Consider the following 127880-nt stretch of genomic DNA (forward strand, 5'->3'; position numbering starts at 1 on the left):
TCATATTGTGTATTTGAACTTTTACAGATTGGCCACATTCTCTTCCATCGTGTTGCCCCTGTTTTTTTTAAGACACAATAATAATGATAAGAAGAAGAAAATAAAAAAAAAAAAAAAAAAGTCATACAAACAAACAAATTGTTTGTTTCTGTTGCTGAACTGTTCAAGCAGTGAGCATTTTAACTTTTTCTTTCTTTCTTTCTTTCTTCTTTTTTTTTCAAAAAGACAATAACAGAGATTAGAAAGAAACTACTTAATTTTTTTTTACCACACTAAAAGAGAAATGAGAGACATTAGAAAGAGACGAGAGGAAATGATTTTTTGGGTCATCAACATTACGCCACATCTGCTGCCTATTGAGCCTGACATGTACTGAAAATCCCTTCAAGCTTTTTGTGACATCATCAGGTAAGACCTTTAAGTCTTCTCATCATTTTAAATGAGAGCAATGATTATTATATGTCGTGCCTCGAGTGATTATTAATCAACACAGAGTGTTAGCCATCGCCCCGGCCCTCCTACCTTCAACCTGGACATGCCATTAAAAAGCCATTAACAGACGTGACCTGCGGATCAGTGTCAAAGGCCAAGACACACACAGCCTTGTGTAAAGAATGATGGTTAGTGGATAGATATTCTCAGTATGGAGGGAATTGTGCAGGTCAAGAGCTATAAATCCAGGCATCACGGTCTCAGTGTGTCTTCCTTTAAGGGCTTGTCTCACCTTAAAGATTATTCTTTCAGCCCTCCGCCCGCTGTGACATACTGCCCTACCCAGTGCCGCTGACTTTGACAAATATCACATCTGCTTGCAGACAGAAGAGGCACGGTCTAGACGAGTAGATCCATACACATGCTGACTGTGTTTCTCTCTTGCCCTGCCTCCCTTCATGTCCATTACAGAGTGCTTGTGTTCATTTGTAATCCTGACATCACTGATGCCGCGTCACCCTTCATGTTCAGCCCCTCTCTCTTCTGCTCCAAGGCTAAAGTCTTTATGAATATAAAGTTGTTTACAAACCAACACTGTGAGGATAGAGCAGGCTCTCATTTACAAACCCTGGCAGAAGGAATCTATTTTGGGCTGGGTGGATATGCCATTGGCCTGAAGGAGGTGCATGATGGGTGTGTTGGAGTGATTTGTATGTCGGAGTGGATAAGTCTAGGGTACGGCGAGTGTTTTTGAGCATGTGTGTGTGGTGACAGAGCGCATGCATCTGGGCTGAGGGAGTAAAGTCTGTCTGTACTATATCAGTTTTGGCACTTGAGTTATAGACACCTTAAAGGGACAGTGCAGCCAAAAATGAAAATTATTTACTCGCCCTCCCTCACATGGTCATAAACCTGTTTAACAAGCTCCAAAAAGCACAATTAAGGTAACATTATACAGAAGCTTTTCAGTAGATATTATATAATAGTTTTGCATAAGAAACATACTGTTATTTAAGCAGTACAACTGTTTTTAACATTGATATTAAAAATGTTTCTTGAGCAGCAAATCAGCATTTTAGAATGATTTCTGAAGGATCATGTGACACTGAAGACTGCAGTAATGAGGTTTGCCACCACAGGAATAAATTACATTATTAAATATATTAAAACAGAAAACAGTTTATTTTAAATCAACATTTAATAGTAGTATTTATAGAGTAGAAATATTTTATGTTATTACTGTTTTTGCAGTATTTTTGATCAAATAAATGTAGCCTCGATGTGCATATGATACAAATCTCACCAATCCCAAACTTTTGAACAGTAGTAAAAGTCCCAATATGAGTTGTAAACTCGCAGCTAGGAGTTCGACACTTGCAATTACAAGAAATAAAATCATATTTGTGAGAAATTATGTTTCAGTCGTGATAAATGTTCTGATTACTATTATTTTTTCACACCAAGGCCAAAAACGGAAAATACTTCCATATGAAAGTTAATGGCATTCCACTGCCATAAATAATGACAGAACTGAACTATCCCTTTAACAGATGGTGGATGGGAAATCAGCGTTATTTTATGTTTATGATAGGTGCAAGGTGTTAGTGTGTGTGTGTGTGTGTGTGTGTGTGTGTGTGTGTGTGTGTGTGTGTGTGTGTGTGTTTGTGTGTGTGTGTGTGTGAGAGAGAGAGAGAGAGAGAGAGAGAGGATGTTTCTCTGTCCAAGGTCTCTTCCTCACGTTGCTCACTGTCACAGTCACTCATTCCTGCTGGCCCAATATCCACTTCACTCTGTTATTGACAAGTCACACTAATACTCACACACAAACATTATTCAAACGTGTCCTTCACCGCAGAAACCCTCACAGCTTCAAGCTGCTGCTCAGAGCAGATGACACCTGGGGTGCCGTGTGGCTCTTTGGACTCACAATTTGTATTCTCCACATGATATACTGTATGTGTGTATAAATAATATTTCTATAGTATTTCCCATTTACAAGATAAGCGCATTGTATTAAAACTGCAACATGTGAACTCATGCACAGCGTGTATGTAAACGTGTGTGTGTGTGTGTGTGTGTGTGTGTGTGTGAGTTAATTTGTTACTGGAGGAATGGAGATGTACTTTGCTTGCTGAGAATATTTTAGCCCTCACATGCTGCTTTGCTGCCTTTGAAATGCAAACAGTTTCATTTCAGTCCCAGAAATCAAAATGAATATATAGACCTTGAAGACAACAGATATATTTTCATTTCTGTGTAAAATCAGTGTATTGCGGCAGGCTGATGCCCTGTAAATTGTGCCCTGTCTCAGTCCTTTGAGGAGAACTGTGTTAGGCCACACCAGATTACACCAGATGGATACTGCAATCAGTTCTTAGATTTTGAGAGAAATAGTTTAAATTTTAAAGCAACTTTTTATTAAAGCAACTAGGTTTTATTTTTATTTGTTATGGAAACTTTCTGGCCACAATAGAGTAAATAATATAATTCAGATAAAGAAATATTATACAACAAACTCAACCTGTAGATCGAGTCACAACTAACTTACAGTGCATTCTAAAATATTTGTAGTTTAAACAAACACACACAAAAAAGTAAAAACCTTTTACTTGGTTAACTGTCTATAAGTTATCTTTATGTAACTTGCCATATACCGTTACCATACAGTGATGTATTATAATAATTAAAAAAATATATATATTATGCATTTTCTTAGTAAAAATATTAACCATGTAATTTCTTTTGAAATGTATTTTATTTAAACTATCACGTACATATACTTTTAATTTGTTTATGTTTTATAGTAATACAGTTTATTCTTATTTTCTTAGTTCTTATCCGTGTATAATAGGGTGTTTTATTTTACATTTTTATGTTTATTGCAGTGTTTTACCCTGTTTTTTTGTGTGTGTTTTTGATTAAAAATATTAATATTAAAATATTGATATCACTAATATATATATATATATTAGTCCAACCAACCACTTCTCCTGGGGCTTGAAAGACAACCCTACATGACTCCTAAGCCAAAAAAGAGGATTTCTGGAGCACATATTAAGCTGGTGCCCTAAAGCCCTGGGAGAGGGGCGTTATCGGTGGCTCCACGATCAGGTGCTAAGGGTAATCGCTGGAACTATCAGCACAGGGATCTTTCTCAGCTAGCACTAGCAGCCAGTACAACGCGCATTCACATTTGTTAAGGCTGGAGAGAAACAATCAGAGAGCAGGAACCCAGCGGGTGGACTCCTGACAACAGCTCGAGACTGGCAGCTAAAGGTTGACCTGGGAAGGCAGCTTAAATTCCCAGAAACCATCACCACAACCATGCTTAGGCCTGATGTGGTCTTATTTTCAGAATCATCAAGGCAGGTGGTTCTACTGGAATTAACTGTGCCCTGGGAAGACCGGATGGAAGAGGCGTTTGAATGGAAGAGGGCCAAGTACGAGGAGTTGGCAGGCGAATGCCGTAACAGGGGATGGAAGACCCTCTGCCTACCCATCGAGGTTGGCTGCCAAGGTTTTGCTGGCTAGTCGTTATGCAGGGCCCTCAAGCTCTTGGGAATCAGGGGATTGCACAAGAATAAAGCCATAAGGGACATCATGGATACCGCTGAGTAGGCATCAAGATGGCTGTGGATCAAAAGGGGCGATCCGTGGACTACAAGTCGGGGAATGATCACCCCTGGCTGGGTCACCTGGGCGAGGGTGTATAGTGTTGAAAGACCCGAAACACCCGATGACCCCAGGTTACATCACTGATGATATGTCTATAATTATATATATAACACATATATTATATTTAATAATGAATATATTTAAATGGCTTTTAAATTTTTCTTTAGTTTTTATTTCATTTAATTATTATCCCCTTTTTGTTGCCTGAAACATTGTTGCTCAATTTTTTTCTGCCATTTTCTTCTACTTTTAACACTTTTAACAGTTTTTTTTTTCTCTCTCTGTTTAACAGTATTGGCTACTTTTTTTTTTAAAACACAGTCACAAAGGTCAATAATCATGCAAAAGCAAACAAACAGCATCAACTGTCCTGGCTGCACAGTCATTTCCGTTTTCTTTTTTTTTTCTTCTCTGTCTCTGTCTCACTGTAACTGCACTAATAAGATCTCTAAAACAGATTCAGAGATTGGAATGCCTTGGGAGAATATTACCCTAAAATGCTGATCTCAGACCAGCTTTACCTGCACTAAATCACACCCTTGGCCATTGCCAAGAAAAAAAAAGATCTGTGATCAGCAACTGAATTCTGTATTAATGGATAGCTCAGGCTCAGAGGATTTTAATGGGGATTTGGCCTTAACAGAAGTGCACTAAAGAGCTGAGAACTATTGTGAGAGAAGAGGGTCATCTGGGGGCTGAGTGCACATTGCATCATTTTCTGCTTGCTCTGGTCGTTGTCCTCACGGAGCGTGCTGTTTTGCAGTCAACATGCATGCCTTCAGGACAAGAGCTCACGGGCCGCGGCTGGAGATAGAGGATGACCTGCTGCATTGCCACTGCACCCCTGAGAGAGGGAGCTGTGGAGAAATCCACAGGAGAGAGGGGACAAACTTCCCCTTTCCTGACAAAATAAGCTCCTCAGCAATCTGACATCTGATGTTGTGTGTATCAAAGCCAGCAAAAGTTTCCCTGCTTTAGGGAATGTTTAAATCGCTGCTCTGTTGCCCAGGGCATCTACCAGCAATAATTGCCCAATGATGAAGACTGAATGGAAAAACACTGAACGTGCTCCTGACTCCCTCCACAGAGACAATGTAAAACTGCTGAGTAAGTGTTTAATAGCCAGAAGCTGTTTTGCTGTTTGTTTTGATGAAGGTAAAATTGTGTGGTTGAATGGCCCTGTCCATGAGGAACACTATATTTAGTGAAAAACGATGGCAAAAAGCTAGTCAAAATTAATTAAACAGACCATCAAGAAGTCAGCAGGATTTTTTTAATGTGCCAACAATTGTAAAATGCACTGAAGTTCAGGCTCAGCCACGCAGCACAAACAACACGCAATGTGAAGTGAACTTAAGGGCTTTTCACATTATACTTAACCCCGGGTTAACATCCTTTCCCAGAGGAACATTTTAACACTCAGGGGCTGCTTTTTTATAGCTTGAGAGTTTTAATGGAGTTCTCAGTAATGTTTCACTTACGAAAGTCACTATATTAAAAAAAACAATAAATCAGATGCAAACTGAAGAACTGGAATAATTTGATGTGAAATGTTTATACTAAAACCTCTGGTAAATGCAGACTGCATCTCAGTGCTAGCAGAAATAATCAAGACATTAACGAGATATCTTTTGTCAGTTTTTCCCCAATCCTCTGGCTTCAACTGCCCCCGGTTAAAACCTAGGTCAAGCAATTTTCACACTTGTGATATTGAAAGGTTGCTTAGCAGTATAGCGTGTAACAGTCACGACAAAACCCAAATTCTGAATTCTTAGCCATGTTGTTCCAAACTTCTTCTTCTTGTTTTTATTTATTTATTATTATTATTATTAATTAATATTGTAAATTATATCTTGCCCATGGAATGAAAGCCAGTGGGATCTAATGTTGTAGTTTGGGACCCAAAAATATTCTTCAAAAATTTATATTTTTTTGTGTATTTTGCAGAACAAATGAAAGGCAGTATTTTCTTTTGTATTCAAACTACACTAAAAATCTTACTAACCTTAAACTATTTTTTTTAATAAGACATTTCTTATGCTCTTTTATATCTTATGACTTATCAAAAAGACAGTCAAAACTGTATATTATATTATTGTGGAATATTATTGTAATATTCTCTCTCTCTCTCTCTCTCTCTCTCACTCTCTCATCTCTCTCTCTCTCTCTCTCTCTCTCTCACACACACACACACACACACACACTCACAAATACATTTTTACATATTTTAAAATGTTATTTATTCCTGTGATGAGAAAGTTTTCAGCAGCAATTACTTCAGTAAGAAATTATTCTAATATGCTAATTTCTTGCTCAAGAAACCTTTATTATTATTATGATGATGATTATTATTATTATTATTATTAATGTTGAAATAGTTTTGTTGTACTGTTTAATATTTTTTAGTGGAAACTGTGATACGTTTTTTTTTTTTCAATCATTCTTTGATGTACAGTTTTTTAAAAGCATTTTTTAAACTAAAAATCTTGGTCACACTTTATTTTAAGGTCCAATTCTAGCTATTAATAAACCATTAACCAGGACTTTAGCCTCAGTAAACTCCCAATTTGCTGCTTATTAATAGTTAGTAAGGTAGTTGTTAAGTTTAGGTATTGGGTAGGATTAGGGATGTAGAATTTGATCATCAGAATATGTGCTTTATATGTAATAAACAGCCCACATGTTTATAATAGGCATGCTAATGAGCAACTAGTTAATAGTGAGAATTGCTCCCTATACTAAAGTGTTACTGAAATCTGTTGTAACTATGTAAATATCTCTACTATCACTTTTGATTAATGCATCTTTTGCTGAATAAAAGTTTTTTTCTTTCAAAAAAATAAAATAAAACTGTTAAATTTACTACCCAAGATTAATCCCTAAAAGAGGATGAAATATATACAAAATGTGAAAAACTGAACAAGACAACCAAGAGTTAACAATTTCAAGTGTGAAAAGGCCTTCATCCATTTATGGCATAAGTGCACATACTGTATATGTGTGTGGTGGGGGTTGGGTGGTACTTGAGCATTAAAAGATCACAGGTATGAGTCAAGATGGGTTAAGCACTCTCTCGCTCTTTCTCTCTGTCTGGTTTTGTCCCTTCCTCGCTCCTTCTACCTCTCGTAATAAGGTCATTCTGATTGATATGATAATCCCGAGCGTGATGCATGAAAGAGGTTGGTGAGATACGGAATAGCTGAGAGTGTGCATAAAGGAGGGAAGTGGAGAGCCCTGGATTTAATTTCACCTCTTTTGCAGGACAAGTTCTTACCAAGTCTGACCTGATGTGATTATACAGAAGATCTTCAGCATTACCTTTGGCCTCCCCTCACTCGATAATGAGAGACACCGTCTAAAGATCCATTAAAGCTGCATGACTCATGCAGTGTTGAGTGCAACGGTAATCCCAAATATGAATTGCACTGAATCTTTGTCAATTGATAAGCAAAACCCCACGAAATGTCAAATAAAAACACCACAGCCCTTTAATCCAAAGCTATTCGCCAACTTTTCCTCAGGAGATGCTATTGATCTGCAAGTAATTTCTCCTCTGATATCTGCTAGGAGTTCTGTGCCAGTGTTGCTGTTGTTGTTCTTGAATCTGAATTAAATTTTTGGTGGTCTGACTGAGGCAGTGATCTCCCTCTGAGAACTGAATCTCATTTAGCGTTTCTGTTCACGGGTAAAAGACCTGGCCTCAAAGAAATTAATTAATTTGTGTTTAGTGTCAACTGGTTTCGCTAAGTGTTTCGTTGTTTTGTTGAAAATTGAGGCTAATGTTTCTCCCAGCTCACCGAAATATACTTTGAAAACAGCCCTACACATTGAATCTTTATTATGAATCTCTTTTTCTTTTTTTTTTCTGCTGCTCTCATGCCTCTCAAGTGATGTCTGCATGCACAGAGAAAAAATGAGACAGAAGGTCTGGCGAAGTTCAGATATGGTTTACTAATAAAGTCCCACAGAGCTTCATGACGTTTTCAATATTCTTCCTCAGATTAGTTGAGGGGAGAGAGAGGTGTGCTTGGATTGCTTTCACTTTAATTCACGTAGAAGTGTGTGACGTGACTTTAAAACTAGCTTTTCACAGTTTTTTAGAGTTTATAAGTTGTGGATCAAGTAAGGGGTCATTTTACAGTTTGCAAATAGTACATTTTGTGGGAGGGACTTATACAATATCATAATGTCATCACTGAAGTCATAATTTAGGGCAACTGACTACTAAAATAAGGCCAATGACTTTTTACAGATTAACTTAATAAAGGTGTTTTTTCAGAAGTTTTCCAGTTAATTGAGTGCAGCTTGTTTATATTTTAATAGCATCTGATGATTAAAATTATATAAACTGTGTTGTTCGGTTTAATATAAATTATTTTCAATTTGATGCTGTCACACAGGTGATCTTGATTCTGAAATTCAAATATTACTCTGTTTTGTAAGAAGAATAGTAAAATTTTGTGATTGGTTGTTGTTGACCTTACAGCTGATTTAACCTTACTATTGGACCTCATTATGCAAAACAATATCCAATAATATTTTTATAATATATTTGAATGTCTATAGAATAGGTTACCATTCAATAATTTATTATAGCAGAACTCTTTAAGCATCAAAGTAATGGTTTCCAATTAATTTCAAATCGGACATAATGGAATTTTTTTTTATTGAAACCACCAACTCATGAGCCCGTTCAACATTGTTTCAAGACTGAGACTTTATGTATGAATAAATTTAAAAGAACAGGTTTATATACGTTTTATTCAGGGATCGGACATCACTATGCATGCTATGTTTGTTGTTGTGTGTAGTTTTACCAGATTTTTTCCCAGATAGTTTAAACTTTTTGTCACAATTGTTACCATTTTAGTCAGTCTAGAGCTCTGTTAACACTCCATAAAATTATTAGAGTCTGGTTTAGGGTTACTTGCATGTAATTATGTATAATTAATTGTCATTATAATATTAAGTACATGTGTAACAAGGACACCTTAAAATAAAGTGTTACCGAGAATTGTATTGGATGAAAATATGTATTTGGCATGAAACAAGCTTACATGAGACTCTCAAAACCCAGGTTTTGCTGCTTGTTCAGAATTCTTTGTTAAAACAATCTGAAAAGTTTTATTAATTTCATTGTTCACTCTGTGTAAATTTGTAAAAAATTAGCTCAGTTATTTTTGTTGACATACAACTAACTGGGCAGCAGCTCTGTAGTTCCCAGCATGCTTTGCATGGGACTGCATTAATAGAGTAAATGTTGAAATTAACTGTAATTTTGACGAAAAAAAATAATTACTTGTTCAGTTACAAAGGATATGTAGAGAAGTTTCTAATATGTTTTTTTAATTTTGTGGTTAGCATTGTGCTGAAAGTTGGCACTAATACTTAGATTTAGGGAGGCTATGTGTTCACCAATGTGTGTTGCTCCACTCAATAAGCAATAACCCATCTCTTCTTACTTGCTCATTTGATTTTAATGGTAAATCTGGTTGTCTTTAGCTTGCTAACATGATAGTTATTAACACAGGGAATTTAAATCTTAAAAATTAAATAAAACAAAACATCTGTCTAAATGAACTTAAATGCTTGCTGTAAACTATATAAATCCAATAGTTATGGTCTAAACATTTTAGTCACATGAGTACTTAAGCTGCCATTTATCTCATTCCATCAGACAGGTGTTTTTGCCAACCTTCATCTTCTTTCCCCCGTGTTTATCAATAGTTTATGTCTGGAGGGTCCTTTGAGCAAAGTCCAGTCCATTCATCAAGACTTTCTTATCAAACTGCTCCATATTAGTATGAACATTTATGATTTTTGTGAAATTGCATTTGTTCGTCTTGTGATATTATAAGACATTTAATTATTATTAGCCATCTCATAACACTCTTGTGCTGCTGCCCACGCTCTGCGGTTTTCATCTGTCTGTGTTGGCTCAATTTAGCCAGGAACGCACACACTCAGACAGTGGGAGACGGAGCAAGCTGTGTTAGTTCTTTGCTCTGAAGACTCGGGGAGATTAATCTAGCACTTGAGAAGAGCCATGATCAGAGACTCGTACAAGCCCACTGAATTTCACACAAGGCAATTAAGAGGGAAAATTAGGCACATTTACAGCGACTCACACACACACCAGACAAGTCCCTAATGGGTCCCTTATGTTGGAAAAATATCCAGGGTATCTGCGATGACAGTCTTGCTCCATGGACTTTCTTTGATCACACATCTGCATGGGACATCTGTGTGTGTGTTTGTTTGTGTGTTTGGATCTCTCTCAGTGACATCTCAACAGTGACAAATGTGAGATGGGGGGATCAGTGCCTCAGGCTTTGTAATTGGCTAAGGATTTTATATGTATGAAGACCTCCACTCTAATGGTCTAGTAGAATATATATATATATATATATATATATATATATATAATATATAATATAATATATAATTTATATATATATATATATATATATATGGAATAGCATACTCTCAAATTATTCATACCATTATATGTATACTGAGTAGAGTTTGCACATAAAGTAAATATGTTTAGAAAATTGTAAAAATTTATTTATTTATTTGATAACAGCTATATTATTTGGTCTATCTATTATATTTTTATATATCAAATAATATATATTACATTTAATAATGACTAATACAAGAATTTATACTTTATATTTTATATTGAACGAACCAAAAGCAAGATACTCGAGTCAAAATAAATAAATGAAGAGGCAAACAAACATGAATGTATTAAGCCAACTGCAGTAGGTTACTAGGTAATATTTTTCAGGGTCAAATCAAGTAGAAAAAAAAAAAAAACTGCACCACTTTTTTCACAGTATATGCAGTAAACAGTGTCTTGTCTGCTATAAGCAATACACTAGTATTCCATTCCAAACATAGCACTTCGATCCAAATCCTCTAGAGATACAACATGTGATGAATGTAGACTTTGCTCCAAAACACATCTATTTCCTCTGAGTTGTCTGGAAGCTATCGGGAGGCCTCTGATGTACATGGACTGATGCAATGTGAGTTGAGCCGATGATGAGCCGACAGTCATGCCTCTGTTTTGTGTCTGACACCTCACTTCCTGTGAAGTGTTGTGGAGCTGTCCATGGTGCTGCACTAGGAGTGATGCTGACAGCTGCTATGTTCTACCTTATCACAATGCACAAACATATGCATGAACAAACAAACAACAACATGGACACAGACACATTCCCTACACCTCACAGCTGTCCATTCTGCTCATTGGGTGTTCTCAACCCAGTAGACTACATTTTTGAAAAATTGTCTAATCTCTTGCAAAATACATGGCAAAACAAAAATTACTTTCTAAATCAGATTTCTTTATTTATTTGTTTGTTTGTTTGTTTTTTTATTCTTACTATATATTTTTTAAAATCTTGTTTACGGAGTTTCAGATATATTTCTGATATAACACAGGATTTACCTTATTTTTTATTTATTCATTTATTTTTTCATCTGTAAACATTTCTCTTTTTTGTCTTTTTTGGAAAGATCTGTATAGACTTCTTAAACCTTGTTTTAAGGAGGTTCAGATATATTTCTGTTATAACACATTATTTCTTTCTTTCTTTCTTTCTTTCTTTCTTTCTTTCTTTCTTTCTTTCTTTCTTTCTTTCTTTCTTTCTTTCTTTCTTTCTTTCTTTCTTTCTTTCTTTTCCATTCCACCCCATCCATTATTTCAATTTTTTCAGTGCATTTTTTTCCATTTCTCTTTTGTTTTTCTGGAGAATTCAATATAAGCAGAAGTTTTGTCTGTGTATGTAGGTAGCTGAGGTTTGGAGGGAAATCACAGAGTGAAACTAATGAATGGATTTAGAGCTCCCAGCTGACAGCAGAGTATTGACAGCATGGCAATAGGACAGAACCGACTCTCACCGACCCCATACAAGCAAACACCTTTGCAAACACACTGCTCTCACAGTTGCCATAGTTACAGGTTAAACCTGCCCTGCCGATACTCCAACTGGTTTATTGTACAACACAACATCCCAACGAAATAAACAGCTCAGTATAAGCAGTCATGACTCTGCAGGTTTTAATTGACTCACTGAGATTTTGTGAATGTATTTTCCTTAACATTGCAACAGAAGTATCTTTAAAATATGCTTTAAAGTCTTATGCTTCTTATGTTGCTTGAGAGGTCAGGTCAAGATGAAATAACAGAGAACTAAGTGAAGTCAAACTTGTCTTTGATTTTATCTGCTGCTCAACAGTATCATCTCTTCTCAAACTAAATGTATTCAGCGAGAATGATGAAAGAGAACCTTCATCAGCGGCTCTTTCTGTAAAAACCAAAGATTAAAGAGGGAGCGAGAGAGTGGAGAAAATAGATCTGTGCTGTGTTACATAGTGATGGAGCTTAATGAATGATGTTTGATAGGTATTAACACATTGGCCACCAGATTGGAATAAACATAATACAGGGCTTCTTTTCCTTGAAGACTCTGGTTCTAATTTTATATAAAATTAGCATTGAGACAGAATATTTATATAGGACACACGTTTGATTCAGTAGCATGATAGTGCAGAAAATATTTTTTTTTTCCTCTATATGCAGCCTTCTCTAATAATTATCATGAACGTTAATATATTTATAATATATATATATAAATAATAACATATATAAAGAAATTTTTCAAAAAAATTTAACAAAAACTTTATAATCAATAACAATTAGAATAAACATTTTAATACACCTTTTAACCAGGTTAACCTGTAATCATAATCCACTGTTACTCTTCTTCCCTGCTGAGGATGTGTGTGAGCAGGACGACAGATTGCTGATGCTTGTATTGGCCCTCAGTGGCTCTGTAATTGGACAGAGATATCTCGGTAGGGGGAGCCGGTCTAAATGCACATGGCAAGAGCTTTGCGTAAACTAATGACTCTCCATGGACTGTGGAGGAACAGGGAAAATACCTCCATTATGTGGAGCTAACCCTCTGTAAAATGTTCTTGAATCAGAGAGAGAGAGAGAGAGAGAGAGAGAGAGAGAGAGAGAGAGAGAGTTGTTAAGAGGGAGTTGCATTAGCTCCATTAAACAATATCAAAGGCAAAGACAGAACATTCCAGAAGATAAAAGACTGAAAATTCACCCAGCAGAAACATTCGCTTTCATGAAATAAATGTGTTTGCAGCAGACCATACCTTTTATATTATCCTCAAAATAAATCATAAAGCATATTAGATGTAGAGTGTTTCTAAATTGTGTTAGAGATACAGTACAGGGGATCTGGTTCAGTGTAATAGACACACTTTTAACTGTGTGTAATTTCAGTAGTTCTGTAGTGATATGCAGCATAAAAACCATACTGTTAGCTCTGTATTGATATTGCTACTGGTACAAGTTTTAAGTGGTGTTGTTAGCTCTATGTAGTAATAGTATTAATTACTAATATTAATATGAGCAATGCAGTATAATCACTATTATAAACTCTATGTAGTTTTATTATAATTATGTAGCACTGTTATTATTGCGGTAGTATAATCAGAACTGCTATGTGTACTGTTGTTAACAATACAGTGTAATTAGCTTTGTGTGGTATTAATGTGGTATTACAAATGTGTTGTATGTTAGTTATGCAGAGTATTAACACTGTATAGTCCTAATAATGTTATCTATGCTGCATAATTAGCAGTGTATAGTTGTATGCTGTATTATTAATGTAAGCGATGCAATATAATTAGCACTGTACAGTTGTGTGCAGTATTATTATTGTTAGCTATGCAGTCTAATTAGCATTGTATAGCTGCATGTGGTATTATTAATATTAGCCTAGCGTTTAGAGTATTAGCAGTGGTGTTAGCAGGGTATGGTACAGTACAGCATAAGCAGCATTTTAAGTGCATAGCTTCAATAGCAGTGTTAGCGGTACTAGCCCGTGGTGTTTGAGCTGTGGGAGCAGAATCCCCTGCGGAGTTCTGGACTGCTCCCAGTAACAGCCCTGTTTGACCCACTTCATATCACAAAGCCTCAGACTCCAGAGACCCATATGCACTCAGCAGAGTGTCTTCACTGTGCGTGTGTGTCTGTACTTCGCAACAACACCAGAACCCCCTAATACATCAGCGTAAAACAGATGACTCCCACAGGAAGAGAGAAAGAAAGTGAATTGCCCTTCTCTTTCTCTCTCAGAGCTGTAGATCAGAGCTTTAGATCTCAGCAGAGGGAAGTATACCATGTTCTTGCCACACTCAAACTGATTAGAAAGCACAATCTCCAAAAGGCTAGCTCAGCAAAGATTTTTACAGAATAAGGAAAGGGCCATCCGCTCTTTGCAAGCTATGTCTAAGCGGTCCTATACTGTAGGAAAATGACACAGTGTTCTGTGGCTCCCTTTGTGCAAGTAGATTTGAAGATGTTGTGTGATGTGTGTAATCTGCTGTGTCAAGCTTTATCTTAGATATAGAGCACACATCATAAAGTACAACACACACACACAGTCCCTTTGGAATCTAGTGCTTTTTCACTGTGCTATTGATGTATTTCTCCATGCTCTGCATTAAAACATTGGATCAGAATCAAAACTTCAGCAGTGATAAAGTGCTTCATGCTCATTTACAGCTGTGGATGTTTGACAATGAGTAATGCTGTGGAACTGAACACCTTCAGTGGAGATGGAGTTTTAAAACTTATTCCTATTTGAACTACCTTAGGATAAGGATAGAAATTAAGTCTGTTTGTCTCCCTGTCAGTTTAAACTACAGTATAACGCCATATAGAGATTCCAATTCCAATTACAGATGTAAATGGGGTTCAAAACGTTTCGTGATCAGTGTTTAAAGAAGGCATGTGACCCCATTGTATTTATAGTAGTGTAAATCTGTTCTGATGAGTCCTGGACAACAATCAATTATGAAATTTGCACTTATAATTTTACATTCTTCCTAAAAGCCACTGCTGGCAGATGTCGTACCTACACCATCTGACAACAAAGAACATATATTTTCATTGACAACCATTCAACTGTAGCCATTTATAAATTACTGATAAATTTTGATTTGAAAAATGTTGTTAGCAAGAAACATTTGCATTTTAAATATGTCATTATTTTAAAGTAGATATTTTACCAGTGTCCAATTTGTTTTCACTAGTGCTGTCAAACGATTAATCGCGATTAATCACATCCAAAATAAAAGTTTTTGTTTACTTAATATATATATGTGTGTGTGTACTGTGTATATTTACTATAATATATAGTAATATATTAGTATAAATATATATATATATATATAAGCATACATGAATGATATATATATAACCAGGCGAGTTTTTTTGTTAAAGAAGGCCCTGGTTGAACCCCCCATTGTATTTATACATCTGTTCTGATGAGTCTACTGCCCCTCCCTGGGGAAAACAACAATATATATTAACATATATTCTTCCCTATATATAAATGGCGTATAACAACCCTACTTTGACAAATAATAACATGTATATATATACAAAAAATATATAAAATTGTTGATATGTGTATGTTTATTTACATAATAAAACACGATTTCCATTTATTTGTTCAGTTAAGATAACTGTGAAACCAGTGTCCCCCCCAATTGTTCTTTTTGGTTTTTTCAAACTATGGCTTGTTGTCCCCAAACGATATATCCAGAATAAAAAAGTTTTTGGTTTATAATATTCTAGATGTATTGCGGTAATATGTAATATTTAAACTATTATATATATCAACATAGAATATAATAATACATGTAAATAGTATATCATATAATTCCCATACATGATATTGGTATTGTATTTGTCCAAAAACAAAAATATTTGGATATAAAAATTTTATACATACTATATTATGCAAATCAAAATTCTATTGTTATGTTATGGATGCGGTATAATCGTTTGATTAATGGCGAATTATATCATTTGACCAGCATAGTTTTTCACCCAGCTATGGGTAGAAACAAACTGGACCGGTTGTCTCTCTTCTCCCCTCCCCTCTTTCGCCTCTTTTTTCTCTCTCTCTCCCCCCTGTATATAAAACTATTGTTCAGAGGGTTTTGTTTGTTTGTGTCTCATGAGGTTTCTCCCAGTGATGGACATGAAATCCTCAGACCATGTTAAATTTGAGAAACTTTATTTTTATCCTCATAGATTGTTATAACCGCCTCATGATATTTACTATTTGTAAGCCAGTGGGGAAAGTTGCAGCTCTGCAGACAGCACCTGTTGTGGCTGATTTACTGGTTACGAAGACCTAATCAGAAGCTATGACTCATCGCGTGACCTGCAGCGCTTGTTTACCTCTTACCTTTCTTATTATTTTTGACATGAAAATGCACATATTTAGACACTGCGACAAGATAAGGTGATTTAAGCAGAGGTTGTAGAGTACATTTAATAAACTCTCACCTCATGGGGTGAAATGTAACACACTAGCTGTGTTAAGTCGATAAATCTATTTTTAGGTGCACACACTGAAACATCACTAACAACAACACACTCTTACACAGCTGAAGGTAAAAAGTCATAAGGCAAAATCATGCGGCAACATTAAACTATATTCTCCAGTAACTTCCATAAAACCCTCCGACCCACTCCCAATCTGCAAAATTGAAACCAAGATCTCTCTTGCCCCTCTTTCTCCTCTCTCCTCCATCAAGTAACTGCTCTCTGCTCCTCGGACCTGCTCCCCAGCTGAACTTCTACTCCTTGCTCTGCTCCTTTGACAGTGCTCTGATTGGTCTCCTCTCTCTTACAGCTCTCGGCTCTCTGATGTGCAGATCCTGTAATCTCACACACCCACTGCTGAGTGAGGTTCAGTTTCACTTCTGTCCAGCCTTGCACTTTTCTTCAGATCAATAACACCATACAGAGCTGAGGTTTCTTAGGATTTTACTATTAATGAAACACTCCCTTAAGCACACACATACACACACGCACGCGCGCGCGCACACACAATGAAAGAATGCTACCTTGTGGGCAGTGGAATGGGGAAAAAATGCAGGGTCTTGATACACATTTTTAAATGTTGAAATTATTTTAACTTGAGTGCTGTGATTTTAGAATGATATGTAATGCACAAGACATGTCCGTCTAGTGCATTTACATAAAAACCATGTAAAAGTAGCACAATAGAATGTAAAAATGTCTTCTGTGTGAACCCGCTATGCTCAATAAGTGCAACGTTTCTAATAATTGAATGCAGAATCCACTCCATATCTGTATGAGGTCTGGACAGGCACAAAACTCAAATCTCTTGAGACTTTCTGAAATATTAGAAAGTTTTAGTACGAGCTGATGTGGATGTTTTGGAAAAGCCTGTTTTGAGCAATTGTAATTTTTGGTTTCAAAAAACATTAACTTTATAAACTATGAGATTAAACAACACAAATTTTAATAACGATAGATTAAACCATACACAATTTTAATACAGCTTTCCTTCAAAATGTACGTATGATTTTATTTCCTTCTCTAGCCTCATTTGGCAGCATTATGACAAAATATCTGGAATGTTTTAGCGACTGTGTGAATGGAACAGCTGTCAAGGCCAGCTGGAAATATGGGTCCAGTTTATGTTCTGCCGAAAAAATTGCAAAAGAAAAAAAAACAGAACATGTCATAATAACCTATTATACACACATGAAAGAAATTTTATAACATGTAACACTATAATATAGGAACAAATTGTCAATAATAAACATAATTGACAATTATTAGCATGCATATTATTAACATATTGTCTGTTTATAAGTATTATAAAGCATTTATTCTACATGACATATTCCACCAAGGTACTTGTTTGTCAAAATAAACCGCTACATTATTGACAAGTTTGAGAAACAAGCTGTTTGCCCAAATAATAGTGCGCTTTTGAGGTTTACTGATGAACATAACCGGCAAAACCCTGACCAATTGGAATGTGACTAGGGACTTACTGTAACCTCCCACCCCTAACATCACCTCTGTTCCTCTGTTCATGTAACCACACAAAGGGTTGAGCAGGAACGTCAAATCCAATGATTAGAGAGTCACCTTTCCTACGAAACATACAAAAACACACACCATAAATAGTTTATAAAGTAGCTAAGCCACAATGTCTGTGTATGTGTGTTTAAGCAGCACTTGAAGGTCTCAGAGTGCATGGTGTTTATCGATTGGTTATCAAGCCCTACAGTGTGAAATAATGGCTTTGAAAGAGAGGTCAAACTCAGCTGCTCATTTCTGAGTTTAATCAGCCTCACTGCCGCACACAGACCCAGTCAAACACTGTTGCTATTGATTCCCCGCACACACACACACACACACACGCACACACACACACCACCACACACAACTACACCACTCACCAGCACACACAAACACACACACACACACACATACCCACAGAATGTACACCGTACAGTGGGACACACAAGTCACTCTTTTTGCGGCATACCCAACACTACTTCTATCAGTCACATCCCCCCCCTACCCCCCCCCCCCCCCAACCTGGTCTCCCCCCCCCCCCCATCAGTACCTTCTCCTAACAGCTTTTGGGTTGTCACACAAAAGGTCTGTACAAAACAATGGATTTTACAATGTATCTGATCTGAATTTTCTGAATAAACACTTTCTTTAAAATAAAAGTAAATTTTTTAAAGGATTAAAGGAAAGGGTTAAAGGAAATGTCAGTAAACTTAATGAATACTGTCCTGAAAAAAAATTGCCGTTTTTCTTTTTCCTATATTAAATTTATTAAAATCAATAAAATTCTAAATTAATACATTTTCATTTAGCTAAAACATTTCACTTTATTAAAGAAAGACTACCAGAAAATGCGTATTTAATACATTTTCATTTAGCTAAAAATAATAACTTACTTCTCAAATAAATGACGAACTCTCTTAACAATAAAAATTGCTTAATCCAAGTAAAATAAAATACAAAAAAATGTCAAAACTGAAATTTGATTGGCCTTCAAGCATAATAAAATAAATGCCAGGGCCTTGGGTCAAATTTTTTGATTGGCTCTTTTCCAAGCATAATCAAAATTAGATAATAAGGAAAAACGATTTAATGAAAACTGCCCATCCATTTATTTACATGGAACTTTTTTTTGCAACGCACAAAAAAATCCCCCTCCTTTTTTCCCCTTATTTCCCCCTTTTTATTTTTTGCCTGTTTTGGTTTTGTCTTTTGTTTTGAGTTATTTTTTGGTTTACAACTCCTTTGCCGCTGTCCAGAAACCACCGTATTTATTATTTCTAAATGAGTGGGGTTATTTGATTTTTTTAGCCCCTTTGTTTGTTTTTTCCCCCCTCTTCGATGTCCCTTCGGCACTTCAAAGCCACAAGTTTGTAAACACCACCTGTCCCCCGGCATAAAACATGGAAACACATCCGTTGAAACATTCCCATTTTGGGGGCAAAATAATGGAAAAAGAAATGTCTTTTCCCCACTAAAATGGTGGGGGGTCCCACCAAAAAATTGGGAGTTTTTTAGTAGGGGGAACACTCTGATTGTAACGAATTGTTCCACCAAAGGTACGGAAGGCCCTGTGTTAAAAAAATGCAATTATATTCATGGAGTAGTCACTGATACTTTTAGTAAGCTCCACTTAAGTTAGAGGAATTTTGGACCAGCAGAATACAATGAGTCAGCCCAGTGTTGTCTGATGCAGAAATTTAAAATGGTTTGAAAAAAAAAGCTCTGTATAGTTTTCAGGTTCGTGTCCCCAATACAGTTTGTCTGTTTTGTTTTCTTTCGCAATATGTTTGTGAATTAGTTCGTAAACATGGTAATTGAAAATTAAAATTTCCATTTGTCTTTTTTATTTACTGAAACTCCAATTTAATTCAAGTTTTTCAATTCAAGTTGTGTTTGTATAGTAGTGCTATTAAATTAAGAAAAATTGAGTTTTTTTCCTAACAATATCATTTAGTAAGCGCCCCCCCTTTATTTCAGTGGGGTTGGACTGTTCAGTTAATGTACCACTCATACAATGGCCAAGCAAATGTATTGGAAAAAAATCAATTAACAGAACGTAAATCAAGACAGATGGGAAATGAGCAACTATTGACAATAAGTTATTATATGATGCAATCAAAATTATAGCAATTTTGTGGTAGTTGTTTGGGTAGGTTGGCCCATCATGCCTTGGAAAGGTCCTCTTGAAGGGGTTAAGCCATCATCCTCTTTCCTCCAGGTTTGTTTTTCCTGGAGTCCCTTGGGACCTTTGAAGGCCTTGGTGTAAAAAATCCCCTAGTTTTTTTTACCACGGGGATGGGTCCCAATCACCCCCCTGTTGGCAAAAACAGATGAAACCACTATAAGAGAACCAATAATTAAGTGTAGCTGGCCTAGTTCCCAGTTGGGAAACAGGCAAGTAACAAGATTATTGAAAGAGTGCCTCAATTTGAATTCCTGGCCAAAGAGAAATGTTGTCATGTAATCGTAGATTTAAACCAGAGAGTGGGGCCCTTGAAACCCCCGAATGCTTATTCCAAGAAGGCTATTCCCGAGTTTTGGGTGAGCCACAATGAGAAAAAAAAAATCTAGGTCGTGAATGTAGCTGCTGCATTTTGGACTATCTGTAGCTTGTTTATTGAGGATGCAAGACAACCACCTTGCAGTTCATCAGAATAGTCTAGGTCGTGAATGTACTGTATGAACTAGCTTTTCTGCATCAGAAACAGGTTACATGTTTCGTAACTTGGTAATGTTTCCAAAATGGAAGAATGCTGTTTTTGTAACATTTGAGATACAGTATGATTTTCAAAAGACAAGTTGCTGTCTAATATAACGCCCAGATTTTTGACTGTAAAGGAAGTAAAAGTACATCCGTCTAGTTGCAAATTGACCAAGGACAGATCCTTGTGGCACTCCATACTTTACTGGTGATAACTGAGATAACCCCCCCTTTTAAATAAACAAAGTGGTAGCAATCGGACAGGTAGGATCTAAACCATCTTAAAGCCTGCCCTTGAATACCTGTATAGTTTTGTAATCGATCTATGAGTATGTCATGATCTATGGTGTCGAACGCAGTACTAAGATCAAGTAAAATTAGCAATGAGATGCAGCCTTGGTCTGAAGCAAGAAGCAAGTAATTTGTAATTTTAACAAGTGCAATTTCTGTGCTATGGTGGGGCCTGAAACCTGACTGAAAGTCTTCATAGAGATAATTTTTTTGCATGAAGGAGCACAATTGAGCAAACACAACTTTTTCTAAAAATTTTGACATAAACGGAAGATTTGAAATGGGTCTGTAATTTGCCAGTTCACTATGATCTAGTTGTTGTTTACTAATTAGAGGCAGTACTCACCCTCAAGTTATTCCAAACATGTTTGATTTTTTTAACGCTAAAGTAGAAAAAAAAAGAAAGAAAATCCTGTCCCGACCATTTATTTTATATAAGTGAAAGCTCCAAAATTACAAAAAAAGGTACGATTAAAGTAACAAAGAAGTTGCCCAGACTAAGGTGCTATATTCCAGATTATTTGTAGTCATAGCTTTTTGTGAGAAACAAACTTTAACAACTTCAAATTATTTCAAAAGACTTGAAATATAGCACACAAGTTGTCTGGACTACTTTTAAACTTTTATGTCAGAAGAAAGTAAATCATACAGGTTTGAAACACCATGAATGTACGGAGCCCCTAAAGGTTCATTGTGGTGGAAAAAATCAGAGTGAGTGAAAAAATTTGGGGTGGGAGGAAAAAATTTATTTTTTATTTTTTTGCGTTCTCTCGCAAAACTTTTGCGTTCCCTCGAGAAACTTTGCGTTCCCTCGCAAAACTTTTGCGTTCTCTCGCAAAGATATTTGCGTTCCTCGCAAAACTTTTGCGTTCTCTCGCAAAATTATTTGCGTTCCCTCGCAAAAACTTTTGCGTTCTCTCGCAAAGATATTTGCGTTCCCTCGCAAAACTTTTGCGTTCTCTCGCAAAACCAGCTGAGTTCGGACAAACACTTCCTGTTTACTTTAAAGCTTGTAGTGGTTTATACAGCTCCATAAGTTCACAATGGAGCGGTTCATAGAGTTTTGTTTTGAACTTGGAGAAATAGTCCGTGCATGCTTATTACGGCACGGTTTTGGGACATACTAAAACGCTTAATGTAAAACACTGCTTAAGACACTTTTGAACGAAACAAGGCCGGTGGAGCACCTGCGCCATTCACCCGGTAACGAGTTCCGCGAAGGAGAACTGAAGGAGGGACTGATGATAGTGTTGGACGATAGAGGACCAGGCTCGGACTTTATTTTGTGTTTTGGTTCTGTTTGTGTGCGACAGTCGTCCACGAGTAGGGGCTGTCGCGGTCTTTAGGTATATTTTATTATTAAAGTTTTGTTTGAATGTTCGCCGGTTCCCGCCTCATTCTTCCCGTGACTATAACGTTTGTTACACACTGGATGACTAAATTCTCATTTTAGGGGCTCATTTGGAACTATTATTTTGTTGTAAAATACAATATGGACAATATTGTGTTTAAAATGTAGGCTTCTTTTAAAATTTAAAATGTACACTTAATATTGCCTTTTCTGTTGAACTGTTAGGCCTATATAAAATCAGTTTCACATATGCAATATTCTGGATATTCAGGGAAAATTGCATTCTCGTATAGGTTCCAGAGCGAAATGAGAACGTAACAGTGTTCGCTTTATAACATTTCTAATAATTTTTTATATTATTGAATCTTCAAACTGAATTCAAAATCGCATTATGCCCTACTGTAGTCTAAGTGACGGAGTATTTTGTTTCAGCGATTTGATCGCGCTAGCGCCTGATGCGCATATATTCATTGCAAGTGCGGCCTGTTCATTATTAAAATAAAGAATCACCAATACAGATATAACGTTACACAACCAATTTAAATAATCTGTATTATGTCTGTGTGCCGTATCGTGAGCCCCGGCCCACTCCAGTGCGGCACATTTTTTGTTCATTATGATTTTTTCTTCAAATACATTGCGAATATGGAAACATTTGGATTTGTGATGAAAGAGAGCTGTACGTGAGCCCAGTTTCGCTTTACATTAGGTTTTGGCTTGTTTCTAGCTATTCCTGTGCATAATAGGCTATATTCTATTAATAAACTGTTTACCATATTTTGGTTTTAGCATATATAGCCTACTGTCTTTGTCCAGCTTCCCTTAAGGATCCTTTCTATATCCTGACGGTTTTAAATGGGGGAGAAACGTTGTATTATGGCTATTTGCTTTACTGATAGCTATTAATAAGGTTATTAATATTTACAATTTTATTAGCATTAATAGTATTTATTAGGCCTTACCGAATTGGGCATCCAATGTCACTTTTATAGTAGCTACATCCACAAGTGTTTTAGAATGTCCCAAAACCATGTCTTAAACTATAGGCAAAAGCTGACTGTAGCCTATTTGAACTTGAGTCCCAAGTTTAAAATAAAACTCTTTCTTTCTATGAGGGATAGCCTACGCTTAAAGTGCAGTTTACCAGGTTACGTTCATATTCTGGGCTATTCTGCTTGTCTGTCTACTTTAATAATATGGTGTGTAATCCGTGTACTGAATTTAGTCATCCAGTGTGTAACAAACGTTATAGTCACGGGAAGAATGAGGCGGGAACCGGCGAAACAAAACTTTAATAATAAAATATCCTACTCTTGGACGACTGTCGCACACAAACAGAACCAAAACACAAAATAAAGTCCGAGCCTGGTCCTCTATCGTCCAACACTGTCATCAGTCCCTCCTTCAGGTTCTCCTTCGCGGAACTCGTTACCGGTGAATGGCGCAGGTACTGCCACCGGCCTCGCTCCGTTCCCACGGCTCTCACACAGTGTTTTACATTAAGCATTTTAGTATGTCCCAAAACCGTGCCCTAATAAGCATGCACTGACTATTTCTCCAAGTTCAAAACAAAACTCTATGAACCGCTCCATTGTGAACTTATGGAGCTGTATAAACCACTACAAGCTGTAAAGTAAAAAACAGGAAGTGTTTGTCCGAACTCAGCTGGTTTTTGCGAGAGAACGCAAAAGTTTTGCGAGGGAACGCAAATAATTTTGCGAGAGAAACACAAATGTTTTTGCGAGGGAACGCAAATAATTTTGCGAGAGAACGCAAAAGTTTTGCGAGGGAACGCAAATATCTTTGCGAGAGAATGCAAAAGTTTTCAGAGAGAACGCAAAAGTTTTGCGAGGGAACGCAAAGTTTCTCGAGGGAACGCAAAAGTTTTGCGAGAGAACGCAAAAAAAAATATATATTTTTTTTTCCTCACACCCCAAATTTTTTCACTCACTCTGATTTTTTTCCACCACAATGAACCTTTAGGGGCTCCGTATGAATGTGAGTAAGTGATGACAGAATTTTTTATTTTGCATTACAGATCCCTTTAATTTTGGAACCACATACACACATAGGTAAACTGTGATTGTCACACAACAGCAAACACTCCATTCATATAGAAAGGGTACAGGTGTTCATGTTAATATGAACATACTCAAAAGAAAATAAACATCCAAGCATGTATAATTGGAATACAAAATCTTTACAGAGGCTTGTCTGATCACTTACTCTTTGACAACAAAAACACGTTGAGGTAAATTAGGCATAGATTGATAGACACACTCGCATCTGCTCAGGTAAGTAATACAGAGAAACATTGTTTCACACGGCTCTGCTAATTAATGATGAATGAACTGCTGCACCACGTTCAAATGATGTCTGATCTCTGAGGAGAGAACTCGTACTGACTAACAAACATTCCATTCATATTCCTCTCTCTCGCTCTCTGCCTAGGGCCTACATTTGACTCTGAAGACTTTGCAAAACACAATTTAAAAGACAAGGCAAAACATCATAAAATAAACACTCCACGACACAAGCAGTCCATGTTCATCTACATATAAAGAGACTTTCTCTCGTAGAAATAGCAATCTTCTCTCTGGTGTAGTTTAAACATCATTCGTTATTACTGGGATGCTCATATCCGCTTTTTCTTCTAGAAAATTACTTAATAATTTGAGTTTACAACAGATTTGAACTGCCGCTGTGGATAGAGAACATGTATTAAGACTCCATTAGTCAAATATCTGTTGCTCAGATTATCAATAGATCTTAAGTGCTTAACGGGCATTCGGCACTAATCTCAATGTGAATGTCTGATGAACATCTGCCAGCCCTATCTGCCAAGAACCATTAGTGTAGTCATAAAACTCCAATGTGTGCAGCCTTACACCTTTAAAATGAGCTGCAATGGGTTTCCATGCAGTCACAGCCAACTCAGCAGACAAGGATTTGGAAATAGTTTATATATTGTGATATTGGTTGGAAAATGAACAATTTTTTGCAGCTGTTTGATAGACGCTGTATCAAACCCAGGATTTCTGGCTTGCATCCATTTATTGAAAAGGCAGGATGTTCCTCTGCTCTAACTGCTATTGATGTATGGAGCATTCTCACAAAAATATGGAGACATATACAGGTATCTGGTTGTTTCTTGGACTATGGGCACTTCAGCGCACTATTGGTCCTGACTTTTAGAAAAATGGGCTTTACTTTTAGAACTTTAAACACACTTTACACTCTAACCAGTTTAAGGTGTTCGTTAACCATGTTCAACAGTGTATGTACATACATTAGATGATACTTCTTGCATTTTATTTGCTAAAAGTCATGAACATTGCCACTATATCATAATTTCCACCACATCTCAAATAACTGACAGTTAAAAATTTCACTTAAGTATATTTTATACTGTGTAGCCTACATTTTATATTGCATAGTTTTTTAATATTATTATGTATCATATGTATGTATGTAGCATATATTTGGCTGCTGTGTTCTCTGGTACAAGACAAATTTCCATGAAATATATGTTTTTGTATATTTAATTATAACACATAATAATATCTAATGTTGGAACATATATTTAATTTAATTTAATTTAATTTAATTTAATCCAAATTAAGTATTGTGTGTAATGTGGGCATGTGTAATTTGTAAAGTTAACATTTATGTATCCTAAATAAACAATTAAATTAGATTTTCACACTTTTTCTATAATTTAACACAATTGCAACTTTATTGGAGTTAGTGCGCAAAAAAAAAAAAATTCATTTCACAAGCGATATCTATTTTTTATCGTCATTTAAAGTTCTTCACCGATGCTGTTGTTTACTTGGTAAACACATTCAATAACTGTAACATTCATTTTTACACAATAAATATTTAAATGGTTTTATTTTGTATATAGATCTTTAGTTTTTTTTATTATTATTAATTAATAAATATCAGATTATCAAAATCCTTAATCAATTTATTTATTTATTTGTTTGTTTGTTTAGAAGGATTTTGATATTATAAGATTAAAAGTCTTGGTCTGGGAAAATGGTTATACAATAAAATAAAGCCATGAATAGCATTTGAAAAGTAGCAAAAGTAAATAATGACATGGCTACGGTTTTGATTATTTTAATTAAAATCAACAAAAAGCAGGCAAAAGCACACACATCAATCTGGGTGTTCGACTAAGAAACAAGTGGAAAAATATTTAAATGTAAAGTCGGCAACACTAAAGCTCCAAAAGTATCAAAAAATGAGAGAGCCTTTAATTAAAATCAACCCATTTATTAAACGTGTAAAATGCATTAAACTCTCTGAAAAAAAGCTGTCACTGGGGAGGTACCTTTTCAAAAGATTCTTTTTTGTACCTTATTTACCCCTAAAACATGCATATTAATACTTTAAAGGTACATATTACTACATAAACAGAACATATTAGTACCTACATTGTGCAAATTAGTATCTTTTGAAAGGGTACTGCCCCAGTGACAGTTTTATTTTTTATTTATTTTTATTTTTTTCTCTGAGAGTTTATAATGTCATTAAAACACTGAGGGCAAGTGGACAGAGAAGTCATTTATGGACAATAACAGAAACACTGAGAATGACAGAATGATTGTATACTACCTTTGTGGTAAAGCTAACAATAGAGCGAAAAGAACACAAGACTCTGGCGTAAAGGAGTGAAAGCAAGAGAGTGATGTACATCCCCTATCGGCCAATAGCAATAAGCTGTCAGCCATGGCTTTTCAGCCTGATCGGACAGAATTATGCTTCCACTCAGTATATCAGCCAGCCAGACACAGCTCACAGTAAATTATCAGACGGCGGGATATCAGAGGTGCTTCAGTGTCGATGTGTTAACCCTCCAGTTACAGTCATCTCTTTCTCCATTTCCTCTGTGCTTTCTTCAGCATGTGCCAGCATTTGTGATTAGCCTGGCCTTTGCGTCTGATTCTCCACTGCGTCCACCCCTGCAAGGGCAAGCATGACTTCCTGAGACTGCCGTGGCAAAACTCACTTTACAGATTACACGCACCATGGCAACATGAACCTCAGCTTTCACGGATCAACTTAACCAGCACGCTAATTAGCAGGTACACTAACCTAGCTGTCTAAAATGCCAGAAGGCTAAGGGAACTTTTAAACGTGTTCCAGAAATATAGCACCTAATGAAGTCAGGTGGTCAGAGCTGCCCCGTTCATTCTCGTCTCAGCATAAACAGGTGTTTTAGCGTTCGCAAATGAACAAGGCCTGTCTGTCCAAATCTACACATTTCCATCCTTGCTTTTGTTTTAATCTAATCTTTTTAGATGAAATGAGCTGGTAATGAACGTTAACCTATTTTACAGTTCTGTCGTCATTGAATAATTGATGTCACACATTCTTGCTGAGAAAGAAATAATATGTAGACATATTAAAATAACTTTCCAAAGATAAAATAAAACTGATTAAAAAAAGGGATGAGTGAAATTAAAGAGCAAGCAAGAGAGGGGCCCTTAGGGTTTAGCTTCCTATTTAAATGAAGAGATAAAGCAGAGAGAGTTCTGTGAAGTTAGTAGACCATTTATTAAATACTAGGGTCTACGCTGCTTCTGTAGTATTTATGAAGGCTGTTAACCATTCAGCCTCGTCTCCTTTATTTTATTAAAACCTGAGACTCTCTGACCCTCCAGTTAAACAACCTTGAGATTAATACTCACTGATTTAACCATAATTGCTCTAATAAAATAATAGTTATTACTATTGCAGCACTCCTGGATGTGACAGATGAACAACAGGGTGGGTTGACAAAAATGAAAAGCTCTTCTGTCGCAAATTTAACCCTTCCTTGGAGCCACAGGATTTAAAGCTACTGCCTAACGCTTTTTCAGCCTAAAACTTAATGACATCCTCCACAAAAGGTGATTTGAACACGACAAGTGTAAACTTAAGCATGTTGTTCATTAAGAGCAGGCAAAAGAATAATTATTCTTTTTATAGTTTTATAATTACAGTTTAGAATAGTGTATTAGGGAACACATTAAATTGATCAAAAGAAAAATAAATGTTTTCAAAAGGTTTCTATTTGAAATAAATTCTGTCCTTTTGAACTTTCTATTCATCAAAAATCCTGTAAAAAAAAACATTTAGCATGTTTTGCACAAAAATATTAAGCAGCACAACTGTTTTCAACATTGATAATAATAAGAAATGTTTCTTGAGCCCCAAATCAGCATATTAGAATGATTTCCGAGGGATCTGCTGAAAATTCAGCTTTGCCACCATAGAACTTAAATGTAATAATTTGAATTTATTAAAATGTGATAATTATATATATATATATATATATATATATATATATATATATATATATATATATAAAACTCAATTTAACTCCTGGTTAACACATCTGTGTTCATAATTGTGGACAGCTATGCATTGCAGATAGCATTAATTGCAAGAAATATGCCTGAATACATGCATGCAATTTACTTACAAGTGGATTTTTCAAAGTATGCAAATTTGCTTCATTTGGGGAGTTTCTAATGAGGATGTAATGTAAAGTGATTAGTAGTTCTCAAACTGCCAGACAAGGGGAAAAAGAGCATTGTCTTTGAGATATGAGTTAAACGGCAAATCCGAACGAGCGAGCAAAACTAGTCTGCTAAGCTCCAGAAAGCCTGGCTTGCATATAAATCTCTAGTTCTAGTTAATGCCATTAACTGCAGTTTGATGCTGATCGGTCCTCAATTTGCAAGCAACTGTAAAATTACCTGAGTGCAAGATGCTCAAAGCGTGCAGGCATGAGGGGGTGGTGGCATTAATTCAGAAAAGCTCTGAAATCAGCAGGGTTATGCTGGATGAATCTCTGCACAGTTCACCAACTCCGACCACAACCATCAGCAGAACCTCTCTGTGTGTGTGCGTGCGTGCTTAAGTGAGATGGATGGCTTCAACCCTGAAAGAGGACACCTGCCCTGCTCGCAAAACTCATGACAAGTTACAGCATCCCGAACAGGTTATCTTGCCTTCGGGACACACAGAGGACAGACATCAGTAACTTGTGCCAACATGTCTGCCAGCTTCCTTGTGACACCTGACATGCATCCTCACAACCATTCCGCTCACATCCAGACAGAGAGAGAATAAGTAGCTTTTATTCTGGTTTCACAAGGGTCAAACACCTGCACAACTATCCCCAGAGGAGCAGAGAGATGGAGAATGAAGGGAAGGAGAGATAAAATGGAAGGAAAAAACAGGGTTGAGGTGATGAATAGGCCTGACTGCGGCTGCTCGATCGAAGCGATTGATCGGCACGGCCGCTGACTGATAGTTTCACCTTCCATCAAACACACAAGGAGAGATAGAGTCTGATAGAAAGGTGGATGAATGCTGGGTGGGGTTGGGGGGAGGCACCTATAAATGAATCGTATCTTTCAAAACGTCAAGTAAAACTCAGCACTTGAGTTATTTCCCACAGCTGTCACATAGATGATTTAGGCCTTTTAATGAACCGGAGACCATCTGGAAAATGTGTTTCTTAGGAGTCATAAATATCACAATTGAGCTTTGATGTTTTTTTGTGCTTTAAAATTATTTGGGGGAGTTATAATACTTTCTCTAAAGCTGTTTTTCCACTATCTTCAACCTCGTCATACAGTGTGAATGTCACATTTCACTCCCTAGTGCCAGTCACATGGAACTTTCAAATTGTTGTGAAGCAACCCTTTGCTTATTCACAATGGTAAAATAAATGATTTGAATAAATATAATGAACGTGAATACATCCACACAAAACAATTGATCACCTGAAAGAAAAACATAAGTTTTCAAGGGCCAATCAATGCAAATAATGATTAAACAGTCAAAATCGTGGTCACACTTTATTTTTATGTATTACTCTAGCCACAGAAGTTCAAATCAGATACACAATTTCTGCATATGTATAATTATCCGAATTCCTTACTTCTCTCAACAACTCTACTTTTAAAATTAAATTCTTTCAGTCTGTAGTTGTTGTTTGTTGGAAATAGCAGAAAGTTGGCTTTATTCCATCTAAATATTCATAGACAACTGTAAGCAGCTGCTTGATTTCCCCTGAAATCAAAAGTGGTAAGGGTGTCCTGTTTTAAAAACTCTTTTCGATATGAGGCTTACCAAGTTGGCTTGAACTGAAAATTCTAACTATTTTTTTGAAATACATGTTATGTTATTATGCATTATTCAGTAACCAGTTTCTTCTTCTTCTTAAGCAAGTCCCCAATCTATGTATCATGCAATGTAACAAATACAAAAAAGATCTGTTTCGTTTTATCGCAACAATCAATGTATTAAGGGGAAATAAGCTAGATAACTTGTTTCATAGTCAGCTAGTCAATTTAAGGCTATTGTTAAACATTAAGAAACAGAACACCAAGTTAAGCTTTTTCACTGTATAAATTACCTTTAAGAGCTCAGTTTAAATGGCACTATTAAAGTTGTCTTTTAAAAAAATTGGAACATGCATATTATTATGCTTGTGCCAAAGTAAATTATTGTAGAACTAATTCCCTACGCCAGTTTCCATTCATTGAGTCATGTTCAAATAGATGTTTCAAAAATTGGCAATTTTCGGTTTTATTAAGGAGAGTGAAGGGCAATGTTCACTCGTGGTACAATTACTGCAGCTGTTACTGTCAGTTTTAGCCCAAATCCTTCAGTGAATGCAGCTTTATGACATACATTAATTTGATGGGCTATAAGCCATTAGAGGCTGCATCATTTTATACTGCTGATAAAATAGAAATGAAATTACTGTGCTGCAGTTTCTTCTTCTCACTGCAGTGTCTCTCAGCAGCACTCTGTGGGGTGTTTCAGTTGGAAGTGGAGGAAAGATGGGTCTTTTAAACCATGCTTTGAACTGCTCTGCATCGTTTACCTCACAGTGGGTGTCCTTAATAAAATATGCTTAATAAATATATACTTGCATTGAGTATATACAGACTTTGTTCCCCTTTCACATGAGTGCAGTTTCATCGCTGGGGTCATCAGGTCACTGTGCTGTATGCTTACACTGCTGGATTGGTGAGCTGTGTTACTGACCATAGATTTTGAAAACATGAAAATGTCATTCTATATTGACAAGGAATCAGTTCTCGTGCTGCTACAGTAAAAATTGACATGCTGTATGGGATAGTGTTTGTTTATATGTCGCAGCAGTGCATAATGCATCATATCATGAACAAGATGAATGGTTATCAAAGTATTTCTGACATGGTTTTCAGTGCATCATTTTTTATAAAATCACTGTATGTGAGCAGAGATAGATCACACAGAACAGTGAAATCATTCACTGTGACATAAACCTCTTCATGGACATCTTTTTTTTAAGACTTAGCTTAGCATTACTGTTTAGAAGTTTGGGGTTGGTAAGATGTTGAAGTCTCTTATACTCACCAAGGCTCTATTTATTTGATCAAAAATGCTGTATAAACTGTCATTTTATTAAATATTAATGTACATTAAAATAACTATTTGAATATATTTTAAAATGTAATTTATTCCTGTGATGGCAATCATTACACCTGTCCTAAGTGTCAAATGATCCTTCAAAAATCATTCTAATATGCTTATTTGCTGCAATAAATAAATAGTTAGATAGATAGATAGATAGATAGATAGTCAATTCTCATTGAAAACAAATGACTTCCAGTTGGTTTAGTCCTCTCTCTCTCTCTCTCTCTCTCTCTCTCTCTCTTTTCTGATGGTAGGCACATTTGGTGTGCTGTTGCTGTCATGGCCAGCTATGAAATAGTCCCTTTTTCTTGTGTTCTCAGTGTGTATTCTTCACAAAATTCCAGAACTGGAGAATAAATGTGTTTAGAGGATCCGTACAGCCAGTGAACACTGATATAATTGCTGCCATTTTATCATTCTGTTCTCAAGCCATTTGTCTTGCTGTCTCCATCCTCTGTTCTCAGGTTTTTTTTTTTTTTTTTTCACACTGCTCTGGCTTACTAATTAAGCACCAGCACCATGGGACTCACTTTTTTCTGCTTCTCTCCCAAATACAGGTCACAGGCTTTCACAACAGGAAGAGGAAAAAGAGAACTGAAAATAGTCTTTTTGCAACTTTGGGTAAATCAGGTGAATTCTGCAATGCATCTAAATGGAAGGTTTTAGTTTATAACCAAATGCTGACATGATGAACAAGAACAAGTTGCACAGATGTCAAAATATAAATTAGATTTTTGTACCATTTCTATCTGACCCTTTAACCTCAGACAGCATTAATAATAATAATAATAATAACAGCTAATTGTTTTCAATGATTAATTATACATTTTTTTTTACATTTTTTATACATAAAATTATTATTATTATTATTATTATTATTATTATTATTATTATATAAATACTAATTAATCACCTGGAAATAAGTATTTATTGCAAACACAGATGTGCATTCTTTCTAAATACTGATAAAACTGATATTTGATAATTGAAAACAATTAATTGATAACTGTTAGTGGTATATAACAACAACAATAACAATGACAACAACAATAATAAAATTATTTTTATATAATTACTAATTAAGCACCAACAATAGATATTTAATGCAAACATAGCATTCTCTTTTTTTTCTCATAGCAATTATTATTATTATTGTTGTTACTGTTGTTGTTGTTGTTGTTGTTGTTGTTGTTGTTATATACAACAATTATCCAATATTAGTTTTATCTGTATTTAGAGAGAATGCACAACTGTGTTTGCAATAAATATTTATTTCTGGTGATTAATTAGTAACTATATAATAATAATAATAATAATAATAATAATAATAATTGTATTATTGTTGTTGTTGATTTTATTATTATTGTTATTATTATCAATCTTATTAACATAAATATACCAGTAACAGTTGATTGTTTTTAATTATCAAATATAATTTTATTTTTAACATTATTTTATTTATTTATTTACAGAGAAAGCACAGCTAATGTTTATAACAGATGTCAATTAAGAAAAAAAAATTCCAATGGGGTAAAAAAAAATATTTCAGATTTATTCTCTAAAAGAAATTTATATTATATTATATTATATTATATTATATTATATTATATTATATTATATTATATTATATTATATTATATTATATCATATCATATTAGCAATTTTGCCTCCCAGATAAATGTAAAGGATATTTTTTAGCAGTTTTTTTTTTTTTTTATGTTTTGCAGTGTATAAATCAACATAAATACAACAAAAATTCTGCCTCCCCTCATATCATCATAGTGTCAGAAGATTCACAGGAGCAGGTGGCTAAGAGGGGACTGTTTCTGTGTATGATGGGGCACACCTGAACTTATTAGAGCCTCATCACTACTGCCATAAAGGCTCCCACACGTCTCTCTATAAGGACACGGGTCTCCCACGTGTATCACCAAGGTATCCTCAAGGTCCAGGAAGGGTATGACCTAGCAGGACCCCTACAGAGACAATGACCGCCTGGTCCTGTTCCTCTGGACCTAACCGCCCCCTGCACAGCCTGACCTTCACTTCCCCATGGACACTGTAAACCCTTGTTATTTCATTTAAAATAAAAGCCTCCTGTTAGTTTCTCACCGCAAATCCCTCTGTGTTCGTTTGCTCTCTGCCTCACAAGAAATAATAGAGGTTCTAACTGCAAGCTTCTTTGCCAATGGTTGGATCATCTTAGTCAATGTGGTTCTGGATCAGAACCGAATGGTTGTGGGTGATGAGTGTTCAGCATTGCTTAATTCTGCAAAACACACTCAAGCACACCCACATAAGCCATTTTGTCAAAACCTTCTGGCCAGTGTGACATCTGTCAACATGATCTGCATGGAGAATTATCATACACATTACATATTGTACGTACATGTATATCATTAAGAATGTACTTGTTATCTCTGCTGTAAACACTGTTTAGTCAAGCCTGAATTGGGGTTTAACCAATTGATGTGCCTCTAATTACTGAAAATTAATATTTATGAACCAAGGGGTTTCCTACTTTTTTATGCAAAGAACCACCAAATATGATGATCCCCCTGCGAAGGACCCCCTTCCTAAAATATAAATATACAGCTATTTTTTCATGTGTGAAACCCCATTTATAAATATATATATATATTTATATACAGTATATATATATATATATATATATATATATATATATATTTCTGGCCAGTGTTTTAAAAGCAGAATGAAACCCCAATAATGACACGTTCTGAAAATGTGAATTATTATTAGTAGTAACAGTTTTCTCCCGCCCTCTGAACTTTTCAGATACCTGCAGACGCCACTTTTAAAACACTTTCCATAAACCATAAAGCATTCATACGAGCTTTGGGTATGCAAAAAGATGAAAACTGAAGTATTTCACCAAACTCCACAACCCTGGACTAAATTAACCATTTCAGAGACTTTCAAAGTTTAAACCATATGACACACTCATAAAACTCATGTATCTCTCTCATCCTCTCATTGTTTTTCATTTTTATCTCTCTTTCACTCATTCTGTTCATCTGTTGTTGCTCTGTACTCATCCTCTTCAGTGCTAATGGCTCTGTGACGGGGCCATCTGTCCACACACACACACACACACACACACACACACACACACACACACACACACACACACACACACACACACACACACACACACTGGACTGTGTGATGCTAAATGGCACTAGTGTCCTGGTATCTGATAATCACAACAAATTTAAATAGGGTGTGTAAATGTGTTAGCATAGGGCAAATGTGATAATTCTATAACATTACGCTGCATGGTTACACTGGAGCAATGGACTGCATGAATAAATTAGAGCACATTAAACTACAGGCTAAAATGCACCACTGAACTACATTTGATGCATCATAAAACTTAAAAGTGCAACAACATCATAGCATAAAGTCCAGCGTAAACCACAGTATTAATTAAGCAATTAGACCACAGTATTAAACTCCAGCTCTGGAGATCACTGGATCACAGCGGTGCAGACTGTTGGCAGCATCTGAAGGAATTTGACCACAGGAGTCGTATTAGCTCAGCTAGTCCTATAGGAACAAATTAGAGCATCAGAATCTACAAACCCTCACACACTGAACTATTTTCTGGATGCCACTGGCACATTTTCGGGAAACGTCAAGCAATCTGGGTACAGATTCTACTTAAAGATGAGTGAGGGGAAGCTTCATCTGTGCCAGCAGCAGTCTGGCCTATAAACCTGTAGATGTGACTCAGACAGGGGCTGTTTATTTTAGGCTTGCCATTTTAAGCTTCTTGTGCAGTTAATATTTTATGTCTGTCACTGAATCAACAACATTCTCAGCATGGATTTTCCTCAAAAAAAAAAAAAAAAAAAAAACTTATATAGGATATTTAGTTGACCATATGACAGCCCCAGAAATGCTCATAAATGAGAATTTAGACCAAATGGGACCTTTTTAAAAGAGTCAAGCTACTTTTCATTAACTTTTCTACATATTTACACTTGTTCCTTCAGCATCACGGAGGACTGGATCTCCAGAGACATAAATTAAACTTAGTAAACTAACTCATAAAAAAAAGAAAAATAATAATATGAACAGAGAAATGAGAGGAAATATATAAGGAAGTTTTAAACCCATATATTTTCAATTTGAAAAATATATTTCCTAGCTGTGGAACTTTGTTGGCAACATATATTTAGCATATATTTAAAATATATTTTGGCAAGATTTATTTATTTATTTTACACAAGTGCCGTAACTGCAAGCAGAAATGTAAGTACAAAAAAATAACTTTTTATTAAAATGTACTACTTCAATAACACATTTTAATATTTTAGATTATATAAATTAACTGCATTTGAACATTTACTATATTTATTAAGCCTTTTTCCTCGTGAGGACTGTTGGATTGTCCTCGTAATTTCAGATTTTACTAACTTTGTACAGTTATTAGGTCCTCGCAATGTAGGAAAAACCTGAACCAACCAGTCCACACGCTTTACTGCTTTCACCAGAGTATGACCTCAAAGAAAAAAATAACAACATTTTCTTAGATCATAGCAGTACTAGATTTAGTACTACTATTACTGAATAATTAATGTCAACAAACACTTCTTTTTTTTTTTTTTTTGACAGAGAATGGTGTCTTGTGGAATCTGGAACAGCAGAATGACAGTGGGGTCAGTTAAATGTTACCATCATGCCAGCTGAATTATTAAGATCTGCTAGATTTAGCTGTGCAGCGTTTGGCTCTTGAAAGATCTTGGTGTCCTCTCACATTATTATGCTAGAGGGGATCTACCCAAGAGCAGACAGAAAGATTTCTTCTCAATATTACTTGCTGTTTCTTTTATCCTTGTTGTCAGTGGCATACACCCAATTCACCTATTGGCTTGTCTCTGTTGTTCTGAACACCACAGGCCTCTCGGGCCTCTGGAGGGAACGACTCTTCTGTGAGCATGTTAAGAGCCAACTGCAGGTCACAAACATTTATCATCACTTTGCAATTTGGGGCTGAAACCTTCCATTTCTTCTACACTTGAAAAATGAATGTCCTTTCAGACATTGCTGTAGGCTGCAGAATACTGTATGTGACAAACTCTCTCTCTCTCTCTCTCTCTCTCTCTCTCTCTCTCTCTCTCTCTCTCTCACTCTCAACACACACACACACACACACACACACACACAATTTAGTGTGTGTACTGTGTTTGTGTGATGGGAGGTTGCTATTAATGCATCCTAATTTAGCCGAACTGCATTAAAGCCCCGAACAGTGTTTTGATGCAAATTTCTATTCGAAAAACTATGAAGACAACATTTCCAATCTCTATCCAATCTTTCCTCTATTATTGTTCATCTGCCTGGCTGATATGAAAATAATGAGGAATGATGTGTTTTTATCAGCAAACAGTTATGTAGGTCACCGATGTTAAACTTCGGAATGGTGGAAGCCACACTTACACAATCCAGCCAGATAAAGCATGATTAATATGCATTCATCTGCGTGTTTTTGTATCTATGTGTGTGTGATGGTGATAATGCTAATTTATAATCTACAGATGTTTTTGATTAAGCTGCTATCCTCTACCCACTTGTAATTCTATGCTGATTTGTTCTGTAATATTTGCATCTTTAAAGCAAAACGTTTATAACTGCTAAATGCATTAATGTAATCTAATAATTAATAAAAGTAATAATTTATAAAATAATAAGCATTAAAATTCTGTGTTGTCACGGTCACGTGTGCATATTAATCAAGCAGAGTGAAAGTTCTGAATATCACCGTGGCTGTGGTTTGGATTTAGATAATCAGAGCCATGCTGATATATAGGGTGATATTTTTAAGAGTGAACGAATCAATGTTTTGAATTAATCGGTTGACTGAATAATTTAATGACTCACTCCTAAAGTCTATGTACAGTGCAGAAAGAAGCATTCTTGGAACGGCCCTTGTCCAATCAGATACAAGAACCATAACTAATTGTATAGTCCTAACTATCTTGCAAATGGCTGCAGGTAAGCATATGCCTCCCCTACAGAATTACATATTTTTTATGCTCATCTATCATAAAGTTATCACTTCTCATCACATTCATATACATGCAACGCCTAGCATTAATGTGTTATGTACATAGGCACTTTCATATACAGTATGCATACAATATACAGTACCTGCTACATGTATGCGCACAGCCACACAACACTCGCACAGTGGTTCTTTCCCCCGTTCTTTCTCGTCTTTCTTTCTTATTTATTCATCTAGCTCACATTTTATTTTCGTCTGTGCTGTCAGAGTGTGCATGGTATCTCTCCTGGCCTTTTCCCACTGCCGTCAGACTTCATTAAATCTGCAAGTTGTATTTGCATAAGCGGCACCAAGTCTCAACACCTACATCCCAGGGTGACGTGTCATTTCCTGGTGTGTGCGAATGAGAGAATGACAGTGCGGTGGCAGCGCCTGACAAAATATGTGTGTGCAGCTTTGTTCACCTGTTTGTATTTTGCCAGATTCCTACTGATTCAAGGTAGCCCAACAATCCCAGATGCTTTAGAAGTGAGCTGCGCCTATTATTATTCCGCAATGTTCCGTTGAATTTTAAAACTCACAGTCTTGTTGTTGTGCGGGGGGGATTTCTGCTACGGTGAGTTTCAGTATGTGTACGTGCGCCTCTGGGTGTGTGTTTCATGATATCATGTATTACGATATCAGCATGCATCTCCATACACGGCCCATGCATCATTTCACTTTCAAATATCTCTCTTTGTGCACCTCTCTCTCTCTCAGTCTGTGCTGACGTTGTGGTTAGTATTAATGAATTTTTTAATTTCTCTAATCTCTTAATGACATGCACAAACATTCTCCTCAAAGCTAAATAGCATGTGCATTGAACAGATCTGAGCATTCGATTAGACAAAAACAAATCCCATTTTGTTGTCAGAAAGGGAAGGACAGAGAGAGGTGGTGCATAGAGAGCATATATTTACACTGCAAAGAGTTATTTTAGTTCCTTTTGAAACATGAGGGTGTGCATTTGGAGTGACTGCAGTTTTGTCTTAAGGCTTAAAGGTCAGAAAACACGATACATATATAATGCTGATTATGTTATTTTTCTGTGTATCAGTGGAGGGAAACTGAATAAATCATATTATTTGTGGCACAACAAGCCATTAGGTTTCACTAGCTTGCAGCCTCTGAAATCAGAGTACAGAGAAAAATTATTTTCGACATTTTTAATTATTGTATATAATACTGACACATGTACTCGATAGCAGTACCAGGCTGGATAAAAACATTGATAATAAAAGTGATAACCTTTAAACTTTATTCTGCTTGTTTTGAGAATAACACTTTGATCTTTTACACTTTTACATTTTCTAGCATATACTGGTACATCTAATCTGTTATTTCAGACTGTGGGCTTGAAAAGCTTTAATTTAGAAACAAACAATATACAGAAGATGAGTCCGTTAAAGGTCCAGATTGATTTTACATGTTTAAATGCTGTTTAAAGGATTCCACAAGAAATGATTGGATCTTCTGATCGGATAGCGCAGGGATGGATATGGAAGGAGAGCATGTTGCTGATAAGCTTAAACTCCACTGGACTGCACTGGTGTAGATGATCCAAACATCTTCTGTAAAAAAAACAAACAAACAAAAAAAAACAACAACAACTGCATACGTACATCGAGACCCCCCCCCCCCCAGCCAACACATTCCAGAGGTTGTGGAACCACACCCAGAAGATTGAGCGTCCGGAAGGCCAGGGGGTCCAGTGAGGAGGAAACATTAACTTCAGGATGGTCCTAATGTTTATGGTGGATATATTTCTGGAGCTCAGTCTGTTCCTCAGATGTTTTGATTGCAAGTAATTTTCGTATGACTAATACTGATCAATCCTGTTAGATGAAGCTCAATGGGGTCTCTAGTTAGTCTTCACTTTCAGCACTTTTGTCCCCAGTACGTTGGGTCTGGTGGTTCCTTGGAGCGTAGAACTATCGGGTCACCTGAAATAGAGAACAAGGAAGAGTTTAGGTTTGACAATTTGGGGTATTTTTCCATTTGACACTCCTGCACCTTTGTTTACCAGCACATCTGACTCCAATAACCCCCAAATATTAATCACTATGAACTATATGTCCCCATTTTGTGCAGAGGAAGAAGTCGTCTGGTTCTCCATCTCTGTTAGTACAGATTTCATTAATGCTTGACATTTATCTGCACAGACTTCTTGTCCTGGCCGCTGATGGGCATGGTCCGCCGGAGCTGTGGGTGAAACAGTTGGCGCCCAAGCAAACTCATTCATTTAGAACTTGGCACCATGCCTTCCAAGTTGGCACAGAGTGAGGACTGAGGAGAGTGGCATGGCACGATGCCCGATACTTGATCCACCCTCTCAGTCTTCCTCTTTCTTTCCTCTTCCCGGTGTCTCTTTCAGTTTTGGCAAGGTTTATGTTGCAAGAGGTGTGCTGGCATAGAATGAACAGTTACCATGCTGATCAATCATTATAAACGTCCAAGCCTGATCAAAGCAACTCTCTTATATTCTTACAAACCTGCACTCTAGGTCCTTGGAATATATAAGATCTCCAGCTTCTTTCTCTTGATTTCTGTTTCTTTTAATGTGATGTATCATTTGCATGTAAGATCACATTAATCTTGGTTAAAAGTTTTGATCAGCATGTGGTCCAATACTGAATACAAACTTAGAGAAGTGAGATCACATTAAAACATTTCAGATTGAGTTAAAGAGCTGAAGGTTCAGTGCTGTAGGTCTCATTCTGAGCACAGTTGCATCTATAATGAGAATTAATGTGTTTGTGTGGGTTTATGTAGCTGTACTTTTATAAGACCTGATAAAACCTCTGGGGATGTTCTCAAAGGTAAAAATTATTCATAAAGTAAATAACGTTTTTGTTTTTCATAAAAAAGACAATATACATGCTGTATTATATTTTTTTAAGAAAATGTGAGTGCTACCATGAAGCTATAGGGTATTTTGGGTTGTTTTCAGTTGGTGGTTTGGGTGTTGCTATGCAGGTGTTCTGGATATTTGTTGGAACATTAGGACGTTGCTCGAGCCAAAAGAGAGACAAGTCTTTATGATTTTTTGTTAGCAGGCACTACTAACAATAAGCTTTGGATCAGATTTTGTCTACATGGGAACAAGATCTCCCTACAGAGAGAGACAGATAGAATGTTGTGCATTTATCAGACAGAAAGATGCGACAGAGGGCTGTGTGTGTGCATGGTCTAAAATAATATATAAACTCATTTTAACACACACACAAACACACACACACACACACACAATTTCAAGAATTCACAAGATTTCACTAGATCTAAAGAAACACCACGTGCATTTAAAATCACTTCATCACACACATGTAGGTTCACATGAATTCACTATGATGAAATATGGATCAGTGTTATGTGTGCATTTTATGTTATGAGAGGTATGATGGCACAGAATAGCTAAGCAGTCATTGATCAAACCAGACTCTTTCTTCTCCTCCTCTTCTGCTCTCCTCTAGGTTTTTTAAAAATATATTTTTTATAGAACTCTTTAAAAAATAATTAAAATTACCATGACTCTCATTTTTACAGTAATGGAAGAAAACTCTCCAGATACATCTCCATGTATTGTTTTCTACAATAAAACAGAGTAAAGGCTAAATAAGTCTAGAAATTTTATATCTGCCAAAACTTTTAATTGGAAGTTTAAATATTTATAACCGCAGTGCATGGAAAATACATATTCTACTGGTTAATATTGTAATAATAATAATAATATATGTAGTTGTGTGTGCATAATTTGATTTGAGTCATGGATACTTCCTCTTCAGCAAAGTCCAAAATTAACTTTCTGTCACATTTATAAGTGTAGGGTGAACTGACAAAAAATATATATATAAACCATTTATTTTTTGTTCCTAAAGTAAAAAACAATTTTCCTTGAATTTTCCACTTGGCAAGAGTTAATTTAGTACCCTGCTCTCCTGTGACTAGAGATCAGAATAAATGTTGACATCAAGTCTTCTGGTCACTTCATTTTATTTACTGCTTTGTTCTGCATTTGACTTTTCCTGTTGAGAACAGTCTCAGTCAGTCACTTCACATCTGTCACTCATAACATAAGTGCTTGTGTGTTTGTTGCTGTGCTTGTCTCTCTCTTTCTCGGTCTCTGTCTCTCTGTCAAAATTCAAGAAGCTTTATTGGCAGGATAAAAAGGGGTTATCTCTGTTTCTCTGTTTTGTTCTTCTTTTTTTTCCTAAATCAGGCTGTACTGTGTTTGATGTCAGTTCCAACAAACTTCAGACTCTCTCCACATGAACTCCTAAGGTATGGTACGGAGCATGTTCACAACAAGAGGAATTAGGTCACTGAGAGAAAGAGAGACAGGCTTTGTTCCAAAATCTAGTGTGCTGCCTATCTAGACCACATTTTAAATACTGAGAGACACATTTTATATTACATGTGTTCTATGCTGGACTTAGACTATTGCACTTGGAGTGTGAATGACCCTGACAGCTTTGAAAGTTACGGCATCCCACAGGCCAAAAGGTGGGTGTTTTGAGGTGTATGTGCGTGTATGTGTGGGAGTGTATACTAACCTTGGTGGTCTTAACCTTGTTTCCTGTGCTGCAGCTCCAGCCTGTGAGGTCAGGTAGGACTTTACACTCCTCACTATCCAAACACGGCTGCATCTGACACCACCACTTCTGAGCTACTATAGACGCTACACACACATCACAGGGAACATGAACAAGTACACTAAAGTCAGTACAAACAGACATACTCACTTAAAAGAAGTAGGGGTCATATCATGGAATGTAAGGAAACAAATCAGGCAAACTTTGCATTGTTTCTAGATGGGTGTAGCACCTACAACTCTGCACTTCCTTTCAAAGAAACTCACTGTTAGAAATGTATAGGTCCCTAAATGATTTCAGTGCAGAAAAGTTTTTCACAATGTAGTGCAGGCTTTGCAAAGAAATATGTTAGCCAATTGTAAAAGAGGTCATAGCAAATGCAGCCTGCTAATTTCTGGGGGTTGAATAAAGGGTGGAAAATTAGCATGAACAACTAAATTACTAGGGCTGTTGATTTAACTTGTTAATTAAGTGCACTTATTTATAAAAAATGTATGTATTTAATCATGCTCCCTGACATGTACACTACTAAAGGCAATACGCTTCACCAAATCTTATCGAGAGCAGGCAGTACAGAATAAGTACTTAAACAGGAAGCGTACTTGTGCTCAAAAACAGCTGGATGGAACGTAACTGAATGCATTTCTGAAAGTTGTACTCTTTCAACTATAAACACGACATCTTAAAAATCTGCCAATTACAATGCAAGATGTGATACAACAACCAAAGGCGTCTATCTTTCACCCATCAGTAATTAATTATAATTAATGTAATTAATTCCATTAAAATCTAAGCCCTACAATTAAGAGTGTTTTAGTATCTCAGTTAAAATTGTAAGTGGACTCTAGAGTAAGAAATAAGATGGGAAAAAAATGATATGACGCCTTTAAATACAGAGGATTATGGAGCAGCTCAGGAGCAAAGATGAGGAGCTATTTGAGATGATACAGAGAGAAAGAATGAAGCATGAGATGGGGTGAAACATGGCTTATTTGACATTTCCTCTCACGCAGAGCGCTGTGTGTAGAGACACTTGAGCTATTTTTTCCTGAGCTTACAGTCAGGCAAAATAAGATAAAGATCGATTTCTCTGTCAAGTGGACAGTGTTGACACAATATTAAATGAAACAGCCAGACAGCTGAGGGAGACAAAGAGAACGAAAGACAGAGAATGAGAGAAAAAGAGAGAGGTGGAGTAAAAGAATGAAAAAATGCAGGACACAATTTCTCATTTAACCCTTTAACCTTGTGTATATAGGGGCGGATTTGCGAAACATTACAGTTCATCTAAACACTAAATACATGGAAATAGGAATTGAAATGAATTGAAGGTCCATTTTACCATCCACACAGGAGGGTGCAGCTCTTGTTGTTCCAGCGACTTGTCCTGGGAAGCAGGAACACTTAACCGTCTGTGATCGCTCCTCAATCTTATTTCTGTTACAGCAGCGGTGGGCTGCAATCACCTCACATGTGCCAGCCTTCACATGCACTGCAACAAAACACACACACACAAACATTTCATAAGAACATTTGTCTCTGAATGACATTGCAGTCAGCATCTCATTTACACAGGCACACCTGCAGTCAGTCATTTCACCATAGTCTGTTACTGCGTGCACATTTGTCCTCCTTTTATGCTAGGTACAGCTTAGTTTTATGCAATATTTAGAGTTACAGTGTTAATCAATAACTTTTCACAAGATTATTTAAATAAATTAAGTAAAAAATGTAGTCATTCATTAAATAAAATAATAAATATAGTTTAAGTTGTCATTGTAATTAAATTGTTATTTCAATTTAATCACATTTTATTAAATTTTTTCATTTTATTTCATAATTTTTTTTTGTTTTTTCAATGTTTTTTAGTATCTTCCACCATAAGCAAAATGTTTTATGATGTTTTGTAAGTTAAAAGTAGTTGTATCGTTTTAGTACACTAAAACATGATGTAGAAACAATTTTCACTCAGAAATTAGTAGTAAATTTCACAATTCATTACAAAGAAATGGCAAGAAACACACTGAATTAAACATGACATGTTGAAGTAGAAAGACTGAAACACTCCAAAAATCTTACGTTACAAAAATATTTTTAACAGTAATTTTGCATACAGGTCAGGGGGCATGCACTAATTTGTTATTGTGTTATTCTTAATTTAACTAACTGAAATAAATTAAAAAGTTAAGTAACCATAATTTCTAGCTATTTTTATAGCAATACTTTAGTCTGTCCAAAGAATCTAGTCCTGTTTTTCTTATGCAGGAAACATACAAGCTTTGCCTAGTATTTTTTGAGAACTTTAATTAAAGCTCTGAGGGTCACAGAGATGAAAAGAAGACATAACCAAAAAATTAATAACAGAACCGCTCTGGGTGCCCGTCGGCTACTTGCTAGGCCTTCAAAATGATTGAAATTCTAGCAGAGATCTTCACCATCTCTCTATCTCAATATCACGTCAATGAAAAGTGTTTTTCTCTTTTCGAGTGTTTGAAATTTGTAGACATGCCTTTGAAACGTTAAAACTGAAACTGCAAGGCAGAAAAACACAGAGTTCTATTAGAGAAAAGAGAAAATGCCGCTAATGAGTGAAAAACAAACGTCTGAATTCATTTTTTTAAAGATCGCTCTTGATCTTTCTCAATCCACCCACCTTGTCTGAAGCATTCAAAACAGTTTATTGTGGATCAGTACAGCTTAGTGGCTTTCACCCTACAAACACCAGAGGCTTCAGCTGAAATTTAGTCTGAGCTTTTGAACATGCCCCTTAATGGCTGGAGCGGGTTTAGCATCAGCCGCCGAGTTTATGGGGGATACTCTTCTAACTGTTAGGTGGTATAAAGTTTCTGATCCCTGTTTGTGGAGGGACTTTTAGTACAGGGACTGTTATGTGGACTTGCACATAGATCGATACTGCAGCTTTGGGGAGCTTTTTTTAATATTGCCCAAAATAAAACCTCTAAATCTGTACTGAGCCCTCTATTCCAAATCTCACTTGCTTGTTCCAGATTTATTGGTCATGAAAGCAAGTTGTGCTTTAGTTTTTGGCTTTAGTTTTCAAGAAAAACAAAAAACAAAAACAGCAGTTTTCTAAAGCCAGCTGTTTGTTCCAGTCAATTTATTTGAAGGTTTTGGATATGTACACCATGACATCATAATTCTGTTGCTGGAGTTCCCCTATAACTAATAATAAACATGCAGGATAGACAAGTGCATTGGCATACAAGTAAAGGCCTATTTGCAACAATAATAACATTTTACACAAAACATTAACTTCTTCACATCGTTTGTGAAATATTAGACTGCAACTTTTTTATTCAGAAGTTATGTTTGCTCGAATGCTGAGCAATTAATTCAGTAAGAGAATAACACTGCAAGTTAACATTAGCTAGCTAAATAAATAAATAAATATATAGATTTAAATATTATTTTAGTATTGATTACCAGTAATTTTTTAAAATTCAAGATTTAGATGCAAATTTAAGTTGCAAAATGGTTTCAAAGACTATCTTAAAAAAAGGTAAATAAATCTTAAATAACATTCATTAACTTTTAAAACAAGAAAAAAAAAAAAAAAAAAAAATATATATATATATATATATATATATATATATATATATATATATATGGTTCACTTATTTCAACACATATTGCATAAAATATAGGATTCTGTTCCTTGAAAGCAAGACATAAATATTGATTAAATAAATAGATTTTTGCATTGTGCAAAAATTCTGAATTGGACTTGGTGTGAATAGTTTCAGGACAGATTTTTTTCTGTACTTTTATGTCATTTAATTGCATCAGACCTTGTCTGAACAGACCTTGACCAGCAATAGTACATAAGCGACAGGCTAAGCAATGGAACCACTGTGATGTACAGGACTAAAATGAACCAACCAACATGATCAGATGTTACAACAGTGTTCGAATGGAATGACCTTTAGCTAGTTGGAAGAGGAAATTCTTGTGAGTGCCAGAATGAAATATCCTTCAGAACAGAGCATGCTTTATGTTGCTTTTGGAATGGCTCTGTCCTTCAGTGGATGGGCAGCGCAGGGAGAAACAGCCAATCAATTCAATCTCCGCACACATTACCTCACATCAGATTAATCCATCCTGACTGGGTCAAAATGGGGGTTGACGCTGCTGGTCAACAGCCTGTGCTGTGTGTATGTGTGTGAAATGTGTAAATGTCAACCGTCTCGAGAGATCGACCTCTCAGCTGAGAAACGATTCTTTCAACCATATTCTTTCTCATCATGCATCTCACTAACTGCAGTGACAGGGCATTCCATTTCTGTGTTCCCAACATGATGGGATTCCACAATATGGCCCCTGAAGATTTGAACAGAGGCGTTGTTCTCACACACACACTGTCATACAGCGCCCGGGAGGAGTTCGGGTCGGGGGTCTGGGAGTGTGTGTTTGTCCTAGGGGAGTTATGTTTCTTTATTCCCGCTTTCTCTTCATTTCTTGCTTTCTCACCTTCCACTTTCTCCTTCCTCTCCCTCTCTCTTGTCCTGGGTTTTCATTTCTGTATTTCAATTAAGTATTTCACTAATTTTCTGTTTGGCTATTTCCTATGTATGTATACATATGTGTATGTATGCATGTATGTATGTATCATTTATAGATAGTATTATATTATATATTAAACATATATTATTAAAAAATATATTATCTTATTATTTAATGTACCTTTATTGATTCAGCAGATGCTTTTATCCAAAGGAAACTAACAAAAGAGGAACTAAGGCAATTTGACAAGGAGTCAACAATATTTGTAGCATACTAATATATATATATATATATATATTATATATATATATATATATATATATATATATATAAATATATATACACACACACACTACCATTCAAAAGTTTGGGATCAGTAAGATTTTTAATATTTTTTACCGAAGTTTCTTGTGCTCATCAAGGCTGTATTTATTTGATCAAAAATACAGAAAAAAAATCTATCAATCTATTTATAGCCAGGCAGGTAATTATTTAATTTTTCATTAATAAATATGTAACTTTTTAAATATTTATGTAATAATATTAAATAAAACATATACTTAATACTCTTCATTTTATATCTCCAGGTTTATATCCTGCCCAAAGCTAAACAAAAGCAGTCGCAGTTTCTGTGTTTTCCTCTCTGCTTGTTTTAATACCAACTTATCAAAGTTAGCTGATTGAAATGTCAAGATGTAAATATTGCGAGTGTTGGATCCTCTCAGTAGGGTGAATTATATTACTCAGTCATTACAGATAGAAAACCTTCCATTTGTGAGGAAAACATTGCGTAGCTCAGAGGGAGTGCCGCCCAAATCAGCTGTAAATGCCAAATGCAAATATTTGTGTAATCGGAATGAGATTTCCTGTATCGTGAGACCACAAAAAAATCAAGAGGATGGGGCTTGATTCATCAGAAGTCATCAGGATGGGAGGAAAAAGATTTGTATTCTGCACATTACTAGCCACAGGAGATGCTGTTAATTGCTCAGTATGTTAATGATATCTTCATGGTGTTTGCTGGATTTACCAAGACAGCTCACTTAGTCTCCAGAAACTCTCTGTCTTGGGCTCTCACCCACCAAAACCCAAACAAAAACATCAAAATGAACCATTCTAATAACATAAACAAAAGCACAAAAAAAAAAAACACTAAAATAACATGGATTGGCATTAATTGCAATTTCTTCATGTACAGACTTGGGTTAGACAAAGCTGAATTTCTCCACTCATATAACTTTATAAAAATAAATACTGACCAACTTTTCATATATTGTTGATATTTGGTTTAAAATAATAAACAAGTTTCATCAGCTGATGAACAACATTACAATTCATTAAACAAACTGTAATTCTATCCCTCACAGCCTCGTTTTCATTCCTGCCCAAGATTAAATATGGCGCTACCCTGAATAAGGTCTATTAAAGTTAATTTCACATTTGGGAATTAGAATTTAAAAGGCTTTCTTATTTAAATTCTGAATAACATATCAAAACACATTACTGTAATTGCTGGGAGTCATTATGATGATGATGATGATGATGATAAGTTTTTGATATGCCAACACAAAACACAGCCTTCAGGAGCCAGTTTATCTATATAATTATACAATCCCACACTGATATATCAAACAGTTTCTCATTCAAAGATCTCAAATGTCTGTAGGGAAACTGACGGTCATTATGTCTCTGAAGGCGCATCCCCTGTGGCGTAGTTTTAAAATGGGCTTTTTAAAAGAAGAGCCCTCAAATGCATAAACATATTCATATACACAGGCACAAAGATGAGGTAATGGTTTTACAGATGCTTTTAGGAGGTTCACATGAAACCGGCAGAAACAGCATGAAATATACACCAATAATTGACTTTTTTTGTTTTCAAGTTGCTAAATTCATAATGAAATATGTTGGGTACACGAATCCAGGTGAAACACCTCTGAATCAAGGGGTTTATATTTGAAAACCATGTGTGATATTGCTGTGCTGGATCTAAACTCTGAAGGAAGGAAAATCTTCCGGAGATTGACAATATCTATAACTCTCTATATCAAATTATACCTCATATTCTACCGATAGAGAGACAGAGGGAGAAAGGAAGAGGGAATAAAACAATATATATCTATCAAAGAGATATTCTGCCAGCAGAGAAATGTAGCGAGAAGAGCACATAGCTATTGTTGAAGTTACTGTGTTATACTAGCAGGTCTTAAGCTTTCATTTCGTAATCGTTCTTTTGGATGGCTTTAATATACCACTGAATTCACTATGCTTGTGTGCGTAGAACTCAATTGTTTGTTCACTGCACTGCAATACACTGTAAGCAGATTCCTGGCAGGTTTTATAAAACAATGCAGTGAACACAAACATGTTCTCATATACCATTAACCTGTCTGACTGTAATGGGTTTTTATCGCTCCATCTTTAGGTTTGAAAGCACATTCAAATTGAAATTATTTCTCAGCAATACAAACTTACACATAGTAAACTACTGCACGGAGGCAGCGAGAAATAATGTTTTAACAAGTGCTAGAAATGTGAGGGTACAAGGCCATGTGTTGTGTTTTGGTCATGTTTTTTTTTTTTGTTTGTTTTTTCAGTTGTATGCCCTACTGTAATCAATATTCTCTGATTTTGCCATGGTTAAGGGTTTTAGATTCTTGTACATGCAGGTGTCTCTTATGTTGATTTTCAATAAACCTTAAAGATAGAACTATTGTATTTTTCATATGAAGGCCATGTTAAACTAAAAAAAAATCTGAACAATAAATAAATAATAAAAACTGAAAATTATAACATTTTTAAATATTTATTGTGAATGTCAAGTTAATGTACAGTACTTGCTTACCAAGGAGTCAACATTGTCCCTAAAAAACATGTGCTGTAAGAACAAAACAATGAAAAATCATGGTAAATTTGACATGAACTTAATATTTTTATTATGCATAATTTCCCAAAATTGTAATTGACTTAAAAATGGCTTAATTCTATCATATGCCCACCGTAGTTATTTGTCAAATTAAATCTTTTTCTTAAATATGTATATTTTAGATGGATGGATGGATGGATGAATGAGATCCAAAATGTGTTAGTTCATCACAACAGTGTTGCTCTAGTCACATTTTAACATCATTTCAGATAAATCCATAAAGAATCTCTTTGCTCACTGTGACTTTCTGTGTGTATTTGAAGTAGTTTGTATTAAATTATTATTATTGTAAATGTATCCAACTGTTCCATTTCATACATGACTATTGTGGACAGGTAGCTTATGTAAGCATACTTACTGCTAACATCTGTGCTGTATTAATATGCATGTGAAGCACAGCGATCACACAAACTTATGTCAATCAGAATGTAACTAAAAATATCTCCCATATTGCAATAACATATTCTGCGTCATTCAAACGTAATCCTATACATTATTTAAACATGTTATACAAACCAAAAACTGCAGAGGCTTGATGGCGTATGTGATCTAGCGTGTGGTATTTGTGGTCTTGTGTGTATTATTGTAGCGTGTTGAGGGAGTGTGCGATGTCAGGAAATAGTGGTCTATGTTAAAAACAAAAAATAAAATAATATAATATAATATACATAATATAATATAATATAATATAATATAATATAATATAATATAATATAATATAATATAATATAATATAATATAATATAATATAATATAATATAATATAATATAATATAATATATTTATGTATCTTCACATGTTTAATATGTGCTTAATATGTGCTTTGACTGGTTGAGTTGGACTGAAAGGTGAGTCTGATGACATCTGATCTCCTCTAGAAATCCAGCCCTATAAACATCCCTAGGGACATATTTCACTTTTACAAGCGGATTTTCCTTCCTGCTTTGAGAGGGGGAGTTTCATGACATGGCTATTAAAGTCTGTGTCATTTTATGGCCATTTCAATCAGGCTCTATTTCAGAGGACAATTTGAGCTCCACCCCACACCAGAGTTTACCAGATCCCCACATACATCACAATTCATATAGATTACAGATCATTTACCATCACACACACACAAATACAGCATATAAGCAAGAGAGAATCAAGTGATCAGTCAATACACAAAGTCAGAAATCTGTAAATCTTAAGAGATATCATACAAAGACTAAACAAATGAAAAATGACCACAATCATTATCAGGTCGATGCTGATGATGTCCTTTTAATTATATAGTTTTGGTTGGGTTTGCTCCATCATATGTGTGTGTGTGTGTGTGTGTGTGTGTGTGTGTGTGTGTGTGTGTGTGTGTGTGTGTGTGTGTGTGTGTGTGTGTGTGTGTGTGTGTGTGTGTGTGTGTGCGCGCGTGTGTGTGTCTGTGCAGGCTTTACTAGCTGTGTGTGCTTTATTGCAGTCTGCACGAGTGGAGGCGTGTGTTAAAACAGAGGCTAGATGGATTGGGAATATGGGCGTCCCATTAAAAACCCTTTTAACCTGCTCTCTAGTGTTGTCCACTACATATACAATACCCTGCTCTGCTGTAACAGCTACAGCTCTCTCCACATGAACCACCAGAGTGGTTTGATCTCACTCTTTTATTATCATTTTTTTTTAGACAGTGAGCCGCAATTTTTGCAACCCTTTTATAAAACCTGGGACATTTATAAATAAAAAAAATAATACTGTGGTAATAACAAAAATACAATATGAAAGCAATTCCTTTTTCATTAATGTTAAACAAACAAAGCAATTATTACCTAATAGTTCTCACTATAAAACAACAACTAAAATAATAAATTACTTTTAAATACTGTACATGAAACACACCAAAGTGAACTAACACTAACACAACTAACTGAAATTAAGTTTAAGCCAAAGTGCTAAAACTGAAACTTAAATTAAAAATAAAATCGAATTGGAAAAACTAAACTATAAATATATATTTTTTTACCTTTTTTATTAACTACATTTATAATAGAATCTGAACTTTTTACTTTGAAAAACAATACATTAAATACAGTGGAAGTGTATGTGTAACTGTGTATCTTGGCCATAACGACAGCCACTTCTGGACGGCCCATTAACCAAGAAAGGATGAGTCACTTTAAAAGGCTTATAATCAGTGGGAGGGGTTGATCTCAGGCTGTCATCCAATCACAGTCTGCACTTGTGCAGTTATTATATTCATTAGCGAGATGATTATAAAGCTTTGATGAGAGGAAACGCCCTGCTGCTCTCGAGCACTGCCGACACCTGGAGCAGTTGCACTACTGAGAGGATAATCGAATTACACCTGCACCAATGCACTCTCTCTTTCTCTCTCCCTCTCTCTCTCTCCCTCTCTCTTTCTCTTCAGTCATTAAGAGATTGTTTCTCTATTAAAGTACAAGCCCCTTGCTCTTTTGTTGCAGTGTCTATTGGAGCATGTATAAACCCCATTAAAGCAGGATGGTTCTTATGAATGCTAGTGTCCCTAATGAGTTCCACAGATATAATAGCTCTGTTCCAACACTTAGTGAGCTGCCTATCTAGATGGAATTTTAAGGATGCTGACATAAAGGATTTTCCAAAAGATAACTTTCTCCTTTTAAGATAGCAGGTTTTGCCCAAGTTGTAACAAAACATGTATCTTTCAGAGTAATGGGAATCCCAGAATGGATTGCCATGCATCTATTGAAAAAAATAAAAATAAAAATCTAACTGGAATAAGACGCTGGAGGAAGCTGAGAGAAGTGTTCGTTTATAAATATATATTGACAGTCTTGAAAAATAAAACTGCTAAATATTGTTTTTATTAATTGAATCAAATCTGATATAAAAAAATATTAGACACACCAAGTACCACAAATAGGTTTAGGTTGAAGTATTAAATTTAACAAAAATAAAAGCTGAATGGAAATATAAAAAAACAATATATATTCTAATAAAAATGACAAAACCACATAATTACTAAAACTCGAAACGCTGAAAAAAATAAATAAATAAATAAAAGCTTAAAATATTCAAATATTCAAGATATTAATAAATACTAGTAAATAATACTAAAATATCACTGTATCATTTACTATCAGAAATTACAGATTAAAAAGCTACATTGCCCAAATGGAATCTGTATTACAATCTCTAAAAGATTTCTATTTAAGAATTTAAAAAACATATTTTATATAATTTAATACTAAGGAAATACACAAATTGTTCAATGCAATTTAATAATGACGAACAAATATACCAACATTGCTAGCTTAGCAACATGCTAACCTTCAGTATGAGTCAAGTGTTAGTCAATTTTCTTGTGCACTTCCTGCAAGGAGCACTATAGACAGCTAAACACCATATAATACATATAATAAACCAGTCAATGAGGATCCAATTCTGTTAGGCTGATATCTTAGAAGCCAGTTGCCTATGTAGGCAGAAGACAGCAAAGAAGCTCAACAGGTTTAGGAACAGAGCTAAGAGCTTAGATAGGTACAATGACAGCAGTGTGTGGTAAAAGAAAACAAATCCACGAGACTAAAGTAAGGATCTGTCAGGCAATCGAACCGGCCTGAAGAGTTGTTGTTGTTTACTGTTTTCCCTAAGCAGATTTCTGTCATGTGTGATTATGTGTCACTTTTGAAAATCTGTATGGCTGGGAGAAATAATGACCTCTCTTGCACAAAAAGTAAGCGTTTAGATATCCTGTTCCCAGAATGTGTCACAAATATTACTCTGACAGATGGCGAAAATGTGCTGATAATGACATCACTTCCTGTACAGATATATCGAAGCATCATTACATATCAAAATAAAGGAAAAAGTCTCTTTTGGCTCTGTCTTTCTCCCAATCACACACACACACACACACACACACACACACACACATACACTCTCTCCCCCCAGAAAGAGTATGTAATATTAAAGTCGGATTAGGGCAAAAAAGCGGATTAGTATTTTAGTAGCATTTGTGTTTTATTTAAAGTTCTAATATTAAAGGACTAGCAAATATAAATCCAGCTTAAGCATATTTCTCTCACACATTTCAGATCACTGCCATGTTGGGGATATTTATTCTCACTTCTGATCTGGTTTGTGTCTTGTCTCCTTACTGTGCAGCTGGCAGCGAGGGGTCTGCGAGCGGAGTTGCAGGTGGAGAGATCCGCTCTACCGCCCTCTAATCGGCTAATCTGTTAAAACACGCTGTCCTTCAGCATAGGCTCTCTTTGGGAGAGTGGGGTGTTAGATTATTTAAGCCCCCCGTAGCAGCAGACAGGAGATCATCCCCTCCTGATAACTGTGAAATGGAGAGGTTCATGTAAAATGACGGCTGAGCACAAAATCTGCCCAGCCAGCACTTTGCCCTAGCCTGTTTTTCCCCTTCTTATGATAATCTTTCACTCTCCATCTCTATCAGGGTATAGGCAGCATTGACGTTAATTACAGACTATCGAATAGAGGTAAAAAGCGCCATCCATCAAACACAGACACAGTGAAGACATGAGACTTACTGAGAGAGTGAGACAGGGAGGGATAACACGCTTCAATCCCACATTGAGATTTTCATTGACTGAGAGAAGAGGCACAGAGGAGAAGTTTCACAGAGTTGTATTGGGACCACAATTTTTGCTTCGCTACAACACCAGCTAGGGTTGCCACCTTCAGAGAGGCAAAATAAGGGACACCCATTCATGACCCCCCCCCCAACAACAAAAAAAATATCATGCTCAAGCATTCTTATTCTTCAAACTTCCAACAGAACATATTAATATTGTTATTTTAAATTTTAATATTTATACTTAATTATTATTAGTCTTTTTTTTACAGTTCTGCAGCTGATACCTGGATGGGATAATTTTTTTTTTATTATTATTCATTTGCTCAAATTAGGGCTACATTAATTCGTCCCATTTTTATCTAAATACTAAATAGTAATTTGTAAAAAAAAATGTATATGACATTTTGTATATATTTATGATTAATATAAATGATAAATTAATAAATAGGGTCTAACATGAATTAGAATCTATTAATTTATCTGTCTAATAATGTCCAAAAATATAAAAATTATGTCTACCATGCTCTGATAATGTATGGAATATTACATTAACAGACTTTTCCAATTTTAATAAAACAATAGGCCTATACCTTGAAGCACAGATGTGTCTGTCACTTTAAATGTATGGTTCACCCAAAAATAAAAATTATATAAATCATAATTTACCCAGGCTGTTTAAAGTTCTTCCTTCTGTTGAACACAAAAGAAGATACTTTGAAGAATGTGGGTAACCAAAAAGCTTCTGGTCCTCAGTAACTTCAAGAAAAAATAAATAAAAATAAAATAAAATACTAATAGAGTCCTTGGGGACCAGGAACTCTTTGGTTACCCACATTCTTCAAAGTATCTTCTTTTATGCTCAACAGAGGAAAGAAATTATTAAGGTTTGGAACAACTTGTGGGTGTGTAAACGATGACAAAATGTTAATTTTTGGGTGAACTATCCCTTTAAGTCAGACAGTCCAACGTGAACAACTGAAATGCTTCTCTGCAAACTGCACGTTCATCATTGGTTACAGGATAGACACACTGATAACTTTCCTATTCATCCCTACGTCTGGAGAGTCTTGTGTTCAAAGGGCGGATGTGAGTGAGCTCTAGATGTTTTAAACCGCGCTGGTTTAGCGCATGAAAGGGCTTTAACGGCGCGCGTTCTGGAGACTCCGTCTCTATGAAAACAAAGATACCAAAATGGAATCACGCGCAAATGAGCTTCTCTAATGCCTCGTATGAAATTGATTTAATTATAACTGCTATTAGTATTATAAACAGTGCAATATACTTTTTTTGTTTATTCAACTATATGTTGGCATTTGTAAAATACGGGACAAATCGCGTCCCGTATTGATTTGATACGGGACGCATCATTTTACCTTTACATACGGGACGATTCCGTATTTTAAGGGACGGGTGGCAACCCTAACACCAGCCTCAGTATTGATACTAAATATTGATATAAAAATTATAATTAAACTTTATTTGGAGTATTACATGTGCACAAAGCACATTTCTTAATATTAAGCTTAAAATTTGTTTTAATGTCACTATTGATGAGGATTGTATGATCTTTGAATAATATAAGCCTTTAAATGCAAGCTATTTAAAGTGTACCTGAAGTATACTTGCAATAGTTCCACTTCAGCACAATCAAATATACTTAAGTATATCTTTAATTGGACTTCAGCACTACTTACGCACAATTAAAGTTCATTGAATACAAAATTAGCTGTTCCAATTTAGCAGACTTAAGGTATACCAGTTTAGTAAGCCAACAGTAAAATTTCAGGGTATTTTTATTAAGAACATCGATATTTAAATGTATTTGTGGTATACTTAGCATGAAATAAATGTATTTCAAATACATTTTAATATATTTATTTTTCATTAGGGTTCAGATCTGGCTTCATCGAATCAACAACCAATAGATAGAAAAAAGTCCTCGCCCTACAGTTTTTTTTTCTTTTTTGATAATACATTTAATTCAGATGTGCACCACAGTTTGGAACAAATAATGATGTTTGCGGTGAAATATTTGACCGAAAGAGTAAACATATTGTTTATTTTCCTCAGTTACAGCTAGTTAGAGCTAGCCTGCTTCCAATCAAACACAGAGATGAAGTAATGCTGTCAGATCACATTTGTTTGAATGAATTATAGCATTTATTTCAATTTATTACTAATCGACTGAGAGAGAGAGAGAGAGAGAGAGCGTGAGAGATGAAAAGTTGGTTTTTAATTACCTGTATCTGCATGCAATTATCTGCATCTCTCTCTACAAACAATGAAGCTGTAAGTTTAGCTCCTTCAAAAACAGTGATTTTACCTCTATTACTGAGAAATATAATGTAGCAATTCAGCAGTGTTGACAACAAGTTTCTGTGGATGTTTGTGTGTGTGTGCAGCACAATCTCCAATCTCTGTGTGCAGGTGATGTGTGTGTGTCAATTAAAGCAGCGCATTAACATAGAATAGTGATTAAACTGACTTGGATCTACCTGTGCATTAAACAGTTTTAACTGCAATTAAAAAAATCAGTTCAAATCTGCAATAATGCAATCCCATCTGGATTGGATTGATATATTAATTACAAAAAAAAAGAAAAAAAAAAAAGAAAGGTGGGGGGGGGGGTCATAATTTACTCAATAAATTTTTTGTGCTTGTATTGATTGCCTGAGCCAAAATGCTGATAAATACCCTTTTGATTCTGCCGTATAGTTTTGGGATTTTTTGTTGTTTAAGTCCTGTTTAAAGAATGCAGATAGGCTGTGGCTTTCTGAAATATTAGGAAATGTCAGACAGAGGCCTGTGGGAATAAATGAAAAGAGAAGATGGGCAGACGTAAGTATCACACGACCTGTCTGCTGTGGTCAGGCCTCTTCAATAATCCAGAGGTCAGTGTTCCTTCCTTCTCAGACCGACCCACATTTACACACCTCAGTGAAACTCCCAGTGCAAACAGCCAACTCTCAAACAAATATTCTCCTATACACTTCAGACCCTTGAGAGAGACAAAAGGAGGGGTAAACAGAAAAAAAAGTGACATTTTGACGGCTGTCCAATCCTGTTGAAGCTGAAGATGTTATTCATTGGCTTCAATTTGAGAGGAAGGGAACCTTTCCCCTTTCCTGTCATCCGGTGCTTCTGTGTTTCTTCCTTCCCTTCCGCACTCATCTCTTCCTCATTTCCGTCTTGTCATCCCGAGTCTCATCAAATGTCAGAGGACAGCATGCTGTCCCAGAGTGCTGGCTCCATCTGCATCTTGAAATACAGATTTGTGGTGAGACCGATCTCCCTCAGGTCCTGTGGAAGGGGTCAGCACATTTATACAGAACCCTGATGAGACCACCTTGTGAGAATGTGACGGCAAATGTCCCAGGAGACGCCACTCTCTCTCTCCTTTTCTCGTATTTTAAACTGCTCTTGTCAGTTAAACAAAGCTCTTCAGAAAGCCCTTCACAAACTCGCATGTACAATGTAAGAACAGGCTGCTATTATTTGACTTCAAGGGATAGTTCACCCAAAAATGACAATCCTGTCATAAATAGTGGAACACAAAAGATGTTCGAGCTGTTTTTGTCCAAATAATGTCAATTTCAATGGGGTTCAAAAGTTTCAAGTCCCAAAAAGAACGTACAGGTGATTTATCCATATAACATCTGAAGCAAAATGCTCACTTTTATATGAACAGAAGTACATACATTTGATAGTATATATAATATTTAAGACTTTGTTCACTTTCAAATCAAATCAAAACACTTATCAACATGTGCATACACAGACTACATTAAATATGGTAATATGAACATTAAAAGTCAAACCTCATTGGTTCAAACATCATGGTTCATGCATTAAATTCATTTATCTTAATGCCCCGTTTTAAATTATTTAAATGAAGTGAAATAAATGTGAAATAAAATATTGATATTAGATTGAAAAGATAACGCTTGCATAAAAGTTTGAAATGTTGCCTTGGCAGCTAACTGAAGTTTATGTTGAAGTAGCCTACTAAAACTACTAAAACTGAAAATGATAGAGAAATAAATAAAGCTAAATAGAATGATAAAAAACGAAAACTAACAAAAACAAAAGCACAAAATTACTACAACTTAAAATCTAAAAATAAAAGCTAATAAAAAATATTAATAAATACTATAATAGTATATACATAATCCTAAAATAAAACCTTTTTAATGACTTGAATCATCTTGGATCCCCATTAATGTTGAAACCCACTTTAAAATATATTATTTTATGTTTTACAGAACAAAAAAAAAGTCATATAGGTTCGGAATGACATGAGGGTGAGTATATGATGATCCAAATATCATGACCAACAATCACAATTCTTGCTCTGCATTTAAAAGTGACGTGACATACAGCCAAGTATGGTGACCCATACTCAGAATTCTTGCTCTGCATTTAACCCATCCAAAGTGCACACACACAGCAGTGATCACACACACAGCAAGAACACACACCCGGAGCAGTGGGCAGCCATTTATGCTGCGGTGGCCGGGGAGCAGATGGGGGTTCGGTGCCTTGCTCAAGGGCACCTCAGTCATGGTATTGCCGGCTCGAGACTCAAACCCACAACCTTAGGGTTAGGAGTCAAAGGGGGGTGGGGAGAATATTTCCAACTAGTCAGTCTGTTTTTTCATATTCTCTTAAATAGAAGCAACTTTTCAGTACTGATTCTCTGCACTGAAAGACCTAACATTAAAAACATTAATCTATTAGCAGGTTCACAGGTAGGGTATGATAATGTTTCACATAGTTATATAAAAGTTCTCTTTCAACAGCTCTCTCAAAATAACACCATCACAATTCGAGCACAGGAATCACACCTATCAGCACGTTTTTCTTTATCCAATAAGAAAAATGTGTCAGAGCCTTTTCTCGTGCAGAATTCTGCCTGAACACATGTTTGATTCTGCTGTAATCAGGACGCCTGATGGATAGGAAGCTGTTTTTGTTTATGGAGAGTGTGAGCTCGCTGCCATCTGCTCAGAGATTAAACACCATGCTCTGATGGAATACATAAACACCCATCAAGCTCAAAGCAGCTTGCTTAAGACACTCATAAACGCCCATTTTAAATCACTTACTGTACTCCAGTGCGCTCAACACACACACACACACACACTCAGGGAAGCCTCGTTTGACCAATCACAGACAAGAGTATTAAATATGACCAGAGCTGGCACAGGCACTTCTTTTATAAAGCAACAGCCTTGCTTGAATTATAGTTAGCAGAATATAAATAAAAGCACAAAACATATAATAACATTGTTTTGAATAATCAAACACTAATGGAGGCCAAAGCTGAGCTGTAGTTACACAGCACCCTACTTGGCAAACGTAACTTGCTACATGTTTACTACTTGATATAAATACTAATACATGCTTATTTAAGTGGTTTCAATTGATTATAGATAAATGTTCCACTTCATCCAGCACTCTTTTCGTTCTCTTTTCTAAAGTATCTTCTTACAGTTTTACAGACTGAAAAACCACTCTGAGCTATTCAGAAGGATTGTGAATGGATTCAGAACATTTGGTAGCCTCTACACCTGGTTTATCAAACAAAACAACCCAAAAGAGTGATTCATTCAGAAAACAGGCAGTCTAATTCTGGTTCTAAACAGTCACTAAAACACTGCAGTTCAAAAGAAATTATAATTTTGAACTTTCTGTTCATCAAAGAATCCTGAAAACAATTATTCACAGTTTCCAAAAAAATATTAAGCCGCACAAAGGTTTTCAACATTAATATTACGAAATGTGGGTATGTAAAGGATCATGTGATACTGAAGAATGAAGTAGATGTATGCATTAGGAATGAATTACAATTTAAAATTTATTAAATTAAGCAGTTCGTTTAAATTGTAATGATATATTTCTAATAAAAGTAGCCTTGATGAAGTTAAGAGTTCATAAAAAAAAAGAAGTGTAAAATACTGGACATATGACTAGATTGCTGAAATATTCTTGGAGAAAATGTAACATTTGTCAGTGCTTCCCTGCATGTACTGAATTGAATACAATAGCTTTGCTTCCGAAGTGACATGATTTCAAAAATAGCGACGCTAAAGCCCAAAAGTGGTGAAAAAAGATGGTTGAATAAAACTCAATGAGGCTGGGGAGCTCTGGGAGGGCTTGATGGTGGTGTGACCTACATGTTTTATCCCACAGATGAAACAGAGCAGCATGTTTGAATATTTCACATTTTTAATTCTCCTTCTGTGTCTCTCACAGGCCATATGGGCGCCTTGGACAGGCTGTGAACAGTCACAGGAAGAGCTAACACATATCAGAGAATCATGCACGGAGTTCATGCTAGAACTCAAGCAAAACAAAGTTATGGGATTGTGAATCGGTTCTTATAATGTTTTGTCAGACAGACTGAAATGGCCTGTTTTCAAACACCGAAAACTCATACTGGTTAAAAAAACAGGGAGATCTGGTACATCAGTAGCAAAACAACAGCTTTGAAATATAACAAAGCAAGTGTGTATGCAGGGCCGCTGCTGCCCAAATAGGTGCTCTAAGCAGAACTGTATTGTTGTGCCCCCTCCCTCAAATATTATAGTAAGAAAAAAACAAAAACAAACACCTACTATAGTGGTCAAAATAGAACTTTTATAATATATAAAAGTAAATAAATAAATTGTAATAAAACTGTTTTATTTACGAATTACAATTGTAGCTCTAGACAGTTACCTCTTACTATGATTTTATTAATACAGTTGTCTGATTGCTTTTATAGTCTAAAGCATTCAGAAATCACACAAAAGAAATTAAACAGTTTTACTACGATAAAACCATGGTTAAATTTTGCAAAGGTTGTGATGACCACATGCTTTTTGTTTAAGATATTATAGAGGCTGTGTCATCTATCGCAAAAAGGTGGCCAAAAATGAAAGATTAAGTGGATATTTGAATTAAATGTTTGGTCGATATTAAACAAGCATTTGAACGTCCTGTAAAAGCAGCAATTACCAGGCCTTTGGCTCCCTTTGCAGGCATTTTTAATAATGTATATATATTGTTTATTTTGTATTACATTATGTATTTAAACAGTGTTATTCAATGAAGCCATATAATTATTAATTAACCAATCATTATTGTGTCATTGTTTTTATATAATGCATTTTAAGTCATTTTACAGTCTGTTGTTTGCTTAGGTATGTTTTTATAACCACACTAAAAAAATATTATCTTAATACTTCTTTGTAAACTATTATTTGAAGTAACAAAACCATGGTTAATTGGTGGTTACCATGGCTACAAGAACCATGATTTTTGGTTTTATTAGGAGTAAAACCATGGCTAATTTTCGTAAGGGAACATGGAAACTCAGAGAGAATATTAGATGCGTTGTTGATGGAGAAATTATTACCGACATTAAAACACGTTATTAATGTCAACAGCCAAATAAGTTTCACAGGATTATGAATGTACCTGAAAGTGATGCACGGGCTTCACCTTTTTTCTTTTTCTTTTCTCGGTGCCGGATTGCTGTGTGAATCAATTTTTTTGTGTGTTCCTTGTATCTTCCCATTGAACCAATTCACTAAAACAAGCTTTTTTAGACTAGAGCTACATATTAAACTATTAAATACAACAAATCTAAAACATGTATATCAGATTTGAAAAGCAACATTTGCTATTACAAAAATGAGTAATATGCTAAACAGCAACTTAAATGTGCAAATTAATTATTTTTGAACAGTTTAATCCTGATGAATATTCCCAATGTACCGATTCACTGAAACATGATTTCAGAATTTTCCTCCACAGTTTTGTACGACCATAAAGCTTCTTGCACATTTATAAACCCTTTCCTCTGTGTCCTTGCGACACATCGTCCCCACTGAATTGAACTATTTATCTTCATAGTTTCGATGTCACTGGTCTCAGCCCATGTCCACATGTACACGTTTTTCCTTCCGTTTTAAAACAAAATCTCTGTCCACATGAAAACGCAAAAGCATGCTATGAAGCACCGTCAAGAGCATGCCAAGCCAACAGGTGGCGATATAATCTCAACCGTAAAGAAATTGTTGGCCAATCAGGAGCTTGAAAAAGCTTCCAGTAGGCGGAGATAACAGAACAAAACAATGTTCTGTTTCAGTGACCTGGTGCTGCGTTTGCGTGTGGATGAACGGCCAAACCACATAGAAAAAGCTGTGGTTTTGAAAATACCTGTGTCTTGTTTAGGGTGGGCAGGTTTAGGACATGTCAGACAGAGCGAGACTCATGTTTTACAGGGCAGAAGGGCACAGGACACACACACACACACACACACACACACACACACACACAGAGAGAGGGCAGGAGAGCTCAGGACTACAGTCATCCACAAGAGCAATATCTCTTCCTGCGTTTCATCTCATGACACACTCATCTGTCTCTGTCTCTCTTTCTCTTCTTTATGTCCTTCAATGGATCTCTGCAGCCCTTCTCCCTCCTTTACTCTCTCTCTCTCTGTCTCTCTCTCTCCAGGGATATTAGTTTTATTGAGAGGATGAGCCTCATAAAGAATGACCTACAGTAGCAGAAAACTTTCTGGCTATATTCCCTGTGTATGTGTATGTCTGTGAAACAAATACTTCACCCTCATTTAGCTCATTCCCCCAAAATCTTTCTCCTCTCATAGAAAAAAAGATTATAGATATAATATTTTCTCCCCCCACAGTGGTTTAGTGTGTGTGTTCAGTCACCTTGCTCTGACCTGTTAACAGTAGTGTGTAATTAACTGATTGTCTGAACTACCCACCTCTGATTGGCTCACACGTTTAACTCCTGGATTACTTATCCAATCAAAATGAAGAACTACTGTGTAGAGAAGACTGTGGTCAAGAAAAGCACACAGATTTTATTTTCTAATGACATTCTAGTGACTAGTGAGCCACATCAATTAATTCCGATAAAACCATGGTTAAATTTTGCAAGGGTTGTGATGACCACATGCTTTTTGTTTAAGATATTATAGAAGCTGTGTCATCTATCGCAAAAAGGTGGCCAAAAATGAAAGATTAAGTGGATATTTGAATTAAATGTTTGGTCGATATTAAACAAGCATTTGAACGTCCTGTAAAAGCCACATCAATTAATTCCAGCAGTATGCTTTATAATTAATTAGATGTATTTTTACATCACAATAAAAGGCAATGAATTCACAAATCATTCTTTATGTGACATCCCCTCCACCCTCTTCAAAAAATAGTCTGAGCCACCATTCTGCTGCAGCAGACGAGAGAAGTTCACACAATGAGTGAGTCATGTTGTCAAGAAACGAAATCTGCTCTTCACAAAAGAAAAGAAACAGGCTGTGAAGAAGCGAGTGTTTCATTTTAAAACAAGTCATATTAATAGTATCTGACAATTAGCTTAAAATTACTGCACAAGTCAGAAAAAGATGATAAGGTTTATCACCCTCCTCACAACATTTTTTCACTTCTAAAAAATAGCATTTTGATTTAATGGACAAATACACAAAAAAAGAGTAAATTACACTGCATTGCGTCACTGGCTTATTTACAAAATCAGGTAGATATTGCAAGATGGTGAACGTAGCAAAATAAACAAACAACAAAACTTGCATTTGATGTACCACTGATTTAAAGAAATAGTTCATCCAAAAATTATGTCAACATTTACTCACACTTATGTCATTCTAAACCTATACAAGCTTCTTTCTTATGCTGAATGCAAAAGAAAATATTTTGAAGAACCAAACAGTTGACTTCCATAGTAAGGAAAGAAATACTATGGAAGTCAATGGGGACCATCAACTGTTTGATTACCAGCATTCTTCCAAATATCTTCTTTTATGTTCAACATAAGAACGAAACGCGTACAGGTTTGGACCGACATGAGGGTGAGTACATGATGACAAAATTTGTATTTTTGGGTGAACTATCCCTGTAAGATAGTTAAATAGATGACAAATGACAAAACATTAGAAATCACTATCATTTAAAAACTCTATTATTATTATTATTATTATTTTTTTTTTTTTTTTTTTGAAGAACATTTTAAATTGATCCAAAGTGACAGTAAAGAGTTTTACACGGTTACAAATTATTTCCCTTTTAAATAAATGCTATACTTTTTAATGTCTCTATTTGTCAAATCTTTTACGTATTTCTTCATTTCTATCACCAAATGAATTTGGGTTCCTTGCCAAGTGGGGACACTTTATATTTGGCAATATTATTGACTTGACTACTAGATGCTATTGGATGAGAACTGCTATGGATAAATTAAACTCATTCCATAATTGATGGACTTTACACATTTACTGAACCGAAATGAATCAACAATGAACTGAATTCAGCTTTACAATCACATAAATAAATTATGTTTTAAAATATATTAAAATATAAAACAGTAATTTTAAATTGTACAAATATTTCACAGTATTGCTGTTTTTTTCTGTATTTAAATATATCAAATATATGCAGCCTTGGTGAGCATAAAATATTTATTTCAAAACATTAAAAAGTCTTACCAACCCCAAAATTCTGAATAGTAGTCTTACTTATCTAACCAGAAGTGTAGTTTTACCAAGGCCATGAGGTCAATTCTCGGAAATCCATAAACTGATAAATGTACCCCTTTAATGCAATGCAACTGCCAGTTGCATAAATCAGAATCAATCATCTTCAATTACTATATAAAAGAAACAAGTGCTTATGACAAATAAACGCTTTATCACTTTCGACTGGAACATTCTGCAGCGGCCTCTACATAACCCAAGACGTCAGTGTCTTGCAGTCCATCAGCTCTTCTCCTCATAAATAGAGAACATTCTCTAGACTATTTTAGGGGCCGTTTACATGACAACGTTTTCAGCCAAAAATTGGAAACTTTTTATGCATTTTGATTGTTCATTTACACAACAACAGCATTTTGGGGACTGAAAACCCATATTTTTGAAAACGGGTTTCAAAGTACTTGTCGATTTTAAAGGCAAGCGCGAACAAACATACACAACAATGGTGAAGTACATGGTACTGTTGTTGCTACTCAAGAGTTTTCTAATGATTCTTCAGCAAAGTGTAGATTTACTTCACCAATATTACAACCAACAGCGAAGAAGCATGATATACAACATATAACCATCACTTCCCTACAGGTACTGTTTACTAAGAAGGTGACAGCCCCAACTACTGGCCTGGCATACGTAATACAGCAGTTTTTGCTGTTTTCGCACATATGTGTAAATGCGTGTCGTGTATAAACGTGAAACTTTTTAAAAACGCAAGTGAAAAACTTTTCCATTTTTGACCACATCGTTGTCATGTAAACGTAGCCTTAAGCTGATCTAAGCATCCACCTACAACTGAGCTGTCTACAAAAACACGCTGCTTTCTGTCTTTGGTTTGTGCTTTTAACGTTACATTATTATATTTTTTTGTACAGATAGACACAAGAACCAATCTTCAGATCTTTAAAAACAGAATGAAAATGTTTATGGTAATATCGCCCCAAATCTAACTTCATGCAATCCACATAAGCTGTTTTTTTAATGAGACGGCTCATTAAAATAATCAACAATGTAGGTTAAAATGAAAATAAAGCAATAACAACAAGCTTGACCGAATGAACCTTGACCTTGACTTACCGATGTGACTGCGGTGAGAGGAGGCATCAGACAGATGACCCCAGAGAGACAGTAGGGTCAAAACCACCAGCAAGAGCCATACGCACACCCTCTGTACCGCCCGCTCCTGCATTCTGAAGCACACACACACACAAAGCATATCAGCACATGAGCATTACACTGATCAGAATGGCTATTAGACCGCATGTTTCTAGAGGGGATCTCATTCTCATTCTTAAATCTAAATGTCATCATGTTCTTCCTGAATGTTTTCTGATACAATGCTGAGTGCTCCAAAACACTGTATTATACAATTACTTACAGAGAGAGTAAGCTTTCGGGGGTGGGTTGGGGTTTTCTGGCACATCCTGAGCCCCTAGTGGTTGATTTTGGTACTGATTTTGGTAATGTTGTTGTCTACTTATTTGGGTAAAAGTATTACTGTGAAATATTATTACAATTTAAAGAACTGTTTTCTATTTATATATTTATAAAACAGAATTATTTACTCCTGTGATGGCAAAGCTGAGATGTTAAATTGATGCTCAGGAAACATTTCTCATTGTTATCAATGTTGAAAAATAGTAACGGTTCTGCTAATATTTTTCTGGAAAACATTTTTATTTTTATTATTTTTTCAGGATACTTTGATGAATAGAAAGTTTGAAGTTTTTTTTTAATATTCTTTATAATCTCACAAACCTCACATTCCAACAAATCAATTAATTCACAATAAAAAAAGAATTCAGAAGCAAAAAAAAAAAAGTCTAAGACAGCTACTAGGAAAATATGACGTCGATTGCGAGTTTAAGCTTTAATTAGCATAGCCAGTTCCCTTCCAACCTCCTCACAATTCGCACTCTGGCTGAAAATAATTGACACTTCTGAGGAATGTTTGTGTCGGGTCTAATGAAATTAAATCATAAAACTACATATACCATTGGTTTAGACTCTGCAAAAGAAAGAGCACTTCTCAGCTTTCTTCTTTTTTCCTCATTTCTTCTATCTCAGACAGACATATTTAAGCATTTCATTTGGAGTGAATCATTGAAGCAGATCATTCGTTTACAATGTATTGACATCTGAAAGGTAAACGGTGCAAATAAACTCTACATATGCATGTGTGCAACTGTGTGCTTATGCTATTACCGTAAGCTTTAGTCTGTAATTCTATATAACACTTCTGAGAGGAAGTTCAGAAGACATCATGTGAGAGCATTTAATAGTATTAGCCAACCAATAAGAGCACACTTTTATCATTTAGACTTCTGTGGAAAACAGACGGTTAGCAGAATTCTCTTACAAAGAGAAGTTTGTGTACATTTTCTATTGATCATGGCAGCAGTACCTCATCCAATGATGATCAAATGATAAAGAAAAGCATTATAACCAGGCACATATCCAAAAACAAGGCTTTGATGAGAATCTGCATTTTAAAGAGCTGATTCAGGTGCCTGGACTGCAGTGGGCCATTGCTGTAAAGTAGTTTCTGCATCCTCCACAATCTAGCATACACAACCGGCCTGCAAAATGGGGAACTGCACTGTGCAAATTGCATTCAGCACTAATTTTGGGGCATGTTTGCACTGTCACCTGATTTGCATAATTCCTTTAGTGAATTGGGTGCTAACACAACACAAACAGCATGCACAAATAAATGACATTATTAGTGGGCACAGTTCATTCTTAGTGAACTCTCCACTGTTATTCCCCCCTGCAGTTTGGTAATGGAGGCCTATGAGTTGCTTTTCTGATTAGTATCAGTTTAATAATGAATTTGCCTCTTTTTTACATTCATGGAGCACAACACACACATACCCAGATGAAGCTCCAGACACATATAGTTACTCAGCAGATTAAAAAAAGATAGATTTTGTGTGGAAAAAGAGAAATGTCAGGCGTGTGTGGAAGAAAGAGAGATAAACAACATAAAGAGGTGTTTTGGAAATAGTTTGCCTGACTCAGGGAAGTCTGTGAGTCGCTGTGGGAATGTGTCAGATTATACAGATGTAGCGTACTAATTATCTTTCAACTAGCAGAGCTCACTAGAAATCTCTCCTATTAAAGCTGAGGGGTAGGCAGGAAAACCCCTGCCTGGAGGGAGTTTTACAGTGTGCAGGTGGACGGCCATGAACACAAAAAGATACTGTTGCTGTCATTTATATTCTCACATCATACACAGAAATCTGCAGTGTGTTATTTCTGCACCACCAGTGGCACCACCTCCAAACTGTTTTTCCAAACACTCCCATCTCCTCATTGTTTAGACAAACAGATAGTCATCAAAACTTAATCCTTTTTTGGGAAGTATTGACATAGAAAAATATAAAATACATCAATATTAGCGTTTAATTCTGTAATCAGTACTACTGTATACACTAGGGCTGCACAATTAATCGAATTTCTAATCACGATTACAATTATGGATGCCACAATTACGTAATCGTTCAAAGCGTCAACTAATCGTTCATAGTCCACTTATGTTATTCTGCGTGCTTAAGATGCGTCATTTTCTTTCTACATGTTATCTTAAGGGTTTTTCCCATTATTTTAATTTTAGTTTTTTTGTAACACTATAATACCATTCATATTTTTATTTTTTTATAATTTAAAGAAGAAAACAATCCGATTTATAGTTGACATTTGAGACTTAATACTATAGAAAAGCAATACAAGTTTCTCAGTTTTCAATTTGTTTATTTCCATATAAAAATATGGCATGCAGTTGCATCAAACAATAAAATAAATCAAAATTCAATCAAAATTCATAAAATCATAATTAATAATCACAAATATAAAAACAAACAAATAATAAAAAATAAAAAATATATCAAAATCATTCAGCCCTAGTATACACAGATGCAAACTGGAGTCAATTTAGACTGTAATCAGCAAAATAACACCCAATGAGCTTCATTACACTCTCTAACGTTGTCCTTTTGGAATTTCAACAGGCTGATCACACAGAAGAAAGGCATTGTATATGTTGGGTTGAGTGTGTTTGCTCTGGTTGCTCTTCTTTGATGGCTAAACTTCCGCTGCGTGTTCATTAGTTCTTTAGGAACTCTCAGTAAACACTGCCAAACACCCACTGGCTAGCATCAACATGTCTCTGCAATAATACCAGTCAAGCTTAATCACTAGCAAATCTCCAGCAAGTCTTTAATTGCTAGCTTTTTAGTTTTTGCAGTTCGTTTCAATGTCAGAAAAAGGCAAAGAGTTTCAAACGGATGTAAATTAATATATATTTTTACTGTAGTGGTACTGTATATGTCCTTTTTACTTTTTTTGAAGCTATTTTTATTCAGATAGGAGACAGTAGAGAGACGACAGGAAATCACTTGGAGGAGAGAGGGGGGCAGGATCAAAAAGGGCCTCGAGATGTAAACCCAACTCCGCTCACATGTCAACGCACTAACCACAAATGCCAATGCACTAAAAACAACGCTATTTACTTCAAAATACCCTTTTTATTTTAATGTTTATTCCTCCCTTTTTTCAATTATTTACTTTTCAGTTCTCTTCTAACAAAGGCCTGCAGCTGCATCAAATGTACTGTTATTTTTCAAGCCAAAAAGCATACAAGAAGTGAGACTGTAAAAGTGAAAGAAAAGAGAGAGAGAATGGTTGGAAGTGTGCATTGGGAAAACATCTTTCTGATCAACTGATTCAGCAAAACACTTCACACACTTTTTCCTGCATCCAAAAGAAAGAATAAAGTGTTCATTTGCAACCACAAATGCACTGAATCAGCAGTATTTTGGTAATTCAGAGTAAAGGAGCAGTATTTTAGAGTGGTAGGGCTGTATTAATAATAGAAGGGGCAGTATTTCTTACAGTGGCAGAATTTGAGTGTTAAAGTTAGTGTAATAGAGAAAATAGAGAAATAGAGAAATTCTGTGACAGAGGAGCAAGATTTCAGAAAGAGAAGTACAGTATTTGAGAGTAAAAGGGTTTAAGATTAGATATTTGCATAAAGCGTTCAGAGACAAAACATTTCAAAAGGAGCAGTAGGTCAGAGATAGAACAAAAGTATTTTTTATAGAGAGAGCAGCAGAATTGTACAGATATACAACAGTATTTAACAACAGAAATAGAGCAGAATAGAGCAGAACTTCCAGATAGAGCATCAGTATTTCAGAAGTAGAGAACAGTATTTCAGAAAAAGAGCACAAGTATTTCAGAGGTATATGACAGTACAGTATTTCAGGGATACAGCAGCAGTATTTTAAAGGTATAGAACAATATTTCATAAATAAAGCACAAGAACAGCAGAATTTCAGAGGTATAAGGCAATGTTTAGAAAATGAACAGCAGTATCCCAGACAGAATTTCAGAAACAGAGCAGCAGTACTGCATTTCAGAGGTAGGCTATTTCAGAGATACAGTGGCAGTATTTCAAATATATAGGACAGTATTGCAGTACAGGACAGTATTTCAGAAATAAAAGGGCAGTATTTGAATGTTAAAAGTTGTATTTGGAGAGTCATAGATAGAGCTACAGTATTTTAGAGCTATAAGATTATATTGTGAGAGTTGTAGGCTATTTCAGAGGTAAGATGGCACCCATTTAAAGGTATAATAGCCATATTTGAAGTGTGAGGGGCAGGAGTGTTTCCACAGTGAAACCGTATTAAGCCTATACTTGCAGTGAGGATTTTTTAACCCAGTTAGTGTTTCACAGTACAGCAGCTGCATCTTAAAGATTTAGAGAGACAGACAGAGAGAGAGAGAGGGGGGGGGGGGGGGGAGAGAGGCAGGCGTCTCCATTCCATTCATTTAATTAGTCCCACTGGAATTTTTGCAGATGGTGACATCATCACACGCAGACATTTCTGTTTCATTTTCTCCCCAAGTACAGTATATGTCCACATCAAACCTCTCTCTCTTTCTGTCTCTCTGTTTCTCATTCAGCATTTTAAACCATGGCCTAATGGTTCCAATCCTTATTCGGTTGGCCAAGACTGAAACAATCTTATCATTTCAGAGAGCTCACATCATTTCATGTAACATTTCAAGTTCAAACACTAGCTACAAATCAACACAAAAAAGAAACACACAGACAAATATCCGTACAACTTTTGCATTGTAGACCTCATTATGACCAACAGACCAAAAGGCATCAAAGAATATTCACCCATCACCTAAAGCCCCTTTCATCTTCCCTTCCTGCTTCTATTCAGACAGGTTTTCCAGTCCTGTAACAAATGCTGCAGGCTGGTAGCGGTGCTGCTTTGTGCACTATAAAATTAATGTGTTTGTAGTTCTACTGTTCTCCCTCTACTCTCCCTTTCTCCCTCTCTCTCCCCTAAAGGAACAATCTGCATATCTGAACACACGGCTGCATAAGAATGCCTGAATATATTAATGCATCAGTACTCATAAGAATATTTTTTATCTATCAGCAGTCTTTAAAATCAATGAACAATGCGCATGTTAAGAAGCTCTGGAGCTTAATGTGCAGAAATCAATACTGACATGTCAGATTATGCTGGTAAATAAAAATTTGTTTTGAAGTTACCTGTCTGATTAAATATTTAGTAGTTCAGATTTTTGCCTGACCTGACAATATTTTCACCGTCTACAAAGCCATAGAAGTGCTACAGCAGAGGTTTTCAAACTGAAAAGGCCACAGGGCAATGCTATCATGTCTGCGGAAAAAAATGAAAGTAAAAAAATGTTTAACAAAATAAAATATCAAGTTAACATAATTTAAGGTTTTAATTAAAATTATTAACATGCATTTTAAAAAAGACATTCACCTCTTTTCATAAACACTGATTAGATTATTTTAGAAATATATTTATTTGAATAAACAACATTGCATTTATTGTAATATACGTAAATATTTTCTTAATAAAAAAAACATCTTGTCTTTAATATTAATATATTTATATTAACAGTAGGCTATATTTTGTATCCTTAACATCAAAATATTTAGCATCATCTATGCTAAATAACTATTTTTAGCAATATTGGCTACAAATAATTCCATGACTGCTATAAATTCACCTAAACACACTTTTTCTGACAATAATACCAAACAATAGCATACATGGTGATACTGAAAAAATGACTTCCTAAACAATTTATATATTAGTAATGTTTTCCAATCTATACAATACTTCTTTAATGGCATTTAAATGAGCAGAATGCGAAATTAATACATCACAAATATAAAGTTTGCAAAACAAAGCACATGTACAATATCAGTTATATAGATACAGTGTAACGCAATTTTTCAAATTCAGCGGAAACGCAATACTAATCCACACAGGACAAATCAACAGACTCCAAACTCTCACAGCTGCCCAATTCATCCTGTTATACCCCGAATTGGGATTCAGAAGAGAACATGTCTCAAAATAGTAGAAGAAAAATCTGTTGAGTTTTCTCTTAAAAGGAAGAAGCTTTTATGAAACTCCTGGGTCTTTATCTGTGTATGTGTGTGTAATCTGTATAACCCCTACACTAAAACGCAATGTCTCGGTTGTGGGTTGATAAGATCAGTTAGAGTGTATCAGTTTACTCAAATGGCCACAAATCATGTCCGACACACTGGCGGATATCATCCTCCGACTGAACCAACTCACTAGAATGAGAAAGAGCGAGTGGAGAGAGAGAGAGTGGGTGGAGGTTTTTTTTTTTTTTTTTTCTCATAGGGATATTTTTATTTGTCTGATAGGTGTTCGTGGCTACTGTGGCTTGGCAGAGACAGCACTGGTGAAAATAATGACCATGAGTTGGCATCCCTTCACTGTCATGTGGCACATTCTGTCAGGTAACGGGCATCTGATGAAGATCTGAACTCGCTTTCTGCGCCAGTGGACCGAACAGGTGGTCAAACCTGGCCATCAATAAATATGATGGTTTACATCAGCCATTTAATCCCACCCACACACACCTGATCTCAATCACACACTGGCACCAGAAATGACAACCAATTAAAAATGAGAAAAATGCTGCGAGGACATTGACACCAGAGAGGATAGCAGAGCCAGAGAAAGAGAGAAGCTCCTGGATAACAGAATGGAAGACTTCCTAATTCACGCTTCAAGAAATACTCATTAGGACTCTACAATGTCAGTCGTTATGCCTAAAACAAACATGGCTGTTTAGGAAAATACAAAAAATGAATGCATGAACAAGAATGCAAAAATAGCTGGTTGAGAAGGACCACTCTGAATTTCCAGGCTGGTACAAGCTAATGGTCTAGCTATAGGAAAAGAACAGCAATATTTTTCAAGTAATGGTGAATTAATTAGATTAATTAATGAATTTCTTCAGCAGGTTTTAAACTGGGGTCCACAACACCCCAAAGGATGCAAGAGAATCTTTGGGAAAATAAAGAGAAAACTGTGTAAAAATAAATAAATAAATAATATTTTACAATTACAGAACACTTATTACTAATTAATATTGCACACATATTTATGATTTCGTACAGTATAAATGGGCCTTAGTGTTGTTATTGTTAATTAAAAAAATAAAACAATTAAATTAAATTAAATTAAATTAGAAATATTGCTTTGGCAACACTAAATTTACTCAAATTACAAAAAAAAATTAATTTAATTAAATCTAAATTAAAGGGATAGTTCACCCAAAAATGAAAATTTGATGTTTATCTGCTTGATGAAGGTGACTTTGTTTCTTCAGTAGAACACAAACGAAGATTTTTTGTGTCTTTACACATCAATGTATCGTCACGCAGGGTTTAATTTGGTTTTGTTTGTGTATGTTTTTTTGACTCTCAAAGCTGTGATTCCCATCCACTTACATTATATGACTGACAGACTGCAATGGTTTGAGTTAAAAATATTTAACTCAAGTATTTTATTGTGTGTATAGTACAGTATGGAAACTTACTGTTAACCAATTAACAGGTTTTTACTGTAACATTTTTTTTACAGTAGTTTTACAGTGTAATATATAAATAATATAAAATACCACTACTTTGTACATGAAAAAAAGTCACGGTTTAGTATTGTGTGTATAACAAGGCAACAGAAAACACATCCACACTGTATTGATATGGGACATATCCACAGCTCTGCCCACTCACCATGAGAAATTAGATTCTTATTTAACTGTCATGCCACAGCCATGAAGGGGTGTAACCACACGATGTGCAATTCTCATATTTCATACAGCATAAAACAGGAGATGCCACACACACACACACACACACACACACACACACGCACGCACGCACGCAGTAGTTTGCAGTTTTCAAACTATCTCCAAACTCTCTCTCTCTCTCTCTCTCTCCCACTGCATGCGTGTGTGATTGTGTATGCGTGATGGAGCAGTTTCACTGATGCAGCACAGCTAAGCGCTGATATTCTCAAACCCAGTGTGAGGAGTTTAACACAAATGAAGACTGTGCGTAGGATAAAAAAGTATAAAACAAGATCAAAGTGAAGCAGCACGGTGCATCTGCAGCCTTTATATTCATCTTTCAGGATTTACAGGGAGAGAAAACTCCCTCCAACACTTTGAACCAAAGCAGCTCGAGCAGGATTGGTTCCGGGATACGTTTGGGAATTTAAGAAATATATCTGAAATGCAAATAGCACAGCCTGGAAGTCTTTGAAAAACAATCAGCGTGTGGAGACTGAGGGGAGAGGTGGAGAGAGACCACCGATATCACGTTTACTCAGAAACCCCTCAGCCTGCCCCCAAACAGGCTCTAATCCACTTTAAATCCACACTCTGTTCGAAATGAGTCCCATGGATTCAAATAGGATTGACCAAGTGTTACTTTGAACTCTGTCTGTGTCTTGGCCTGAGTCAAAATGCATCCTAGAGGAATTCTCTGTTTAATGATGAAATGTCTTAGGAACGTCTCACTTTCTCTCTTGCATCTCTATCTTTCTCTCGCTCCTTTTTTCTACCGTTTCTGATTGTCATACTTTAGCATTACAGCTATCCAATAGGAAATTTGTATTATTTGTTGACCCTGTTATTTACACACTGTAAATATCCATTACAAGAAACATACCCACACAAACACAATACACAGTGCAGGAACATATTTACCCTGAGCATTTAAAAGAGACTTTCTTGGCCACTTAAAGAAACTATAGATGAAATATGCACTAAAGGTTTACGACTCCACTGAAGTATTAAAATGGGCCTTGAAAACCGTGCCAAAGGTGCTAAGCTTGAATGCTGTGGTTGAAGAACAAAACCTAAAATGGAGGTTTTTCAAGAACCAAGAAAGCAACAACATGGGACTCTGGGTAGTTTTAAAAGTTAATGAGAGACTGTGTGGGGCTAGGTGCACACGCTCTGAATCATTTATGCAAGAGGAGCTCAGTGTCTGTTTCTGGTGAGGAAAAAAACACTCTGCATGCAGTTATGAATTATTGAGAACAGAAAGGAGCATCCCAATGGGAGAGCATTCCAACTCTCACGACACACAGGAGAAGAGACGAGATGAGAAGAAATGAGACAAGAGGAGACAAGATGAGAGGAAATCAGGTGAGATAAAAAGAAATGAGAGGAGAGGAGACAAAGGGAGAGGAGGTAAAAAAAAGGTGAGAGGAAATTAGACACGAGATGAGAGGACAAAAAATGTGAGAAAGTAAGAAATAAAGAGATGGAAATGAGACAAGAGGTAAAAAGATTAGAGTAAATGAGATGAGAAGAGACAAGATAAAAGGAGATGAGACAAATGGAGAGAAGTTGAGATGAGACAGGAGATGAGACGAAAGGATTAAATGAGAGAAGATGAGAAGAGAAGAAATCAGATGAGAAAAACAAGATGAGAGGAAAGAAGATGAAATGAGAGGAAATGAGACAAGATGAGAGGAAATGAGACAACATGAAAGAGGAAGAGATGAGATAAAAGAAAATTAGGTGAGACAAGAGGAGGGCAGATGATATGAAAGGGAATGAGACAAGATGAGAGCAGGCAAGACAAGAGGAGGGGAAATGAGAGGACAGAAGGGAAATGAGACAAGGCAGACAGGACGAGATAAGGTGAGAGGAAATGAGACAAAATTAGAGGAGATGAAACGAGAAGAAAGGAAGGATAGAGGAAATGAGACAAGAGGAGATGAAACATGAAGAGACAAAAAAACAGAGGAGAGGAGACAAGATGAGAGGAAATGAGACGAAAGGAGGGACTAATAAAAAAGAGACCATATAGCAATAATAAATATTTTATTCAATATATCTTCTCACAGAGGTGCCTTTTAAAACATGAGAGCTCAAACAGTGATGTGAAAGAGGTTTTTAACTATATCTGTTTTGAAGGGATTTCTCTCTCTAACCCATATACAGTAACACTCCCTATAATCAACCTCAGGAGGATTTAATGCACCATTTTCCTTGACAAGCACAAGTTTAGAAGTCTGCAGTAGCCTACTGTTTCCTCCTTAATAAGCTCTGCATCAGCACTAAAACACTTGGAGGGTGCCAAAAGCGCAACGCAAGACTGTGAAGCTGAATGAGTTTTTACTTCTGTGACAGTAATAAAAAACCCAGGTCACACCATCAATGTATTTCCAGTGACCTTCCCATTACTTTCATGATGAAAGGATAAGAAATCATTCAGTTTACTGCAATGGAGTTATTATTAAAATAGTTACTAATGTACATTATCAAGTATATTGTGTAATATCTTTTATAATACATCCAAGCACCTATAGCTCTCGTCCTAAATTCATTTGAATCAGTCACAATGATTTCATTCTGGTTATGTCAACATACAAATGCACATCAATAGAAAGCACATTTTTTACAGTTTGCATTGTGTATTTGTATATGTGTAATTTCCCAAGACCGTGTAGAATGAGATTTCCAGTTCTGCATCTGGTTTAGTGAGAGCAGCATGATTGTAATTGGTCTGCTGCAGGGAGTTCGAGTTTTTTGATTGGCTGGCTCTTTTTAGAATGCATCTCTACTGAGTATAAATGAGGTGACTGGTTTTTCACTGTTTGGAAGGTTGGAAAATATACAGTTCTGTCTCAGAACCTAGTAAGCTGTCTACATAGGCAGCGACCTTGAAGGCAGCATAGATGTTAATATATTCTGGATTCAAGCATAGCTGAAAATGTCTATAATACTGTCTAGGCAACTCACTAGGTTTTTGGAACAAACCATATATATATATATATATATATATATATATATATATATATATATATATATATATATATATATTATATATATATATATATATATACATATATATATAATTTTTCTTTCTTGATTATTTTTCTTTAAACGTTAGCTACTGATGATTTTATTACACTTTTGGAAGTGTATGTAGTCATGTTATTATTTTATGTAGCGTTGTCTAAATATTATCTAAATATTCATATCACATTTGGCTTTATTCAATCCTTAAATATGTGCTCTGCATATCTGGGGCAGTAAATAGATGGTAATGAGTAAAAACTCTAATGACATCTACAGAGGAAATGTGTGTGGAAAAGGTCAGAACGGGCACATGAGATTACCCACACACACACACACACACACACAAATACATAACAAAAGCACAAACATCCTTCTCTTAGTATCTCTCTCTATTTATCTTATTCTTAAGACCATCTTAAAGGGATCATATGATGCGATTTCAAGTTTTCCTTTCTCTTTGGAGTGTTACAAGCTGTTCGTGAATAGATAAGATCTGTAAAGTTGAAAAGGCTAAAGTCTCAAACCCAAAGAGATATTCTTTATAAAAGTTAAGACTTGTCCATGCCCTCCTAAAACACCTCATTTAAACACACGTCTACATCACGATGTGGGAAGATTTGCATAACGCCGCCCAAATGTTCACGAAAAGAAAGAAGGCTTAACTTCTCCACCATGTTGTGGAGACGCCGTTTCGTTGTGAAAGTGAAAATACTTTTTGTCTTCCAAAAGAGCACACAACTAGAAATCAGTGGTTAAGTTGCATTTACAACACTGTTCCAGAACAGTTCAACCCAAATATTTAGATGTGTGCAACGCATTTTATGGAGGAATGTTTCCTGATACTGGGAGAGAAGACTACAATGCCGGCTGTTCTGACTCACAGTCTATAAGTACGTTTACATATGCATAAGATTTGCCACTGATGATTCAAACGCGAGTTTTGAGCAGTGTAGAGCAGCGGTTCTCAATTCCAGTCCTCGCGCCCCCTGCTCTGCACATTTTGTATGTTTCCCTTATGGCTTTAGACGTTTGTTCTATTCGAACGTAAATGCCCTGCGAAATGGACATCACAGGATATTCCACCATGATTCCGGTTTGAAGCGAACGTATATGTTCCATTCAAAGTGCATTGAAGTGTGCGAGACGTGAATTTAAATTGTATTTATTTACAGAGGTATATAATGTCACACTTTTCCGTGTGTGAAGACGTTGCGCGTTGGTGTTGGTGTTCGGTGTTCCGACCGGGACACGCATTATACAGTAATATGGCAAGGGGCGTAACATTTCCTTCACATGCTTGAGGCATTCGGCCAATCACAAAGCACTGGATAGCTGGCCAATCAGAGCACACCTCGTTTTTCAGACTGATGAGCTTTGTAAAAAACAACACGTTTCAGAAAGGCATAGAGGGGAAACAATAATGTACTATACATTATTGTTTCCCCTCTATGCCCCACCCTTCTGAAACGTGTTGTTTTTTGTGGAAAATAATGTGTTTTTTGAACCTTAAACTGCAAAAACACATTAATTACACCAAATACACCAAATAATGTTTCTTTTAGCAACATCATATGATGCCTTTAAGACCACGATGAAAATTTGGGATTCAAAATCAAATTTAAAGCTATAAAAAAAACAGTATGTTAAAAAAATTATGAGGTAAAATGAATATTAGAAATATAAGATTATCCACTATTTTTAGGTCACTCAACAAATTTGTGATACTGATCATGTGACCTAATATAAAAGGTCAGATTTGCATGCTATGAAATTTGAAATTAAATGTTAATTAACTAAAAACTAGTGTAATTCCTAGTGTAAACTGTAAATCATGTAATTTAATGATTTAAATTAAATGATTTAATTTAAAAATCATTTAATTTAATTTATTTGATATGCCATTTGGGTGACCAGGTTTCTCACCAAAATCATCTTTATATATATATATATATATATATATATATATATATATATATATATATATATATATATATATATATATATATATATATATATATATATATATATACTGTAAATCTCATAATGTCTGGCATTTTAATTCCACTCACTTGAATGACTGCCACAGATCTGCCTCTGTTTAAGTAAATAATCATCCATAAATCTGTCCCCAGTAATCCATCCTTTCATCTGCTCCCACCAGTACATTACCAACAGCATAACAGTAGCCTGATCCAAATTCTCCTCTGCTTCTTTTCACGCACCGCGCCTCAGCATTAGCGAAGCAGAAAATGTGCAAAGAACAGAAGTGCGAAAGGCCAGAACCTCAGCAACCTCTCACCTCGCAGAGCCGAGTTATATTAAACCTGCTTTTAAGACTGCATGGACCCAATAAACCCAACCCTGTCCACATGCGCTGCATATCACTCCCTAGCTGTTAATTAGCATGCTGCGTGAACCAGGTGTGATTCTTCCCCCCTCTCTTTTTATGCCCATATTTCTCTCTCTGTGTGTGTTCACGGTGAACCTTTGACACTAGAGTTTGCGTAATTACCTGTGTTATGGCCTGGTCCGTCTGCCCTCCTGCCTGCAGAGAGCTTATGAGATCCCACACTCCACCTCTCAGAACCCGGCCGAAAGCTGCTGGGTTTTATTACCGGCTGGATGGTGCACTAATAATGTCTGTCCTATAATACTTAATGAAACAGTGTGCACAGGACTAAATCTTCTTTCATGCTAATTTTACAGGCGTGGCAGCTTTAAAAGAAGGACTCGCGCGATAACACACTAGCACTTAACCAGGGGTCCTCGTAAGTCTCTTGAATAATTCCTGCCACACTTTTGCTATGCATGATAAATCAGACACATTTTTAAGATACCCATTCTGCCACATAAACATACACACACATCCGATCAGATGGGAGTGAGTTAATAAGGGAGGGAAACTAAGATCAAGGAAGATGTGGCTCTCTGGTTCCAGACTCCAGAGTCTCATTAGAACAGAGGAGAGTCACAGCAACATCAGATACATCCCACATTCCTCTAAGAAATAATTTGGGCTCTTGTAATTAATGTGACATTTGTGCAACCCCTGAAGCTGCCAGTTCGAATAACAGGAATTGGCATTAGATTGTTTATAGTGTTTTGTCTGTGTCTGAGCTGTACAATTTATGCATGCTGATCATTAAGGGGGCATTAATGGCGGAAATGTGAAAAAGTGTTCTGTCAGTTCCTTTCCTGTGTCATCTGAGCTCTTTATATCACCCTAAACAATAGAAAAACTATGCTAATACAAGAGTTGCACGCTTAGTTGATAACAGTAATATGACACATGATATCACAGACTGATAAACAAAGTTTCAATAATTTATTGAAATATTGAGAAGAAGAAGAAAAAACAGAAAATTATGTCACAGTAAGGATCTCTGCAGACCCTCACGACTGTGTTAAGGTCAATAAATCTCTAAAAATGTAAGATTATTTGAACTGATAGCAAGACAGGGTTAGTTCAGGCTGTAAAATGTACACTTTGGGGTACAACTCCCAAAATAATAATAACCCCAGAAATAAGATAAAACACCAAAATAGCTATATTCAAATAAATTTTAAACCATCAAGAACTTCTCTTGATGGTTTAAAAGTTGTTCAAAACCAAATGAAATCAACATGAATACAAAGAAAGAGTACATTTCTAAGTATCTGGCATATTTTAAAATAGATTTTTCCTTTATTTGTCATAAAATGACAGAATTCCAGACCTAAAAACTAAAGTAAGCGGTGCCGTTTCTCCCCGTTTTTTTTTTTTCATTTGTCAAAAAAGTTTTTTCCTGTTTCCATTTCTCTCTGCTATAATGGAGGAATGAGTGAGGTTCAGCTCGCTCCAGTGTCGGCTCCAGCCCCAGAGCTCGCTCCAGTGTCGGCTCAGCCATGGCCTCCCGGGTCCCCTGCTCCGCCATGGCCTCCCGAACTGTCTGCTCCGCCATGTCCTCCCGAACTGTCTGCCCTGCCATGGCTTCCTGATCCCTGGAGGATCTCCTTGTCTCCGCCCTGTTCCAGTCCTGCACCAGCCTCCAGGGTGCCTGCCCCCCCTCCCAGATGGTACTGTTATGGCATGGGATGCACCATTCAGGAGGGGCGCGATCTGTCATGTGTATGTTCCCGTGTAGTTACTGTTTGTCCTTATTTGGTCCTTTCTGTTCCTGTCCCGATGTAGTTTGACTTGTTCCAGGTGTCTCTCATTATTAGTCATCTTCCTCACCTGTCTGCCCCTCGTTATCTGCCCTATTTAGTTCTAGCCCGTTCTGTTCTGCCCTTTTCTGGAATTGTTTGTGTCTACAGTGACATGTGTGTTTTCCTGTCTCCTTTGGATTTATTAAAGATTTTGAATTGGACATTGCCTCTCCTCGTTCCTCGCTCCGTGCTCCTCACAGTAGCACCCCGTGACACTTACACTACTGTTTGAAAGTTAGTGGAAATAAATTAATACTTTTATTCAGAAAAGATGCATTCAATTGGCAGTAAAAGCATTTACAAAAGATTTTGATTTCAAACAAAAACTGCTTTCTATTCAAAGGATACTGTAAAAATCACAGTTTCCATCACAATATTAAGCGTCACAATTATTTTCAACACTGATAATAATAAGAAATATTTCTTGCAAACCAAATTAGCATATTACAATGACTGCCTGAAAATTCAGCCATGCCATCACTGATATAAATTACATTTTAAAATATATTAAAATAGAAAACAGTTAATTTAAATTGTATTCATATTTCAAAATATTGCTGTTTTTACTGTATTGTTGATCAAATAAAACAGAGAATTTTTAAAATCATCAAAAAATCTTACGATCCCAAACTTTTGAATGCTAGAGTATAAAAACATCCAAATTATGTTTTTGTGGGTCAGTTAATATAAAATTATGCAGCTTGTGGAGTATATGGGCTTCATGAAATATAAAGTACAAATGAATGTGATGAAGGTGATACGGGAAGACATTTGAGTCAGCGGTAAAGTGACGGCCCAGCTCATGTGAGTCTTCAGTACAGAGGCCATGCTGACTTTCACAGCCAAACCTCCACCTGCCAGGTCACTCGACACCACGGCCAACTTTAGCAGACAAGACTTTAGCAGCCACTGACTCACAAAGTGTGAGAGGCTAACAGCTAACTAACAAGACTTAAGCCCATCCAGCCGGAACAGATCCGAACTCTGATGAAGCCTGTCAAGATCTGTGAAGAGACGGGAAAATGATTCAGAGAAAAGAGTGTGTGTACATGGACATGAGGGAATGAATGGAGAAATGGATGGTTTTTGATTCTTCAAACAACACATATCATGTCCACCAGGGGCCTCTTTTATGAAAGCTCGGCCTCTGTCTCTCCATCTGTCTTTGTGGCTAATGGAGCTTACTCATCTGTCATCTGCCTGTTTTACCCTGTTATGTGCAACACCTAGAACAAGAGAACGCTTTTAGACACAGTTAAGCTCTGACATCACACTGTCTGATAAACCAGGCCTGTCTGAAGGCAAGAGAGAAGAGCACGAGGGAACTGGCAGCGTTTCATTTCATTTCAGGTGCCAGGATCAATATTTCTAGAGGATGTGTGAAAACTGTAATCTTAAAGAAACATGATTTCTAAACCAAGTCAGTTTATTGAACAAGAACATATGGAGTGGAACTACGATTAAATGTAGAGGAAAAAATGTCAATCACACAAACATACACATATAGTAGCCACATAGCTGTGCACTGTAAAACATGTTTGTAATTTTTACAGACAAAAAAACAAATGTTACAGTTAAAACAACTTCCATTACTATATACAGTGGAATAACTGTAAATGATTTAACATTGGATGTTAAAATTGTCAGTTCTGTGAATTGCCATATTTCCAGATGTCTCTGTGACATAATTTGTAAGTATATTTTATAAAAATAAATATATTTTGTTTCTTCTCATATTTGTTATTAGTAATGCACATTTGAGAGCTTTTTGTTAAAACCATTTTTTACTCTAAATTTTACAGTATACATTAAGTTACATTACAGTATAACATTTTTGTTTTCAGTGTGGATAGACAAATTACTTGTCGTGGAAATTTAGAAGCTTGGTGTTTATGAAACACATCACAAAATTCCAAGAAAAAGTATTAACTTTAGAAACTCCATCTTCACAAGCTACAGAACACCAGTGCCTTCTCTTTCCTTGAGGCTGTTTTACAGAAGAGATGTACTTTGATGTGACCCCTTTCACTAACATTTCTCATTTAACTTGACTAATTAACAGAAAGAGAGAGAAGAATGGCTGAAAAGTGGCATGGGTTCAAAGCTCACTGAAACTTTATTGGCATATCTAAATAGCTAGGGTATGCAGGGCCCCTGTTTTTTTTTTTTTTTTGGAGGGGGGGGGGGGCTGTTGACGACACACATTACTATTTTTTAAATTAAACAAAAGAAATTATTTTAAAAAATATATTATTATTTAAAAAATATATAGTTTATGTTGATTTTACATTAGTCATTAAAGGGGTCATATGATGCTACTAAAAAGAACATTATTTTGTGTTTTTGGTGTGTTTATGCGGTTTAAGGTTCAAAAAACACATTATTTTCCACATACTGTGCATTACTGTATCTGCTCTATGCCCTGCCTTCTGAAACACGTCGATTTTTACACGGCTCATTGGTCTGAAAAGCGAGGTGTGCTCTGATTGGCCAGCTATCCAGTGCATTGTGATTGGCCGAATACCTCAAGCGTGTGACTGAAATGTTACGCCCCTTAACATACTGTGATGCCCTGTCCGGCCAGAGCTACAAGACATAAACATAAAACCCATTATAAACGTGATATAAACATGATTTCTAGTCGTGTCCTCTTTTGGAAGGCCAAACAATGTAGTTTCATTTGATCAACCAAACAGCCAGTGCACCATCCGAGTGGGCCTTGATACTGAGCAGAAGCCAAGGCCTAGAAATGTTACGCCCCTTAGTGATGCCCTGGATACAAGACATAAACATAAAACCCATTATAAACGTGATATAAACATGATTTCTAGTCGTGTCCTCTTTTGGAAGGCCAAACAATGTAGTTTCATTTTCTCAACAAAACAGCTTCACACACCGTGGCCTTGAGTGAGCAGAAGCCAGAGGCCTAGAGTAAGTGGCGGATTCAATGAAGGAGCGTTTGTTGTGCTTGCGGCAACCACATGTGACGACCCGGGCTGGACTCCGCTTTGTCCACGGTGAAATCCGATAAGGCGATCCACAGTACAAAGTTGATGTATTTCCTCAGCGACCAGCACGGATCAGCTCCAGGCATGACGAAGCGGATATCATCCTCTTTTGAAAGGCCAAAGAAAAGTAGTTTCGCTATCACAGTGAAACACACAGCGTCTATACAACATGGCGGCGGCAACAACAATACTACAACAGGAATAAAAGGAATGCCTTCTTTCTTTGCGTAAACATCATGGCGGCGTTATGCAAATGTTCGCACATAGTGATGTAGAGATGTGTGGGCGTGTTAGAACGAGCCGTTTCAGGGGGGCATGGACAAGTCTTAACTTTTATAAAGAATATCTCTTTGGATTTGAGACTTTAGACTTTGCAACTTTACAGATCTTCTTTATTCACCAAGAGCTTGTAACACTCCAAAGAGAAAGGAAAAATTGAAATCACATCATATGACCCCTTTAATAATCATAAAAAATTACAAACTGAATCCCCAAAATAATCATAGAAAAATGTGTGATTACATTTTTATATAATTATAGCTCTGTTTTTGTATTTTTTCTAGAATCATCACTACCTTCTCCCCCAGCAACGACCCTGATAAACAGTATTCAATGTAGAGCAATTTATCTACAGAGACAATAAATACACAGTGGGTGTGGCGTCAGGCCTCGGAGAGGCTTTTATTAACAAAAAGATAACCAAAAGAGGAAATAAAATTGTCCAAAGGGGAAGAGTGTCCAAAATAAATAGCGTGTCCTCATCATGCTGCGGGGTATGTGAAGGGCAGGTAGTGTTCAGGAAGGAAGGCTCCAGGTAAGGGGCAGAGTCCGGTGGCTGCACGCACTCCCCTCTTTGATCCGGGGCGTGAGGGGGGGCAGCTTCTTCCAGTGGCTGCATCCATCTCGCTGGCCGTGGTGCTTGAAAGGACTAGACGGCCCGGCATCCTGGCCCGACAGCCGTGTAACGGGTGTGGTTCTTATCCGGACCACGGGTCCGGCAACTCACGTCTCTGGCGGCGCGGGAGTCCCTCTCTGCACCCTTCCTGGACCCACGAGGACACCAGCGTGCATGCACGGGGAAGAGACCGTTCTCCCGAGGAGAGGCGCGCTCGGCATTTAAACAGTGGCGGTGATGAGGCTCCAGTTACATCAAGTGTGCCCCATCACACGTCGCCAGCCCTGGCTCTTCCAGCACCCCTCCTCTCTCACACACCCACTCCTGTCGGGAGAATGACAAAGATAATCCGATTAAGCAACAGTTCCACAACGATAATTAGGGGGGAGGCAGCCAACTCGTCACAACACTTAATCATATGAATTGTAGGATATGTCGAAAAAACAACAACAACAACAACAAAAAAACAGGCCCAGGAAAATTAACAAATTACTGTCTGTGAATAATATGAAGTGTTTAAATGTATTTTGGCCCAAATTCCTCAACCTCACAACAAATCAATAATCATCAGTACTTCTTTTTCTTATCTAAATACATTTATCAACATCAATACAAATCAAAACTTTAAAACTTCTGTGTGTGTGTGTGTGTGTGTGTGTGTGTGTACAGGTTTATATGGTTTATGAGGAAACAATGTGTATAATGACATAGGTATTACAAAGTGAATATGGTTTATGAGATCACCTCCTGTGTCTTTGTAAACCAAATGGCTTAAAAAATACTTGAATAATTTTTTTTGAAAATCTAAAAATGCAGAAAGCTTTGTGTGAGGGGTAGGTTTAGGGGATAGAAAATACAGTTTGCCCAGGATAAAAATCATTACGCCTATGGAGAGTAGTGTAAACCACATATACCAGTGTGTGTGTGTGTGTGTGTGTGTGTGTGTGTGTCAGTGTCTCTACCTGGCACTTTACTCCCCTAATGGCTTTTAAAACCTGAGCAGTGCTTTTTTAATGAATCTAGTTCCAATTCCAGAATCCGTCTCCAGGTTGGTGGCTCTACAGCTTAAACTGTAATCACGGATTTGAGAGTACAGAAACATTTATCCACGCGCAGAGCAGCGAAGTGGCTCAACTTGTCTTCTGCACTTTTTATTATCCTTTCAAAAACACAAGTTGTTCTGGATCATGGCCAATCCGTTCATAGCACCGGCTTATTTGCATGTATTTACATAAGTGGAAGCTTATGTCCAGTACTGCTCTAATCCTCTTTATTCAGAGAGAGAAACAGATCGAGAAAGAGGGCTTTGACCACTGCCTGTGCACCAAGGTCGCTGATGCAGATTTGTGACAGAAGTCACCGTTAAAGCAGCACATGGTGATCACCAGATGGGCCTGACAAACACATGTATGCTGACAAGGGTTAGGGATATTTGACTGTAGAAAAGAGTATCCGTAAATGAATCTCTGAAGGTGTCTGGACCTCATCAAACTCTGCTTTGCATTATAGGTGAAAGTGAGAGAGGAGAATCAAATTGTGGACCTGTTAGAAAACCCCAGTGGAGTACATGGCAAACTACCATCTCTCTTTCCATCTTTCTCAATTTCAAATTAAATTTTAGTTTTCAATTTAGTGAGCTTCAGTGCATGGCATAACAAAAACGGTTTATTTACAATGTCAATATGCTGTTTAGCTGCATAATGACATTAAATCATATAAATATATATATAGAATTGTACAAAAAGATCTAAAGATAAAATGCACATCACTGTGTAATTAGCTTGATGTGCATGTATTTGCTTATTTGTTTGTTTGTGTTTAATTTTGTTAATTCTTTTCTGTTACACTTTCTGCTGTTGTGCTTATGAGAAAAGCACATTCCAGATCCAGATACAAAATTATCATTATTATTTTTGTCATCAGCATCATCGTTAATAACAATAACAACAATAAACTAGTAACAAAAAGTAATTTTTTGCTTTTTTATTATTGTTTTAAATTTTACTTGCACTAATTTCATTTCATTTAATTGAATTTTATTTACCCCATATTCATTATTATTATTATTATTAATAATAATAATAATATTACTACTAATAATGTTGTAGATGTTTTTATCCAAAGTGACTTAAAAGTGAGTACAAGTGATTTACTTTAATAATAATAATAATAATAATAATAATAATAATAATAATAATAATGGGGTTAAGCAATTACAGTAATTAAAACAATAACCAACACAAAGGAACACATTACTGAATCAGTATTAAATGAGTAATTAAGAGGGGTAAAGAAATAATGCCAATGCTTGTAAAAATGAGCAATCATAGTGATTCTTGTGCCTGGTCATCTCTCTCTCATCCTCCGTGTGAAGACAGGTTTTACAGCAGCTAGAGTGTCTGGTCTTTGTTGTAAACCCTTGGTGCAATAAACTACATTATATTAGTATTCTCTGACTGCAGCCCCTCTGTAGAGCAGTGACAGCAGGTCAGATCCAAAGAGGCCGAGGGCAGAGGCTCCAATAGCACAATCTGTTTAGGGCTCTACCAGATACTGTTATGGCAGTGCGCATTGGAAACCACATCAAAAAGGGGACAAATAAAAGCACAAATAAAAAAAAATTAATAAATGTCTTTGTTGTTCCACAAAAATAAAATAAAAAAAAATGCTACACTCAATTTAAAGTCTAGTACATCACCTCCACTGATACTGCAGCATCACACAAGCTATAGAGAATTATATGTAACTATACTAAGCCAAAAAATATATATTTTTAGCTATTTGAGAATATCCATCATCATCTTCAAAAATGTGCATTTGCTCTTAAATAGCTTAAAAAAACTGAATTCAACCAAACAGTCACTGTTGCCAAGGATATTAATATTAATATGTAAAACAAGTACACAAAACAAAATAATGAATGCGTGCTTCCCACACAGTTTTTCACTAAATGAACACAAGCAACTGAAACATTGATTGAATCAGAGTTTTGACCACAAGTCCACATGCTTTTTCCTACAGACATTTAAATCAAAGACTATCTTAATGCTCTAATACCCTCAACACTGCTCTACAATCTTCAGGAAACTTAGTTGCAAAAAAGCCACGCCAAAACTGCTGTGATTTTTACAAGCAGAAATAATATATCTTATAAAAACCCCAATATACAGTATCAACCAGCCTAAACACTACTATACAGTACACAAGTGAAGGCACAAGCAACATTAGAGCATTTAAAAAGTCTGTAGAGCACCATCATGCTGTCACTTGCACAATTAACATGTTTAGTCTAAAATGTGTTTGCTTATGCCTTGTTGATCCCACCAGCAGTGGCAAAACATTAGCGCCTGTTGTGCTATTATTCTGTTTTCAGCACTTTTATTGATTGCTGCGATCCACAGTTAAACAGCAGGAAGTCAAGTGGAAGAGTGTTTAACTTCCATAGTGTTTCTTCTCCATCTTCCTCTCTATACATCTGTCGCCATTTTCTGCAGAAAGACCATCTGGTCATTCATTTTCAACATATTACTTAAGCCATGTCCTTCTCTCTCTCTCTCTCTCTCTCTCGTCTCTCTCTCTCTCTCCTCTCTCTCTCTCTCTCTCCTCTCTCTCTCTTCTCCCTCACACACACACAAAAAGAGAGAGAGGATGTTTGCAAAGATTCTCGATGTGGCAGGGTGAAAGTGACTCACATAACATTATAATCAGTATGTTCAACTTTAACCACAACTTGCAATCTGTGTGTGTGTGTGTGTGTGTGTGTGTGTGTGTGTTTGTGTGTGTGTGTGTGTGTGTGTGTGTGTGTGTGTGTGTGTGTGTATGTGTGTGTGTGTATGTGTGTGTGAATTATAGACAGAAAAGGGGGAAGAGAGAAAGAAATTACAAAAAAAAAGATTTAATTCAGGTTTTCAAAAGAGATTTTTAGTCACAGTGTGTAGAACCTCAGTGTACAAGATGACTTTGGTTTCCTTCAACAGCTACACATGCCACATTTGATGGGAAAGAGGAGGTTATCACCCAATAATGCATGCTTAGCAATATAATTTTATCCAGCGCATACACACACATACACTACAAAATATTTAGGTACACACCACTAAACAGCAGCAATACTAAAATGAATGAGCCAAACCAACCTTGAGAACTCAAGAAACGAGAGCACAGTCATATCTTACAAAAAACCCCAATATACAGTATCAACCAGCCAAAACACTATACATGTACATAGGTGAAGGCACAAGCACATTAGAGCATTTAAAAAGTCTGTAGAGCACCATCATGCTGTCACTTGCACAATTAACATGTTTAGTCTAAAATGTGTTTGCTTATGCCTTGTTGATCCCACCAGCAGTGGCAAACATTAGCGCCTGTTGTGCTATTATTCTGTTTTCAGCACTTTTATTGATTGCTGCGATCCACAGTTAAACAGCAGGAAGTCAAGTGGAAGAGTGTTTAACTTCCATAGTGTTTCTTTTCTCCATCTTCCTCTCTATACATCTGTCGCCATTTTCTGCAGAAAGACCATCTGGTCATTCATTTTTAACATATTACTTAAGCCATGTCCTTCTCTGTCTATTTCTCTCTATCTCTCTCTCCCTCACACACACACAAACAGAGAGAGAGGATGTTTGCAAAGATTCTCGATGTGGCAGGGTGAAGTGACTCACATAACATTATAATCAGTATGTTCAACTTTAACCACAACTTGCAATGTGTGTATGTGTGTGTGTGTGTGTGTGTGTGTATGTGTGTGTGTGTATGTGTGTGTGTGTGTGTGTGTGTGTGTGTATGTGTGTGTGTGTATGTGTGTGTGAATTATAGACAGAAAAGGGGGAAGAGAGAAAGAAATGACAAAAAAAAAGATTTAATTCAGGTTTTCAAAAAGAGATTTTTTAGTCACAGTGTGTAGATCCTCAGTGTACAAGATGACTTTGGTTTCCTTCAACAGCTACACGTGCCACATTTGATGGGAAAGAGGAGGTTATCACCCAATAATGCATGCTTAGCATATAATTTTATCCAGCGCATACACACACATACACTACAAAATATTTAGGTACACACCACTAAACAGCAGCAATACTAAAATGAATGAGCCAAACCATCTTTAAACTTTAAGAAAGAAGCAGCAAGCAATTTACACATCTGCCAATATCCTCATCTTTTTTTCCATTTCCTGTGTTTGTGCAGAAGAATCAAGAGCTTTACGCAGAAAGCATACTAGAGAAAAGGCTGAAATAAACACACAGCCGTGCAGAGACACTTGGAGAAAAATTCCACACCAGCCTCTGTTTTCATTTCTGAGCTGCTTATCCATTTCTGAGTTTCTGATCCTGTGATCTGAAAGCTTCTCTGCAGCCTCTCAGCTCCTCCACTGTTGGGATGTTTGGCTGATGCTTCAGTATAATCTAATCTCAAACATCTTGCAGAAACACAAAAACAACAGCAGCTGCCAGAACAGAAATCCAAGACAATCTCACAAGAGTCTGGCTGAAAGAGAAACAGAACCTCCCGTAACATTCAAAAACAATCTCACCTCAGCGTAAACAACACAGCAAATGGGAGCCAGAGAAGGATGCACCATGTTTTCTTTCTTGTTTCTTTCTAAGATTTTCTTAGAAGCTCATTAATAACTCAAACCAAAACAAATGAAAGAGGAGAAACAGAGAAGACAAATCCATTTTGTGTAAAATAAATAAATAAAAAAATTGTGTCAGCATCATATACAAAAGTGAACAAATGTTTACACTGAGTTTGCTCTCTCAATGAATCGATTGAACCCATTCACAAAACCACTCTCACTGATTTGTTGAGACAAACTGAATCGATTTGAGGAATCAAAATGAATCCATTCAACTCACTGATTCAGTTGAGGCAGTTAATAGCACATCGGAGGGGAAGAATGTAAATATAGCACATAAGTTAGGAAAAAGAAATACAGATTTGGACAAACACTATTTAATCTTTCTCATGTTTATCCAAATCTGTATTCATTTTGGATATTTATATTAGCTTTTCTAATATTGAATTGCAGTATTATTATTATTATTATTATGATTATTACTTTGCAATATTATTGTTTACAATAAATTGATTTGAACTAAATGTAACAAAATTTTAATTAAACAAAATTTTAAGTAAAGGTAATTAAATTACCTGAACTGAACTAAATGGAACTGAACTGAATCTAAATTAACTGAAATTCAAAAGATGTGAGGTTGAAAAGTTGGGCCAATTCATCTCCACAAACTGCCAACTATTATCCTTTAAAAGTCTGGCAGCAAGACATGAAAAGCAGCACATGAGAGAAATAAAGAGAAAACAATGCTATTAAACAGTTGTTTTCCTATTGTCTTTTCACCTTGGGACACATCTTTACTGCATTCGGTTCTAAAGAGTTTTAATTAAACAGTGAATATCACTCTAGTGCTCCATGTTGCGAGATATTGCCTCAGAACATCAAGAAAATTGTCCAAACAACTAAAATCAACTGAAAGTGAAGCCACAAGCCTGCCTACAACAGCCACATAGAAAAAAAGAGCTTCGGATTGTTTTTCCAAGGACATTGTTCAGCCAACATCTGACAGATCTCACACAGCTGAGGGCACAAACCTATCTCCATTTCATCAGCTGGCATGCTTGCACTGATCATATGTTTAACCCACGTGTCAGCCTCAGTCTTACAGAACCAAAATATTGTATCAGAAACCTCATATTCACAAAAACGCAATGGTTTCCTTGCCAGCTAAACGTGGTGAATTATGGAACAAATCACAGAGCAGCTCCCCTTATTTCCACTCTTAACAGTGTTATTAGATGCTTCAGTGACCTTCTCACATTAAATCAAACAGAGAGTTCATCATTTTCAGAGCTCTGAACCCAAAGGGAAAGATTCCGACAATGGAACCACAAACTCAATTCCCTTCAAGGCGTCCTAAAAGGAGGAATAACACAAACCAGATCTTTCTGATCTCCAGCTATTACATTATTATTTCCACTTTCTAGTGGAATGTTTTTTGCATTCTAAGAATTAAGAGAATGCAAGACCATTGCATGTGTGTGTGTGTGTGTATTGCAGGTGTCCTTAAACAGGGGTAATGGGAGAGCATGGCAGAAGACTTGTCCTAAAGCCAGTTGATGGTACTTTAGCATTCAGCAGATGTTTTTCATGGTGTGCAGTGACAGGATTATAGATGTGCTGCTCTAGCTATAGCCTGACTGTAACAAACACATCAAACCAACAACCAACATGACTCTGTTACTGACCGACCCTAAACCAACATCAACCATTACAATCCAACACCATTAACTTCCTCTACAAAGGATTACGATTGAAACAACACAGTAAAATGACGAGATAACACATGGGCTACATTACACGACATTAAAGGAAAACTTCACACAAAATTTTGCTATCATTTACTCACCCTCGTGTTGTTCCAAACCTGTATACATTTCTTTCTTATGTTGAACACACACACACACACACACACACACACACACACACACACACACAAAATATATTTTTAAGAATGTTTGAGAACCATACAGTTGTTGGTCCCCACTGACTTGCATAGTAGGGAAAGAAATACTATGGAAGTCAATGGGGACCATCAACTGTTTGATTACCAGCATTCTTCAAAATATCTTCTTTTATGTTCAACATAAGAAAGAAACAGATACAGGTTTAGAACAACATAAGAGTGAGTAAATGGTGACAAAACTTTCAAATTTTGGGTGAATTATCCCTTTAATAATCAGTGATTGAACACAAAGTCAATTTTGTTGAACTGTTAACACTTGCTAAATTTACAAAATCCTCCTGTTAAAAAAAGCCGAATCAAAAACTGAAAGGGAGTCAATTCTGAATTTTAAGTAACCACTCCTTTTCCAAAAAAAAACAAAAAACAAATCTAACATAGACAAAACCTCAAGAACAAACACTAAAGTTTTCTGTTCACACCTTAAATAAAAGGTTTTATGCCTGAGCATAACACATAGAGCTTTACAAGTGAACCAATTATAAATAAAGAAAAAAAATTCACAGTACTTCTTTCCCTGCTCCATTCTGTTACACAATCACATGTGGCAATACAAAAGAGCAGGGATGTCTCATGGGGAGCTATGACATCTTCTGGAAAGGTGACAGAATATTATGAAGTAATTAATGCCTGGGCTGCATCTTTTAAAATATCATAAACTTAATAATGCTCGAGTATATCATTACATCAGTGCTCTGATCCTGTGAACTTCACCAGTGACACAGAATCTCTCATTTTATTTAAATAAGACAGTGAATAATGAGACATTTGCCCTCCTGAAGCACAAAGTGTCATTTTGTGCAATAACCTCTGGCTGATATGATGATGCAATGTTGAGAAATGTATCTGGCTTACCCTCTGTTTCAGTGGCTGCACAACAAGTACTAAAACCACTAACCAAAACCACCAGTCATGAACCCAAAGTACAGTGGGCCTAATAAGGGTTGTGAACCGAAAACTGAAAACTTTTTTTTTTTAGAACCAGTTCCATAAAAAAAAAAAAAAAAAACTGTAGCTCTCTCATATGCTCTCTCAATAGATCTCTCATGTGCAATTTTCCACCTGTAAGAATCGAACATACTGAAAATGACAGAGTTTCCTGTACTTAGTGGCGCCACAACATCGAAACTGAATCTACAGCATGATACAGACAGTGTGTGAACAGTGTTGAGCTGGTTCTTTTCACATAATTCCCCAAAAAATTACTCTTATGAAGCGGCTCTTTTTAATAAAGACAGAACATACAGCACAACCTGTGCAGTCCGATTCTTACATAAGTAACCCTTACTAGCCAGTTATTTTTAGTGAATCATAAACAAACAGTAGAACCAGTGTAATTTTAATCTCCTGAACACATGACTCTCAACACCTTAAAACTAACTGACTTAAATCAGTGTTGTAATGATGACTCATCATTCATTTGACAGTATCTTGCTAAAAATACACATTATGCATTTCTGTCAGTAGCATCGTTTTAAGTATTAATGCATAAAATGTTATCACATTTGTTTTTGTTTAGTATTGCTACTAGATTACAGTTATCCTAAAATGTATTATTGTAATGATCTCATAACTTGACAATGAAATTTGGATTACATTTTTCCATATACTTATTCCTTAAAAGTAAATTAATTGTTAAATGGAGCCTTTAAGGAACCAAAACCATTAACAGATCTGAAAAGAAAGTGGAACCAGAATAATTAAATCCTTCATGATGAACATCCTTTGGCCTCAATCTCAATTGTGTGTAGAAAAACATTCTATGTGAGAATGTATTTATGCACAAAAATGATGTTACAAGAGGCCCAGTTATGTATAATTCATGCATCCAACAGATTAAAAAAAAAAAAAAAAAAAAAAAAAAAAAAAGCATGGGTGTGCAAAAAGAAGAATCCTGTCTCAGAGCCATTTCATCAGTAGTAATGAACATTCTCCCTTTTGCAAAATATAATTTTTTCAGCTGTATAGTGTAGCATTTCTGTGTGAGGCTGTTCTATCCATGTGCTTCTCTTACATTCAGACACATGGGGGGCACACAAGGGCATGATCCACCAGAGAAAAGGATTTTCATCACCACCTGCCCAATCTGGCAACCCAAAATGACACAGACACTCAATCTGGCAACCCAAACAGCCGCAAACAGCTGGGCCGTGGTCTGGTCCAGCCTCGCAGAGCGGTTCATTTGCTTGTTTGAGCTGCTCTTCTTCACACAGTTACATTTTTATTCACCTCATTTGTGAGAAAATGTGCTGTCCTGCTTTCACCCAACATTTCTTGCTTTTAACAGCATTAGAAGTAATCTACAAACACTTCTCTTGCTGTAGGGCTCAGCTCTATATAGATGGTTATTTAGGGTATATGTTAAAATTCTGTGAGTAATGCATCATGAAAATTGCTCGGATGTGACCAGAGACCATATAAATATGATTCATACAGAACATTAATATTAAACACTCTGTAAGGAAAAAGAAAGCACATAAACACTGTACAGCCAGCTAAACCTACACTGTTTACGCTAAATCAAACCGACTAAATCATCCAATGCTTGTTTAGGTTATTTAACATGCTCTTGTGGTTCAGTATCAACGATGAAGATAAATTTAATTAGAAAAGTTCTTTCTTCACTTCAGCAGCACTTCTGCATGGAACCTACAAATGTACACATACTTGACAATCACATGTACATATAACCTACTGAAAAACACTGATTTGAATATGCCAAATCTTATATTTTCAAGCTTGTATTATATTTTTACACAATCAAAACCAACTTTCTGCTTCCAGAAACTATGGAAAAACCAAATACAAACAAGTTTAAAGGTTTTGTAACATAATGTGTGATATGCATCAGAAAAGGATAATCAGTATTTTTGTGATATGTTGTAGGCTACTCTTTTTTCATGTATGCTTTGTCTTGTAAACTTTCAAATACCCCATAATAGCATTGCCATTAAGGTCTATTTAGGGCTTTTAAGGATTATTCAACTTCTGTAGCATTCTGTCAATTACTGCAGAAAATAATTTTGCATGTTCCTCAGATTGTAAAAAAAAAAAAAAAAAAAAAAAAAAAATTGTAAAAATTAAATAAATAAATCAAGTTGCCCATGACATTATCCACTAATTTTAATTTTTACGCTTGTGGGTTTGTGGTTTCCTTTCACCACGATAGAAATTTACCAAACTATGAAAACTTCTGCTTCTGAGAAGCCCGGAAATGTGAAAAGGGTCGAATGTCATTATATTTGAAATGATGTACTGTATGGGCAGTCTCTACACCTATATTCATTTAACCACTGAAACATGTGATTTATACCATTACTTACTGTCAAGATGCAATTTATTTAATGATGTAATTATCAGTGAGGAGTAACGTGACGTGATCTTTATAATACATCCAAATGCATAAGTAAATTGGACACTTTGAGTTCAAATTGTAATTTAATGCCTTCCTTATTTCATGCGCTCTATCCTCAGATAAATGAGGACTCCTCCTGATCCGCATTGATTAACTGGTCTGCGCTGTTTTAATGAATCCAATCGTGATTAAGTATCTGTTGGCGAGATGTCTTTGATCACAGATGATCCTCTAATGGAATCTTTCTGATGCGCTCAGTTCTCATCCCTCTTTCGCTCTCTTTCTCTCTCGCTCCCTCTGCTTCTTCCTCGCAGATGGCCCCTGGAGCAGTTTTGTATGGTAAGCTGTCTGTGCAGTAGGAGAAAAAGCAACACTTGACACCTTCTTCTGAAAAATGTGGCCAAATCAATGTTTTATGACCCCTTTTGGCTTAGAGCACATTATGGATTTGGGAGGCCTTTCCTTCAGAGCGTTTTTGAAAACTGTTGGGTCCCATGGAAGTTAACTGCGAAAACACAAGTGAAGCTGCAGAGAAAGATAGAGAGTGACAGGGAGTTTGAGAGGCAGAGAGAGAGAGAGAGAGAGAGAGAGAGAGAGGAAGTGGTAGACTGAGATGGAAATAGAATAGACTTGGGAGGGCTATTTTAAAAATGCATTCCCGTACAAATGACTAATTACTCAGATTAAAAATGTTATCAGAAACCGAATCCAAGAACAAAATTAAGGAGGTAACTTAATTTGACTACCTTTGAATTGTCACAATGTCTTCCATGCAAATTAAAATGGAAGAAATTCATAACACTAAAATCATGTTTACATTCCTATTGTTTATGTCTTGTGTGGCTATGCATTTGTTTACATAAACATGTACAGATTACTGACCCCAATCACATCTATTGAAAGTGCCTCACTGTAATACAGGTTTTGGCAGATGCAAGTCCACATTATTTTATATTTTATGCCACAAATGCTGTCAGCTGAGTTTAACTGGTGCTGAACCCAAAATATTCCTGATTCCGGAATCTGATTACATCAGAAAGAACAGAGGAGAGAGGTGGGCATCATTTTTTTAAGCTTATACACCTCATTATTCGGTAGACTCTGGTCCAGTGATCAATGCCTTGATGTTCTGCCTTGACAGTATCTGTATCAAAATCAAGATCAGAATATATTGCACTTACCTGCACAATCTTCAAAGAGATTCTCTTCTCTTCAAAATGAGAAGAGAGGAAGAGAAAGAAGAGGACAGGAGAGGAGGAAATGTGATTACTATACACTGTGTGAAAGAGAGAGAGTGTGGGTTCTAAAAAAAAACAGTGGTCACTGCAAGACTAAAAAAGATAAAATAAACAACAACAATAAAAAATACGACTTTCTTTTTTTTTTAGCTTTATACCACATTTTTAAAATGACTTTAAAATGAACAATTGCAATTGCCTCCAGGGGAGAGTCTTATGCAAGCACTGCTGTACATTTATATTACAATAATATACATCCTCTGGAGCAGAGAGAAGAATCATTTACTTTGATAGCTAGTTTAGATGTCTGTGTAATTTTTGTTTTTGATGAAGGGCTCAATGGATTAAAAATGTTAATCAAATTAATCAGTATTAATCACATGTTCAGATTTGCAGAGAAATTCCCCAAATTAATATAAAAACATAATTGAGATTAAAGAAAATATTACAATTAAATAATTTCTGGATATTCAATAATTTATAAAATGTATATACATTATATATAATTAAACATTAATTTATTTTATAATTAATTGTATTATAATAACTACAATTTCTTTTGTAGATTTAGTACAATTAATTTGAAAATATTATGCTTTTTTATTAACTCTATGAGCTCCACCCAGCTTCCATTGTTTATTACATAGTTTACCGACATCTATTGTTTTCTGTTTTCCTTCCAAACACTGTTCTTGTGTTGACCGAGTGCTTTGACAATATTGTCTGGAAGCCAGCCATGGCCATAAAGCACACTAAATTGAAAAACTGAAAGAGAGTGAATGCTGAAAGAGAGAAAGAGTGTGAGAGAGAGAGGATGGCTAACTCACTGAAGCGTTTCTATGTACTGTCCTCTCCTTTTCACTCTCACTCCTGAACTAAATCCACTAAAAGCTTAAAACTCTTGCCTTCACCCTTCCATTCCATTCCTCAAATCTCTCCTTCTTGAGTGCAGCGGAAACCTATTTTCCATCTTTTCCTCTGTGACCTCCCTGGCGAACACACCCAAAAGAAAAGAGTGAAGACAGAGAAAGTGCTGGAGAAGAAGGAGGAGATAGCAGGTCTCCAGCAGGGATTCATGCATCAATTAATGAGATGAGTTTGGCCACAAGTCCAGCAAATCTACAGCTCATCGCAGTGTGTGTGTGTGTGTGTGTGTGTGTGTGTGTGTGTGTGAGAGAGAGAGAGAGAGAGAGAGAGAGAGCAAAGAAATGTGTTCGACTGGCAACAGTAGTGTATAAATAATTCAAGTTTTAAAAGTTGAAATGAACTGGCGTAGAGAGTGTTCTGTGTGTTTCCATGAGGAAGACTCTATAAGTGCCCTTAAAACTGAGGAAGCAGGAAGTTGGCCATTGTAGACAGGAAATTAAAAATGTATCTGCATTAGTTTTGAAACACTAGCTCAAGATTAGATGACAAAGTCAGCATTTATCATCATTGTAAGTCTGACTACATGAGAACCTCTTACAGAAAACACATTAAATTACAGTCTTTGTACACATATTTATCACATTTTAAACTGACTTAAGATAGATAGACAGACAGACAGACAGACAGACTGATTGATTGATTAGTGGTTAAGATTATTTGTTTTAGATTTATTTCATGTAAATATGTATAATTCAGCGTTATTTCTATAGTAAGTACATGTAATATGTGTGACAAGGACACTATAAAATAAAATGCTACCAAAATAATTAAATAATGATGTGTTATGTGCACAGCTGTGGCATAATTCCCACCATGCCAAACTATTTTGCCCCAATTAAGTATTTTATAGCCGTTCAACACAAAATGCAGAGGACAAGCCGAATTAAAACACATTTGTCCAATAAATTATCATTAATTTTATCCAGATTCTGACTGCTGTTTCACTCACAGGCCGGATTTTTTAGAGCTGATATTCTGTGATGTACAAACTGTCATGTCATGTCACTATAGCTGTGGGCCATCTAACAAACCTCCTCAGCGACACACCAGACGAATGAAAGACAGACAAGTGCGGGGGGGTGGGGGGTATATTTCTCCATTTCCTCTGGTGTTTTTTCTGTTGATGTGCATGAGCGCTCTAGTCAGAGCGAAGTCAAAGCAAGTCTTGCTGTGTGACATGTCAGAGAATCAGAAAAGACTAGAAAGATACATGGAGGTTTTATCAAACGGCTGCAGATGTGCCGAGAAGCCCGAGAGCAGAGGATGATGGGATATCGTCTCACTCTGCCCAGGGATCTGAGCAACGTCAGAGCACTGCAGCACGAGATCGTCCAAATTCATTTCAGAGAGCTTAAACTACCCACACACACAACATGTATCTCTGTATGGCAGTAAATATGGTGTGTCAAATGAGAATGAGAAATTGTCTGTGGAGATTTGTAGGGATCTGCAACAGCCTGTCAACTCTGTCACTTGATTCTCATGCAAAATTAAACCGCAGAATTTAGGGGAAACAACAACTTGGAAGATATTTACTTAAGAAGAGTCACTGTATTTTTGAAAGCTTGATTCTTATAGTGTTAACTAATATTATATACAGTAACTACATGACAATGAAGTAGCTTTTGACTAATGCATATCACTTCACCATGCTCTTTTTTGCAAACTTTCAAATCAACAGACCTACAAAGAGATTTACAGTCTATCATAGCAAAAAAAAGGCAAAAGAACTGCAAAAAAACAAACAAAAAAAAAATATATATATATATACAAATTAACAAATTAACATACTGATTTGTTGATTCTTTATTCAAAAATTTATTTTTTTTTTTTTTTTATTGGTCTTATGAAGTATTCTGATTTGTTGAGATTGGTGGGTTTTTGTTAAATGTGAGCCAAAATCATCACAATTAAAAGAACCAAAGACTTCAACTACTTCAGTCTGTGTGCATTGAATTTATTTAATACACGAGTTCCAAAATTTGAGTTGAATTACTGAAATATATGAACTTTTCCACAACATTCTAATTTATTGAGATGCATCTGTATATAAAAAGTCGCTTATCTCTCTTAGAAAGTTGAGAATTTGCAGAGACTTTTGATTCCCAGCTTCATCCACCGAGCTAGAAATTGTGTGATCTGTTAGTTCTGCAGTGATGAGACGGGTGAACGAATGTGCTGTTAATAGCGGTCTCATCAGCGTAATTATGGGCTGGTAATCATGAGAATCCTCGACCCCGAGCTTGAGTCTTTCAACCACAGAATATAATACACATTCAGAGACCTCTCAATGAGAGATAGAACAAAATAAATTAATGAAGTCATCTGAACTTAAATACTAACCCAAAAATATTTAGTCACATCTACACACTATAAAAGTTGTACACATTAACATTAATAATAATATGCTAAATTACTAGTAGAGCTTTCAGTTCCCATGCAGGAAAGAGTGTTGGAAGCCTAATGGTTAAGGATCTATGATGCTGACAGAAAGGTTGCAGGTTCAAGCCCCAGTTTATCACCATTCTGCCTTTAATTAAGAACCCTAACCCTACATTCCTCAGGGGGATCCTGCTAGATGTACTCTGAGTCACTCTGAATGAGAGAAGCATCAAATAATTAATCAACTGATTCATTAATTAAGGTCAGATGAAGAGATAAAAGCAATTTTGTGTTTGTAATTAATGAACTGAAGTGCCAGAACTCACTTAACTAAAATTTTCATGCATGCAGTGATGTTACTACTGATATAACAAAAAAAATAAAAAATAAAAAAAAATATATATATATATATATATATATATATATATATATATATATATATATATATATATATATATATTATTCATTTAGAATTATGCACACACAAGACAAAAGAGTGAAAAACACAATCAATGTAAAGAAAAAAGAAGAGTTTTTTTCAGCCCTGAAGCAGAAAGTCCTCTTTCTAGCGTGAATTCCCATAGCACCCTCACAACAGAGAGAAGCCCGAAAGAGAGAGAAAATGAAAGACTAGACACAGTAAGAGACAAAGAGAAAACCTAGTGGTTCAGCAAAAACAAATTGTTCTGAGTGAGAGCTGTCTCACATCAAGATACATAAGAGGAGAAAACAGGATTGGGAGAAAGATAAGAAAGAAAACAGGAAAAATAGACCGAATTAAACAATTAAGTACACTGAACAAAATTATAAACACAACACCTTTGTTTTTGCCCCCATTTTTTCAAGAGCTGAACTCAAAGATCTACGTTTTTTCTTATGTACACAAAAGGCCTATTTCTCTCAAATATTGTTCACAAATCTGTCTAAATCTGTGTTAGTGAGCACTTCTCCTTTGCCAAGATAATCTGTCCACCTCACAGGTGTGGCATATCAAGATGCTGATTAGACAGCATGATTATTGCACAGGTGTGCCTTAGGCTGGCCACAATAAAAGGCCACTTTAAAATATTAACATTCACAACACAGCACAATGCCACAGATGTTGCAAGTTTTGAGGGAGTGTGCAATTGGCATGCTGTCTGCAGGAATGTCAACCAGAACTGTTGCCCGTGAATTGAATGATACCAAAAAGCCATCTCCAAAGGCGTTTCAGAGAATTTGGCAGTACATCCAACTGGCCTCACAACCGCAGACCACATGTAACCATACCAGCCCAGGACCTCCACATCCAGCATCTTCACCTCCAAGATCGTCTAAGATCAGCCACCCGGACAGCTGCTGCAACAATCGGTTTGCATTACCAAAGAATTTCTGCACAAACTGTCAGAAACCGTCTCAGGGAAGCTCATCTGCATGCTCGTCATCCTCATCAGGGTCTTGACCTGACTGCAGTTCGTCGTCGTAACCAACTTGAGTGGGCAAATGCTCACATTCGATGCCGTCTGGCACACTGGAGAGGTGTTCTCTTCACGGATGAAGATGATGGCAGACAGTGTGTTTGGCATCGTGTGGGTGAGCAGTTTGCTGATGTCAACGTTGTGGATCAAGTTGTCCATGGCGGTGGGGTTATGGTATCGGCAGGCATATGTTATGGACAACAAACACAGAATGATCCAGAGGCCCATTGTTGTGCCATTCATCCACGACCATCATCTCATGTTGCAGCATGATAATGCACAGCCCCATGTTGCAAGGATCTATACATAATTCCTGGAAGCTGAAAACATCCCAGTTCTTGTATGGCCAGCATACTCACCGGACATGTCACCCATTGAGCATGTTTGGGATGCTCTGGATCGGCATATACGACAGTGTGTTCCAGTTCCTGCCAATATCCAGCAACTTCGCACAGCCATTGAAGAGGAGTGGACTAACTTTCTACAGGCCACATTCAACAACCTGATCAACTCTATGTGAAGAAGATGTGTTGCACTGCGTGAGGCAAATGGTGATCACACCAGATACTGACTGGTACATAGAAAAAGTCTTAGGTCTTTGAGTTCAACTCATGAAAAATGGGGGCAAAAACAACAGTGTTGCGTTTATAATTTTGTTCAGTGTATTATATCAAACAAACAAGTTAGAAAGAGAGGTACAGCGGGTCACTTCCTCGCTGTTTATTACAGCTTGACCGAGTCCAGGTTAGTCCTGCAAAAACCTCAAGCTAAATAATTGATGGCTGTCTCACCCAACTTGTGTTTGTCCCAAAATAAACCTCAAAGTTGGATCCGTTCTTATCCATCATCCTTCAGCAAACCCTCAACACTGTTTGCTTTCATTCTGGCTGATCCTCAAGGTGTGTGTGCATGTGTGTTATGTGAAAATTCACATCAGACAGGGAGATGTGTGTAATTAGGCTCAGACGTGCTTGTTTTGCCTGAATTCTAGCAAAAAAAGATCAGTAGCCACAACATCAGGGACCCGGAGAGTGAAACTCAGCCAGAAGCACCAAATACAAACCCTCTATGATAGTCACACACACTCAAATACTAAATAGATCCCAAGATGTGTCCAGTGTTAACACTTGATGACGTGAACATCACTCATACGGCAACAGCAACAGTAAATGGCTACATTGAAGAAATATTTTGTTGAGAAATAAAGATTGTACTTTCTACATTGCATTATTTAGTTTAAACTTGAAAATATTAAGCAAACTCTTCATTAGTACTCATGTAATAATTACAGTTCAAAATTCATATAAATACATTAAAATTTTCACTACCACCAACTATTTTCAACATTGATAATAATAAGAAATGATTCTTGAGCACCAATTCAACTTTGTTCTGAAGGAGAAATGACTGCTGAAAATCACAGGAATGAATTACATTTTAAAATATACTAAAATAGAATCAGTTTTAATGTAATGTTGATCAAATAATTGAATAATTTAATAATTGCAAGAAAATTCTGTTCATGTTTAGTTGTTTTGTGGAATCCTTCTCTACTCAAAATGACCTGTTAATGCTCAAAATGTACAATATTAGCTCTTGATTGCTAACTTAATGTTTAAAGTTACATTCTCATTCTTTATTCAAGTTACATTCATCTTTATTCAATTTATGCCAAAGTGTATTTTAGTAGATTTACCTTCATTTTCAAATTAATTAAAATTTACTATAAAAACAGCAGCAATGTCATTAAAAGTCTCCTGCTTCTAATTTTCCTCACATAATCTCACGTCACTGCACCAAGATACCCAAATCTGCAATGAAGTGTCAGATATTTCCGTATAAATGCAATAACTTCTCATCAAATTCTCCCAAGACCAATATATCTGAGTGATGCAATCCTCTTTCATGTTAAAGCTCTATGTTCTTACTGTATGTATGCTGCATCTATTTTTATTTTTGTTTTAAGAGACACTTTGGACAAAGTTAATACTTAAATGAAGCACAACATCAAGTCTCCTGAGTGTTAAAAGAGTAGCATTCTCCTGTGGCTATTTCTATTGTGTTTGTTTACCTGTTCTTTTTTAGGCACTTATTTTGCTGTCTCTCACTGGAAAATAAAGGTTCTTTCGACAAATAAATACTTCAAGCTACAAACACACACATACACACACACTTACAACCTCTCCACCCAGCTCACCCTGTTACTGAGCAAGTCATCCATTTATACGCTTCACCTCAGGAAACACTGGGGGTCACTTACTCTCTATTACTTTCTTTCTCTATCTCTTGATTCCCGCAGAGCCTGTGTCATGACAGTAATGTTAATCTTGTCCTGTGAGACAGAAATGATGACTGAATGAATGAAAGAAAGGGGGGTGAGACTGCAGTAATGAAGTGTTTTCTTTCTCTCCGTCTATCAGTCAAGGTCTGTTGAACTCTTGAGGTGAAGAGTGAAGCTGTGGTCATCACTGCCCTTATTTTCTCATTGGGAGATCCTCTCTGTGTGATTCCTGATGATGGGATCAGAAAGTAGGATGAGGTTGACGCAGAGACTGTTTGTTTTTCTGAAGGTGCAGATTTCATCTGTCTGGTGTTTTGTTGTTCTCTCATTAATCAACACTTTGGCAGATGGCTCAGCTGCATACAAAGCAATTTACTGAAAATAACAAATCATCAATATGAAGGCCATGAAACTTTCATGCATAAATATTCAGAAGTTTAAAACTCCATTCTTTCTTCCAAATTGTGAAATTACCTTCTAAACACAACTAATTTTGTTTAAATCGTATGGTTTAATTATTACACAACGTTTTTGAAGGCATGCACTGTACGAAAAAAACAGTACAGAAAAGTATAATGTCAATTATAATACAAAATAAAACACCTGTGAGAATTATATATACACACACACACCAAACACATGTAACTGTGTTTAGCACTTTAAAACTGGACTGACAGCTGTATTCTGCTGCTGCGAATGGAGAGTCACACACACAATGGCACAAACATAATTACACACACTGGTTCTCTGTGAACGCTTTGATGAATTATTCACACCACACTAGATAAATTAGTGGGACCGAATGAACAGGGTCTGGTCAGCTGACTACACTCAAATCATTTTAACTGAAACCCAAACCAGCTGTAGAAACCTGAGATTCCCGCTCTGACCCAGACATCAGCCCTTCCAACAAGTAACAGTTATTTGTCACAGTTAATAGCCTGTGAAAACACACACAACAATGCAGCCAAACATCTTTATAAACACAAACACACACGATACACCCTGCAGTTTGAGTGTACGAAGTTGGTAATGAGATAATGAGAGGAAATAAGCCTCAACTAGCAGCTAAACAAAACAAGTTCTTGGCGAAAGTGAGCGCTAACACAATAAAGAGCTGAATGATTGTAACCAGAAAGAAATATCTAAAACCAGGTTTAGTGCATTAAAATACTGTACACCAGATTCTTAAAGGCCTACAAATGTTTCACCTCATATGGTGCAAGTCAAATATAATTAGCACACTCTCTCACTTTCACTTTCCCACTCTCTCTCTATGATGAGTAGTAAATCATTTTTATAGAGCGCCTCTCTCTTTCCTGTCAATCTACAGGCTAATTAAACATGCTCTGGGTCTCAGGATCAGGGGTGGATTAAGGTGCTCAGGGGCCCCTAGGCTGCTCTTTGTGTGAGGCCCCCACTTAATCATCATGCTTTACTGGAGAAATTTATTTAGTGCCATACATTGTCCACACGCAAATAGTAAGGTGAACTGGCATACACACACACACATTGGGACAATCCTACAGTGTTTCCTCTACATTCCCAGTGTCCCCACAGGATTTTGTGAGACTGTGATGGGTGCACATTGGTTCTTCTAGTCTAGGGGGTTCTGCAGGTATAAGAAAATTTTGTTCATTTTAAATTTAAATGCATAAATCTGGTGCATTTCGAGAGCAGAATAAAGTTACTAGATCAATGAAGATATTTGTGCTCTTTCTTAGTAGTAGTAATTCATTTATTCGTTTCATAGATGTGAATGTGATTGCAGGGAACATTTGCTCATTTGCTGTTTGATTATCATTAATGCCGACACTTACCTCAAGATTTTTTACACATTTAAAAAAAAAATTCTCAGTATGTACATGTCTGGAAAAATGTACTTAACTAATCATCTTGTAATAAATGTCACTTCAGTTCTACTTTCTGAGTATGAATTATCATATGCGGTAAAAACAACAACACTCAAGCACTGTAAAAGGTTTTGTTCAACTTACTGGCCTCTCTCCTGTATGATTTCATGTGAGTCTCTTCAGACCTTAGAACTGTACATGAATTATGAACTCCTTTTCACACATTGAACATAGAAATAACTGTATAAAAACTGTATAAATAACAAAAAATAAACAACAGTTCTTTCTTAGTCGAATTAAGTGTGAACAATAAGTGCTCTCTCTATATTCAAAGGGCAAATAGAGACTGATTTTTCCACCATGATGCAGAGCTATAGACAACTGCACAACCTATTGTGGCCTGCATACTAATAACAGCCTAGATATGTTATGTAGCCTAATTTACGCACATCAGGGAGTCGCTCTCGAAACGCGGGGTACTAAAATCGCTTTTCAGTTTCCATTTAGCGATCGCGCAAACTCTCGGTGGTGCTGAGCGTGCATTCTACAATACAAGACATTAATTTTGTCAGACGCTCTGCAACAAATCCTCCTTTGATGTTTCTTATGGGCTGATGAGGGTCTTTTTTTGTTTGTGCTGAAGAAAATTTTAAATAATAAAAAAATAGTCAGGCCAATCCGAGACCCCTGCACATGTGGGGCCTCTAAACTGTAGCCTAGGCAAGCTGTGCGTTAATCTGCTCCTGCTCAGGATGGGCAGATCACTGCTTTAGACAGACATGACACTATTGCCCCTTTTTAAAAATGTACATTGGCAACAGCTTTCAGATCCATCCAGTGAGTGAGAATGAGTGTATCAGTATAGCAAGGCCCGTCCCACATGCAGTGCTCGGGTTAAACCACTTTCACTCTAACAGCAGATCCAGGACCTGCACACAACAGAGCCAAATCAAATAAACTACTACATTCAGTGGTGATTCACAAAGGATTATTTCAGCAGCCAGTATCAGCGGGGCATCTGTGTGTTCCTAAGCCTTTTGCCCCCGACAACATCCTCCCTCATAGCGAACACATAACCAGCTCTGTTATGAGGAGAATAAACGCACACTGTGGCCCGAAGGGAGTTATATCAGCCAACCACATCAGCCAAGGCAATGCAATTACCGTGGAAATTATAGTTCCAACTACAAATTCATATGGCCATATTCTGCAGTATTCTTTTTCCTGTCTTTTATCTCTCTCCCAGAGTGATGTGGAGGATTTATAAAACACTTTATCTTATTTGGGGCAATTTACTGATGCAAAAACAGCTTAAAAAGGAGAAAGTCATGATGTATGACTGTGTGAAGCCCACTTTTTATTGCATTTTGTATAGTCAAATCGTTTTGTTCATTCGAAACTTTTGTAATGAAACAAATGAACTGGATCACAAAACCGATCTAAATAATTCACTCACGAATAAGTGTGCAGAAATGGCTCAATAAAATCGATTTGAGTGATTCGCGAGTCAACTACTCAGTGACTCACTGAACTGACAACTATCTCATATTTGACAAAATCAAAGTTTTTAGCCTGTGTAAATAAATATTAGCTACTGATATAATGTTTTGTTTAATGTTAATCCAAAATATACGCATATTTATGTTCTAAGTGTCTTTTAATGAGGTAAATCAGGGCTGTAGCCTAAGACACTGAATCACTACTCACAAGAATTGAACGAGTTGGTGGCTGTATGCGTGTGCCAGGCAGTGTAATGGGACCATAGACCTTTACTCTGTTAGCGCCCTTTCCATGCAGGGTAAGCTGATTTACTGGGGTAAGCCTGACTTTTACATGGCATATACTGTTAATGCGGTAAAAAGACGAAGCGTCGTCAGCACACACACCCTCGCTCTCCCGCGCGCGCACGCAAACTCATCACACTCATTGCACTTTTAACTCCATGGTATTATTTCTTAATCACGCTTGACACAAAATAGTCCAGCTTTATAGCTCCCAGGATGATTCTCAGGTTTACACACAGGCTATAGCCTACCTATTAAGTTTCAGTGACCCGCGTCCGGTCACGATCAGAATGCATGACTCACTAAAGCAACTGTCATGGATCACTAAAACAGACGATAGGCTACCCGTTTATTTTACTAAACTGATCAATGGTTTTTAACGCAGAGTGATAGTATACACAGTCCCATTCTTCTTTGTGGACATCTACGTTGTGAAGAATTCAATTTAAGCACATGCAGAATAGAAGTGTCAAATCAAATAAATAACAAAAGCTGCATACCTGTTGGTGCGGTGGTCCGGATTATTGACCAGCAGCAGCAGAGACGGGTCTCATTGCCCTTCCATTATGAGTTATTCCATCCACGAACCGGAGAGGCTTGAGCAATCCGCACCAAAGGATCCCTCCTATATCTGCTCTGTCAGAGAGAGTCAGAAACCCTCAAAAACAAAAAAGGAAGTTCGGTCCTCTGATCACAAAAGCGCTCGATGTCCCCGCAGGGCGTCCGGGTGCGCGGAGATGCAAAGTTCCTTCTCTCACTGTGTCTCAGATCTTTATCTCAACTCAAATGAGAGCGGCGTGAAACTTCACATCAGTGCTTTCGCGTCTTGTTCAAAAATCACACAGATGTTTGTAACGGAGCCATCACCCGCATAGTGTCCTGTTGGGCTTGTTTTGTCGGTGTTGGTCCGCGCTGGAGACGCTCTGTGCAGGATCTGCCGGTGCTGAAGGCAAAGGTTTGGAGCGCTGTGCTGCGCTGACTCGCTCCCTGCGTGCTCTCCAGGGATGTCAGAAGGAACCCAACGCATAGTGAATCAGCGCCACTCAGCGGCGTCTGTGACAGCTATCCTGTCGGTTATTCTCTGTCTGTGCTCATCTGTTGTTGTTTTTGAATATTTTACAAATTAATCTGATAGGCATAAGACTAAACCTGCTAGTTAAAATCACAAAACTTGATAAGTACATATGAGTTTAAAGTGGTGAAAAACACCCATTTCAGAGATTATAAAAAGTCATTAAAAGAAAAAGGCACAGTAGGTTCATCTGAGTGGCATAAGATTTAGCTAAACTTTCCATTTAAATGCTTATAACTACATATTTGTTTAAGTTGGCAGGAAACACAGATTTAACCAACTATGAGAAGTCATTTGAAAAAAAGGGTGACTTATTTGAGTTCTTATGCACATACCAGTAAAATATTACTTTAATCCGGCAACTTTTACAATGTGTTAATAAAGGAAATTTTATTACACACACACACACACACACACACACACACACACACACACAAACACACAAACACATATAAAAAAATATTAAAATATAAATATATATATAAAAATAAAAATATATACAGTGCCACTTGAAAGTTTGTGAACCCCTTGCAGAATCTGTGAAAATGTGAGTAATTTTAACAAAATAAGAGAGATATTTGTGAGTTTGTGAACTTTTGGTTCTTAAACCAACCTGTGTGTGTGGTTACCTGGATGATCCACCACTGTTTTTTTTGTTTTTTTTTTGTGATGGTTATTCACGAGTCCCTTGTTTGTTCTGAACAGTTAAACTGAGGACTGTTCTTCAGAAAAATCCTCCATGTCCTGTGGAATCTTCAGTTTTCCAGCATCTTTTACATATTTGAACCCTTTCCAGCAGTGACTGTATGATTTTGAGATCCATCTTTTCACACTGAGGACAATTGAGGCACTCAAACACAAAGAATAAAAAAGGTTCAAACATTCACTGATGCTCCAGAAGGAAACATGATGCATTAAGAGCCAGGGGGTAAAAACTTTTGAACAGGATGAAATATATATATATATATATATATATATATATATATATATATATATATATATATATATATATATATATATATATATATATATATATATATATTCCATTTAGTACTGCCCTTCGGAAGCAACAGAAGATACTTGCGTGTGTCCCGGAAAATAAATTAAGTACAATTTACCTTGATCTTCAAATTCAGAAAGTTTTCACCCCCCGGCTTACAGTTTTTCTGAATTGCTAAAACACATTTCTTGAACCCATCACTCATTTTCTCAAAACTTTAAACACAATTCCAAATACTCAAACTAAATTCACGAAACCTCTGACTCTTCCATCAAAATCAAACAATCACTGAAAACCATTTCATTTGCACTCAAAATCAAACAGTGCTTTCAGTTCACACACACGAGTCCGTAAACACTACAGAGCATTCATTAGACACTACAGAGAAAAATGGAGAACACTGCATCCAGAACATTACAGAAAAAGAATATTGTATGAATAAACAATTTTGCAGCTCTGTAAAAAAGTATAGTAATTGCAACTGAGTAAGGTAAATATATTGTATAGGTCTACTGTATGTACTGCAAGAATAGTATTGTGCTGAATATTGAATAGTACTGAATGTTTATGTTGAATATATTTAGCACTTGGATACTGCAAAAATACTGCAGTCCAACTGCAAAGCCCAAAAAAGGTCAAATAAAACTCTAAATAAATAGCATTTTACAGTACACTCAAATACTGTACGTTGTGCAAGTGTAAAATCAGGGTCAGTGAGAGATGCATTCTGTCTCAGCATCATGTTTTTGTGCTTGAATCCTGCCTGAGGACTTTGTCCACATCACAAGTAATGTTGTCTTTTCTGCTAGACAAAGAGAAAAAACCCTCTGGTCTGACAGATCCAGCCTTGACAACACTCTCTAAACCTTACTCTTTCTCTTCTCATCCTCCTCATCCTCCACTTCTTACATGTACTCTTCCTCCTCTTCTTCTCAGATTGTTTCCATCTATTGTTCGTATCATCATTCAGTCACCTGTGTCACTTGTGCACTCTGAACTAGCTCATATTCTGTACAGTTGGTTTGATCACATCATTAGAAACAAGTGTGAACAATTTTGAATCATTGTGTGTAAACGATGACAACTGTGCTTTAGTTGTGTTTAACTTTTCCCCCTTCTGTTTAGCATTTTGCAGCACAAATGCATCACAGTGTGATAAGTGTTTAAGTGAATGGGAATGTGTTTAGAGTTTTGCAAAAAAGAGTGCATGAGATTTGCAAATAGAACCTAACTGCCTGAAAGTGTTTAAGGTTTAGCAGAAAGAGTGCTTTATTCGGCAAATTGGTTTAAGCTAGTGAGAATTTGGTTCAGAGATTGGGATTTAGTGTTTTAGCAATTCAGAAAAACAGTAATGCACTGTGTTTCCTTCCGGAGCATCAGTGAATGTTTGAACCTTTTTTAATAGTTGTGTTTAAGTCCCTCAGTTGTACTCAGTGTGAAAAGATGGATCTCAAAATCATACAGTCACTGCTGGAAAGAGTTCAAATATGCAAAAGATGCTGGAAAACTGAAGATTCCGCAGGACATGGAGGATTTTTCGGAAGAACAGTCCTCAGTTTAACTGTTCAGGACAAACAAGGGACTCATGAACAACCATGACAAAACAAAAAAACTTTGTGGATCATCCAGGTAACCACACACAGTATTAAGAACCAAGGGTTCACAAACTTTTGAATGGGGTTATTTTAATAATTTCGGCTATTTTTTTATTTTTTTTTGTCTTGTGGACTAAATGTAAACATCTTTTATGTAAAATACCTTACTCAGGACAGTACTAAATAAAAAATAACATGCTGGTATCAGTGTTCTCGTCATGATGCAAGGATTCTATCAACATCAGTCCAATTACAATAGGTAAATGTAAGCAAAAGTTATTAGCATTTTTCTAAATTTCATCATAGCTTTTGACCACAAGGTGGCGCTGCCCCCAAACTTTCTGAGTACCATGAGGGTATGGAGCCGAAGATTTTTGTAATTTGTAAAGATACGCTAATGCGTTCGTAAAATACAGCATTTTAGAACATAATTCAAAATGGCCGACGCCCAAAATGGCTGACATTGGAAAACTGGGTATCATTAGATTCGGCATAATGCGCCGTATCTAACAAGACCAGTTTTGTAAATTTTGGCCAAAGCATTCAGAAGTTATAAGCGAAAATATGCATTTTTCATTTCTCCTGACCACTAGGGGGCACAGCGCCGAAACACTGCAGGTAGTCTCAGGTCATGCTTGTTATAACACACACCAAGATTGGTCTCAATAGGCCAAACCATTGCGGAGATATAGCCTCACGTCCACTTTTGCATGCTTTTCATAGAATTCGTTCACGTGCTATTCGGAAACAGTATGATTGATCAACTTGAATTCCGTAACTTTTTGCCAGTTTGGTCTGAAATGATCTGGTTCAAATTTCGAAACAATCGGTTCAATGGCCTAGGACGAGTTCGAAAAAGTAGTTTGAATTGAAAATACAGAAAAAACTAAGCCTTACGATTTTTTAATTTTGGTGTTCTTTTGACTCGGCATGAGCCATGGAATCATAGGAAAAAATAATTTAAATTTTTAATTTTAACATTTTTGAAAGTTTAGACAAGTGGTGGCGCTAGAGAGTTTGAGTTAGAGACTCCAAATTTGCTATGGTAACTTTTCTCACTGTCCTCTATCAGTGTGCCAAATTTCACAACTTTCCCGCAAGCGGTTCTGTGGGCTGCCATAGACTTGCGGCGGAAGAAAAAAATCATGCTAACGGATACAATAGGTGCCTAAGCACCTTCGGTGCTTGGCCCCTAATCATGAAGTGTTACATATATTACAAAAATAATATACACAGTGGGTGCCTTTAATGGGAAACTAAAAGCCATAAGAAAATGTACTTTAATTGAGAGTCACAGAGCTACATAACTGCTTTATTGATTTCATGAGCTAAATATACTATTGGAAATGATTGCCACTGAATCAAGTGAAATGTCTCTCGGTCTGTACTGTACTTTTGCACTTGGGTCTCATTTTGGCACCAAACAGGCATTTGACAAAATGAACCCCCCTCAGCAGATAAAGATTGAACACTCTTGGCTCAGTTGGTCTGCGTGCCTCCCCCACAGCTGAAATTCAATAGAAGTCACAAAGAGTGATACATATGTGTTGGACTTAAGTGATTTATAACGCTTGCAGTGTGTAGGGTGGACAAGTTTCCACTAGAGAAACTTTGGTGAGAGAGTGAAAGAGATATGGGGGATAAAGGAATGAGATAGACACAGAGAAAGAGGGGGGAACAGACTGAGAAAGAGAGAAGGAGAGAAAGACATTTGGCAGACATTGTTAAAAGCCTTTCAGAAGGCATTTGCTGTTGTCGATACATTTGGCTCAAGTTTATTACACCTGAAAGTAACTAATGCTTTCCATTACACTTCAAAGCAAAGCTTTTCAGAGACATCTTACTGTCTCTTCTCTCACTCGCTTTCTCTTCCCCTGAGGCTTTGGTCTGATCTAAGATCACTTGTGCATGTTCTTCCTGTAATAGCATTAGATGAGGCCAGAAGCTCTCAGATCAGCATTAAAATCAAATCCGTCTGTTGGGTCGAAGTGGTTTTATGGGCTGGTCTGACATGTTGAGCCAGTGAAAGCAGAATCTGTGAAAATATGAAGTGTCAGACATTGTTTAAAGCCAACATGTGTTTCAGACCAAAACAGATCTCTATTTTTACTGATATCTCATGTGAGTGACATTTCCTATCAGACAGACCGAGATGTGTGTGTGTTTGTGTGTGACAGAGTGAATGTACTGTTGACATGTTTGTTTGCTCTGCATTAGACCCTTTCACAGTAGGAGCGCTGCTAGACAGACACAACTGGGCTAAAGGCTAACAGGGGGTACGGCGCTGGGTTAACAGCTGTGTCTGGGGCAGGAGAGACATACAGTAGAAGCATAAAAACAGCAGTAAAAGGTGGAGAGAGAAGCATGACTGAGGCCGACAGTGGATCGAAATAGACATTTTTACATTGTAATCATTACGATCACAAGCTGTAATCATTCCTAACATGTTCATTGTGTCTGCTTAAAGGAATAGTTCACACAAAAATAAAAATACTATATCTTATTTCACAATATAGTAATTTTATTTCACAATAACCATTTATATCCTGATATAGTATTTTTTGTTATTTTATCTTTACTATCAAATGATAAGAACACACAGTAGATGCAAGTAACAAACTAAAGGACAAATACAATAAAACAAAGACACAAATGAACAGTGTTTTACTGTTTAAATATGGCTCTTATTAAAATGCATTCTTAAAGTACCAGTACTACTAAAATGCGGAATCATACCCTTTTTAAAAGCAGGGTATCGCAATAAATTTTCTGTACTGTTATATCATGCAACACTTGTTTTATAGGCCTTTTTTTTTTTGCACAAGAGGAACATTGCTGATCAGACTGCTGAATGCTGAACTGCTTAATAACTCCAAAGAGCCATGAATCTAACTGTTGATGTGTGTTATGATATTGTAAAGCCATTAAAATAGTTATCAATTATGTACAATCATATACTTGTACATTACATGTATTTAATTATACTTAATGAATGTGGAAGGGACAAAGAAACATTTAGCTGAACTTTAGCTTCTTAACTTAGCATAGAAAAATTTGAGATCTAACAAACATTGGCAGACCCTCTGTTTAAGACCTTTGATTTAAACATAAGAACAAACAGAGAGTGAAATTTTTGTAGCAGACAGTTTTTCCCCTGGAGACAGTAAAGGATGGTGTCGTTGGTGGTGTCAGCTCATCTGTCAACGAAACCCCTTTTGGAGCCTTTATTTTCAAACATATATGAAAGAGCAACATATGAAAACAGTGTTTAATTTATGTATCAATCCAATCAATGAGTAAAAAGGGAGGGAGGAAGAGAGAGGAGGAGAAGAGAGAGAAGTTCAATTAATAATTCAAATGGTACTGTAAAAACGTTCTTCGGTGTCACCAACTGTTGATTTATTACACCTTAACCAAGCAGCTCCACCTCTTTTTCTGTATATGCCGGTGTAACTGTGAGATGAACTGAATCTATTTGGCTGCAGTATCCCCAGATGTGATGAGGTGATTTGTGTAATTCACAGATCAGATGATGTGTATAGCATGTGTGTGTGGTTTCACATGTATCTAAGCAACTCTTGAAAGTGAAAGCAGATGCATTTAATTAGTAGTGTGAGCACAAACTGTCACAAGAGTTATAACAGAAAATTCACAGTCTTCACTTGTAAATCCCAATCAAGAAATGTGACATACTTTCAAAAGACTATATTTATATCACAATTCATACAGTGGATTGTTCATTAGAAAGGAGCAGACTGTTCTCTGTCAGTAAGTCATGGTTCCACATTTAGACAAATAAGAACTTAATATGCTGTCCAATCAAAAGGTCTTAAAAGCTTAAAAGGAGCTCCATACAGTGTTTTGTTTAGATTATTATTGGCATTGCTGATATAAAATGGCAAGCTTTGATTTTATTAATAACACACTGCACTACTTTAACCTCACAACTCAAAAAGCAGCAAACCTTAAACTAATGCTCAGCAAAAAAAGACTAATGGGTTTGTAACGACTACATCATAGTTTCATACAGAAGTCTTTACACTGAAATTTTTTCTAGCTTTCTGGTTTCATGACTCGCGATATCTCAAAACATTTCAAAATATGAATGTTTCTATATTATGCTTTAACTGAAATGTCTTGATTTCTCAGAAAGAGATTTCTGCTCTTGCTCAATTTTAAACAGGAATTTGAGTCAAACTGGTGCTAACAAGAGCTATTTTTAGGGTTCTAGACATTCTTTTAATACATTGTTATTTTCAGGGAGGGGTTTTAGGACAGATTGTTCACAACTGTTTAGCAGTTTACCTTTGTTAGCTTTAGCAACTGCAGCCCAGAATATTCTAGTGTTGGCATGAACAATTTAACAAACCTCAGCACATCCCATTCTGCCATCTGTTTTATTTTCCTCCTCATACACACACACACACACACACACACACACACACACACACACACACACACACACACACACACACAGTGGAAGAAAGAAAATGAAATTTAGGTATGAAAATAAGAATGTTACAAAATCAAAAAGGTGTGTGTGTGTTGTACATGTGATTTATTTCCCATACTACAGCCAGTTTTGGTTTGTTTTAAAAAACATAAAAAAAAAAATCTTACCAACTCAAATAAATCAATTAGATTTATTAAATTCAGACAAAACCTAAACAACAGGTGAAATAACTTTAAAGCATTTAAGTCAATTTTTCTTTTAAGATATAACTGATGATTTTGTATATATTTTACTGAAAGTGAAATAAATAATAGCTATAAAGTAATGGCCTCAATCTCAATAATGGAGAAAAACACAAGGATCATCATGCAGAATATTCCACATCTGGTGTTTAACCATCAGCTCTATTTATTTACTATACATAAAACTACTTTATTGCTATAGTACATTTCCATAAAAATGTTATTTAGTGTTATGTGCAGACATTTGGTACCCATAAAGTAGACAAAAATCACACACACACACACACACACACACACACACACACACACTAAACACGGTTCTCTCCAAACAGATCTGTGTGTGTGGCAGGTGCAGATGAGTGCTTTTATAAAAGAATGATGTGATGCTCAGATGGATCTACTTCAACTGTTGCCTGTCAAGATAAACAGCGTCTCTCTCTCTCTCTCTCTCTCTCTCTCTCTCTCTCTCTCACACACACACACACACACAGCCTGATACTGAAATGCTTTCATTAATGTCACAGATATCATCAGGTGTGAGATTAAAAGCCTATGTGTGTGCGTTTAAGAAAAGAACGAGCTGTTGTATGTGCGTGTTTCTGTCTGATAACTGATGTTGAATGCATTAAATCAGATACAGGTAGCATATGAGTTCACTGACTTGCTTTTCACTCACTCTTTTCTCATTAGCAACATTCACCAGCTCCTGCCAACAGCCACCATGTGCATGTCAAGATAAACCACACTATTATAAAACAGCTGTATAAAGCCCAGTAATGCACCCACACAGCTTTATAGACCCTGGTCCATGAGAACATTTACAGAGCAGCATAACTCAAAAATCAAGGGAGAATACTGATGAATTTTAATACTTTCAGCAGACTCGTGCTGATATCCTGTCTCATCTGGTCCCATTTACACTTTTATAAGCTATGATGCAACAAGGTGTGACAATTTAAAAGACATCTGAAGTCTGAAAGTCTATCATTGTGTGAGTGATGCCTCCTTTCTGCTCTAACAAACAGAAAAAGGATCTTTCTCTCCATTTATATGACTCGTGTTGTTTGATATTCAACAAACCGCCTCCAAAAACTGACATAATGGCATTCTGACACACATACAAAGAGAGAGAGACAGAGCGAGAGGGGGAGACTGGCACTTCTAAAATATCAGCATTAGCATATGAAAGCTGCATCTGCGTGTCTGTTTGTGTCTGCGTTGTGTACAGCGGTTTGCTGTACGAGGCACAGTGGAGTGTGGAGTGATATTCTACTCTGGGCTGAACATGGCTGTGTATGAGTCACAGTGAGCTAAAGGTGATGTCCTACGGGACTCCTCAAAAGCCGGCCCGCACACACATATTACCCATGCCAACATCTGCCTGACAAAAGGGCATTTGTGGAGGATAGACATTCATCAGTAAACCAGGCTTATATCCAATTATTCTGGCATCAGGATCATGTAATTCATGCCATCTTGAGTCAGTAGCTGGAGCTGTCCACTGTACTGTGGTGCTGAAACTCTTCAGGAGCTGCCTGCAGTGTTGGCATGGTGGGGTTTTTCTGTTCTTTTTTATTTTTTCATCAGGATTGTAGGTTAAAGGAGTAGTTTAGTATTTTCAAAAATGAAAATTCTCTTTTATTTTACTAACCCTCAGCCAATCCAGGACATAAATGACTTTGGTTTTACATCTGAACAGATCTGAAAAATGTAGCATTACATTACTTGTTCAACAATGAATTCATGGCAGTGAATGGGTGCCGTGAGAATGAGATTCCAAACAGCTGATAAAAGCATCACAATAATCCAGAAGAAGTAAACGCATTCACATCTTGGATGGCATGAGAGTGACTAAATAATCAGCAAATTATCTCATACTTTATGGGAATACTTTCTGAAGCAAATTGATTGAAAATCTGATGCGAGACTTGATCCTGTAAAGGTTGACTAAGAATTTCTTTTTGCTTTAGTGCAAGAAAATCAAAATGTGTTTCTGGGTCAAAGTGGCTCATTGGAGCAGGTCACAAATATTCTCTTATTTAATTTAATATGAATTATATAATAGGAATAAATTACATGCAAAGAATCTTTAAAAATTACCAGAGAAAACTTTTCTAATGCCTTTTAAATTTATTATTTTATTTATAGACTTTTAAAAATGATTTAATGGAATATACCTTACTAATGATGGCAAAAATCTAATTATACATATTTAGTGACAATTTATTATATCAAGAAATAATATTCTATAAAGACTATTCTAGAAAAAAAATGTATATACACTACCATTGAAAAGTTTTTAAATGAATACTTTCTTTTATTCAGCAAGGATACAATAAATTGATCAAAAGTGACAGTAAATACATTTATAATGTTATTTCTATTGCAAATAAATGCTGTTTTGTTGAACTTTCTATTAAATCAAAAATTCAAATATATTAAGCAGCACAACTGCTTTTAACAGTAATAAGAAATCCAGAATATTTTAGCTTTGCCATTACATTAATAAATTACATTTTAAAAATTATTCAAATAGAAACAGTTATATTTGACAATATTACTGTTTTTCGTGTTTTTATAAAATTTCAAATCCATACCAAAACTCACACTCCTCTTCCCTGTCACACAGTTACACTTGCCCAGCACTACTGCTCCATTACCCATAATCCCTCAGTCAACTATCTCAACACTTTCAAACACAGACCTCTTTATATTCACCCAGTCTCTCTCTCTCTCTCTCTCTCTCTCTCTCTCTCTCTCTCTCTCTCTCTCTCTCTCTCTCTCTCTCACACACACACACACACACACACTCATAGTTGTACTGTGAATTTTGAGTAGGTGGTGCTACGACAGAGATGAGCAGAGGGTCATTACTGTGGTGGTCTGCAGAGAACCAGAGGAAGAGATAATCAAGAAACAGACACATGTTACCGAAAAGGATCACAGACAGATGGACATAGTTCAAAATCCAAGACATTTTCCAAATGTTTCTCCCTTTTTAGAAGCACTAATCAGACAGGAAGCAAGAGAGAGAGTGAAAGAGGGAAAAAGTGAGACAATGAGTCCTGAGAAAAAAAGTTCTCCGTGCAGAACAATGTACAGCAGCTTATTAGAGGAGAAGAGAGGTTTCCTCTGTGGCTTTACAGTCTGAGTGAGCACCCAATTTACAGAAGGCTTGAAATGTGAAAGGTCAGAGAGACACAGCTCAATTATGTAATAAATTGATCTGAGACCGTTAAACGTCTTGATGAAGCTGACTGTTTTGTTCATTCAAAGACAGACTGTTTTGCTCAGTTGCAGGTTTACGATGCTGCCAGAGGAACAACAACTTTTCCTAGTCATGATCCTTGCATCTCGCAGGATTTCCGCTCCAAATTGATTTTCATTTAGAGACTAATCTCCTAATATCACTCTTTTCATCCATCCATCCTTCTGTTGTCTCATCCTTCCTTCTTTTCCTTATCCTCTCATACCTAATCCTTCTCTTGTTCTCCAGCTAGTGGCACTCGACGGCCGTTCTTGTATTCCGGTTTCTCCATAATCCAAAGCATTTCAGGAAATACAACTAAAATCTGGGATTAAATTTCGGTGGCCTTGTGGTGGAAGACAAATCTCTCACTCTTACTGGCTGTTTATCACACCACTTTCTTCACAAAAGCAGCTTTTGTACTTATCAGGATAAAATCAAGCGAAAGCATTTGGAAGTCTGGGGGGTGATACACACACAAAAAAAGTCCTCCTGGGACTCTCGCGGGCTGCTTTTAGTGGATTTATTTTCTTTTAAGAATTGGAAACGAAGAGCACATCCATCCAAAGAAGGATTAACAGTTTTATCAAAGACAAACAGACTATTTTATTGGATAAATAGGTTGAAATGTGAGGCTTTTAAGATAACAAATGTTATATTCTTAACCCTGTCCATCAGGAGGAAAGGACAACAAAGTTCACTTTTGTAAAGTGGGAGAAAAAATAAATATATTTTTTAATATTTTCTTTTACTAACTAACCATTTAGCAATATTATATGGGTCAATGGTGTGACACTCATTTTGTGGTTCAGTTTATTTCATTCTATTTCTTTCATTTTATTATTATTATTATTATAACAATGATAAGTATCATAATATTTAAATACTATTTGAAAAAAGTCAAAGTCACCAACATGCAGAAACGTGGGGGGGGGGATAGAAAATGTTGACATAGAAACACTAATTTACACTGTAACACTGTAAATGTTTCATTTGGCCCAATTTCACAAACTATTTATTCAGTTCTCAAAACAAAGACAAAGCTGGTGAGCAGTTTTGAGATTGTGTTCAGAAAATGGTGAATAGTTTCATGAATTGTGTGTTAGCTATCCAGAAAAAAACAGTATTATTATTTTTTTTAAATGCATTACAAATGCAAATCATTTTATTGTCATTAAGTTAAAGTCATAAACATGCAGAAATATGTAAAGAAAATAAAACATAATATGGGAAATTACATCATAAAAAGAATCTCTGTAGACCCTGATGACTGTGTTAGAAGTCTCTTAATGAAATATCAGATAATTTAATTATTTAGATAATTTCCATGATGCTTTAAAAAAACATTTTAAAATATAATACAAAACCTTTTATTTTCTTATTATCTTTATTCAAATAGTTATTAAGAAATGTATATTGACATGTATTAAAGGTATAAGAAAATACATTATGAAACTTTTTACATTGGTTGCACTAAAAAAAAAATCTTTAAAATGGTGAAAGACAACCATATGAACCCAACATGAACAAAATAAGGAAATTCACAAGAACCTTTAACTAGAAATTTTAAAAGATCCCTTTTAATAATAATATAAGCATTTAAGGATAAGCAAATAGGATTTCACTAACCAGCTGCCTCCAGATCACTGAGGTCATTAAAGTAATTGAAAACACATGCAAACTTTCACACAGAACACATAGTGAGAGCACTTGAGCGCCTGCCACTTCAAATCCTCAACTGTGCTAAAACATCCAAAAATATTCTGTCTCCAGCTGTTGAAAGTCAACTACTGGCTCCTCGTCTCTCTGCAGAGCCTTCACAATAAAACCACCTGTGTGGCATTCATCAGCATTAACACAATGCAGCAGCGATGCTTTTTTATCTCAGGAAAAAAAACAGGCATCTGTTCACAGCCCTCTATGCCTGCATTGCTTTTATGGATCTCTAATTTAATGTGTCCCTTCTGTTCTGCAGAATAATATCACACACAGCACTGCTTACAGCTGGATCATCATCACTTAACAATAGGCAATTATCGCCGCTCTAACCAGCTGCACTCTCCAAAGGACAAAGAGTAATTCCAAACTGTCCAAAGTTGAAAAAGCTGCTAAACAACATATTATACTTTCCATATAACTTCAGAAAGAATGACTTTTGCCCACCAGTTAACAGTAACCATATGTTGCAATGTTGCTCATTTATGGAACTATAACTGCTGTTTATATTAGCCTTTGGCACCTCAAAGAGCATGTTTATAATGAGCAGCACATAATCTCTCAATTATCAATAGGAAATGTTATAAGCTGGCTGGCTGTTTCATGTGATTTGTATGAAATATCAGGTACATTTAATTTTGAAAAACATCTGCATCTAAAGCTTCAGAATTATTTTCGAGAGAGAGAGAGAGAGAGAGAGAGAGAGCACAGATCTGTCCTGTATAATTTTACTACCACCTAGTGGTCCGTTTCATAGTTTCATATAGTTAAATTTTCAGACATTCATTTAAATATTTAAATACCCATTAAAGTAATTAAAATCAGGAAAATTATATTGAAGTTTTTCACGTGGGTGACTGACGTGTTTAAACAAACAAACAAACAACAACAAAAAAAAAAAAGCAGAAACGAAAGTTGAATGGCTGTTTATAAAAAAAAAATGATTTTGTGTCAATACAGGAAAAATCAGTTTATCGTACAAATGGAATGCATAAGCTTAGAACTCACAGTAAACATAAAATGGTGCAAGAATCTAATAAAAAATATCACCCAAATGAACTGCATATACAAGCAGAAAGTATCTTCATGTCGAGTCAGCAGCAGCATTATACTTTTGTAATAGTTTCTTTCCCGAACAATGTTTTGTTCAATTTGATATTTCCTTTTCCCTGAGGATGCTGCCAATAATTTCCCTACATTTTCACATTCTCTTTGCACTTAATAATTTAATAATATCTGCCTAAAGCTGAACGAAGACATTTTCAGACATTTAAATTGATAATTGCGATTAAATTGCTGAGAGATGTACGCTCTGTATATTGTTATGGGAGTTTTATATGGGAAATTAATTATAAAGAAAACAAATTAAAAGAAATATTGTTTTGTGTGTTCTCGACCTTACAGCTTCCTATTCATTGCCACATAATGACAGAACGGGTTTTTAATGAACTGTTATTGCAGTTTGAGCAATAACCCAAACTTGAACTTGGAGCTCAAATGCAAATTCTTAAAAAATAAAAATAAAAATTATTTTTCTGTGTGACTGTGTATAAACTAGTCTGTACCACAAAAGTATCACCGCTCATTTACAACTTTATGTAAAATTTGATTCAGTTTTCATGCTGTACTAACTGATTTTTTTTTCTTGTTAAAAACATTGCAAGTATATCCTAATTTTTTGACATCCTAGAGAACATGCTTAACATATATTAAATATCAATTAATAGCCTACATTATTCAGTATAACAGATTCATCCTTCATTGATTTACTCGTTAAATAATCAGCTCCTTATTAATTTTGTCTGTGTCCCAACCATATTCAAACACAGACACAGCACTGTTATATTTCCTTTGAACATTTCACATAGATCATCACCCACTCATATGTATTGATGAGCTATACAGCTCTTGAGACAGTATTCTTATTAAAATAACTGACCTGATGTCTACTTCATTGATAAACTCTTTGTTTGGACATAAACAGAACAGAACAAACAAATAGAGCAATAAGTAACGATTTACCTCATACCTCAACTTGTAAGGACGTTTTATGTCCTCTAGATGTCTCTAGACTCTCTTATTTTCAAGAACGAGGAGAACTTGAGTGACACAGGAACAATTTATACAGGAATAGTGAAGACTGACAAAAAGTCATCTTGATGTTGTTCAGAAAACAAACTCCTCTTTAATAGAACTTCTTTAGCAGTGCTAAGTCGCAGAGAAAATAGTAAGATGCACAAGACAAACTCGTGATACACATGACTTTACCTCAGCACCTGCGAATAACTTTGCTGTGTAATCTGAGAAAGAGAAGAGCAGATCTTTAGGCCTGACTCATCATCAGAGGTCTACAGTTCTGTTGTTTTCTGCTGTTGCAGGATCAGCAGCCTTACAAAAACTGCAGGTGAGGCTTTAGTTTAGACCAGTGGTTGCTAAAGTACTCAGGGTGGTTGCTAGGGTGTTACTATACGGCTGCTAGGGTAGCTGGGGTGTTGCTAGGTAGTTGCTAGGCTACCTGGGGAGGTTGCTAGGTTGTTGCTATCCGGTTTCTAATGTACTTTGGGTGGTTGCTAGGGTGTTACTATGCGATTGCTATGGTAACCAGGCTGTTGCTAGGGTGTTGCTATGCAGTTGCTATGATACTTCACCTCTTAAGACCCGAGAAAAAAGTTTTAGGAAAAAAATAGTTTTTTTCCATGTCTTTACATTGTTTAGAGCATTAAAAATAATGTTAAAAAAATCAATTAAAATTAACATTTCATTCATAAGTTACGCTTTGTCCATCGGGGATGGACATCGGGACTCAATTTCTTTAGAAAAATAAAAAGACATGAATGAACATGCATAGGCAAAAACAATTGATTTTTTAAATCGCTAGTACATTTTTAGTTTTCAAGATTTTTTTTTTTACCAAACTTTGTATAAAGATGATTCTCAACTACAGTATGTTATAACAGAATGATTTCATATACCATTTTTCTTTCTGAAAAATGTGTGAAAAATGGCCACCAACGGGTTTTCTCATTATATACAATGTATCTATAAACTAAATCTAATTTGCATATGAATGTGTTTTTGGGGCAACATGAAATGAAAAAAGAAGTGTAATAATGGGAGTAATAATTGACAAGATTTTCATAATAATATATAATATTTCATAGAATATTTAAATATAATTTCTTTCCCTATTCATTTTTTATGTCTCCAAAAATGCACAATAAACATGCTTTTAGTCCCGGTGTCCTCATATTAGGACATCTATGAAATCAACGTCCTGTTTCGTAACAGAAAGTCAAATTTTGATTTGAAACCCCATAACATTTTTCTGAGATGTTGATTTATGACACACAATTAAAAAATTAGACAGATTTAAATAATAATGAAAAAATATTATCATATTTCCATAAGAGTGTCACTAAATTAATTTCAGACATTTTTGATGACCAAGGAGAAGGAGTGGTCATGGTTAAACATCCAATCATCTGGTATCTCTGAAAAGCCTTGAATGTGCTCTGTACAGGACATCCAGAGTCAAAACTGTGGCATGTACAGTCTCAGAGAAATTCACAAAAATATAATGTCCTCATATGAGGCCGCAGGGTGGTTGCTAAGGTGTTACTATGCGGTTGCTAGGGTACCTTGGTTGGTTGCTAGTCTTGAATGCTGCCCAGTGGTTGGCACTGGCATCAGAGAAGCATATTGGGGATCTTTATGTGCTGTTGGTGCAGCCCTTGTACATCAAATTTTGAGTTGGGTGTTGTTGCATCCGAACGCACCGTACCCTGTTGGCACACGTATATAGGCTACATCACTCCTCCCTCTCTCCTCTCCACCTGTAGCTGCGAGGTGAGTGCACTGGCGCCATTGTACTGTAGCTGCATTCACATCATTCAAGTGGGCGCTGCACACTGGTGGTTGAGGAGAAATCCCCTCATATGACTGTAAAGCGCTTTGGGTATACAAGCAATACACCATGGAAGTGTTATATGAATGCCCCATTCATCATAGAGACACCTATTTGATGTCTTCGTGTACATCTGGAAGATGTTTTTTTTTTTTGTTTTTTTTTACAGTATTTGCTCATCTGCAGTACACCTATAGGATGTTTCCTATCAGATGTCAAGTGGACATTTATTAGATGTCTTTAAGATATTTATGATTTTAGAACATATGTAAAACTGACATCTTAAAGGCATCTGTCAGATGTTTGTATACAGCAGATGCTTTTCTGATCAAGCGATCTTTAACAGACATCTTGACTTGCAGATATACGTGTGCTATCTGGGTATACACGAAACAGCAGTGCACTTCTGTTCAAGCTGCCTGCCCTGTCAAATCTCTGACTCAGAGGAAGACAGGAGATTTCATGCTCTTGTACAAGATGTATGCAGGGACAGTGAGCAGATGCAGGCTGTGACCAGCTTTTTGTGCCTGTGTGAAGCTGCTACTTGAATGCCGTTTTTTGTGTCTATAGCATATAAGACATGCCTGTTATGACTAATACCCGCATGGGTGCTCGGGTGCTCCACGAGGGGTGTGGAAACGTCATGGGTATGGTTTAAGATGTTTGTGCGACTGCCAGTTGGGCATCACTGCACTAGTTTGTTGACTAGATGTCACTGTGGCAACGGTTGCTATATGTCTGTGCTTATCACAGGATTTTTTAAACCACAGGTCATCACTCCCTTGTAAAATAAGGGTGTATGATGCGGTGCTGGTCCCTTAAATTTAGTTTTGCAACTTTGTGGGGCATGTATGTCCCATAGTCATGTGTTGTACTGAGTGAACCAACTGAATGGGAAGGTTGAGTTATGCATATAACTACTGTTCCATGAAGGAGGGAGACGAGGTACAACACCTCCGGGCCCCGCACAGTCAGAGGCTCAGTGGAGAGCTGGACAGAACAAAGGGACTGACACATGCCACTGCATTTATGCTTTAGGCAGGTAGCCCCCACATCGTCATGCATCATTGGCCTTTCAGGCGTGAATATAGGTGTCTTCAGCAGACATCTCCTGCAATCTTTTACTGGAATAATTAAAAATAATAATAATAATAATAATTCTAAACTAGAAAAAGATTTGGTCATTACAACAAAAAATATTTTTTACTATTAAAATAAAAGAAGTATCTTTTAAAATAATAAAAACAATTTACCCTGCTAAATATTTTATGACTAAATATAAAGCTAATATTGATGCAAGATGCTAATTTTGCCAAATTTACACAGAAACTGTCTTTCATTTATTTTGGTCATGTTTTTATACTGAACAACTTTGGAAAAATATTGATACATTTATTAAGGAAAATATCCAGCAAGATATATACTAAACCCTTAAAGACATTATTTTCGGATACTTTGATTTTGATCCTATACAAAAAAATAAAGCTTGTTTTGTCATAAATTTAATTTATTTTCTTGGCAAATGTAATATCCATAAGTGTAAGTTCACTAATAACAAACCAATTTTTCTTGGTTTTTTTCAAAGAGTTGAAAAATGTATCTTAATACTGCATCTGTCAGTTTTAAGGAGAACATCTTCAATGTAAATAAGTACATCTAACTGATGTATAAATTAACATCTTAACCACATTTATAATTCTTACAAATCTTTTTTTTACTCTTTAGTTTTTCTTATTTCACCATTGTTATATGTCTTACCAATCATCATAATTGTTTTTTTTCTTACTTTTCTTTTCTTCATTTACTTTCTTATGTGTTCTGATGACACTGATACATTTTGAAACATTTTGTATATTGTATACAACGTTTATGCAATTATTGTCATCTCTGTTCTGTTTATAAGCATAATAAAAAAAAAAAAAAAAAAAAAAAAAGGTTTCTTCACTCTTCAGCAGATGGCGCAAGAGCGCGATATCCCATAGTCATGTGTTGTACCTTGTTTCCCTTCTTCTGGGAACAGTAGTTATATGCATAAAGTGGTCCTTACATGACATACCAACGGCGTTTTACGGCTTTCGATTTATAATTTTAATAATATCGCAGTATTTTTTTTTATCTAATGCATCCAGTTTTCGCAATTTACAGCCAAGATTAATCACACAAGCAGTAATTTCGGACTTACAAAGAACTTGTATTTGCAATAAACAATATCAAAGTTCATAATATTCGGCTGAAAATGAATAAAATGCTATGAATAAAACCAGTTCTACTCGGTCATACATAAGCATCACGGTGTCATCTTATTCTTATTCGAATCGGACCTGCTGAAATGAGCTCGGTTCAATGAGTCGGTGAGTCATGTTTCAGAAACGATTGGAATGATTCGTGAATGATTCATTCAGACCGGTTTTGTGAACTGGATCGAT

General features: G+C 36.2%; 1 protein-coding gene across 1 annotated transcript; it reads right to left on the bottom strand.

The window, feature by feature from the left end:
• Window positions 1-39107: 39107 nt before the first annotated feature.
• On the bottom strand, window positions 39108-109217 carry LOC122138241 (chemokine-like protein TAFA-2). Its single transcript, XM_042729845.1, has 5 exons — window positions 108726-109217; window positions 66187-66299; window positions 43877-44026; window positions 42496-42620; window positions 39108-39888 (listed from the first exon to the last, which is right to left on the bottom strand). The coding sequence occupies exons 2-5, from the start codon at window positions 66296-66298 to the stop codon at window positions 39877-39879; spliced, it is 399 nt and encodes a 132-aa protein (XP_042585779.1). The 5' UTR covers window position 66299; window positions 108726-109217; the 3' UTR covers window positions 39108-39876.
• Between the last annotated feature and the right edge of the window lie 18663 nt (window positions 109218-127880).

The sequence above is a fragment of the Cyprinus carpio genome, chromosome B8 (genome assembly GCF_018340385.1).
Source record: "Cyprinus carpio isolate SPL01 chromosome B8, ASM1834038v1, whole genome shotgun sequence".
Lineage (NCBI taxonomy): Eukaryota > Metazoa > Chordata > Actinopteri > Cypriniformes > Cyprinidae > Cyprinus > Cyprinus carpio.

What these genes read in the sequence shown, in the direction of transcription:
- LOC122138241 (XM_042729845.1), bottom strand. Translation starts at nt 66,298, where the DNA reads ATGCAGGAGCGGGCGGTACAGAGGGTGTGCGTATGGCTCTTGCTGGTG. An exon ending in CTCTCACCGCAGTCACATCG is followed by an intron (nt 44,027 to 66,186) that starts GTAAGTCAAGGT and finishes GTTTTGTTGCAG; the next exon opens with TGCATGTGAAGGCTGGCACA. An exon ending in TGCACCCTCCTGTGTGGATG is followed by an intron (nt 42,621 to 43,876) that starts GTAAAATGGACC and finishes ATGTGTGTGTAG; the next exon opens with CGTCTATAGTAGCTCAGAAG.